This window comes from Ictalurus furcatus, chromosome 25 (assembly GCF_023375685.1).
Source record: "Ictalurus furcatus strain D&B chromosome 25, Billie_1.0, whole genome shotgun sequence".
NCBI lineage: Eukaryota > Metazoa > Chordata > Actinopteri > Siluriformes > Ictaluridae > Ictalurus > Ictalurus furcatus.
Genome location: NC_071279.1, coordinates 6,021,171 through 6,165,349, shown reverse-complemented (window position 1 = coordinate 6,165,349; position 144,179 = coordinate 6,021,171). Strand labels below are relative to the sequence as shown.

At 39.1% G+C, this 144,179-nt stretch overlaps 7 protein-coding genes across 15 annotated transcripts; 5 read left to right on the top strand and 2 right to left on the bottom strand.

The window, feature by feature from the left end:
• Positions 1-11,414: 11,414 nt before the first annotated feature.
• Positions 11,415-13,132, top strand: LOC128601558 (N-alpha-acetyltransferase 20-like). Its single transcript, XM_053614856.1, has 2 exons — positions 11,415-12,047; positions 12,932-13,132. The coding sequence occupies exons 1-2, from the start codon at positions 11,863-11,865 to the stop codon at positions 13,080-13,082; spliced, it is 336 nt and encodes a 111-aa protein (XP_053470831.1). The 5' UTR covers positions 11,415-11,862; the 3' UTR covers positions 13,083-13,132.
• A 24,233-nt stretch (positions 13,133-37,365) lies between these two features.
• On the top strand, positions 37,366-39,979 carry LOC128601323 (galectin-3). Of its 2 annotated transcripts, none has more exons than XM_053614444.1 (5): positions 37,366-37,520; positions 38,125-38,640; positions 38,847-38,935; positions 39,094-39,265; positions 39,402-39,492. In XM_053614444.1, exons 2-5 carry the CDS (start codon positions 38,134-38,136, stop codon positions 39,423-39,425), a joined length of 792 nt encoding a protein of 263 aa, XP_053470419.1. In that variant the 5' UTR covers positions 37,366-37,520; positions 38,125-38,133; the 3' UTR covers positions 39,426-39,492. The 2 variants fall into 2 exon arrangements, with proteins under 2 accessions (XP_053470419.1, XP_053470418.1); XM_053614443.1 differs by having other exon boundaries at positions 37,404-37,520; positions 39,422-39,979.
• Positions 39,980-39,987: 8 nt separating this feature from the next.
• LOC128601581 (mitogen-activated protein kinase-binding protein 1-like) lies at positions 39,988-61,354 on the bottom strand. Its single transcript, XM_053614883.1, has 28 exons — positions 60,042-61,354; positions 58,406-58,497; positions 57,117-57,179; positions 56,946-57,003; positions 56,259-56,429; positions 56,027-56,164; positions 55,155-55,337; positions 54,339-54,499; positions 53,010-53,234; positions 52,178-52,256; positions 51,706-51,890; positions 51,320-51,411; positions 51,084-51,209; positions 50,709-50,779; positions 50,202-50,323; positions 50,005-50,080; positions 49,709-49,911; positions 48,411-48,521; positions 48,162-48,316; positions 48,041-48,078; positions 47,410-47,721; positions 46,128-46,356; positions 44,553-44,915; positions 43,139-43,202; positions 42,760-43,046; positions 41,871-42,664; positions 41,095-41,322; positions 39,988-40,782 (listed from the first exon to the last, which is right to left on the bottom strand). The coding sequence occupies exons 1-28, from the start codon at positions 60,144-60,146 to the stop codon at positions 40,555-40,557; spliced, it is 4,959 nt and encodes a 1,652-aa protein (XP_053470858.1). The 5' UTR covers positions 60,147-61,354; the 3' UTR covers positions 39,988-40,554.
• Positions 61,355-61,780: 426 nt separating this feature from the next.
• Positions 61,781-89,927, bottom strand: magl (MAX dimerization protein MGA-like). 3 transcript variants are annotated; one of them, XM_053614238.1, is made up of 26 exons: positions 89,387-89,927; positions 84,028-85,044; positions 83,155-83,800; positions 82,920-83,019; positions 82,662-82,769; positions 82,438-82,572; positions 81,374-81,481; positions 80,708-81,279; positions 80,357-80,600; positions 79,776-79,948; positions 79,442-79,585; positions 79,284-79,332; positions 77,960-78,328; positions 75,103-75,278; positions 74,688-74,988; positions 73,908-74,171; positions 71,320-73,502; positions 71,096-71,196; positions 70,830-70,863; positions 70,429-70,617; positions 69,870-69,981; positions 67,739-67,957; positions 67,471-67,524; positions 65,404-65,493; positions 64,680-64,781; positions 61,781-63,365 (listed from the first exon to the last, which is right to left on the bottom strand). In XM_053614238.1, the coding sequence occupies exons 2-26, from the start codon at positions 84,954-84,956 to the stop codon at positions 62,905-62,907; spliced, it is 7,863 nt and encodes a 2,620-aa protein (XP_053470213.1). In that variant the 5' UTR covers positions 84,957-85,044; positions 89,387-89,927; the 3' UTR covers positions 61,781-62,904. The 3 variants fall into 3 exon arrangements, with proteins under 3 accessions (XP_053470213.1, XP_053470214.1, XP_053470215.1); XM_053614239.1 differs by lacking the exon at positions 67,471-67,524; XM_053614240.1 differs by lacking the exons at positions 64,680-64,781; positions 65,404-65,493; positions 67,471-67,524.
• A 2,516-nt stretch (positions 89,928-92,443) lies between these two features.
• LOC128601579 (uncharacterized) lies at positions 92,444-94,378 on the top strand. Its single transcript, XM_053614882.1, has one exon. The coding sequence runs from the start codon at positions 93,464-93,466 to the stop codon at positions 94,376-94,378; it is 915 nt and encodes a 304-aa protein (XP_053470857.1). The 5' UTR covers positions 92,444-93,463.
• A 2,501-nt stretch (positions 94,379-96,879) lies between these two features.
• On the top strand, positions 96,880-132,499 carry LOC128601089 (bromo adjacent homology domain-containing 1 protein). 4 transcript variants are annotated; one of them, XM_053614004.1, is made up of 9 exons: positions 96,880-98,227; positions 117,005-117,166; positions 118,723-118,797; positions 120,390-122,003; positions 124,359-124,714; positions 124,791-124,950; positions 125,569-125,648; positions 126,759-126,850; positions 126,984-132,499. In XM_053614004.1, exons 2-9 carry the CDS (start codon positions 117,049-117,051, stop codon positions 127,168-127,170), a joined length of 2,682 nt encoding a protein of 893 aa, XP_053469979.1. In that variant the 5' UTR covers positions 96,880-98,227; positions 117,005-117,048; the 3' UTR covers positions 127,171-132,499. The 4 variants fall into 4 exon arrangements, with proteins under 4 accessions (XP_053469979.1, XP_053469981.1, XP_053469982.1 ...); XM_053614006.1 differs by lacking the exons at positions 117,005-117,166; positions 118,723-118,797 and having other exon boundaries at positions 126,984-132,498; XM_053614007.1 differs by lacking the exons at positions 96,880-98,227; positions 117,005-117,166; positions 118,723-118,797 and adding an exon at positions 99,460-99,675 and having other exon boundaries at positions 126,984-132,498.
• Positions 132,500-134,622: 2,123 nt separating this feature from the next.
• On the top strand, positions 134,623-142,026 carry LOC128601557 (echinoderm microtubule-associated protein-like 1). Of its 3 annotated transcripts, XM_053614855.1 has the most exons (7): positions 134,623-135,761; positions 137,293-137,475; positions 138,878-139,013; positions 139,121-139,206; positions 139,335-139,369; positions 141,466-141,492; positions 141,719-142,026. In XM_053614855.1, exons 1-5 carry the CDS (start codon positions 135,611-135,613, stop codon positions 139,367-139,369), a joined length of 591 nt encoding a protein of 196 aa, XP_053470830.1. In that variant the 5' UTR covers positions 134,623-135,610; the 3' UTR covers positions 141,466-141,492; positions 141,719-142,026. The 3 variants fall into 3 exon arrangements, with proteins under 3 accessions (XP_053470830.1, XP_053470829.1, XP_053470828.1); XM_053614854.1 differs by having other exon boundaries at positions 141,466-142,026; XM_053614853.1 differs by lacking the exons at positions 139,335-139,369; positions 141,466-141,492; positions 141,719-142,026 and having other exon boundaries at positions 139,121-139,310.
• Positions 142,027-144,179: the final 2,153 nt, after the last annotated feature.

Sequence of the window (144,179 nt, the reverse complement as noted above, 5' to 3'; positions counted from 1 at the left end):
CCAGGACACAGAATGTTTGTCCCTTTGCCATCTGGAAAGAGGTACAGGTTCTTCAAGTCCCACACAAACAGACCAAAGTGCAGCTTCTTCCCCAGAGCTGTAGCTACCATTGGGAACTGGGGAGGTACAGTACTCGCTGTTAACGACTGAGGACTTCTTTAAATCAGTCTTATAACCCCTGCTGCTGTAAAAACATAAATAGACTACAGTACACTCCAGTAGACTCTGTCTCTTATTATCAATGTGCAATTTACCTCCAATGGTTTTATACCTATGTGCAATATATACATATCAATAATCAAGTACAATATACTCATGTGCAATAGTGTCATACACTTTCAGTGTACTTCTTTTTACTTGTTCTTAATTACCTATTTTTAAACACTTTCATTTTAAGTGTAATGTTTAAATGACCTTTGTTGCTTTCTGAGAGTTGCCACACTAAACTTCGTTGTACTGTATACAGCATGATACATATCGTGTGTTATAGAAGTGTCCTTGAAAATTGTGATGTGATATTTTTGTCATAATCTGGAGCCTACCCAGGGGACACCTAGGGGCTCAGAGTCACCAATCCACATGCTAGTAAGGAACCCAGATGCTCCACCATCCCACCCGCTATATTAGGGTTTAGATTAACTTCATGCTCTATATGATATTAAGAGTGTGTAGATCGAGTTTTGTTTGAACTTACACTACACTAAAATCTCAGAATCACTCAGTAAATAGTAAAGCATCTGCATGGGTGTGTTTCAATTCACACCATGCCTCACACCCACTATTACAGTGGCCTACATTCTCAAAAGTACAGTAACATGATGAATGTGATAGTGATATGGCAGATACTCATAATGGAAGCACATGGCTTTGGGATTTGAGCAGTCTGGAAAGACAAAGTCAAAATGGAGAACGTGGAGCCAAATATAATAATATAGTAAACAAACAATACCGATGTCCAAGGCCATGCATTGTTATCACTAAAACGTATCACTAAAACGTGAGACTATTGTGCTTTCAAATCCCTGTCTTATTACTTGGCATGTCTTTGCCATCAAAAGCATTGTTTGAACCAGGTTTCAGTATTGAGAGAGCTCCAATAAGCAATCTGTTGTGAGTGTGAGATCAAAGAAATTTATTTCACAAGTCACCTTGAAACTCTGGGATTTCAGGCAAAACCATTATTCAAATTTACCAGGATATTGTAACACTCACATCTGCTCCTTTAAAATTAATATAAATAGTTGTTGAGTTTGTCCTGGGTGATACAACAAAAAATATTTACTGAAATAAAAAAATAGGGCTTTTGAGGGTTAAGAAATACATATATTGATTATCAATAACAAATTATATAGAAACGATATATTGTGTTAAGATTTTTCTACATTGCCCAGGCCTATTACCCAACAAAGTTTGCACTGTATTTATTTTTTTAAGAAGTCAGATGCAACATTTTTTAAAATCCTTTCTCATTTATTGTTAACTTGGAGAACATTTAGCACAATCAATTTAATTTCTGCCAACAATTAATATTCCAAAATACTGACTCATCCCTACTAACTTCTAGTTAGGAATGTAAGTCTAGACCCCGAGACAAAGTCCTTTTCATATATATTTAACATAGAAATGCACTACAAATTTCTGAATTGAATTAGACACTCGACAAGTTGTATTTAAATAGTGTCTTTGTAAGAAATTTATCCGTACACTAAACATAGCACCGCAACAGAATACTCCTCTGCAAATAACGCTTCTTCATACTATGGTCTCTTGACATTTACAGATCTCCACCACCACCACCACCACGCCTATTATTCACATCATTCAGTGAGCTCGCTATTTTAATCATAAAATAAACACGCCACAGTCAGTGGACTGAACCAAATCACTGACCAACCATGCCTATCTGTCCCTACTGTTATTCTAACGCATTCTTCATTGTACTGATGCAGCACCACAGCTCATACTGCCTCTGTCTACTTGCTTCTTCCTCTATCTAACTCTTCCAACCTCCTGGTGGGTTCCCCCCTCTCATTAATATGTGTTTGGTGGCTTAAAGGTCACCCTGATCAAACTTTCAGAATCTGGCCGATTTAAAGTCTCTGCGGCATAAGTGTAGAAATGAGCATGGGCGTAACCATGCATTCTTTGGGGGGGGGGGGGGTTGTGTCTCCCCCAATGTTGAGGAAATACCAATCTGCCCCCCCCCCCAATATACAGTACAAAATATTTTCTATATGTCCCCCTTTAATGAACCCTGCCAACAGATCTGTCTTTTCTTCATCTATTCTATTTATTTATGTCTATTCCTTTTTAATATATTTCCGTTTGTTAAGGAGAATAGGTGTGTGCCCCCCCTCCAATTGTACACTTGGTTGCGCCCATACTCAACGCAAGTTCGTTGATATATTTTAGCAGCTCAGTCTGTAAGAAATGGAGACAGCAGCCAAGCGTAGAAAAGTGCAGCAGAACATACGAGCTTTTTTTCAGACAGTAAGTAACTAGATACCTAAATAGTAGGTAACCTTAGCTTAGTATAGAAGGCATCATACCATGGCTTGGTTTGTTCTTAAGAACGTCAATTAACTGTTGATATTTGCACACCCACGAAGTAGGCTAGGCTAACGTCAGTTCCAGTTTTTGACCATTAACGTTACATTCACTTGCATATCCTCCCGCCGAGTTCGTTGTGAAAGACTGTTATAAATGCGAGTGAAAGTGTGGAAAGTTGCACAGCATTTCGTTCCTTTACACTACATTTGGGCTAAGGACAACCAAGTGATTTTACAAATATAAGGCTCAGCATAATGCTGAGGTGTGCTAGCTTGGCAACGAGAGGTATGGAACTAACGTCTGAGTTGTGGCCATGTTGTAGTTATCCATTCAGAACTAGTTATGGCAGTTTGTCTTTAGAATTAAGAAAAGAAAACTCCAGTACTCTTTACATAGATAACGTTTCAGGTTACCACTATATATTGTTGTACACTTTGTACACTTATTACATAGCAAGATAAACAGCATGATGACATTAACATAATAAATGAAACCAGTTACACAAACAGAATATTCAGTTTATCAAATTATAATGATCATCTAAGTCAGTCATTGCTCTTCTGGGCAAATAATGGTACCTGGTCACAATGCAGGCAGCACAGCATTGCTTGGAAGCATCTGTGGGGAAATTGTATTTACAACATATATAGTGTTGAATTGAGTTTCATAGGTAGCCATCCTTTCTGAGTCTGTTTAAAAGTCGTGATCGCGTGTTTAAATGTTAGCGTTTGTGGTTTGCTTGCACACATCTTAGCTCACCTCTACTTGGTATGGTGGGTTTCATGGTAGGTTATGGAGCAGAGAATACATCTGCCCACAGGACGTCCACAGCACCCTACAATTTCCCCATGCTGTGGGAGCTTCTATCACTCAGAAATCACGTGAATTCAAACGGTAACTGTAATCCTAAAACTATGTTCTAAATATGAGAATTTTCAGTATCAAACTTTGGATGGGTCGGCTTGGACCCCCCCAGTACAGAAATCAGTACAGAAAACAGTTAGTTAATCAGAGGTTTCTGTTCAATAAATGTATACATTGTTCAGTAGATGTTGAAATAGTTTTAAAATGATTTTATATGGCACTTCATATTGTCTTGCGGAAGCTAAAAGTTTGATCCAGAATCATATGTGTGTATATATATATATATATATAAATTTATTTATATATACATATATACATATATATATATATATATATATATATATATATATATACACACACATTTTATATATTTATATATATATATATACATTTTATATATTTATATATATATTTATATATATATATATACATATATATATATATATTTATATATATATAATATATACATATATATATATATATATATATATATATATATATATATATATATATATATATATATACACTTTCCAAAAAAAAACACATGGTACAACCATTTTGGGGTTCTGCAGCTTTGTCTATTAAATAGGATGTAAGACTTTGAAATTTCATTTGCAACGTTAGCAGAATAATATACTAATAATAGTACAAGTTAAAAAAAGCTAAAACACTGTCAGTATAATATCAGCTCTCTCTCTCTCTCTCTCTCTCTCTCCTGATTGTTTGCTGGCTCTTGCCAGTCTGTCACAGTGTAGTCAGACTTCTTTCGCTCAGGCGTGTTGAGTTTGACTTTCATAATGACTTTCACTGTTTCTGAGCTGGCGCATGATGTATAGATACAAATTTCCAACCACTTCAAACCCAATAGCCTTGAAACAGCTCAGACTGTGATTTACTGTTAATTGTCAGTAATTTTCTCTGTTTACTCAATAATAATGTCGATTCATTTTTAATAAAAAAAAAACACACACACACACACTATGCACTGTAGCTTTACCAAATAGATTCTTTTTTTGCGAGTGTTTATAAATAGGTTTACATATGCACATATTTTTAAATGCATGAACATGGATTTACATCATTTAAAAAAAATCACTTCCCATCCTTTCAGTTCGCTGTAGTTTTGATCCTATTGCAGTACGTATTTTCCAGAAGTGACTTTAACATCCAAATTGGAGACAGAAGTGCTGCTCCTGAGATCTATTTATTTAATCAAGTCCTTCCACAGTGTTCTGCTACATGACACTAGGACACTGCGCATTTGTGAAGCGAAAACACTTCCAAGCACAGTTTCTCAGGTAATGTCATACAGTAAGAATAATAGTAAGTTATTAGTAACATTCTCAATTATAGATTGTTGATATGTTCTTGATCATTGCTACTCGTTCGCCTTATCGCACTTGCACAATAAAACTGTAGCCCATAGCTACAAAGGACCATGCATGTGTCAATCACCTGCCTAAGTACATGCAAGAAATCAATGTTTACTTCTAATGCAAGGCTTCTTCCTTGGCTGAAATTGCCTGTCAGCCAGCCATGATGACACTCCATTTCTCTTCTCAACGCTTTGCAATCAGACAGGTTTAACAACATGCACTCGGGACAGGCTTGAACACCTGCAGCAACATCCAATCAGAGCAGAATCCATGCAAATATACCAACTATAACGGCTGTGACATCCTCGACATTCAGCCAGCACCGGCCTTGGAGGCGATTATCTTTCTCTTAATTGATCTGCTCAGCTCGCGCGCCTGTAACAGCAGCCCGCACGGAACATACAGATGTTTTCACCCTCTCCGGTGATTAAGGACACAAACCCGAGGTCATGATGTCAGGAGCATGTGTTCATTTCTGTCACGTCTGCAGTTTTCCAGATGAAGCTCGCTGTGAGTGGAGCGTTTCTGGGTTACAGTGCCATTTCCGCACTAAACCCCGCGTCACGAGACGGCCTGTCGCTAGGCAGAGACTACAATAAGACCGCGCTTACCTGCACTCTTCGACAGCCTCCTCACATTTCTTGTGTTTCTTGTTGCTGAGCTGTGGTCCTGCTTGTCCGGGAAGGATGCACCGTTACGTTTTCGCCAGCGCCATATTCGCGCTCTCCGGTCCGGTCCTGATGCGAAGACGGCAGCCTACATCCGGGCTGTTGCTACGCAGCGCGAGCGCACGGAAAGCAGAGCACCTGAGACGGACGGGCGCGCGCGACGCACGCCGGGATTGACTGCAAATCACGGCTCGTCACGACAACACGCGAGTCCTAGCCTATAGCGACTGAAGGGATTTGGCTGCCTCGCTTTTGCTAAGTCACGGTCACGGAACTAACGTGCAAGACACTGACAAGCCGTAACCACGGCATCATGGACAGCAGGTGTGGCTGTGTGAGTCGGACACGCCCATCGGTCGTGAAAGCCACGCCCCAAACAACACACTACAGTAGCCTATAGGCTAGAGCTGTGATTTTCAAAGTGGGGGCCGCGGACCCCCAGGGGGCGCCCGGGGGGCCTCAACAATTTGGTGTGAAAAATAAATTCTCACTCTCAGACAACCACACACACACACACACACAATCAATTCCTAATGTAATGTAATGTAAAGATGTAAGATGTAATTATTAATAAAAAAAAAAGGGGATATATTCAGAAATCTGTATTTTTAATGTGTTTTAAAGACATCTTGCAAAAGGGGGGCCTTGGTCAAATGTTAATGCCATTTGGGGGGTCTTGCCCTGGAAAAGTTTGGGAACCCCTGAGCTAGAGCGTCCAATTATACAGTAGTGGTGTGGCGTATTATTTTCAGTATTTTTACTATGGTATTATGTGGTTTGAATTGATGTATCCGTAACTGACCAGTCATTTTAGCTACTATTTAATAATATTTAGTAGGTTACTTTTTCTGGTATAACAAAATAACCTAGTAGTATCCAGATAATGTAGCAAGTATATTTCGGCATAGTACTGTAGTATGAAGTTTGAAATATAGTTATATAATGGACCAGTAATACTGGCTGGTGTACTAGCCTATATAATACTTGTAAGTAAGGTAGTATATAGTTTAAGGCATGGCCATAATGGCACAACAGTACTAGTTCATGTGTACTTTTTAGTAAGGTAGCATATACAGTAAGCCTAATGACCAGTAACGGAGGGATAGATAGGCAGTACAATAAATAAGTAGCTAGAATTGTCTCCTTTCCTATTAATATTTCTATTAGTATGCAGTATTTGGTGTGCCCAGGCCACTGCTTTATGCAAAACATGTAAACTGTTTTACCCCACAGCAGTTCCTGTCATTCACATGGATGAAGTGAGTGTGAATGTAACCACTGTGGGGCAGTACATACTAACCTGTCAAAAGCAGATCTTTGTTGAAGGTGTGTGATCCTAAACCTTATGAATGGCTGTTTGTGTTTTCTCAGAATTGGACAGATAGATGACAAATTAGGATTGTATCTCCCTGATCTTACATTTATAAATATGTACAGTATGTAAATGTAAAGTAAAGTTAAACTGTGATTTTTATCATGGGTAAAGTCTGCTTCAAGACAACATATGTGCATGTTTAAGATAAATAACACAAACTATGAATAAAACATCTACAGAAAACATCTACAGTTTTTGCCTGTCCAAACCCCACTATAACTACACTTTTCCTTGAAATAATTCAGTCCTTGAACTATCTTGTCATGTTTGCATTCCTGCGTGAATGCATTTACCATCTCATGCTTGAAATATCCATTTCCATGACTCATCCATTCTAGGTTATGAAAAATGTAGGCTATATTTTAATTGTAATTTTTATACTCACCTTATCCGAACACATTCATTCCTATAAAATACAGGTGCATCTCAAAAAATTTGTATATCGTGGAAAAGTTCATTTTTCCCCCGTAATTTTATTCAAAAAGTGGAACTTTATGTGTAATGAATCTAGAATATATTAAAGTTAAATATTTCAAGCTTTTTTTGTTTGTTTGTTTTAATCTTGATTACGGCTTACAGGTCATGGAAATCAAAAATCCAGTATCTCAAACTATTCGAATAAAGAATTTATAATACAGAAATGTCGACCTTCTGAAAAGTATGTTAAATTATGCACTCAGTATTTGGTCGGGGCTTGAACATGATGTACTGCTGTGTTTACGTTAAGCTAAATCCGAATATATTAAAATATATGGTTTGGAATATATTGAAAGATAAAATGACAGATTTAAAGTCAAAATTGCAAATTCACTGACATGTTTCATATAAACGTTTAATACTCTTTTTTTTTGGGTGGGAGGGGGGGTTATTAACCGTTGACATTATTGTCTGAGACAATCACAAATACACTACAGATACTACAATAGATAGAGATTAGGTCGTTGTTTGTTTGTTTGTTTGTGTATACTCATGATCTGCATTACTTATGGCATTACTTTTTTCCAAAATTGTTATTGCTGTCTGGTCAGAAATATAATATAATGAGAGACATTATATTAATTATATGCAGAACTATAATGAGAGGCATTCAAATCCATGATAATAATAATCCATGTAATGTGACATGTACAGAATCAATCTCATGAAAATTTGAACAATATGGGCTTTTTTTTTTTTTTTTTTTTTTTACTTTTCAGGCAAATTAATTTATACACTATGTGCTTTGTTGTTAAAGTTTCCTAGATGAGTGAAATGGGATCAGGCTGAATATCAGATTTTGGATACTATGTTTAAAAAACAAACAAACTGTCCAATTCATAACAGACGTTATTCCTGCTGGATGAGACTGTAAGTAGTTGGGGCTCAGTTTCTGCCTCACTACATGGTGTGTGGTTTTACTGCTGCCTGCTGGGAAAGCTACAGGAGCGACACAAGGCCTGTCAAACCACCCAATATCAGCCGACATAGATAAGACTCAAAATAGAAGCTCACCTTCTCCTCACAGCTGCATTCCACACAATACACATACCTCAGAGAATAAAACAGCCAGGGTAGACACGACCGATAATATCATTTCCAGGTGTGTTTAAGAGTGTAAATTCAGCATATAAACATAAAGGAGGGTTGTGGGGTTTTTTTAATTACTGAATTCCAAGTGATTTTTTTTTAAAATCGTTAATCATTTTGTCAATTTTTAGAAACTGAACCAAACTAATCACATTAAAGTTTAACTAAAGTTTTTCACTAGACAGCTTTTTAGGAAAAAGCTCACAATTTGCCATGTTTATTGACTTTGCTGAGAGATCACTTAGACCGTTTTCTCTCTTTGATTGTGTTTCTCTTTTTGACTGCACATTATCCAGAAGCAAATTGCTCATTGCTGCATCACATGTAGGAATATGGTAGAACAAAATATAATTCTGCTAGAAATAATTTCATAGACAGTTATGAAAGTGGCAGAGAATTGGGATGGGAAAATGTATTCAATGCTTTAAATCCTAAAGGAATCCAAAATAAATCACTGACCCCCCCCCACAGATCCATTTTTTTTAAAGCCATTACTGTAACTTGATAAATCTCACAGCTCTGTTAGAGCATTTGAGTTAAGTTTGAGTGGTTTCCCAATGGCCAGTGTTGATTTTCACAGTGCACAGCAAAGTTGTGTCAGTTAGATCATCCAAATCCACACATGGATAACTGAATGGATCACTTTACATCTGGGCCACAGTGTAAGTGCTCCAGAGTCCAGAGTACTTTCTGTGTGGGGCATTTTTATCTGTTATTTCATGGGTTACTCTAAATTACTCAAGAGTGTGGCCTAGTGCTTCTCTGATAGACTCTGTATCCACCATGAGTCTGATCAGGATAAACTAGCTGATGAAGAAGAAAAAATGGTGGTGCCAATAATCCTAAAGCAGTCCATCCGTCTCAAAGTTTGACATGTTGTGCATTCTAAGATGCTTTTCTGCTCACTACAATTGTAAGGAATGGTTATTTGAGTTAACATAGCTTTCCTGTCAGATCAAACTAGTTTGCTCACTTCGTTGACCTCTCTCATGAGCAAGGCATTTCTGCTATGCAGAACTGCCACTCACTGGATGGTTTTTTGTTTTTCACACCATTCTGTGCAAACTCTGTTGTGCACAAAAATCCCAGGTCATCACCAGTTTCTGAAATACTCAAATCAGCTGGCACCAACAACCATACCACTGAGATCAATTTTTCCCCCCATTTAGATGTTTGATGTGAACATTAACTGAGGCTCCTGACCTGTATCTTCATAATTCATGATTGGATATTTCATGATCGGATATTTGCATGAATGGGCAGATGTTAGGAGGCTGTGCACTTCCTAATAAAGTGGCCAGTGAATGTATATGTCTTAGTAAGGTGTTAGGCCATCACAAACTGCCAGAACAGCTTCAGTGCACCTTGGCACAGATTCTACAAATCTCTGGACATGTACTGGAGAGATGCGCACCAAACTCCCAAAAGATATTCCCTTCAGCGTGTGTTTTGATGATGGTGGTGGTTGATATCTGATGACTGTGAAAGCATATGATTCATGGATAAATATATTGATACAAACTTAAACTTCATGCTTTTAACTTCATGCTAGGATGTTTTAGCATCATGCTAGCATGTTTTAGCATCATGAGCATGTTTTAGCATCATGGTAGCACGTTTTAGCATCATGCTAGCACCTTTTAGCATGTGTTAGCATCATGCTAGAACGTTTTAGCATGTGTTAATTAACATGTTAAATAATTCCTTACTAATGTTTGTGATTGGGTACAAACCGGTTCAAAATAACTTGTTGGAACCTATTCTTTTTCTTTTTTTTTTCTGGGATTCACGAAAATAGCATATTTTGATTAATTTGTGCATTAAAAGGGTCGCACAAATACATTCCATTACAGGTTTATATTAATACATGTGTTCTAATATGTTATTGTTTCTGTGGTCTAGTGACAACTTTAACTAAGCTTATAATCTAAGTTTAATAATAAACGGATTAAAAAGTGTTATTTAACCAAAAAAAAAAAAAAAAAAAAAAAAAAAACCATAAATTCCGGGATGTGGTGAAATTTTTTTGTAAGAAGATGTTTACGTAACACTAATGGAAAGAGTCTCGGGAATCCGCACTCTGTAGCACTCAGTAAATTTTCCCCCATGGGAATGTCTTTAGGACAGTTTTACAGTTTCTCGTTAATCTGACAACCTGCATTTTTTTTTTATCATCTCATTAACTTCAAAAGAGAGAAGGAGGAGAAGCTGGCGAAGGAGCTGTTTAACTGTTTATAGCTGCCATAATGTAATTGATAACAAGAGCGAAATAGTTTTACAGACATTCCACAATCTTGTAATTTTGGTGTAATTGAGAACTCGGGACACTTCTCATCCCTGCCAGCAGAGGTCACCATCACCAGCTGTGGTTTTACAGGGGAAAAACACATCAGGATGTGCTCTTAAGGAAAATTTTCTAGTAAGGAAAATAATTCCTTACTAATGTTTGTGATTGGGTACAAACCAGTTCAAAATAACTTGTTGGAACCTATTCTTTTTCTTTTTTTTCTGGGATTCACGAAAAGAGCATATTTTGATTATATTTCAGCACACATATTCAATATATATGCAGTATATTCAAACAAATTGGTGAAGCCTGCATGGCTTTTCTCGGTGTTAATAGATGACAGTTAATTCAGAATTCAGCATCTGTGAAACATGGTTGTGGTAGTATCGTGCTTTGGTCCTGTTTTGCTGCATCTGGGTCGGTCATCATTGTCATCGTTGATGGTACAATGAATTCTAAAGGAAAATGTCAGGATATCTATCCATGAAGTGAATCTCAAGAGAAAATGGGTCATGCAGGAAGAAAATGACCCTAAGCACACGTCATTCTAGGGGATCACACCAGATACTGACAGCAAAGGTTCACATACTTTTGCCGCTCACAGATGTGTAATACTGGATCATTTTCCTCAATAAATAAACGACCAAGTATAATATTTCTCTCATTTGTTTAATTGGGTTCTCTTTATCTACTTTATGTAACATACACAAGAAGTTACTTAAAAACCCTAGAACAGTGACGCTTTTCTGACACGTCCTTTTAAACATCATGTATATATATTTTTTTCTGTTTTTAATACTGTTTGGTTCTGGTTAGATTTAGATGCAGAACCACAGAAAACAGTTCTTCCTCGAGTATCTGGAGATCCTGGAGTATTATTTCAATCTGTGCAATATTATTTTGCTTATTTGTTGGAGCCATAGAGTTTTTTTTTTTTATTCCTGACTTTCCACCAACAGGACATATTAGGTCCAAGTTGATGTTATTTACAGACTGACTCGTTTTTGAGTTCCTAATGGTTTGATTAAACCCATTCTCAATTCAAGTGACTATTCAAACAGGTTAATAACTATAAGAACTCGATTTATATAACAGCTTTAGTAATGGCTATGATTTTCTCCTTTGTAACAGAATGATGAATAATCACAGACCTCACTCTGAGAACCACTGCTTTAAATGATTGGCTCACGTGTGATTTCACTCTCTTTTCCTTGTGTCTCTGCAGTCGTGGGGAAGGCCGAGGGCTCTGTGGCGCGGGAGGAGGGGCACGGCCACGTCACGGCTCTGTCGGTGGCTCCTGAGTTCAGACGGCTGGGTTTGGCTGCCAAACTCATGGACATGCTGGAGGAGATCTCCGAAAGGTGCGGTTTATTTGGGGATGTTTTATACATAACAAATCCCAGTTCTTAGTTTGGATTTGTGCATTAAAAGGGTCGCACAAATACATTCCATCACAGGTTTATATTAATGCATTTGTTCTAATATGTTATTGTTTCTGTGGTCTAGTGACAACTTTAACTAAGCTTATAATCTAAGTTTAATAATAAACGGATTAAAAAGTGTTATTTAACCAAAAAAAAAAACAACCCATAAATTCCGGGATGTGGTGAAATTTTTTTGTAAGAAGATGTTTACGTAACACTAATGGAAAGAGTCTCGGGAATCCGCACTCTGTAGCACTCAGTAAATTTTCCCCCATGGGAATGTCTTTAGGACAGTTTTACAGTTTCTCGTTAATCTGACAACCTGCAATTTTTTTTATCATCACATTAACTTCAAAAGAGAGAAGGAGGAGAAGCTGGCGAAGGAGCTGTTTAACTGTTTATAGCTGCCATAATGTAATTGATAACAAGAGCGAAATAGTTTTACAGACATTCCACAATCTTGTAATTTTGGTGTAATTGAGAACTCGGGACACTTCTCATCCCTGCCAGCAGAGGTCACCATCACCAGCTGTGGTTTTATAGGGGGAAAACACATCAGGATGTGCTCTTAAGGAAAATTTTCTAGTAAGGAAAATAATTCGTTACCAATGTTTGTGATTGGGTACAAACCAGTTCAAAATAACTTGTTGGAACCTATTCTTTTTCTTTTTTTTCTGGGATTCACGAAAATAGCATATTTTGATTATATTTCAGCACACATATTCAATATATATGCAGTATATTCAAACAAATTGTTGAAGCCTGCATGGCTTTTCTCTGTGTTAATAGATGACAGATCTGTGCATGTTTCTCTCTTGCAGGAAATTAGGTTTCTTTGTTGACCTTTTTGTCCACGTCTCCAACCAAGTGGCAGTGAACATGTACAAACAGCTGGGCTACAGTGTCTACAGAACCGTGATCGAATATTACTCAGCCAGCAACGGAGAACCGTTTATAAGCTTACTATTCTAATGACATCTCATATATTTTAATCAGTGATACCTTGGTAAATGATAAACTTCATCACTATGACTGCTTTCATTTCTACACAGATATGAGGAAAGCGTTATCGAGAGACACCGAGAAGAAGTCCATCATTCCACTCCCACATCCTGTCCGACCAGAAGCCATCGAATAACACTGAACAGTGGCTCTCTGACTTACCCCATATTGGGAAAATAATGATGCAAGACCTGTCAAGTTTAGTTTACTTCTTCTCCAATTGCAAATTCATTGTCAGAGGGTCACTGCTTTGTAAATGTTATTTATAAAAAGCTTTACTTGCTCCACTATTTCTGCACCATTTTGTCCCAAAATGAAATAAAACATAATTTACCCTTGTTCTGAATGTCAGTCAGATCATTTGGCTGAGCAGAAGTTGACAAATCAACTTGTGGGTGGAATAATTGGCATGCACCGATCATCTTTTCAGAATCAGGAACACACAGCTACATGGAAACACTGACAAATGAATTCCAGCATATAACTGTATACAGTGCCCTCCAATAATATTGGCACCCTTGGTAAATATGAGTAAAGAAGGCTGTGAAAAATTGTCTTTGTTGTTTAACATTTCGACCTTTTTGTTAAAAAAATTCACAAAAATACTCTGCTCTCAGGGATATCAAACAATTGCAAACACAACACAGGTTTATCAAAATAAGTCTTTGTGAAATATAGGTGTGCAACAATGATTGGCACCCTTTTAGTCGATGCTTAATGCTATCTCCCTTGGCTAAGATAACAGATTTGAGTCTTCTATAATGCCTGATGAGGTTGGAGAATACATGACAAGGGATCTGAGACCGTTCCGCCATACAGAATCTCTCCAGATCCTTCGAATTTTGAGATTAATTTAACAAAAGATCAAAAGTAAGTAATTAATTTTATTTATAAAGCACATTTAACACAGTGAAGCTGACCAGAGTAAGGAAAGTAAAATAGAAAACAGAATAAAACCAAATTCAGGTAAGACAATAGTAAAAAAAAAAAAAAAAACTGATTAAAATGCCTGTGAGAACAGATATGTTCTTAAAATTGGTAATTGAAGGTGAAAGGCGCATGTCCAGTGGCAACTGATTCCATAAACGAGGGGCGGCGACTGAAAAAGCTCTAACCCCCTTAGTTTTTAAATGAAACCGATCAGAAGATCTTAGAAATCTGCTAGATGAATTTGGTGTAAGAAGATATTTGAGATAAGATGGAGCTTGATCATTAAGAGTTTTAAAAACAAACAACAGAATCTTAAACTGGATCCTGAAATGGACCGGGAGCCAGTGGAGCGATGCTAAAATTGGGGTGACATGATCATATTTCTTTGCCCTGCTCAACAGCCTTGCAGCTGCATTATGAACCATCTGGAGACGAGCAAGAGATGACTGAGGAAGACCCAAGTACAATGAGTTACAATAATCCAAGCGTGATGTGATAAAAGCATGAATAACCTCCAAATCTTGGAAAGACAAAAATGTTTTAAGTTTAGAAATAATCCGTAATTGATAAAAAAAAAAAACTATTCTTAATGACCAAATTTATTTGCTTTTTAAGCATAATTCTGAGTCCAGGATGATACCAAGGTTCCTAACCTCGGAAGAAATTGAAAGGAAATGGTTACGAAGCTCATTTGTAAGACCATCTCTCAATCTCAGGGGACCAAAAACAATTATTTCAGTTTTGTCTTCATTTAGTTGGAGAAACTTATTTGTTAACCAATTTTTAATATCGTCAAGATAGTCCAACAGTGGATGAATGGAGTCACCAGCTTTCAACGGGATGTACAGCTGGGTATCATCAGCATATAAATTAATGGAGCCTTGAGGTATACCACTATTAATAGGAGCGGAAAATGAGAAGTTACCCAACGCTACCGAAAAGGACCCGTCTTTAAGATATGAGCTGAGCCATTGTAAGGCGGTACCCTTGATACCAAACAAATGCTCTAAGTGCCAAAGAAGTATGTTATGATCTACAGAATCAAAGGCCTGGGTCTAGTAGCATCAAGACAGTATTTTTACCAGCATCCACTGCCAGTAAAATGTCATTTGACACTTTTAACAAAGCAGAATCTGTATAAGCAGTGAAACCAGATTGTAAAGGTTCCAATAACTTAGCTGAATTTAAAAACAGGATTAATTGTGACTGCACAACTTTCTCTAACAGCTTTGACAGAAACAATAGCTTAGAGACAGGCCGATAATTGTTAAAGCAACCTTCATCCAAACCCTGTTTCTTAACAAAGGTTGAACACCCAGCAAACACAAACACGCTTTCGACGAAGTCAAGCAAACCCCCGCCGTTTAAATGAAAGCTACAGTTAGTCAAAAAGAGGCTCAATCATGACAAAAAAAATCATCAACGTCGAATATACTAGAAAAGAAGCTTGAACAATGTTAACATTCTTGAAACGTTATATTACTTTGAAATTATGCGGGGGGGAAAAACTGATTAATGAAGTTACTGCTGCGTAATTTCAAAGAAATATATCTAGATGTGATTGTTCATTGTTCACTAAGATTTATTTTTATTTCATTTTTTACGGGAATACGAAATCTCTTGCATACGAAACTGCACATACGAAACCAAAACACACGAAGCTAAGCACGCGCATGTGCAGATATTGTCCCTAAACCACGTTGGATTTCATTGTATAGGCTATATCTTGAACTGGTATGTTTGTTATATATGAATGGATTGTTAAATAGATTATACTCTAGGTATTTCCATGGCATGTAAAAATGTTGTTTATTTTATATACCTGAATAAAAGATTCTGAAGTCGCAATCCCTTCGTTGCTAATATGTGGTCGAAATCGCGTTTAATAAATACGTGTCAGTGGGAGCTGAGAGTTGCCCCTCCCCCTGAGGGAAAACAACACCTTCCCGCTGGAGTTCATTCTCTCTCACAGCTTCATCTGAGTGGAGCCGGAGCAGCAGAGCTGGGCACCAACTCAAGGCAAGTAATATTTTTTTCTCCTTACATTTACAAATAGTTATAAATCTGTTATGTAGTTTAATTAAATTAAATTTTTGAACAGTGCTTCAGCTATACGGTTTAAAGAGAAGACTGCTAACTAGCGGTTAGCCCTAAATTTAAATCTACCGAAAATTATTTAAACTGTGATGTAGAGAGTAGGTACTTCTTTTGAGTAAAATCTAACATGTTAAAGTTCATGGCTCAAGGTTTACGTCTTCCTGTGGACCTTTTTGTTTTTATTTTTACACCCATTTCCCCACAAAAATGTTAGCTTTCTAGCTAACATGCTACTGAACAGATTAGCTTAGTTTAGCACAGCATGAATTTTAGCTAACATGAGCTTAAAATGGACAGTTCGTCTTTAAATCACAGCATTTTGTCTGAAGTTGTAAATAGCTGATTTTTTTTGTATGCTTTTTAAAGTTCTCAGTGAACATATTAACACTAGCTTGCTGCTAGCTGAAGTTCAGTCGATTAGTTACACAAGATGGCGGTATATAGTTACACAAGATGGCGGTATATAGTTACACAAGATGGCGGATAGTTACACAAGATGGCGGTATATAGTTACACAAGATGGCGGTATATAGTTACACAAGATGGCGGATAGTTACACAAGATGGCGGTATATAGTTACACAAGATGGTGGTATATAGTTACACAAGATGGCGGATAGTTACACAAGATGGCGGTATATAGTTACACAAGATGGCGGATAGTTACACAAGATGGCGGTATATAGTTACACAAGATGGCGGATAGTTACACAAGATGGCGGTATATAGTTACACAAGATGGCGGTATATAGTTACACAAGATGGCGGATAGTTACACAAGATGGCGGTATATAGTTACACAAGATGGCGGTATATAGTTACACAAGATGGCGGATAGTTACACAAGATGGCGGTATATAGTTACACAAGATGGCGGTATATAGTTACACAAGATGGCGGATAGTTACACAAGATGGCGGTATATAGTTACACAAGATGGCGGTATATAGTTACACAAGATGGCGGATAGTTACACAAGATGGCGGTATATAGTTACACAAGATGGCGGTATATAGTTACACAAGATGGTGGATAGTTACACAAGATGGCGGTATATAGTTACACAAGATGGTGGTATATAGTTACACAAGATGGCGGATAGTTACACAAGATGGCGGTATATAGTTACACAAGATGGCGGATAGTTACACAAGATGGCGGTATATAGTTACACAAGATGGCGGATAGTTACACAAGATGGCGGTATATAGTTACACAAGATGGCGGTATATAGTTACACAAGATGGCGGTATATAGTTACACAAGATGGCGGTATATAGTTACACAAGATGGCGGATAGTTACACAAGATGGCGGTATATAGTTACACAAGATGGCGGTATATAGTTACACAAGATGGCGGTGTCTGTCTTACCTCAGGTGCTACGAGCGCGTGCTACTGCTGCCGCTTTCTGAGAGTGTTTTATGTGACTTGTTAAGAAATTGTTTGTCATCAGAATGAGCGTTTTAACCGTTTAACAAAGAAGCTTTCCTTACCAAAGACATTAAATCAGCTCTTCACTTTATTGCTGTGTGCCTCAGTGTGTTAATTCTGAGGGGTAGAGTTTTTTTGTTTTTTAGGGATTTATTTGTTTTTCATGAGTTTCCAATATTACTCAGGTACTAAAGGGGTGAGTATCATCAAAACTACCTTTCCACAGCCTTTATGAGCTCTTGTTTGAATATTAACCATTGAGATTGAAGGTTTTCTGATATGTATGACTTTTATGAATGAGGTGGACGTTCACACTACTCCACAGGATAACCAGACATTCAATGGCCTAGATGGCAGTGGAGTTTTCACAGAGATGGACTCGTTCCTGGTGTCCACCCCTGTGGACATATATTGTGCCTTGTTGGTAGCCTATGCCTGCTGGAATGGAAAAAAATGTTCAGTGTTAAATAAATATCTTGAAATTGTAGCTTTTGTAATTGATTTTTTTCTTTGAAAAGCAAGACAAAATAGTAAAAAGCACATTTTGACTATTTAATTTATGCAATTGTGAAAAAAATGGTAAAATAAATGGAAAAAACGCGAAAAAAAATGTGTTCGGTATTCGGCCAAGTTTTTCATTATATTCGGTTTCGGCTTTGGTCAAGACTTTTCATTTCGGTGCATCCCTAGTTCTTACAAACATCCGCGACTAGCTTGTAGCCCACTAGCATCACCTTACCTCTAGCCTTGTTTACATTTCACATTTATCTCATTTATTGCCGTTTTTTAAAGCAAATATGTCTGTTGTTTCTCGGCTTTTGAGTGCAGATGAGGACTCGCTCGAGCTGCACATGGTGCTGCTGGAACTGGAGGATGTGGAGAAACAGATCCGTGACCTACTCGACAAGCAGGCCCAGCTGCTGGAGCGAAGAACCGTGCTGGAAACATCTTGTGCTTCTGCCTACACATCCAATGTAAGCACGCAGCGTGGTATTACCACTCCCAGCCCCTCTACGCCGTGTATTTCTCTGTGCAGGGATCGTGCACCCAAGAATTTTCCAGCCGAGGTCTCCGTCACACTGGTGCCGACATACCACGGACCTTGGGTGCACCAGCAGCGAAAGGCGAGAGCCATACCCCGGGCGAGGACCTGTTCGAGATCCCAACCAGGAACCGCTTCGCCCCTCTCCGTCAGACCAGACCAAACGCTGTGATCGTCGGGGACTCCATTGTGTGAAACGTCTGCGTCACTTCAACAAAGGGTAATGTACGCACACATTGTTTTTCTGGTGCTCGTGTCCTTGATGTCGCTGCGCAGGTACCTGAAGAAGGACAAGCGCATTGGAACCTTTTGTGAATATTGATGATTGATTTGGAGGTTTCAAATTATGAGTGAATTGTGGTTCACTTTCTTGCATTCAGGAATGTGTAGATAATGTCTGTAGTTTACTGATTCCGAAATTGTTGTTTCAGACTGCATCATATAGTACATGTATATACCAATGAAATGAAATGCCATATATTCAGATATATCCACTGTCTGTTCACAGCAGAGCTACGTGGGATCTCCAGTGCGTCCTACGAGAATTGGGCATGAGTCCAGTTCAGATTCAATTTTGGAATCTCATTACCATTCACCAATCTCATTCACTTTTATTTCTTGAGAAATAGAAGAGAGAAGCACGAATGTACAGCGAATGCCCAATATAAGCTCACCTTTAATGCGGCGCGCGCGTGGTTTACAAAACTGAGAGCACGGATTACACACGGCTGTTTTTTTAAGTCCCTGAATGTTCCGTCATTAGATCCAGGGGAGGCCGCAGGGCTGGAGGAGAAATTCTCGGTCAGGGAGATAGCTTAAGCGATTGGCTCTATGCAAAGTGGCAAGTCCCCAGGACTGGATGGTTATCCAACAAATTTCTACAAAAAGTTTTCAAGTTTTCAACTCTCCCCTTTGTTATTGTCGGTTTTCAAGGAGTCGTTCTCCTTGAGAGCCCTGCCATCTACTATGCGTGAAGCGGTTATCTCCTTACTCCTTAAGAAAGACAAGAGCCCTCTTGAGTGCAGCTCTTACCGTCCAATTTCTTTACTAAATCCCGATGTTAAGATCCTTGCTAAAACTTCGGCACGTCGCTTGGAGGGGGTTCATCCATTATATCGCCGGACGAAACAGGTTTTATTAGGAATCGTTACTCTTTTTTCAACAACAGACACCTTTTCAATATCCTCTATAGCCCCTCTCCACCTGGTACCCCAGAAGTAGTGTTTTCAATTGATGCTGAAAAGGCATTTGACTGGGTAGAGTGGAGTTATCTTTTCAGTGCGCTGGAGAGGTTTGGATTTGGTCCCAGGTTCATAGCATGGGTCAAACTTCTATATACGTCTCCGAGGACTGCTGTTCGTACTAATAATAATTTGTCCACCTACTTCGAGCTCCAGCGGGGTACAAGACTCTGTCACCACTGCTATTTGCCATTGTAATGGAGCCACTTGCTGTGGCGCTAAGACAGAATACTGACATTAGGGGGATCCGGCATGCAGGGATAGAGCATAAAGTTTCTTTGTATGCGGATGACATGCTATTGTTCATTTCACAGCCCCTTGAGAGTCTCCCTAAACTAATGGTCCTACTCGAGGCTTTTGGCAGAATATCGGGCTATAAGGTCAATATTCAAAAAAGTGAACTGATGCCTGTTGGTGAGGAGGCCAGGTACCCCTACACTCATTCCCTTTCAAAATTAGTCTAAAGAAATTCAGGTATCTCGGGGTGTGGGTTACACATAGTTATAAAGATCTATACCTAGCTAATTATCAGCCCCTGTTATTTAATCTGAGGCAGAATATTGAGTGGTGGGACCCCCTGCCTCTCTCCCTGGGGGGCAGAATCAATACTATAAAGATGAATGTGCTGCCTAAATTTTTATGATTCCCAGTGTTTCTTACACAATCCTTCTTTTCAAAACTGAACAATCAGATATCAGCCTTTATCTGGAACAAGAAGCCACCACGGATCAAAAGGCATATATTGCAGGGACCTTGAGCGAAGGAAGGGATGGCACTCCCAAACTTCCTGTACTACTACTGGGCAGCAAATATAAGATCGCTGTTGTTCTGGATGGGGGAGAGTGCGGCAGCCCCTGGATGGACAATTATGGAAGGGGCGTCCATTGCGTCCACCTCCCCGGCGGCCCTACTGTGTGCTAAATTACCATTCGCACAACCTCTGTCTAGCTTTACCTCTAATCCAGTTGTTGTACACTCATTCAAAATTTGGAATCAGTTTAGAAGATCTTTCTCTCTTGGGGACTTGTCACTCACGGGGGCAATTGCAAATAATCATCTGTTTATCCCATCTTTGTTGGATAAGACTTTCGTTACTTGCTCTAGGAAGGGGGCTGTCTTACTGTCTGATCTCTATGTTGATGGTGTTTTTGTCTCATTCGAGCAGCTATTTCAGAAATATGACATTCCCAGATCGCATTTTTATAAATATTTGCAGCTTAGAAGCTTTGTGCCCTTCCAATTCACTTTTGGATGCAATTTTTAAATGTAAACTGGCCAGGAAGCATACAATAAGGGTTATCTATGACCTACTCGGCATGCATGATTTGTCGTCCCTAGATCTCCTTAAGCATAAATGGGAGACGGACTTAGGCGAATCAATTTCGGATAATAATTGACGCAAAGTAATCCAGGGGATTTTCTCCTCCTCCATATGTCTCAGACATGCAGTTGTCCAATTTAAAATTGTTCACCGTCTGCATTGGTCCAAAGCTAGACTCTCGAAGATTCATTCCAACATAGATCCCACATGTGATCGATGCAGACCGGCTCCAGCCACCCTGTTGCATATGTTCTGGACATGTCCAAAACTGTACACATTCTGGCAATCTATATTTGAGACTTTCACTAAGATATTGGGAAGAGTAGTACAGCCGTCCCCTATTATTGCGATGTTTGGGGTGACCCCGGAGAACACTCCTTTTAGATCGTGTGAGATCAGCATGATGTCTGCACTCTTCTGCACTCTCCTGGCCAGGAGATTAATATTGTTTAGATGGAAGGATCCTGCTCCACCGGTGTTTAGTCATTGGGTCAGGGAAGTCATGTGTCATCTTAAGTTGGAGAAGATTAGATACACTGTAAGGGGAGTGACTGGGAAATTTTACAGAATCTGGCAACCTTTTGTGTTCTTTGTCAGAGACATGGGTGCTGACAGTATTATGTGATCCATCCTTCCATCCTCAACCGCTTATCCGTTATCGGGTCGTGGGGGAAGCAGCTCCAGCAGGGGACCCCAAACTTCCCTTTCCCGGGCCACATTAACCAGCTCTGACTGAGGGATCCTGAGGCGTTCCCGAGATATAATCCCGAGATATAATCTCTCCACTTGGTCCTGGGTCTCCTCACAGCTGGACATGCCTGGAACACCTCCCCAGGGAGATGCCCAGGGGGCATCCTTACCAGGTGCCCGAACCACCTCAACTGGCTCCTTTCAACGCAAAGGAGCAACGGCTCTACTCTGAGTTCATTTCGGATAACCGAGCTTCTCCACTATCTCTAAGTGAGAGGCCAGCCACCCTCCTGAGAAAACCCATTTCGGCCGCTTGTACCTGCGATCTAGTTCTTTCCGTCTGTTCTAGGAGATCTCCGGAATTTGTAGTCTCAGCCCTACAGTTATTTCTTGCCCAATGTAAATACAAGCTGATATAATATGTTGAGTTAATGTTATATGTTATAACTGCCTTGAAATATGTGTTATGACTGTACTATGTGAAGAACCCCAACCTTGACAGCCCGGGACAATACAATCACGTCGGGAGAAAAAGAGGTCCAAGAAGAAAAAAGGGAACAAGCCAGCCCCGAGATACCCAGCAATATGGAGGAAGACGGACTAGAAAATCTTCCGTTAAAAAAAGCCATTCCTGACACCACGCTTCTTCAGCGAGACCTGCGAGCTTTACAACTCGACACGCTGGAAGTGAAGAGAACTGAAGAACTAATATTGGAAAGTAATCATTTAATGACAAAATGTGATGGTATAATGAGTGTTTTGAATAGAAAGGGGGCTGAAGCTGCAAGGTTAAATAACCGAGCTAAAATTAGACGTGCAGAAAGCATTAGGCAACTAAATCAGAGATATGGACAAAAATACACTGAGAAAATGAAAAAAGAGGTGCATGTCTGTCTTGAGCGGCACAGACCCTCCACTTTTACCACACAGGTGGATACATTGGAAAGACTGATAAAAAGCATTGATATAAAAATGAAGCATTTTTGCGAACCATGAGAGAACATGCATTCTGTTTCTCAAACCACACAGCTTCCTGTTTTTGTCTTAAGAAAGCAAGTTAGCATTCTTTACGAATATGTTGACCTTTATGCTGACAACATTTTATTTCATCTTTAAGAAAGCGAGCTAGCGCTGTACGCTTTTCTGTGAAATGTCTGCCATATTCTGTTTTTCTCTTCAGAAAGCGAGCTGGAGCACAAAAACCGCATGATATTTTGAGCATCAAGCTTAAACCCTAGCGCCTGAAACCGCAATAGATAAAGGTATAAATACTTGGAAGAGGCCAGCATAGAATTGCCATTTCTCGGGTGAAGGTCTTGTCGTTTTACTTTCTTGAAACAGAAAAACTACCATTCAGATCCTGCGTGGTCTAACGCTTTTCTTTATTTTGTTTTTCTTTATATTTTGAGTTAAGATAATTGTAATCACTTTTGTTCTTTACTTTAATAAACAGAAGCCCATATAAAGGATGATATATCTCACTGCAAGAGTACGATTCCTTTTGTTATCAACGTCATCAGAGAAGAGAAAGGACTTCAAAAGGTTCTCGAGCCCAGAGGCACGAAAGCTTCACTTCCTGAGGAGGTAAGACGAAGTAATTCTATAAGCTCTATCAGTTGTATGACAGAGTAGCGGGTAAAAACACAGAACACTGAGATAAGGAATTCCAGGGAAAAAACTACACGTCACTACCCAGCCTTCATGACCGTAGGTGAGGGTAGGAACGAAGATTGCCCGGTAGATCAAGAGCTTTGCCTTCTGGCTCAGCTCTCTTTTCATCACAACGGTGCGGTAAAGTGATTGCAATACCGCTCCCGTTGCTCCGATTCTCCGGCCAATCTCCCGCTCCAATGTCCCCTCACTCGTGAACAAGACCATGAGGTACTTGAACTCCTTCACTTGGGTTAAGTACTCATTCCCCACCCGGAGTAGGCACTCCATCGGTTTCCTGCTGAGAACCGTGGCTTGGCATGGCGTAGTCCTCCATGAACATAGGTGGTAGATTGAAGCCCATGTACTTCCTGGCGACCTGCTGCCTATGTAGCGCAGCTTGGTACTCCTCCTCCTGTTGGCGTGGCGTGGCGTAGCGTAGCGTAGTACTCCGCTAACATAGGTGGCATAGTGACGCCCAGGTACTTCATCATGATCTGCTGCTTCTGTTGTAGGTCTTACGTTCTGTCACGTTTCAAGGTTGGATTGGAAGCAATCGCAGATTTTCAAACAGTTTATTAAACAAACAAACAACAAAACTAAGACAACTTGGTATAATACTGTGGCAAAAACTAAACATAAACTAACAAGATCAATAAACGCGGTAACATGGAACATGATGGTCTAAGACAGAGAAGCAGTGCAAACAATGGCTATATATAAGAGTGCTCGTTAACAGAAACGTGATTCAGGTGCAGGTGGTCATGTGACATGTTGTAGTACAGTGCAGTGGCTGATGAGAACTGAAGTCCAGAGTTACCTCCTTGATATATGACATTACCATTATTATTAGTATATTAAAAAGCTGTTATATAAAACCATTCAGTATGACAATGTCTCATTACTCTATTAAAATACAGGGCAAAATACCCCTTCAGTACAATAAAAATGAATAAAATACATATTTTAAAACACACACACATTTTGAAAACTGCAAAAACTTTAAATCATGTGTACATTACAAGAATAAATTCCTTGTGTACATTAAAAAGTACAGCAGCATATATAAACCAAGATACATTAAAATAAAATAAAGATCAGTGAAATGATATAACAGGGTTACTTTAAACAATTTGTAGCACATTTCAATTATATGTGAAATACAAATGAAATTTTCTTCAGAAAAAAAAAATACATTGCTAAAGAACAATGAAGTGCAGAAATTAATAAAGTGCATTTTTTATAAACAACAAATGGTTGAACCAAAACACAGAAACTGAAAAACTTAAATGTCACCATGTTCATCCTTCAAGTTGAGGGTCACTTTTCTCTGAGTACAACTCAATGTTGCATTTTCTGTGAATGAGGGCTCATACTCTGGTATTTGGAAACTGCTTTATTATTTACCCATATTTACCCATACTTACCCTTGTTTGAATTTTTATTTTGCTTCAAAATTACTGCAACACAATATGATCTTATGACATTTCTCTAACCAGTCTCAGTTTTTTTCAGATGGTAAAGAGGAAATGTTTTTCCACAGGCACCCAAACCATTTAATGCTCAGTTCTTCCCTGTTAACATGAATAGAAATGCACTATAAAACGTTTATGTAAATTCAGCCAAGGAGTTTCATATATGATGAAATAGGTACAACAAATGACCTAGTCTATGCGGCATTTCACAGTATCACAGCAATCAATTTCTGAATTAGTTTAATTGCGTTTAAGTACAAAAGTACCCCGCCAACCATTCTGTATAATAATTTATAACATATTTGTTTATTTTAGTCAAACCCCCTTTACATGAGGGTCCAACTGGTCCTTTGAGGTTTGAATGCCGGATTTCCCTATGAGTGTGGATCGCGCCAGTGTGTCTTTTTCAGAAATTAGCATGGCCAGGTCTCGGGTGAAAAGAGAAACTCGTGATTTGTTGAGTCTTTCAAATATCCTCTTGGTGACTGTCCATCAGAACCAGCAAGGGCAATCTGGGTAGAATAATAAACGAGCAGGTGTATTATAACAATGATTCACACAAAATAAAAAGCAGGCACTATGCTACTGGATTTTCTGAAGTGGTCATACATACACACAGACACACACAGCTCAAATAAATTCTCATTAAAAATTGAGATGATCATAATTTCTTTTCTAAGCATTTCTGAGGATGCAGGAAGACACAGCTCGCCGGAACTTGGACATGAACTTGAGCTCTCTTTTCATGGCCTCTTAGACATCTTTGAGAGAGGCAACGAACCCAGGAAGCTCTAGAAGGAAGAAAAATAAATGCAGCTGCAAGTACAAAGTTAGGGCATTACTAACAGCTAGCTTGGTTTGTTCTTCATTTGTAGTTTAATGTCTCTTGATTAAATGCTGGGGTTTTATTTTAGTAATAAAGATTTACTGTAACTGCAATGCTGTTATTACAGTAAACCTTTATTATTCTTCTTGATTTTGGTGTGCTTTGGTGTCTGGGGAAAGTTTCAAGATGGTTACAGTTGGTAAAGATTTGGGTCAACTATAAACTATAAAAAGCTGAACACAAGAGATACAACCATACAAATGTATAATGGACATAAAGTAAAGCCTACTTTCTCAGTGTCTAGTTTTGTGTCATGTTAATAAATGTGGATAAAACATCACATGCTATTGTATGATCTGGCCAGGCCTTACAGGAACGAATAAAAAAACTTTTTCAAGCCCATTTTTAAACATTTCTCAGATACCTATATCTACATTGTTATTACTGAGTCACCATGATGCTTTGTTCTCTCTGTGCTGGCCGTGAAGAGATACCCTCTCAAAAAGACTGCAACTTAAAAAGATACCCGCTTGACTAATCTAACACACATGCTTAGCTTTTCTCACAATAACTGTATTTTTTTTTTTTTTTACAGTAACAAATGTTATAATTTATTTTGATAATTTTTAATTAGAATTACAGTTTTAACAGAAAAAGGTGTATATTGTCAAATTATTGATTGACAGTGAGATTATATTGTTGTTATATCAGATCTACACCCCATGCAGAAAACAACAACAACAACAACATCATTGCAATCCAGTTTTTTGGTATTAATTATAGGCCATTATAAATATATATATATATATATATATATATATATATATATATATATATATATATATATATATAATTATATTAAAATAAAATAATTCATAACTATTATATAGAACTAATGCATATTCATAATAATTAATGTTTATTTATTGTAATAAATATAAAATAAATATACACACTTAAATGTTTGGGTTTGCATTGCTAGATGATCCATCCATCCATCCATCCATCCATCTTCTATACCGCTTACTCATTTTCAGGGTCACGGGGAAACCTGGAGCCTATCCCAGAGAGCATGGGGCACAAGGCAGGGTACACCCTGGACAGGGTGCCAATCCATCACAGGGCGCACTCACATACACATTCACACTTGCTAGATGATGTGCTTTTATTATGAAAAATGAATTCTTTGTGTTTACATGTCTACACGCAATCACGTGTGAACGTGGAGACGTTTGTTCACGTAATGTGTTTAGGCGCAACGTCGTCTTTACACGTAACATCTAAAGATATTTTTGTCCTTTCGGTGTGCTATAAAGTGAGGACCTCTTGCAAAAATCTGACAATTTATATGAAAATAAATGTAGTGTATTGTAGAAATACTAAGTATGAAGAAATTTAACTGTAGGATTTTTTTAAAATAACGGGCCTGTGAACATGGCATTTGAGATCTGATGCAGCAAACTGTACTTTCTATCTAATTCCTATAATATTATCTCATTATTATAATAATACTTTACACTTCTTTTCATATGAAATGGTCTCAAATGCCAAGTTTATTTGTTTGTTTGGTATTTTGTGCATTCTGCTCTGTGAGTTTGGCCTTTATGGAGTTTTGTGGGTGTCACCAATAGTAAATTAGTTGTGTTATGTATGTGCCAGGGTAATTGAAATTTATCGACATACGTACGCAAATATGAAGTAAATCAACGTTTATGAAACTTTTGTAAATCTGGCATAAAGTCTGTTTGATTTTCACAATCTCCCCTTTAGGTAGCGCGCTTGGAGAGCCGGAGGGCACGCGCGTGCACAAGCAAGGTGCGTGAGTGCTCAGCGAGCGCCCGCTCATCGAATGTTGCTAACTGTGACATTGTTTACCATGGACACGTGCGTTTGTTTTGTTTCTGTTCTGTCTCCTCCCTGTTCTGTCATTGGTTGTTGTTCGAGGGTGTGTCGTCATTGTTTTCAGCTGTCAGCACTTAATGCTGATTATGTTCGGGATATATACCGCTCGCTTCCCTGTACACTTCGCGGAGTATTAGTATAGTTAAAGAAGTAGATAGTTAATGTTACGTACCGCAATAGATTTAGGTAGTTTAAAGTTAGCTTAGACCACGCTGGTGTTTCCGCTCCCAGATCACAGCCATAGCTTCATGTTTCTTGTTTTGTGTTTTGACCCTGTTTATTGTGACCTCGTTTTGGATTCCTGCTTAGCCCTGTATATGCCTGTTTGGCGATCGCCCGACCCATTGCCTGTTTTTGACGACCTCTCTGTTTCACGATTTGAATTTATCTGCCTGTCTCCTTTAAATAAAAACGTCTTTACCTGCACCTGCTTCCGTATTCCACTCCCTTACGTCTCGCGCCGTGACATTGTCCTACTCTGGGGGCCCCCACCACCTTGTGTGCTCCTCTCCTATGCCACTGTCACCTGGGCAATGACTATAGCGTTAAACATGGCAGGAACGATCAGGGATTGGGGCATGTCTTAGTTTAGTTTATATCTCAGTTTAGCTCATTTTACTTTAACTTTCTTTGACTGAAAACATGGAGAAAATAGTGGGGAAGACTGGGGATTGTGAATTTAGGAGTTGTGAATTGAAGGGTTGTGAGGAACTTGGATTATCGACCGACGGCCTGTATAGGTCCGGAACCATACTTTCACTAAGTTCCTTACAAACATAGGGAAATGGCAGGGAAAGAGATGGACAGTGAGAGTGACAGTATGGTTTGCAGTGAGGAAGAGGAGAGGAGGATAAATGAGTGGGAATATGTAGGAAAGGGAAAGATCGTAAAAAGTCAGAAAAGAAAGAAAAAAGAAACATCCAGCATTGGAGAATCGGAAAGTGAATTGAGGAAAGAGAGAAAAGAATGAAAGAGTACAATAAATGTAGTTGTTAGATTTGAAGGAGAGGGAGGAATAAAGAAAGCTGACCCAATTAAATTAACAAAAATAACTAAGGGACAGACTGAAGGAACCGAGAAGGAACAATGGGCAGTGATCATTACCCAGTGTGGTGCAGAAAAAATATAGAGGTAACAGTATAAGTGACGAGTATAAGTGACATTATAGAGAGTATAAGTGACAAGTGCAAACTCGGAACAGCAGACTGGGGAAAATTTCATCAAGAAAGTAATAGATATCCAAGTCAAATTAATTTTGAAATGGATGTTGAAACATTAGAGTACAAAATAAAGCAAGGTATAATATTGGCAGCAACAGAGGCCATTCCAAAGAGTAAATGGAAAAATAAAAAGAAAGTAATGCCATGGTGAGGTGATAAATGCAAGGAAGTAATTAAGGAATAAAGCATTCAAGTTAGTTAAAAGGACACATGATTTTCAGCACATGGCTCAGTATAAACAAGCTCAGGCAGAAGTAATGAGGACAGTAAGACAAGCAAAATGGACATTTTGGAGAACATATTGTGATTCAATAAGCGAATTGAGTTATCCAGTTATGATCATAATCATAACAGTTAGTTCAGAAATGAAACTGCAGTAACTAGCACAGAATAGGTAGAACTGATGGCAAAAGCTTTTGTTAAAATAAATAGTTCCAATAATTTATCAGAGGAGGGAAAAGAGGTAAAGAAAGAATAAAGGAAGAGAACATGAATGCATTATGCAGGAAAAATAGTGGAGATGGAGAACAAGGTGCCTCTTTTAGCACGGGAGAGCTGCAAAGGACATTGAATAGGACAGAGAACACGGCACCAGGGAAAAACAAAGTATGTTACAGTATGCTAAAACATGTCCAGAAAGTCAGGAGAAATTATGTGGGAGTGTGGGAGGAGGGTAGATTACCAAAAAGTTGGAAAGAGGCAGTAATTATCCCAATAAGGAAGCCTGGAACGATCCAAGTAGACCGGGGAATTATAGGCCAATTGCATTAAAGTCACATATATGTAAATTAATGGATCCCATGATAAATGAAAGAGTTATGTATTTTTCGGAGAATAAAGATATAATGGGTAGATGTCAAAGCGGATTCAGAAAAGGAAGAAATACAATGGATCCTGTAATAAATTTGGAGGATGAGATAAGAAAAGCCCAAGTAAACATAGAGATAGTGGGAGCAGTGTTTTTTGATGTGGAGAAGTCATATGACATGATGTGGAGGGAGGAACTTTTAATTAAATTGCATCTAATGAGAATTGGAGGGAAAATGTTTAATTGGATCATGGATTTCTTAGATGGAAGGACTATACAGGTAAAGATAGGGCTAGTCTTACCAAATCAATATGATGTAGAAAACGGGACACCGCAAGGGAGTGTAATCAGCCCAAATTTATTTTCCATTATGATTAATGATCTATACTCAGAGCTCCCAGTGGATATGGGGAGGTCCCTATTTGCGGATGATGGCGCTATACAGAAGAGAGGAAGAAATGGTGAATTTATAAATAAGAAATTACAAAAGTGAATTGATCAAGTTGAAAAGTGGGGAACAAGTGGGGATTTAAGTTCTCAGTAGAAAAAACAAAAGCAATGATCTTTACAAATAAAAAGAAGGGTAAGGAACAGAGATGCACCGATGTATCGGCCGATAAAGGAAATTTTTCATGCTATCTGCCATCGGCCGATAGTTTAAAAACATCCGATGATCAGGGCCGATTATATCCTGTCAATCAAAAGAGGGCGGGAAAACATTGATTTCGTGCTGTGTGTAAAGATGATGTCTCTTGTGTGGAATGACGACAAAACAGCAGTTTGTAATCTCTGTAATCTCTGAACCGCTGAAATTCTACACCGGACGCTGCAGCAGTGAAACAGGAGTTTCAGCGTCAAGTCTAATTTTTTTTTGCGGTGCTGCTTGAGCTGAATTAAAGGGCTAGTACACCGTTGAAAGATTTAAATGAAGATGAGTTGACATAAAAGTATATATTGCACAGAAAAATATATTTGTAGTATATTTCATATCCAGTTATTGTTAATATATATATATAAAAAAGTTGATAATATATATAACCAGTTTGATGTTCAGTGATGGAGTAGAAATGCTTTTGTTTGTAGAGAGTGAATGTGAGACTAACAGGAGGTTAGTTTTTTTTTTTTTTACAGAATGCAGTCAATGAATTCAGTTAATATGAATTAATTACATTCAATAAATTAATAATCTTACTTTAATCCTCAGAATTTAGTTCATGTGTTCATGTTAATTAGAGTAATGTGTGTTCTGTTTATGAGTCCAGATACTGTGAAACAACTTGTTGAAATGGAGAGAATAAAGTTTTTATTTGCATTTCCTTCAGAATTGGGGAATTAATTATTATTAATTTAAAAGAAGGCATAAAAGGCAGAACTATCGGTATCGGTTATCGGTATCGGCCGATATCACTCTGAATAATTGCTTATCAGTATCGGCTGAGAAATTTAGTATCGGTGCATCTCTAGTAATAGCAAAAGAAATGGAAATATATGACAAAGAATTCGCTAGTACTGTGGTATGGACTAACAAACCAATCTGGATACTGGAAAATCTGAAGGTTGACATAGAGCTTCTAATAATTAAAGGCAGCAGTAGAAGCACAGATATAGTCAGTGAAAATTGTAGATACAGGGACAATATGTATAAAGTTAGCATTCAAATTTTTATTGATGGGTCAAAGGATATACAAACAGAGGCAATGGGATCTGCGGTGTATGTCCCTTGATATCATGTGGGAGTAAACAAAAGAACATTGGTCAGCTTATGTGTGTATACAGTCGAGTTATATGCTATATTATTAGCATAAGAATGGATTGAACAAACCAGATGTGACAACGTTTTAATATGTAGTGATTCGGTATCTGCCCTTATGAATATAAAGTCTGGTGTAACTAGAAGCAGTGAGGAATTACTTTATGAGATTTTATTTACAAACTTAAGAATAAGCAGGTAAGGGAGACGCGTCACATTTATCTGGGTACCAGCACACGTGGGCATCCAGGGACACGAGAAAATAGACAGACTGGCAAAAGAAGCAACAAAAAAAAAGAACATATTGAGGTCCAAATTAAATGATTAAAAGCAGAAAGGAAGAGTCTAGTAAGGAAGAAGATAATGGAAAAATGGCAGCAGCAGTAGGATAATGAAATCAAAGGGAGACATCCATACATGATACAAAATATAATGGGTATGGAATGTAAGAAGGGAAATAAAAAGAAGGAACACATCATAATAAGTAGACTGAGGATTGGTCATTGCAAGTTAAACAAAACTCTTCATGTTGTAGGAAAACACCAGACAGGACTATGTGATGAATGCCAGGAGGAGGAGACAATTAAGCGCATGTTTATGTCATGTAAGAAATTTATACAAGAAAGGCAAGAGTTAAAGAATCATCTACGGGAAATAGTTATAGTAGAGTATAATGTAAAAACTATAGTAGAAAAGTGAAAATAATGACCAAGGACGGAGATATCTGTTTAATTTCCTAAGGAGGACAGGACTGGAAGGATGACTTTAATTAAGAAATAGTAAGTTACAATGAGACAGCAGGTAGCAGTAATTATGGATTATGGACATTATTGGTGCCAACTGCCGTAAAACACCAAAGAAGAAGTAGAAGAAGACGACGAAGAAGGGTATGCACATGACGTCACGGTAGCCGGAACTCGCCACGGTCACGCCCACTGAGTGGCAAAAAGACTGAGCGGCAGCATTAGTGTGCAGGATTAGTGTGCAGCAAAAACACATGATCATGTGCTATTCTGGAAAGCACAAGCAGGAATGGACTACACTTAAAGCAACTGATAGGCCAATAGCCCCGGACAGCTTTCCTGTGTGGCCAAGAATGAGGCTGCAGAGTCCGGGCATCTTAGCTGACTTTGGAGGTCAATTTCTGGTTATTTCTCAGGTGCTGCCACAAAGCTCATTATCTTTCAATTGATCAAGTCCCTAGTTCGTAACTAATTGGACAGTGACACAATTTAGGTCATTCTGAATCTGTACACCACCACAGTGGATTTGAAATGAAGCATCAAGATTTGATTGAAATGTGGACTTTGATTCAAGGGGTTTAACAAAAATATTGCATTAATTGTTTAGAAATTATAGCCATTTTTAAAAAATGAAAACAAAGTCCCTCCATTTTCACAGGCTAAAAAGTAATTGGAAAAACTAACAATCATAAATATAAGGATTATTTGGATGTAAATCCTTTGCACTCAATGACTGCCTGAAGTCTGGAACCCATGGACATAACCAAATGCTGAGTTTCCTCCCTTGAGGTGCTCTGCCAGTCCTTTAATGCAGCTGCCGTCAGTTACTACCTGTCTGTGGGTCTTTCTGCCTTCAGTTTTGTCTTCAGTAAATAAAAAGCAGCTCAGTTGGGTTGAGGTCAGGTGACTGACTCTGACATTTAAGTGCATTTAATTTCTTTGCCAAGAAGCCCTTGGATTGTTTTTGCGGTATGTATTGTGTCATTAACCATCTGTACTGTGACGCGCCATCCTATCAGTTTTGCAGCACTGGACTGAATCTGAGCAGTGTAGCTCTCTATATAAATTCATATATGAATTCATCATGCTCCTTCTATCAGCAGTCATATCATCAATAAATACCAGTTTGTTTATTATAAACATGTCCATGCCATAACACTTCCTCCACATGTTTGCATGTGCATCAAAATTACCGCAGATGTAGGCCAAGACGTGTCATGTGACATAATCACAGCGTGCATTATGCCAAAGCCCTCTTCAGTGCAGCTGAGTGCAGCAATACAACGAGTGCAACTAAAAGGCTGCGACAATCACTAAACAACTCTGTGAAATCCTGTATGGACTGATTCATCCACTTTAGTTGTCTTCCGTTGTCTTCCAGGCCTTCTGGTGTTGCTGAGCTCGCCAGTGCATTCCTTCTTTTTAAAAATGTACCAAATTGTTGGTACACTCCTAAGGTTTCTGACATCGACACCTCTCTGGACTATTGAGAGTTCTCATGAACAGCTACCAAATGCAAACTAGATGCTTGGAATAAACTCCAGACCTTTTATCTCCTTGATTTGTCATGAAGTAATGAGGGAACAGGCCACACCTGGCTAAGAAACTGCTCATCAGTCAGTTGTCCAATTTCTTTTGAGCCTGTGAAAATGAATGTAAAAATGGCAATATTTAATGCAATAGTTAATGCAATATTTTTGTTAAACCCCTTGAGTTAAAACTGAAAATCTACACTTCAACTTCAATTACATCCTGATTGCTTCATTTCAAATCCATTGTGGTACAGAGACAAAATTACAAAAATTGTGTCACTGTCCAAATACTTATGGACCGAACTGTATATAACCCGACTACCGTGGCTGATGAAGCGTGGTGGTATGCTCTCCAGTGCTTGCCCTCTCACCTCACCCTCACTGTAAACAAACGCTCATGGAGCAGTACTCAGCAGTAGGTACCATTACACACAGGGCCAAAAAACATGCATACACAATTTTTACATAGTGTGTGCACAGCCATCTGTCTAATTTCTGCATGCTGGCTTATTGTTCTTCAGCATTAATTGTATAATATTTTGTCACATGATGTCAAAAATGTGTGTACTTTGCTGTCCATCATTTTGATTCCCTACAAAAATGGCCACACCTCTGATATAAGATGTAGCAATGCACATTGTAGCATTGTATAGTGTGCAAATGCACCTCACAGTGCTTAAAACTGACAAACAGTAGCCTTTTTTCCCTATTGGAGGTACTGAGTTCTTCTGTTTTTGTGTATATCTCATACTAAATAGTTTTAGATCTTTAAACGAAAGGCAACCTGAGTTACACAATACAGTTTTCATTTTTTTATCGAAGCAAAAAAAAGTTCATCCAACACTCATGTATCACGAATGTGACAAAGTAATTTCCCCGTTAAACTTAACATCTGGTTGTGACATAAATAACTGCAACCAATTGCTTCTGATCACTGGAGATCAGTCTTACTTCTATGTAGGCCTGCACGATTATGACCAAAATGATAATCACTATTATGATGACGTTTAATGTCCCCGACAACGTCTGTAGTCCCATTTAGCAACTTGTTAGTAACCGCCTTTTTCAATACACGTAAAAACTTTTAAAAAATCATGAGTGGGGTTTTAGTGGTGTATTTTATGTTGTAGAATTAAACGTGAAAATATTTTGAGCTTGTGTTCACCACAGACCTTATTTCAGGGTTTTAGCCAAAATCCCATTAGAAAACCCATTGACGTCGGGACGATGGAACCAGAAGGGCTAAAATGCTAACTCTTTTAAGGGTTTTGGCATTACAAAATGATGTCATTCCTGTGCCACTCTATGGTGACTGACTGTAAGTTTGGGAAGCGCTTGATTTGATATGCAGCAGCGTTTAAGATGAGCGGAGGACGAACTTTAAACGTCAATATCCCAGTCGATCATGTTCATGTAATTGTGGGCAGTCAAAATCGTAATCGAGATCAATATTCAATTAACTGTGCAGCCCGACTTCTAGGAGATCACTTATTTCTAGGACTAGGACTTACTCCTATGCTTTGGATCATTGTCTCTTGCTGCATAATCTAGTTGCGCTTGAGTTCGAATTTACGCAAGCTCCTTTAGGATTGTCTGGTAGAAAATCCATATTTCCCTCACTTATTGCAAGTTGCCCAGTCCCTGAAGGATGCTTTGCTGCTTTACCCCATCTTTCACTCAGTACTAGAAAAAATTATTAAGATGTTGTATATAAAAAACACAGGAGTGAGGGAGTGTGGGAAACAACTACATAAATACATTTATGAGCTGTACTTAGAAATGCAGTAAAATGTTGCAATTCAATACATTATAGTGCAACTTCGCTGTAGGTATTTTAGAGCAAACAATAGAGCAATAGTGTCATTGTTCAAACTCTAATATTTCACACTCAATAGAGTGCCATTAAATGTTCTCTATATTCAGTGTTCAGTGTTATCTCTTGTCATGAATAGCAGCAATGTTTTGCCCAGGTCTCATTGTGGTCACATGCATTCACACGTACAGTGACATACACACAGTCCTACATGGCAGGTCAAAGTAGGCACTGTGTTCATCTACAAGGTGTCTTTGTTTGAGAATAGGGATACGCATCCACTTTCTGCATTGTCCACTCATGACAAAAATCTCTTACTTACATGGGTTGGGTTCTTAAACTATAAACTATATCAAGGGGAAAAAGTTCACCTTGTCCCATAATTATGCTTTGTGTACAGTAAGTCACATGTTTGTTTAAGCACATAATATTATGTAATAAATTATGCATGTGAGTGGGTAGCGTTACAGCCTCACAGCTACAGGGTCCCCTGGACTCGGTCCTATCCTGGGTGATTTCTCTCACTTTGCACCCAATGTTCCCAGGGCCGGCTCCGGACTGCCACCCTGACCTGGATAAAAGATGAGTGAAAAATGAATGATGAAATATTGCATGTTTCATTATATGCAATAAATTAAGCACCTAAATTGCATACAGGGAGATTATATAATGTATTATGATCTTTTGTGTATTGTTCATAGTGGATCATAGCAGATGTTTTGTTTCTTGTCCCACCTCTGAGCCACCTCTTAACATTGTGTTCCACTTTTACCCTCAGAACAATAAACAATAGGTTTAAGTGTTATAAGCTGCAGGGGTTTCCTCCAGGTACTTCCGTTTCCTCCTGCAGACCAAAGACATGCATGGTAGGTTGATTGTCATGTCCAAAGTGTCCGTAGTGTATGAATGGGTATGTGAATGTGTATTTGATTGTGCCCTGCGATGGATTGGCACCACGTCCAGGGTGTACCCCGCCTTGTGCCCGATGCTCCCTGGGATAGGCTCCAGGTTCCCCGAGACCCAGTAGGATAAGTGGTATAGAAAATGGATGGATGGATGGATGGATGGATGGAAGATGATGAATAAGGGACATAAAGGAAAGGAAAGATGAGTGAGTGAGTGTTTGTGCTTACCTACTGTTTTTTTTCTGTAACCATGGACACTCCAAATTAGTTTTTGAAAGTTTGACTCCTTTGGCATCATGTGATGGTAATGAAAATCCTATGTGATGTATTAATATCTTTTCCATCTTGTATAGAATATTGCACCCAATTAGGTGTTTAAATAAAATGTTAATACTTGTAGATTTTTATATACTACTATGTTGCTAGAAAAGGTTTTTAAAAGTGTATAAAGGTTTTGGTTTGCTAATTCATATCACTAAAATTGTACTGGTTGTGATTGACCTGACCACTGACCTCAATTGCTGTGGGAAAGAGGACGCTTAATTCAACCAACAAACTGCCGTGCTTTTTTAATGTGTTATAGCATTGTGAGATTTCGTCTACACTAAGTGGCTAACCCTTCCCGGCCTAAACAACGGGGCTTTATAGATGGCCAGTGTTGAACAACAGCTCAGCTGTGCTGCTGTTATTGCATTATTGCACTCCTGACTCAAGCGAGTTTTGAGCAGTTAGCAGGAGTCTCATGACTGCTCACAATAATGCAGTATGATATACTCAGGTACTCCAATGTATCACCCTGGATTGGTTTACCCAAATCTGTCTTGTTTATACAAAGCCTTGTTTAACACTAATGAGGTGGAATGTGACTTTCCTTCAATTGGTGTGGTTTCCCCCAACGTTTAGCAAGCTAGGAAAGAGGGAGTGGGGAGTGCGCCAAGTATATATGTGTATGCAGATATGCAGGTTTCTTTCACATCCTCTCTAAGATCTTTTGCATTTGTGTATCCCAGTCTGCTTTGCACTTTAACAGGTATGTTAATGCTCTCTTTATTTCTTGATTTCAATGTGAGTATATGTGGGATAATCCAACATTTTAACTAAAATGTTCTATGTCTGCTTATTTATTCATTATGGTATATGACATTTTCTCTTGTTTGCAATCTAACTCATTCAAAATGCACAATGCCTTACATTCATTTAATGTACTGTGTCTCTGACATTTAATATGTCTGCTTTGCAAGAAATTACAGAAATAAAATCATGCAATCGTGGTTTGGGTTACAATTGCAGTGCACATTTTAGTGCTTTAAAAACACCCATTTTAACCATATGAATGTCTTCCACATGGAAAATATGAATGCATTTACTAAAATGCTCATAGAACTCTTGTTACTACATGATTGATTATACATGAAAGCATCGTCTAGTGCATATGATTATAATATTCAGATACTATTCTATATCATTTAGAATGTTATATTAAACAAAATATCTTACCCTGAAATAGATACATAAACGAACATGATCATTGCATGTATAGATGTGTCAGTATATTACAGCTTGTCCATATGACCGTTTACTTCACTGTATACAAAACCAACAATCTATCTCCAATGCTTGTTCCTGATGCACAGCTTCTAGATATGATGAACAACCCATCATCTGGACCCCAGGGCAACTGTATATGGCCTTGCCAGAGCACTCAGCAACCAGGGGCCCCAGCGTGGCCCAGTCAACCTTACCAACCTTGCTGTCCCTATCAGCCCAACCAGGCTAACTGGCCTGGGATGCAGCCCACTGCACCAAACTGGCCAGCTTACCAGCCAGCACCACCCACCCAGTCAGTTTGGCCATGTCCTGCACCCATGGGACCTAACCAGTTAAGCCAACCAATCTCACCTAGCCAAACAATGCCACCAAGTCAACCAAACCAGCCAATGCCACCAAGTCAACCAAACCAGCCAATGCCACCAAGTCAACCAAACCAGCCAATGCCACCTAGCCAAGCAATCCCACCATCTTGGCCTTCACAGCTCCACAACCCCATTCCCCCATCATGGCATGGAAACCCCGGGCAGCCAGGATGGCCTAATCAGGGCCCTGGAGTTCAGCAGCATCCATGGCCAACTGTTCCACCCACAGGGCCTGTGGTAAGTCACTGGACTTCGATGCTTGCACTTTTTAACCTTGGTCTACAATTTTCTGTATAACATATCGCAACTCACTCCTTGACCTTTATTCATGATTGACTGACAAATGGTGTCAGATTTCAAACTGTCAAATCAATCAAATGTTGTTCGAGTACACTGTTAGACAGACTGCAACCCTAAACTGTTTCAATTTATTTTGACCATAGTCGGTGCCTTTCAACATGAATTTTCCCCGAGGCATCTATGATAAGCTGATGCTTACAATAAGAGGACAAGTGAAGCCAGATGCAAAAATGTGAGTGAACATTCTAAAGTCCAGATATTTTAAACAATGTGTTTAAATAATGTTTATGGTATGAACTGTAATTTTAAATAACAGGCACCAATATTGGTTAGATCAGATTGGCAGTAGCTTTGTAACACTACAGCTTTAATTTGATCTTTGGATACCAGGTTTACTGTTAATTTCCTGCGTGGTAATGACATTGCCATGCATATCAACCCACGCTTCGACGAGAAGGGGAAGCAGGTCCTTGTTCGCAACCACAAGCTGGGGGATCAGTGGGGACAAGAGGAGAGAATTCTCCAGGCACCATTTCCCTTTGTGGCAGGACAAAACTTTGAGGTAAGACTTGATGTACTCACAAGCGAACATAAATGTTAAAAGCTGCTAAATGGTCAATACAAATAAAGGTTTATGGCATTATATAAAAGTTCATTATGATGTTGAATGCAGACTTGAGCTCTGCATATATTTACAGGATCTCCTCTTCCTCTATAGATGAAGATCCTCTGTACAATCAATGAATTCAAAGTGGCAGTCAATAACACACCTATATTTGAGTTCAAGCACCGCATCAGAGAGGTGAACCAGATTGATCGCATCAACATCCTGCATGATGTCAATCTTACATCAGTCAATGTGGACACTCTTCCCTGAGACATAACTGCGATCTATACCTTACCCAATCAACATCACGTGTATAATGCTCTAGCACGCCATCTTTAATTCTGCTGTCCCTTAACACTGTATTAGTTAATTTATGTTAGTCAAAATATTTCACTATGGACACTATCCAAGTCTTTCCAGCCACAGAATGTTTTGCAAAAATAATGGAACAGATACTTGCCATTCCTAATTTGAAGACTTGCTGAAGGGTTGTTCTGCATCTCTCACAACTTTTTCCTTAATGTGGTACACAGGGATGTAAAGTCTTATTTGTATTTGAGAGATAATCTATACAGTTATTGTGTTATTCTATGATCAGTAAGAAATTACATAACAAACCTGATGTGAAATGACTATGGTTGGTTAATGACTATTAAACTCAGCAAAGAAGTATTTAACTGCTCCTCGTTTTATTTTAAGAACTGTAGCAACAGCATGTTAATGGAACCTGTGGTTCAGAGGTCACATGTTCCAGAAACACATCAATAAACACACAAACTCACTCTTTACTTAAAAAAAACACTTAAGGCCTCATCTTGTGCTCACAGAGTTCTCCCTTTTGAATTTAGTAGAGTATGTGGTGTATGTTTAAAACTTTATTAAAATAATAATAATAAAAAAAATATCCAAAAGTCCAGCATGTATTTAAAAAACATAAATGCATATACTTACTTAGGAAACAAATACATGTACATTAAATTATATACTTACATAAAATGCTCATGTTAAAACACACTATAAAACTTGGTTGTTTATCTTAGGGCAGTGCTCAGAAGCAAAGAATGAACACAAAACTAAATTCTTGATATAAAATTTTGACCGTTAAAATCTGTGCAAAAAAAAATGTTGAATTTGCTCTCTTCACTTCTCATATCTCCTTTCTGGTTAGATATCCAGTGCATAATCTACTACTCCACTACTATATTAATGAGGTCAGGATATTAGTCTCGCATAGATTTTTGAGACTAGATTTTGTGTTCGAGTCTCTTCTCTACAGACTGCAGTAGAAGCTGCGAGTACTGCTCCAGCAGAGCTAGTGTCTTCTCTTCACCTTCACCAAGTGCAGTCGCCGCTGATGCAGGGGTGAGTCCTGGAACAGCCTCCAGCTCAGAGCGTGCCATGAACAGCGCCTCCATCAGCACACGATCCATCGCCTGCAGCTCTGAACCCACATTTCCAACACAGGAGCTCACCTAATCACACACACACACACACACACACACACACACACACACACACACACACACACAATCTAAACACACATTCATGGGTTCTGAAACAGGCCTTAATAAAACCACACACTGAAGGACAACAATGGACAACAAATGTTTGCTTGTCCATATATGTCAAAAAAGCCAACAATTTCTATGGGGTGTGCTTATTTTTTCCACATGACACACAAATTTTATATATTTATTTATATATATATATATATATATATATATATATATATATATATATATATATATGTGTGTGTTTGTTTATTGCCTGCTCCAATGGATAACTGCACTTACCACAGTGTAGAGCTGAGTGGCCTTCTTCACGCTATTGTACAGCTCCGCCGCAGCCTGTCTGCAAGTCTCCAGGTTCATCGAGGGCTCTGCTGGAGAACAGCAAATAGAGAAATTGGACATGGGGATGTGGAACTGTAGAAGTAGAAAAGCCGTTTCACAGCCATCTCCATAATGGTGCAGTTTACGGCTGTGACATGGACAATATGGCCCAAAATAACACTGAGATTATACCGCTGCACATTTTGGTTTTGACATCATTGGTAGGCTTATAAATCAAGGTTAGGGATCAGCTGCTATTATTTTAACACGTATTAATTGCTGGTTTTAAAAAATCATGCGATGCACAATTTATCAAATCATGCACAAAAATACATTAGTGAAATCTGTCTAAAAGAAAAATAAATAAATGCAAATTGTTAGCCATTCGTGGATTCTGCTGCATTAGTATTGAAAGTGTGAATAGCTCCAATGATGTACAATATATTGTGCTGCACTAGTAGGACTGAGTGATGATGGAATAACAACATATTTTGAGAAACAAAGTATTGTTGGTATTGGCGCTTTTACAACATTGACCAGTTTCATTATTACTTACAGCCAATCATAAACCAGAAATTACTGGATGTTTTTTGGTTGCTGGTGTGGCATGTGTGTTCTAATATCACTACGTATACACTGCATATTACTTCTCTTGTAAAACAAGATAAGAGACTTGCAGATTGATCCTACAATCAATAACGGTACATACATTACATTTAAAAAGAGACATTTAAAAGAAGCAAATCATAATAATAAACTGAAACAGTACAGATACCAGAATAATGACTAAACAAATAACTCCAACCTTGATCAGACTGGCTCTTGCAGGCCACACTGTAGGCCTGGACATCCACTAGGGGGTGTTGTGGGGTGTGGGCTGAAGTTTTAGGGCTCAGCGAGTCTTTTACAGACACGGACTGAGAGACGGGGATGGGGAACACATTCTTTGTAGGCTCCACCTGACCCTTTGTATAGCATTTATCTCCGTGTTGAACTCCAGTCTTAGTAACATTGTTTGAGAGTGCAGCAGAGTCTGTACTGGGAGTAGGTGTGGACCTGCTGGGATACTCAGATAGAGGGTTACTCATTCTTGCCGAGACACGGGCCTTGGTGATTTTAGCAGTAGGGTTTGGAGAACATCCACCATAGCTCAATCTTGGTACAGCTGGGTTGCATGGACCAGAGAGAGGGGCAGATAGAGATTGCAAAAGACTGCTGGCATGAAATGGACTGGTAGGGGATGATCCTGGGCATGGAGATGTCTGCCCACTGGACAGGTTAAGATGAAGACCTTCTTTGTGGGACATGGAGCGGCTGATTTTGGCTCTGGAGCTAGTAGTGGGACTCATGTAGGAGCGAACATTGAGACGCCGGTTAGTGTTTGGGCTTTCCCATGGCAGGGGAGACGGCAAGTCTGTGGGAGACGGGTGCCGCAATATTGAATCGTTCCTGTCTGCGAGAACCTCAGGTGTGGAAGGTCCAGGCGCTTGCTTCAAAAGGGACGTGGTTACACACTTTCGACCTTCAAAGAAAAAAAAAAAGGTTTTTTTCTGACCGATAAATGAACAAGTAAAGATAAACCTTTGTGATCTTAAAAACATCACATACTCAACATACTGTTCGCTGTTAGGCTGAGTGCCGACATGGAATTTAAAAGTGACTTGTCTGCAGGGCTTATCACCCTGGACATGCTTATTGGGCTGGTTGTATTCTGCACCCTGCAAGTTTTCCTCCTCTTGGGGGCTGAGTGTAGCTGCTCTGAACTGCACGCGTCTGCTCTCTGGTCCAAGTTCGCCCCCTGACCGTTGTCCTTCTGCAAGGGACGTACTGTGGACACCAGGGGTTTCAATACAGCAAATTTTTCAGACTTCTCGTCAGTCTTGGAGAGGAATTGGGAATGCCTCCTAACAACAAACACATGCACTGAATATCACATGCATGCAAAATCATAATCATCAGGTAATCAGGAAAGCCAGTGTGCTAATGTCAATCGTACCTGGGGGTGGAGCCATGGGAAAAGAAACACACTGAAGTGCTGCTCTGGGGTTTGGGTTCATTACCTGCTGATCGAACAAAACATAATTCAGTTAGTTACTCAACATACAATGGTGCCTGAAAGTTTGTGAACCCTTTATGTTCTATATTTCTGCATAAATATTACCTAAAACAACATCAGATTTCCTGAAAGTAGATAAGTTGAACCCAATTAGACAACCAAGACAAAGATATTATACTTGGTCATTTATTTATTTATATATTGAGGAAAATGCGCCAGTATTACATATCGGTGAGTGACAAAAGTATGTGAACCTTTGCTTGCAGTATCTGGTGTGACCCCCTTGTGCAGCAATAACTGCAACGAAACATGTCCGGTAACTAACTGTTGATCAGTCCTGCACATCGGCTTGGAGGAATTTTAACCCATTCCTCAGTACAGAACAGCTTCAACTCTGGGATGTTGATGAACTGCTTTCTTCAGGTCCTTCCACAACATTTCTATTGGATTAAGGTCAGGGCACTGACTTCGACATTCCAAAGCATTAACTTTATTCTTCTTTAACCATTCTTTGGTAGAACAACCAAAAATTCTATTTTGTTCTCATCCATCTACAAAACATTTTTCCAATACTCTTCTGGCTTGTCCACATGATCTTCAGCAAACTGCAGACAAGAAGTAATCTTTTTGGAGAGCAGTGGTTATCTCCTTGCAACCCTGCCCTGCACACCATTGTTGTTCAGTCACGGACATTAACATAAGCCAAAGTGAGAGTGGCATTTAGTTGCTTAGACATTACCCTGGGTTCCTTTGTGGCCTTGTGGACTATTACACATCTTGCTCTTGAAGTGATCGTTGTTGGTTGATCACTCCTGAGGAGGGTAACAATGGTCTTAAATTTCCTCCCTTTGTACACATCTGTCTGACTGTGGATTGGTGGAGTCCAAACTCTTTTCCAGCCTGATGAGCATCAACAATTCTTTTTCTGAGGTCCTCAGAAATCTTTGTTCATGCCATGATACACTTCCACAGACATGTGTTGTGAAGATCAGACTTTGATAGATCCTGGTTCTTTATATAAAACGGGGTGATCACTCACCTCATACCTGATCGTCATCCCATTGATTGAAAACACCAGACTCCATTTTCACCTTCAAATTAAACTGCTAATCCTAGAGGTTCACATACGTTTTCCACGTTCAGATCATTTTCCTCAATAAATAAATCACCAAGTATAATATTTTTGTCCCACTTGTTTAATTGGTTTCTCGTTATCTACTTTTAGGACTTGTGTGAAAATCTAATGTTTAGGTCATATTTATGCAGATATATAAAACATTCTAAAAGGTTCAAAAACCTTCAATCACCACTATAGATGGTAAAACAATAAACATCAGAATTTACACATGCATACACAATATGTAGATTTTAAAATCATCGCTACCCGTGTCGTTGGTGTCAGCCAGTGTCTCAAAGTGTTTCTTGAGGAAACTCTCTTGTTCAGGGCTCTCTGGTTGGTGAAATGGCCTTCCCCTTGCCACCTCATCATCATCCTCATCATTGCTGAATGGCTCAGGATCATCTGAGCCTGAGAGCGAGAGGGGGGGAAAGAAAAAAAAAAAAAAAAACCCCAAAAACATGACACTCAGCATTATAAACAGGTCTATTGAGGTTGAGTAATCTAGCTCTATGGACATCCTGATCACTGTGACATTTGTAAAGGAAAGTTTATTCCCCCAACCCAATTCTATACATGATATCTGTAGCGTGTGGAATTACTGCAGATTTTTATACATTCCCCTGTGCTGTACAATAAATATGAAACTCATATACTTAAACCTTATTTATAATTGAAGTTTAAAGGCAGTTGTTGGGGAAATATAAGGAAATGTGTGTGGCACCATGGGAAAACCCTTTACATAGTCAAACATTACCATTTACTGCTCTATATAGTTCTGAAAACCACGGGATTATGTATTTTGCACGGATCTCAATTAAGAAAAGTTGGAGCATTTTTATAAAAAGTTGCCATTGTATAGCATGGTTTTAGATCTGTATGCAGACTGAACATTTGTCCTGCTGTGTTTATTAAACTGGCTTCTTACCCAATGTGATCTTTGCAAAAAGATAGCCTAGGCAAAATGTAATAAGACATTTCCCTGCTGCTTTGGTGAAATATATTTATGGCTTTCTAACGCCGAGTTGTCAAAGTATATTATATGCACAACAAATAGTTTTAACCAAAATCTGCCACTGTGACTTTTCTTCCCAGGTTTTTACCACCCGCCCCCCCAGACTGCCACGCATATATCGTAATGCATGTTTATAGAATTCCTTAAAAGTATTTGTATATTAAATCTGATCATAATCATGTAGTACAGGACTATGCTGTATATTGAGAATGGGCTGAAACACTACACTTAAGTAAAAATTCAAAGACAATTAAGTATTCAAAGTCAACTTTTAAAAGTTGCCATTTTCCCTTTAGCAAGCTTTTTGAATAGTGTAGCCTGAACAAATATGACTTTGTGCTTATCGCTAGTTTGTGTAGTATGTGGTCTATAAGTATAGAAATCCTGTGAAAGATCAAAAAGATGCCTTTAAATCGGAGCAAAAAGGAACACAATTTGTTCTTTTGGTAATAAAATAAATATACTCAAAACTTGCACAATATTCTGGTGCAGAATGTACAAACCAAAGCATGGAAAATCAAAATACGGGTTTCTTTGACCAACCACAATTCATGTAAATCCGGCAAGTCAGATCAGACCATTTATTTAAAGCCATAATATTTGTTTTGGTAAGCAAAGCTCTGGACATCTGTTAGCCATGTATGAGTGAAGAATAAATATCTACAGAGAGCTTGCAGCTTTGCTTTGTGACATATGTTGGCTAATAACAGGGTGTCTAGCAGGTGGTTGTGTGAGTGGTGTTTTAATGTGCATCTTTAAGTACTCCTGTGGTTTTTCTTTGTAGTTGGGATTCTGACCTTCATAGGCCTGCTCTGGGCTGGATCCTCCACTGGCATAGCCCATGGAGCTGCCTCTATCAGGGCTGTGGCTCTCCTGGCCCTTCTCCTCCTGCACCTGGTATGCTCCAGGCAAGCTGTCAGTGCTTGGGCACAGTTCGGAACTCAGTATTACACCCTCGGGTTCAGGAGACGAGGTAGCACCCAACCAGGAAGAGTCAGGACGAGCCTGCCGCCTCTTACTCCATTTCTGAGTTAGTGTGAGAAAAATCATCATCATTAATAACATATACACAGTACCTCTCTAAGTAATCAGCTCCACTGGATGGAAGCAAAGACTTGTTACTGTGAGAAACAATGGAGTTAGTGTTATACAGGTCTTTATATCCCCCAGCCCTAGTGTGATGATAATTTCTAGTAAGCATTCATTCGTCGTCATTAACCCATATATACACTCACCATTCCCTTTATTAGGAACACCTTCGGACTAAGGCAAACATCCAATCAGCCAATTATTCAAAATCAGCCAATGCATAAAATCATGCAGACAGGTCAAAAGCTTCAAATTAAAGTTCACATCAAACATCAGAATGGGGAAAATGTGACCTCAGGGACTTTGACTGTGGTGTGGTGTGGTTGTTGGTGTCAAAACGGCTGGTGGGAAATAGCTGAATCTGAAATAGCTGATCTCCTGGGATTTTCACACACAAAAGTCTCTAGAGTTTACACAGAATGGTGCAGGGGAGAAGGGGGGGGGGGGCACCCCCACACAATCCTGTGAGTGGCAGTTTTGATGGTGGAACTGCCTCGTTTGTGAGACAGGACAGAGGCGAATGGCCAGTCTGGTTCAAGCCAGAAGGCAGCTAACTCAAGAACAGCCACTCTTTACAAATGTGGTGAGCAGAAAAGCACCTCAGAATGCACAACATGCCGACCTACAACAGCAGAAGACAACATTGGGTTCCACTCCTGTCATCCAAGAACAGCAATCTAATGTTACAGAGGGCACATGCTCACTGAAACTGCTGGATAGAAGCTCAGAAATACTTTTGATCTTTCTCCAAACCTGATCTGCACTTATATAGTGCTTTTTTTAACCTTAGCAGTTCTACAAAGTGCTTTGCACTGTTTCTCATTCACCCATTCACACAAAAATAAAGATCCTAATAAAGTGAACAGTGAGTGTATAGCCAATGTGTATTGTATACATTCCTAATGAACGCATTATAAAACAAAGGATATCATCTATGAACAACTGGACAGATTAACAGTTAGATAACAGTCTCACCATCCATCAATTAACTATTAACAACAACAACAACAACAACAATCTCTTACTGTAATCGATCAGTGCATTATGGAAGTAGATGTGTAGTGAACTCACAGTGTCTTTGTGCAGGCTGGCAGTGCTGCTGCAGGCCTGGTCGCTGAGCTGGCCTGTCGAGCCCCTTAGGGGAGAGCCGGGCTTAGAAAATGACTCAAACTGATGAAGTTCCAGCATGGACTTCACCATCAGCTCAAATGAGCCTATCCTACAGTTCCAGCGTTTTCTCCTGTGTGGAACCTCGGGCAAAGATTGCTCAGACACGCTGGAACCTGTAGACGACTCCTGGAACTACACCATACAAAACAATAGGAACAGTAGTTGGAGCTAGCTGGTTTTCCAATAACAGCACAAAGTGTTTTATTCCTCTTATACTTCAGCAAACTGACTTTTTAGGATAGCAGGCAAAAACATATCATGATACTTAAAAAACGTGAATCACAATAAATAAGTTCTCCGACAAGTGACTTTTAAAATTATTTTCTCTTTTACATCTTCAAAAATCTGCAAAATACATGGTCAGAAATGGTCACACAAAAACAAATACATAAAAGTGTGTGGGGAAAAAAAAAAAAACAAAGTGTGTGATTGAAATGCAATCCCTTCTGACCTTCGAGGAGTCCCAGTCATTCATGTCATCAGAAGCACCTGTGGTAAAGCAAAATCAATAATGACATCCTGAATGACCGCATTTAAATATACAGAGTTAGTGAAGCGCGTGACTGGGTTACCCTGATCCTCTTCTAATGATGTTTGGTGCAGATCATGGTAATCTGGGGTCTGGATATCCTCAAATGTTTCTTCATTGTAGTCTTCCTCACTCTCTGAGGAGTAGGTCAATAGAGACAGGGTGCTGTGCATCGCCAGGCTGCTTGTAGAGGCCCGTCTGAAACGTACCAAGCTCGTAAGCCACAAAAGATCCTCAACAGGCTCATTCAAGTCAAATTAAAAAGCTGTACTGCAAAACTGTATTGGTGTACCTGATCAATGAATCTGCAAAAGCTGGGCCGCTCGTAGCGTGCGTGAACCGATCCAGCCGCTCCCTCATGTTCATGCTCAACTCAGGAGCAAGACGCCATATAAAGATACAGCTACAACACACAGCACACATCAGTCTGGCACACACATGGAGAAACAAACTGTAGCTTCAAACATGATGGACAGTTACCAAACCCACGGTCCTACCTATCTCCCGAGGCCGAGATCAGATGCCTGCAGTCACTTGTGAATTTAATGCCGGTTATGATTTCTGCCAACAGACCGATAGAGAAAACATTACCTACTATCAACTTGTGTTTTCTTTCGAATCATTAAAGGAATATGCACTTTATAGTATTTACTTCATTATTTAAACAGTCACAAAGCAGCTTTACAGAAGTTCAGATGTACATTTACGGGAAAGCATTCTCAATTGGGCAAAAAAAATCTAACACACTAGAAATGTAATAAAATCAAATTTTCCTCTTTTCCCACATAACTAAGCCCAGACAAGTTTGGTGCCATTTGCTTCTTTAGCTCACTATGGCTCCAGTGCAATATTATAATACCAAAACATGCTTTGACTGATCAGTTACATTTGACAAAGTAAAAAACTGCACATATTATTATATATATATATATATATATATATATATATATATATATATATATATATATATATATAAAAAAAAACACATACACTAACAGTCAAAAGTTTGGAGACACTCGACTGAAATGTTTCTCATGATCTTAAAAACCTTTTGATCTGAAGGTGTATGATTAAATGTTTGAAATTCATGATGTAGACAAAAATATAATGCCAACATATTCGTTTCTTTCATTAGAAAACTAACATTTTATTTACTAATAAATTATTTTATTAAATGGATGACTCGGAGCGAAATATTCCGAAAGCAGCCGATAAGTGTGCAGCATAGGTGTGAACTCCTTTAATACTGTTTAAAAAGCATCTCAGGGAAATTCCTCAAAATATTGTTTGAGAACAATACATTTCTGGAAATTCTAGGCCAAAAAAAAAAAAAAAAAAAAAAAAAAAAGTGTCTATTCGAAGATGCTAAAATATTAAATTATTTAGATTTATTTTAGATTTTTTTCTCACAACATAATTCCCATAGTTCCATTTGTGTTACTCCAGAATTTTGATGACTATTATTATTCTAAAATGTGGAAAATAAATAAAGAATGAGTGCGTCTAACTTTTGACCGTTAACATGCATGTATTTTTTATATGGGAGAAAATTAATACTAAACGGTTACTTTTATCAGATCAATTTAAGACAGCACATTAATCAAGACCTCCCAATTTGTCATCGATAAGCTAAAAAAATCTAACCAATTCTTAAATGTTAAGCAGCTATGCCGGTGTTTACCCGAGTGGCCGAACGCAGCAGCCAGACACTCTCCGGTTCGGAAGTCAAACAGGCTGAGATTCTTATCTGAGCAGCTGGTGGCCACGTAGAGGCCAGACGGGTCCATCTGAACCTGTAAAACATATACATGATGTTAAATGTAAAATGCCTACAATGTACAGACATTCTTTCAGTAAGATGTGTGATGTGATGAAGGCCGACGTACCCGGAGAAGGCTGCCGTCTTCGGCCCGAGAGCCCTTAAAGGACATTTTCTGTTTCCCACTGTTTATGTTAAACACTCTGCCAGATGAAAATCACATTAAGATTGTATGTGCAGTTTATAGATAAAGAGAAAATGTGCTTGAACATGCTTTAAAATGTCAATGGGAGCAGATTGGAGAGTACGTATGAACAAATTCACCTGACGTGTCGGTCCTGACAGCCTACAGCTGCATACTTGCAGGTGGGATCCACGTTCATGTCATGAAGAGAGCTCTTTCGCACCACGTGGTGTGTGCGTTTAAATTTGACTCCTCTGAAAGTCTGTACGTAGAAAAATAAATAAATAAATAAAAATATGAGATACAGTTTCTAAGTGCTTATAGGCCTAGATTAATCATATAATTTTTAAAGAGAATTTAAAAACAACTTGATCCCTTTTCCCTAAAGGTTACGCACATGGCATGCATAGCATCAACAAACAGGTTGGGCTTATAGGTTAATAACTTCAAAAAGCACCTTTTAATGAACATTTGGAAGGTACTACAATAATACAGTCACGTCTTAATGGAATCCCTATAAGGAAGGAACCTTCTGAACTAAACAGGACTTCTGGAACTGGAACGAGAACTGAAAATTTGTCACCAATAATGGTGTAATGAAATATCTCCACACTCTACAAACTACTGGTAAGCCAAAGTGCACTCACCCTGTGGGCAGTGCGGAAGTACACACTCTTATCGGCTCCACAGCTGATCATCCTCACCTTCCCCTCATTGGCTGCAGAGGTCAGAATCCACAACAAGCAGAAAGAGTAAATAAAGAAACGGAGATCATATGCGAGAGTAAAAATATTCCACAAGTAGAATTATAGGATGTTATTGTCATGAGAGGAATTCATTATGTCACTCATTATGATACTTGCTTGAAAATCATTTAAACATGGAGCAGAACACAGAGCTATGTACCCTCATGCAACACCATCTTTTAGAGACGATCGATAGTATTTATCAGGAAATCAAAACTATTACTGCTGATTTACAGTCCACATGTACACGTGCCAAATATCAACTGAATGTCTGACCAGCGAAGCGGACAGCTGTGATGGAGGAGGAATGCTCATCCAGGGTCTGCAGTAGACTGTAATCTTCCTCAACGTCCAGTACACGAATCAGGCGATCTCGACCCGCCGTCGCCAACAGTTTCATTCCTTACAGATCGCAAACAAACACGTGCAGAGGTCAATCCTAATGAGACTATGCCAAACTCTCAGCTTTGCGTTTGTAGTGTACACCCAAACAGCACCACATGCATACAGACCTGTCTCAGGTTTGGAGTACTCCATGCACAGGATCTCGGAGTCATGCACCTCTACCTTAAGAACCTCCTCCATAGTGTTAAGCTCATGAATTCTACAAGATACAAAATGCTCGAGTTTAAAGTTAATAGGAATATTACAGAGGAACAAAAACATGCATTTGCTGTGATGGAGGAAAATGAAATTATGCTTTAAAAAGCCACAAGCAGTTATACTGGGAGGGGGGGGAGAAGAGATCTAAATGAATCAAAATGCATAATTGCTCTATAATTGCACCTTGACATTTTAAATCAAAACAATATCAAACTGTGAGATCCCTGAAAAGCCCCATTCCTACCAAGCAAGGGAAATCTGACGGCCAGAACTAAACTGATGAAAAGTTCACTACCTTAATGTGCCATTCTGGTCTCCTGAGGCCAGATGTTTGCCATCTGGACTCACACAGATGGTTCTGATGCCCGTTCGGCTCTCTGCAGGCTGCTCCTCTGGCTTCTCTGTGCAGCTGGTGCCTGTTCCCTCAGTGTCCAGCAGGCACGTGCTGTTACTAGCTGTATAAATCACCTTCCGAAGATCCTATTTAGTGGCAGGACAATGTCAAACATGAGAATTGTGAAAATCTCTGGCAGTCACTGACCATTACAAGACAATAGAAAATCTTTTATCTGTATACTCTTGGGCCTGAAAAAAAAAAAAAAAAAAAAATGTGTCCTACTTTCAGCAAAACTACTGAAAAGTGCAAGAGTGTCCATAATTCACTGTTTTAATGCTACAGCGCCACCATCTGGACAAAAGACAAAACTGTGGGCAAACATGTGCGTTACAGGTACACAATGGATTACAGAAGTAAACAGCAGACTCACACTGCTGAGAAGATTGCTATTGGCTGGGTTGATCTGTGGCTCTGTGCTCCACATGCGGACTGTGCTGTCTGCAGAGCAGCTGAAGAACAACCCTGAAGAAGTGAGCCCTGTCAGAGGTTCCTCTTTAGCTCCAGGGTGTATCTGAAAAACAGCATTGCCACATCATTCACAGGATGAGATCATACAGCGTTGAGAAACTGCAGAGCAAGTGCTGTAAAGCAGAGTCGAGGCATATTTTATGTTTGTCTGCATTTGTATTAGCTCTAATGAGTGCCCAGTGTCAGCAATTTGTAACAGCTAGAGGTAAAGCTGAAACTTATTTTTTGACACAGCTTCACAGTAACATGACAAGTTGCCTTCTTATTGTCGTATTAATTTCAAAGGAGGGGAAAAAAAAAAGAGAGAATAGTCAGGGGATAACTGATTACAGCAATCACAGAAGCTAGCTTGCTCATGGATGTCCTACAATGTTAAATTGAAATATTAATGGATAAAAAACAAAATAATTCTGTAATTGTTTAATAAATATCTTAAAATGTAGTGTTGGCAATGTACTGTAGTATAAGAGAAACACTTCAGGGAAAGCTGCTATTGGAAAATAATCTAGACTTTTGGGCTAATAACAGCATCACACCATCCTGGTGTTGATTATTTTCCTAGAACATCAAGCCCTGTTGTGTTTTATTCCTTATATAACTGGATAAATTGATTGTGTTAAATATGTGTAACTCTTGCACCTGCCCATAATGCTTTGGAAGACAGCTTGTACCAACCTGGAAAAAGTGCTACATCTAATCTACCCTGCAAACAGCAACCTAGAACCTAAATGAACTATGGGTTTAGCCCACTGCCCGCCCCAAAATGTACCTGCACGTCCCACACCCAGGCAGAGTGGTAGAGACCAGAGTACACTTTTCCCACTCTCCGCAAATCTTGAACGTCCCACACATACAAGCTGTGGTCGTTATACACACACGACAGCCAGAAGTTAACAGGGTCATAGGTCACAGCTACCGAGTCAGGGTAGCGGGCATCTGGTTTGTTGGAGAACAGGTGACTGAAAATTAGAGCGAGAGAGAAAAAAAAAAAAAAAAAAAAAAAAAAAAAAAAACACACAACAGTTTAAAACATTTAGCTGGGACGGGAAATTCATTCATTCATTCATCTTCAGTAAGCACTTTATCCTGGTCATAGTCAAGGTGGATCCAGAGCCCAACACTAAGGTTTTAGATTTAAAAAGTTCTATCTACCTTTTCTTCAAACATCCCAAACAATGTGAAGGTCAGTATATAAGCACAGGCCTTTGGAATATGAACTTTACATTATAAGAAATAATCCCTATTCCCACTTTTATTTATTTTGTTGCTAAGATGCAACTGCAAAAGCTATGAGAAAGATTACCAAAAAGGTGACATCAGACAATAAGATCAAGTGTTACAATGAGACTGTGATCATGTATGCTAAGGAAATTTGACATTATGTACACACATTCTTAAAAAAAAATATATCCATCTTTTACAAATAATACTGCTTTTTCTCTAAACCAGGGTTGTCCAATCTTATCTTAGGTGGAATCAGGCGAGGCTTCTGCTTGATTGGAATGAAAACCTGCACTCACACCGGCCCATTCCGGATAAGACTGAACACCCCTGGTCTAAATGAACTGATCATGAAAAGACCCAGGCTATTTTACCATAAAATTAGTTATGATGCACGTTTGCACATCACATATAAATTGCATGTTGCTCGAGTGAAATATTCTCTGTTCATTCTCTTTATTGCAATACGTGCGCACTCCGTTGCAGCAGAAACTGATTAAAGCACAATTAGCTTGCAACAATTTCTTTACTACAACATTCACCATTTGGCCATTTAATTCCCCTACTTTGCCATCTGAGGTCACTAATTAACAAAAAAAAAAATGGGTTTAGTGTTCTTCTTACATGTCCCAGTGTGTGCATTAAAGCTGCTGTACGCAACCGATGTGTGCAATACGTAATGTTTATACATGAGGGACGGGATTCTTTTGCGCCTCTCAGGAATAAAGACCGAGTGATTTCTTCTTTTTCATGTCAGCAGATAAACACAAAGAATGACATAATGAGGAAATCATGGTTTATGTACAGTTGGACGCCTCATGGATGAGATTGCCTGATCCCACCTGGTCTGGCTTACAGCAGATACGTCTGTGCCCAGGTGATGAGGTCGAGGCAGGGTGCAGATGAAGTGCAGGTCAGATGGACTGAACACTCGCACGGTTCCGTCAGCACATGCACAGAAGATCAGCTCCTCAGTGACAAAAAGAGCACTCGCTGTACTGGTCTACAGAGTTAAATAAATATAGGAGGGGGATCACAGTGGGGTAATTAGATATTTGCATAAAGAACATCATTTGATCATTTTCTTTTAAAATGAGATATGAAGTGCCTGCTGCTGATTTTCCGTCATTCGGAACTCATTTACAGTTGAACAACCCTAATGAGAAGCAAAGAGAAAACACATGCTAGTCGATAAAAGGATTGGTGGAAAAAAACAAACAACCCCACTGGTAGGTTTTTTGGATGAACAAAGTAGAACAATAGCTGGTGTCACCATATGATTTTGAGCATTTCAAGTAAATGAAGTTCTCTTCAGGTAAAGCTGTATAAACATCCAAACATTATGCTGCGCAACACAAAGAGCTAGGTAGAGAACTTTTAGAAGGGAAGTACTGTGATACTACATGGTGCTCAAATAACTCAACTTTGAAATAAGGACATTGCACAGTACACAATCTGAGAACAAGGACTCATTGGGTCCACCAGATTATAATCTGGTATAATAAGTAGAGATAAAATTAAATCTCTGCTAGTAGCAGAGTCACCCCTTTAACAAGAAATGTTAGAAAAGACCAAAAAAAAAAACCCTCATGCATTACCCATACAGAGCTACTGAGCTCTGCAGTGAAAACGGAACAGGTTCTCTGGCACACACTCACCCGTAGGTCTACCCACTTATCCAGCATCCTCCTCTCGTTGAACTCACAGAGCAGTCCTGAAGAAGTGATGCAGAACGTACTTTCAGACTTCCCACCACGGCCACAGGCTACATCGCAGAAGTTGTTGTTCTGTAACTCCCCCAACAGGCCCGAGCGCCCAAGCAGTGGAACAGGGGCTGTGAGCTGCTGTGAAGGTACGAGGTGAAGAAACGACTGATTGGGTGTTAAGCACAGAGGAAGCACTAATCCCAGGGTTGGCAGATCGATCCCTGGCCCCTCCACATGCCGGAGCGTCCCCCAGCTCTGGTGTACGAGTGTGATCGTGTGTGTGAGTGCGCATGTGTGTGAATGGGTGTATGGGAAACACTGTAAAGCACTTTGTTGAACTGCTAAGGTTTAAAGGTGCTATACAAGTGCAGACCATTTACAGTTTCCTCTTTACATCAAATTTATTTGCTTGGTGTCTGAACAGTACAAGTCTGGAGTACAAGGGAGAACAGTACAAGTCTGGAGTACAAGGGAGAACTGTATAAATCTGGAGTAAGGGGGATAAATCATAAATTTGGATTCAGGGGACATTTCGAGTCTGGGGAACACGTAAATTCAGTGTAAGGGGAAAGTGTGTAAATTTTGGAATAAGGTGAAAAGCGTGCAAATCTATAGTAAGGAGTAAAAGCCAAACTACCACATTAACATGGGAGCTTACGCTTTAGAGGACTTTCAACAGAGTCCTACAACCTCGGATGAATCACACCGAGTCAGTTTTACAGAGGAAACTTACAGAAAGCATATTTCATTCCATTACATTCAAGAAATACAGAGTACAATTAACATTTCGACCAGATGCACTCCAGCTCATCAGTAAACTATACCTTGTTGGAGTTGCAGGGTTCTAGGTACCAGTATCTGACATGTCTGTTCCCAGCGGTCACAAAGTAGGAGCTGTCCTCGGAAAAAGACACTGCCGTCACCTTACTGGACACCTTGTTAGCAGCCACCAACATGTTTTTCTGTTCGAGTAACACATCAAGAAGAGCCTCTCATTATCTGAGCTGTTCTCTGCTGTTTCGCGGACGTGGAATACGTGGCTAGTCATGTGTTTACCTTCCAGGCCCACACGTTGACACTCATGTCGTGCTGGTAGCCAATGCTAACAATGTATTTGCTGTTTGGAGAGAAGGCCACACAGGCCACTCCATACTTGTGCTCCTGTAGCTCTGCCACCTGAGAGCCATCAGCCACATCCCAAACCCGCACTGCAGGAAGGTGACCATACTGAGAAGAGAGCGAGAGAGAGAGAGATTGACCGTCATAAGATTCAGTTCAAATAACCAACATATGTTGCCGTGATGTAAAATGTCGTTTCAGTGTTTGCTCTTGCCAATCCTCTCAAGTCATTATGACCTGCTGAGGTGTTATGTTACATACACAGGTAGCGTTCTAGTTTAACGAGCAGTTTGTCTTCTTTTGTGTTTTTAGACCAATAATAATCATGTCATTTGAAAGAAGCCTTATAAAAACTGGGACTCACAACACTGCCATGCAGGTGGTCCAGCTAGGAGGATTACATTTATGTGCTTCTGAAATAAGCACACCAAAACATTTCTCTACCGACTTAACCCAACTCCTCACCCAGCTTTACAGCCACGCACCATCAGAATGTAGCTTGCAGAGAAGATATGATCGACATCGCAGATCATGTCATTATGATGAGATTGTCTCTTCTAGATTGCCATAGTGTTTTTATTTACAAATAATTACAATGTGACCTGGATTAACAACATATATTACCTCTCCTGTAACAAGATATTTGCCATCTGATGAAAAGGCTAAAGCAGTTATAGTTTTCCTGTGGAAAAAAAAAAGAAGAAGGAAAAAAAAAAAAAGTTCATGCTTGGGAAAATTATTAACTTAATACAACATTGTTAATCATGTAATCATTCAAATACATCAGTTCATTACCTGGACGTGTTGATTATGTGCTGCTGTCTGTTCTTTGTGGGGTTCAGTAGCACTACTACACACCTGGACAGACACACACACACATAAGATGTGTACACAGATGTGCCTGTGTACACATAAGATGCCTGACAAAAAGACTAAATGTGAGGTGGCCTTTGAAAACTCATTTCATTCTGCCGTGAAGGAAATCTGTCCAACAGCCAAAATTAACAGATCAGAACTGTTATTTCCTCAAAATGATGTATTAATTTTCTAACCTTGCCTGGGCTTTCGGCAAAATTTAACAAACGCAGCTGCAAAATTGTCTGTAGGCTACAAATAAAGGCAGGTATAGGTAGGTATATATCTACAGGTATATAGGTAGACAGTTTTCATGGTCATATTTATGTTTATTTTTTTTTCCTTATTATGTTAAATTGAATGCAACTGAAATGAAAAAACAGCAGTTGCATATGACAATATATTGGTGAAATTGGAATGAAATCTTTTAATAATGCAATTGTTTATGCATGTATGTAACCATGTGAAGGGTTTTCCTAGGCCGCCACACATAACCACCAAGAGGATCAGGTCACCACATCACCATACCATACAAGAAGCTTACTAAGAAATTAAAACCAGCAAGAGTTTTAAAAGGAGGTCACATTAAAAAAGATAATGGACACGTTTTAAAACCAAATGCATCCGCTTCCTTTTACTACGTAATTTAGATTTGACAGCATGATGCCTCTATTTGTTCACAGGTCCTCTACAATTGGCCAATCAGTTCTGTAGTTGGTTTCTAGAAGTACTGGCACTATATGCTAAAAAAAACCCAAACATTTTGTAACATGCATAGTCATAATGACAACTTTACTATACTGCCCACCACTAGTAAGCTGGATCTTCAAGATACAAACCCTGCCATATCGTGTCTTTCTGCTATAACAAGATATACACGACGCAGCTTCAGTCCCAACCGGTGCAAACGTTTCCAGTTATTCTCGGTCTAAAAGCAAATTCTAGTTCGGCTGAATAAATACTTGCTTTTAATTGGTCTCTTAATGGAATGCAATGACTTTACACCACACAGAGCAAAGACAATTGAAAACACAAGATCACAAGAAATCAAGCAGGCCATCAGCAGGCTCACAGTTTCCTCATGTCACTAAGGGGTGCTCTTTGCGATTAGGGTGAAGCCTGTATGTGTGAAGGACTGCCTTGCAACATTTCAGCTGACCTGCGACACTTTGTAATGGATTTGGATTGGGAATAAAACATTTGCTTCCATTATAAAACCTTACACTCACCCGGCCAGATAGGCGACAGTCCCGGAGCAAGGATCGCACGTCAGTCCACAACTTCCTGAAGTCGTGATACCAAGTACTCTCTCCAGAGTTAACTGTACAACAGGAAGATGAATTGAAAGAACTGCCAGGCTCAAAATCAGCATGGAAGGAAAGCGATATTTCACTTTGTATGAAGACATTTTCACATGTGATGCATAAACACCCATTTATGAAGGTTCCTTACTGTGAAAAATGTCAAAATAATGAATCGATCCGTCTTCAAACTTAAATGGCATTTAATAGGTAAATAGTATTAATCATGGCCAATTCGTGTTAACGTTTACACTGATCACTGTAATCACACAAGAAAACACGCTGATGCTCACCGAACTGTAGAAGCAAATGATCTAGGTGCTGATAAATAACAATGGTAGCTTTTTGGGGGGGGTAGGGGGGTTCAATCAAGGCAAAGTGACCTTCATTAGTCTTGACTGGTTGATAAAGTCCTTAATCACTGAAAGCATTTATCAGCAGCCGGCAATCAATGTCATTGATCAAGTACTCAGTGAGCATTTTTTCCCCCCACAGAGTTACTTATTCTGTCAATACTTTCAGAGTTTCAACAAGTAATCTGTACTTTTATATGTTTTTAAAGATACTTGTATACTTTTTTATATTATATAATATTAGGGTTATATTATATTGCACGGTATACCAGTACTACGGTAGTATTGTGACACTAAAGCTTCAAAATACCACTGATGCCACAGTATATCTGAAACCGTAGTATAGTCAGTACGGTAGTTTTGATTTTCCCCCGGAGACGCACCTCTCTCTCGGGCAGCTACTCTGTTCAGTGAGGGGTAGAGAGGAGCAGCACATTCATTCACTTCTAACTTTCTCCGAGTGATCATTTTACACGTAAATATAGCCGAAATCACGGCGCAGTCATTGTCTTTAACTTGTGTATGATTATTTTATCAGATGATGTCACCGTTATAAAAATCAGGATTTTGTCAGTGCAGAGCAGCAGCTTGGAAATGGCCTGGAAGTGACTGAAATATATTTGTTAAAATATATTTAACAAATATAAAAATATATTTGCTGATTTATTATTATTATTTTTTTTTTTTACTACTTTTTGTAATTTAAAAAGAATATGTTTGAATGGCATATATTGTATAGTGTTTGAACAAACAATGTACAAAAAAAAAATTGTGCTTTAAAATTCCTGGAAAGCCCTGGACATTTCATTTAAGAATCCTCTGTACGAACCGTGGTATTATATGTGTGTTTGTACCAGTAAGCGAGCTCATGCTCCCAATTTTATGATTTGTTTGGAGTTCATTTCCAAATTCAGGCTCTGAGGACAGTTTCAAAGTGCATGATTTCATTGCTCTAGGGAAAAACTGATTAAATACATGGCACATTGAATGAGTTGCCTGCCAACTGTATGATTGTTCTGGAGGTTTTCCCAGTAGCATTAATGATTATTATATTATCCACATGCTTATACTTAATAAACTTAATAAACAAAGCTGTCTACATTTCTTTTACACAATGACTGACTTCATCAACGTTTCCTTTACACATTATTGAGCACCATGAGCTGATATTTCTCTTGAAATGAAGATACAGTGAACAAAACATACCCCACCTTGTTAGTCAGGTTTTCTTTCTCCAGCCGTCGGTTCTTCTTCAGCTTTATAGACGGCGACCGCAGGAGATTTTTTATTCTGTTTTTAATACTTGAGCCCTCCATGAAACCCCTCACACACAATATATCACCTAGCCGTGTTTACAAGTGACCTCATAGGATCAAGCCGTGCCTCTGCAAGCCAAATAAACAAGAGCATGTGTTTAAAAAGCGCTTTGAAGGAGAAACATTATAAGCGCGTCCAGTAACGAGCAGGTAGTAGTGTGTATTGATTGGCTGAGGTGGGAGTCAGGTGACCAGCTGTAGCGCTTTGATGCAACCTTTCCACCTGGGATGTACCATGAAGTCAGGAGGGGGGGGGGACGAATCTGATTGGGCTTCAGTTTTCTCACGTTTAGCATACAGTAAGGATAATTACGCCGATACGTGCAAACACGCATACTAGGGTTATAACGTGATTAACGATATTAGGATTAAATTAAGTAAATGATTTAAAAAAAAACTAAGTCAACAGAACAAACTACCTTCAAAACACCGGTCATAATTACTCATACAATGCAGCCAGATTTGTTTTTGTTTGCGCTCGAGACCAGTGTTTATACACATTAGGCGTATTCCTCAGCAGATTCGACACGAATTGCAATGCTCACGTTCCCACGTGTAGATAGTGTCCCTCTTTTAATGAATCAGTTAATTAATTTGTGCCAAAAATTCTTGATAATGGCATTACTTATACTTGGCATACATCCACCCAACTGTTGCACTTCTCTCAATTTAGATGTACAGATCACATGATGAAATATATTCACTAAATGTATAATACTGATCAGCACGTGCATTTAGGGTAGATTTCACGACAGTAACAGTAACAGAAGCAGTGATGTCTTTTTCCCTCTTAATCACTTAAGGCACAATCTATCTAAGCGTCAACAAATCTTGCCATATTAATCACGTTGCCGTACATACTTTTAGGACAATTCCACTGAAAATTCTTACAATGCTAGTTATAGGGGGAAGGACATTTTATCTGATAAAACCAGCCAAAAAGCAACCTTTGTTTTTCTAATCAGGCTGTTTACAGGCGGTCACCTTCCACGTGCTGGGAGCTGACTACAGCTTTCAGATGAGGGAATTTAATGATTCGATTTGTTGGTAGATGATACATGATATAATGTTATGATGACTCCATTGACTTTTCATGAACATGAGTATAGCAACGACTGCGTGTTATTTTGCCTGTCTATTTTATGAACGGTCATAAAATATTTCAGAAACAGGTTCAAACCCAAAGTGCCCCTGCTGTATCCCACCACTTCGTGTAAAAATCTCATTGTGTTCATTATGCAATCATTATAGTTATATTTGTGCCAAAAGTTTAAATAAAACATTAAAAGCCACAATTTTTATGTATATATAAAATTTGCAAACGCAAGTAATGAGAATCAAATCAGAATTATTTTTTTTTAATGATTACTTCTGATTTACACTCATTTTGCTTTTTTTGTTCTATTTGCAGATTTTTGTATTTTTTGGTTGGTCTGTTTACATTTTCTTCTGGAAACACTTTTGTGCTTCTGGTAACTTTTTTTTTTGCTTCTGACTTTTGGTAAATTTTTAGGGGGTTGGGTTTTAGAGGGCGTTTACCTTAAATCTCTATTGGCCAACTGATTTTGGAGTGGGAGGTGCTCGGACATGTAGCCACGCCCATTCCATTAACGATGACGTGGTTGGAATGGAATTTCTGGATAAGACTGAAGGCCCCTGGTTTAAAGAATCAATCTAACAAGGCACAATTGGTCAACACCTGTCAGTCACATGTTCCAATATTTTTTGATCACTTGAAAAATGGGTGGATTCAAACAAAAGGTGCCATGTTCCAAGTTGTTGAACACATCTAGATGTATATCTCAGGAAATGAAAGCTGAAATTTTCATCTATGGTCTCATTCATGTTTTGATCTCAAATACAAATGTCTTCAGTGTATAGCAAAAACAATAGAATTGGCTTTGCCATTCCAATACTTTCAAAGGGGACTATATAATTATGTTAAACTAGAAATTCTTGAGTTAAATGAATGCATTCAGTTGAGCAATAGGTTTTACAAACAAACGCGAAAAAAAAAAATCAGACATTTGCACATATATGCTTTCATAAAAAATGGCATATATTTAATGAGACATTTTACATAATTATATTCCACAATTATATGCGTTACTGAAGACAGCAGTTATTCCTCACAATCCACTGACCATGAGGCATTTATACTGCCAAAGATATTTAGCAGTAATTAATTAGACCCAACAGAATAATCAGTAAAAAAAAAAAAACATGATTGAAAAAGGTATGTAGGAGGCATACAATTAGTGAATCCATTCCTTGCTTAAATGTGAAACCCTTATTAGCAAAATATAAGTCATGAACAGCTACGTAAAATTAATATACCAAAATAAAAAGCATACTCGTAACTTTCCCCAATGTGGGTCTCCCAGGAAATGATAACAGGTAATATCCATACATTAATTTAATGTTTCATTCAAATGTTATTGTATTCTTGACAATCCTCAGGTTGGGCTCAAGTGTATACTGTATCTGCAGTACCCTGAAGAGGCAAAAAAAAAAAAAAAAAAAAGGAACAGCAGTCACTTCTAAGAACGTATGCATCCATCAAATCCGAGGGATAGCTGTCCTCCCCTGTATCCTTGATTTCTGTGCAGGTACACATGAAGAAATTCAGAGAACTACAGTTTCTTTCAAATCATCTGTAGCCTCGGGAATCAAAAAGGGAATAAAAAAAAAAAAATCAAAGCTGCATTCTTATAGCAGACAAAAGTATGAAGCTGGAATACTAGTCACTACAACACATCTAAATAATCCTCCTTCTTTTATTTGTTGAGCCTCCCCTTGTGGCCCCTCCATTAACTGCAGGAGATCTTTTCCTTAGCTGCATGGGTTGTAAGACATCAGGGTTGGATAAGGCCTCCTCTATGACCACATCAGACTTTCCTCTTCTTTTCCTCCCTTTCACCACCGCTGCAGTGTCATTTTGGAAACCACTCTCAGTGACTGCTGAGGATGGAGTCAGGCTCTCATTGTTCGAGTGCTCGGACACTAGAGTTTTCTCCATCCCATTAGAGACTCTTGCTGCATCGCATTTTTCCATTCCTTTGTTTTGGTCTTGTAGATCCAAATTACCATCCTTTAACAGTTCAGTAGAGTTAGAGACTTCAGTAGAATTTGGTAGAGATGTCCTTATGTCATATTTGAGCTTTACAGCATCAGTCTTGCCAAAGGACTGCAACACAATCTTCGGCAATGAACGCTTTTCTGCAAAGGAAGCCAAATAATTTATAAAGACAGTGATCAGTGAGATCTCACTGTCAGTCAAAGGCAGACATGTTCAAAACTGCCTTTTAGAAAAGAGGAAAAATTAGGCCTGAGAGAACTCTAGACTGCTTTATTAAGTGCTACTCTGAATCAGCAATGACAAATAGTACATACTGTATACTACCCTGGTTATTAATAGTACATGGTATGTTCATATCCTAGGACACCGCCATATTCTCACACATTTTGGATAGATTGCTAATTTAAGCTAATGTCATTTTTGACTATTAAAAGTGGACATCACAGGCTGCAATATGTTGGAAAAGTGTACAGAGAACAATTTCTAAAGCTGTGACCCACCAGTACACACTAGAAAATTGTATAGTGGACAATGAAACGCCACACATCCTAAATAGCATTGCCCATGCATGGTCACACACATTTACATACTAAAATGCCCCCAAATCACCATATTTGGAAAACCTGTAATGTCATGAAACCCCCTCATAATTGTTGTCTTTTCCACTGCTATATTTAGAAATGTAATGTACTGTAATACATTATATCATAATGGATTGCTTTCATAATGCATGAGTGTTATGAAAGCATGTAAGAACCATCATTGTTCGGCTCGTGGGACATGGAAAACCGGTCACCAGTTTCTTGTAGAAACGTGCCTGTGGCTAAAAAAAAAAAATGTAGAAAGGACTTGAGTACACAGGGGGATGCTATTGATGTTGGCCTTTGCTGGGGCAAGTTGCTGGCAGAGAGCGATTAAAACTGCACTGGGCAAAAAAAAGAAGAAATAAATAATTATTGACTAACAAGCCACTCATTCTCAGCAAATAGTCCCTAAAAACACATTGCACAAAGCTACATGTGCCAAATCCTCAAGCAAGGCATCAACCCAATCAATATTTAGATAAGCCTTTTATGATTTAACTTTACATTACATCTGTGTCACCTATCTGTACCTTGCTGTGAGCACCACAGTCAGCAATTACTCTGCCAATTATGCTGACATGATTATAAGGAGCTCCCATCCCACTTAGACATTCAAGATTACACTTTTTTTTTTTTTTTAACCACTACGAGTTTATGCATACACTTGGTCAGGATCAGTTCTAAATATATGCACAACCTTGTGCCTAAGAATAACTTGATAAATCACATTCCATGCGTACACATGGGCGGTTTACACACAAAACTACGAGTACGCATGGATGATAAAGACCACTGGTTCTTCTACACGACAGGGAGCATGGGGTATTGAAAACAGCAGAACACAAACGCATTACTGTATCTGACACATACCTGTTGACTTGGGCTCTGTTGAGAAACTTTTCTGCAGAAGGGTTTTGCATACTGGAGGTAGACCAGTGAGGTTCTGTTCAATAAGTGTCCGAACTAGGTCCTCTAAAATATTTCATAGAGAAAATATACTTTTGAAGGCACAACCAGTAAGGTTGCTAAACTGGCAGTACTGCTGCAAGACAAATTTCCATAACCGACACTTAGAAAAAGGACGTCTTTCTTAAGTACTTGCTTGGTATAATAACGAAGGGTTTCCTTTTCAGGTGTAGTACATTTCCTACATGTCACAACTGAAGAGCAATATTATTTGTGTATTGTATGTCATGTTTTGTTTTCACCGGCTTGATCTTTTCCATTTTACAGAACATCATGGTGTGAATAAAACTGGTGGCATTAAAAAGCTGGCAGTGTGACAGATTTTGAAATGACCACAAACATCATATATTATGATCAAACCACATTCAGACAGTTATAGACTGTGATGATACTTTTAACACGGTACCAGAACATTTACAGGCTTTTTATTCCATATGACATAAGTGTAGTATCTCAGGAAACACTGTGAAAAATCTGGCTTTATTTGCAATGCGCTTTAACAAAAAAATATAACGAATAATAAAAAGGAATAAGTTATTTAATACGATCTTAAATTTACTTACCGCAACAATAAGTAACACAGGCTATTTAGCAAATAAAACTTAACCAAATGATACTCTGTATTTACCTGTTTTAACCGGGGGCAAGAGTCCGCTCACAGTGTGCTTGCCTGGTGAATCAGGACTTAAATGCGAGTCTAAACTCTCATCCGCAGCCACTGTAAAAATCCCATGGGCATAGTGAAGGTCACAAATTGCATCATAAGCATAATAAAATGATCACTGTTAAAATCATTTTATCATAGCAAGGGCTCAGAGAATGGCTGCAATGATAATCATAACTAATAATGATTTGGTTTCGAAAATGGCTGAGTAATTGAATTAAGCAGTTTTAATGCATTTTCATTTTAAACTGAAAGCAGCCATTTCTTTCATTCTGTACATTTTACACCTCTACAGTCAGCTCCAGGACTATTAGCACCCTTAGTAAAGACGGGATAAATTTTGTAAAGATCTCAAATAAATAAGAGAGATTTAACCTTTAACTGAAATAGTTCTTAACAAAACCATATCAGAATTATTGGCCTGCATTTAGTACTTGTGTTATCTCCCTTAGCCAATATAACAGCAAAGAGTCTTCTCCTATTATTCCTGATGAGGCTGGAGAATAGAGTAATTAATCTGAGACTCCACAATATAAAATCTCTCCAGATCCTCAAGGGTCCTAGGTCCTCTCTTGTTTGTGAGCTCTCCTTTTCAGCTTAGCTCACAGGTTTTCAGTGCGGTTTCGGTAAGTTGACTGGAATGGCCATGTCAAAAGCTTTTTTGTATGGATCCAACTATGAACTAGGTGTACCTTCTTGGCAGAGGTAGCCAGATGTTAATTTCATTTACAATCTCCTGTTAAATTATGGAGATTGTTCATGACACCATGTTCCCAGGGCCTTTGGAGGAACAAAAACATTACAGATCCTCCACCATACTTAACAGGGATCAGGTAATTTTCTGTATAACAATCTATATGCTAAACCCACCTTGCAGAAAAGCTCTATTTTATTGACTTATCTGACCACATAACATGATTCCAGTCAAAGTGCTTATGTTTGTTGGTAGATGAAAGCAAAGGCTTTCTTCTTCCTTCCAAATAGTTTGCTAATTGTAGATTTGGAGACTTGGTAAATACTACCAGCCAAAATGCTACCATCTTTGCCAAATCTCCAACAATGACCCCTGGTGAAATTTTTGCCTCTCTAACCATCCTCTGCACTTTGTGTGGGGGCAAAAAACACTTGGTTAATTACAGCTCTGGTTATTTTAAACTTCGTTTAAACTTCTTAATTATTGCCCTAACAGTGCATATGGGCTTTTTCAGGCATGTAGCCATTTTCATAGCAATTGCCTGATTTATAAAAAGGTCAACACATCTTTGTCCTATTTATTTTTGAGAGGCCCTTATTTTCTGTTTGGGGTTCCTGAGATTAAAGAGCCTCTAACAGCTTAAAATTTTTTTAATTAGCTTACTACTTACTGACTTTTCCTAATTTTTGACACATTTTCAACAACATTCAAGAAGATTGTATTAGCATTATGTTCCAGACACCTCCTATAGAAATTTAAACATGATTTCTGTTTCTGTTCGTGTTAAACGGTCAGCTTTTGAGGCTCAACTCCAATAGAAAATGTCAATTTTGAGATCACAAACAAAATTCTGGCAGGAGCATTGTCAAATGTGAAGCAAATCTTTGGAATAAATTTTCTGCAAAGCCTCGACATATCCTATATTTTTTAAATTCCAGATTTATATGCCTTTAAACTCTGGCCTACTGCATGCCAAAAAGCTAACCGTGCATCACGCACATCTGTGGTGCTGTGCGTCCACCAACCTTCAGGTGAACACTGACTGGCTTTGCAAGGAGCAGTCTGGTTGCATACCCAGAAACGTTTAATTTTCTTCTGTGGGTTTCAGAGTAATACTGTTTCCAAATACATCTCTAGTGTGAGAAATAAAATTTACCCATATTACATCCAGTATTTACTCTTCTATAGGCTAAAAACAAAAACAAACAAAAAAAAAAACATGATTTTGCTCCCCAAAATATTCGCTTAAAAAAATAAATAAATAACTAAATCTGACACAACAGACTGCAACAGAAACTAATGAAAAACACGGTGTAAAAATCGAATGCCTTCAGTACCATAATAAGCCACTCGTTGCCCTAAAATAGTCATCACTGAATCACACGTAGCTCCTGGAGATTTATATGGAGATGGAAGAATGTCTCAGTCAGTGAATGGAGCAAACCATGTGTTGTCCAAAAAAAAAAATAAGAAAAAAAAAAACAACAAAAAACTGTTGTAGGGAAGACATCCTATCAAAATATTTCTCTGGCTCTATACACACTGTGGTCAATTCTGGATGCTAACCCCAGAAACGGTGAATGCAATGAAATGTATAATACTAACCTGAAGGCTGTCGTAAGGCCTTTTTGGACCTTTTACGTATATAATTAGGGGCTTTCCAGCGTCCAAGACGAGGTGGGAGTCTGTTGCCTTCACTGTCTAGCCGTCGAAGGTTTACTACAGGACCTGGAACTGAGGTTTGCAGAATGTTTTGGGACCCAAACTGCTTTTGCTGTTCATGGTTTTCCCCAGAACTTGCCTTGTCTCCAAGCTCTGTCTTTTCTGTTTAAATGAGAAAGAAGAGATCTGTTAACCTTCTACACGCTGGGAACCAAGTTAACACTTCTCGGCTAAAAAGTTTATGTTTTATAATATTATTTTAGTATGAAATCTGTAGGGTTGTCACGATACCATAAACATATCTTACGATACTATACCAACTGAAGTATCATGATACCATGCAATACTGTGTTAATTCATAATTCAAATCTACAAAATGAACCAAATTTACAGAAAAAATAGATATAAATGAAAAACAGACAAACCAGATTTTCATCTCAATACTTAATTAATGAGAATGAATGGCTTTTGGAAAAACTCACGAACAATCATACAACTGGCAAGCAACTAATTCAATAAAAACAAAAACACAACCAATTTATAAATGGTGACTTCTCCAGTCATGCTGGACTAAATTTCCATTTCCCAGGCATTGCTTCGTCTTCACCATAACGTCAAGGTGAGTGACAGGAACACTGTTGCCAACATCTTGCAATGGAAAGTTACTACATGTTGCAAGATGATGCACTAATTAACATAATGAAATGTCATCACTTTGTATGGGTCTCTTGTATTCTGCCTAGTGTCAGGCCTTTAGACCTGTTTGCATCTTTCCTACTTTCTGTTCTCACATACTGTATTTTAATACAGCCGAATTCCCAATAAAGCTGTTCTCATTTACATCTTTTCAGTTTCTGGAGGATGATATAGGGACTAAAACATGGTAACCAGTCATCACTTCCAAGTCATTTCAAAGCTGCTGCTCTGCACTGCTACAACGGCTGTGCTGTGATTTCGGCTATATTTACAGGTAAAATGATCAGTCAGAGAGAAAATTAGAAACAAATGAATCTGCTGCGCCACTCACTGAACAGAGTAGCCGCAGAGAGAGAGAGACAGAGAGAGAGAGAGAGAGAGAGAGAGAGAGAGAGGGTGGAGGGAGAGACAGTGAGAAGGGTGTACCTGCCGCGGGAAAGCAGGACCTCACACTCGTGAGGCAGTACTGGCCGCTCTCTTCTATGGAAAGTAGCGAAGGTTTGCCCAAAAAGTCACTAGATTTGTCACTAGGTGCTTTTTTTTGAGGGAGAAAAGGGTTAAAGGGGTGTGAGAAGTGGACTGGAGCAGTGTCTGTTAAAATGAGTGAGTGAATAGCTGGAGGAGGAGGGGGCTGCAGTGGGGAGTCACATTTTAAGTGAAAGGATTATATTCGTGCTCTATGGAAAAAATAACAACTTTAAAGTTATTTAGCGATTTCGTATTTATTGACTTTTTATAATTCAAGCACCACTAGGTTCAAGGTTTTCCAGTACTCAAACTTCAAAAAGCCAAATTCAACTACTTCAAGCACCTTGTACGAACCCTGATTTTATTATTTACACACAGCGTTAGCATAACGTTAGCTAGCTTGGTAACAAACAGGAAATCTTTAAAGACTAAAGTAAATAATTTAGATTAAATGAAGTGTCACTAACCTTTGTGTATTCTGCAAAAGCAGTGAGATGCGACGTTTTAGTGCAAATAGTTTTAACTTTGGTTGCTTTGGATAAAAGCGTCTGCTAAGTGAATAAATGTAAATGTAATTGTAACTGCCGCACATACAACATTACTTACAGTACTACCGTATTGATGAGACTACCGTTTAAAAAAAAAAAAAAAAACACGGTGGCTGGGCGGTATTTTGAAGCTTTAGTATCGTGATACTACCGTTGTACCGGTATACCATACAACTCTAGAACCCTAGAAAAGTGTCATTGGTAATTGGTGTGTCTAAAGGAAGGTATGTAATAGTAGCTTTTGTATAACAGACAATTGTGTGGTCCCAGACTTCATAGTGCTGCATGACACAGCACAAACACAACTGACGTCAAGAAAAGACTGCTGATATCTCATGAAGTGATGTTGCTACATATCTTACCAGATAATTCTACAATCTTGTTGAGAAAAGCTGACCGTCTCTGAAATAAGGCTTTTTTCTTCTCCTCTAAGCAATGGCTCCGGTCCTCGAGAGCCCGAATCATAAGTCGAGCCTGCAACCAAGCCAGGGTACACCTTATTAGATTAATTACTCAACAGGAGGCTACTCATGAGATCACCTTAAAAACAGGGCTCCTCAAACTTTTTGGATTAAACCCTTTCAATTTAAGAGTCAAGTCAAATAGAGTAATACATACAAGAACTCAATAATAAATAGAATGTCTTTGATAATGGTTGTGATTTCCAACTCTAAATTTTCTAAAACTACATTTTTTAAATTATTATTATTATTTATTTTTTAAAATCACCGACCCCTGGCTATGCTTCCTGGGCACCACTTTGAGGCTTAGAACATAAATCCCCTAATCAAAATGTAAGTACAAAGACTCTCAAAAGCAGTCAGTTGTATAGCAATATGTTAACAACTCAGTAAATTACTGATTTAACCCCCTTTATATCACTGCCAATATCACAGCCAAACATCAGTGCATGTTACTAACCTGATTGAGAATGTCGTGCCTGCACAGTCTGACTCGTTCATCAACATTCAGTGCTTTTTTCAGCGCAACAAAGTACTGACGCATTTCATCTCGGCGAACACGCTCTTTTTCAGTGTGATTTAATCGTTTTTCTAGCTCCTGCATTGGCACGGATCCTGCTGTGCCAATAATGCTCGCAAGGTGCTTAACCTGTGTAAAAAAAAAAAAAAGAAAACAAAAAGAAAAGGGGAGGGAAAAAGAAAAAAAAAGGATATAAATTGCAATTTATTAATATTAATCCCATTGTAATATGTGAATTATCCAGCAGTGGTATTAAAAGTCTAATTATTAGAAACAACTGACAGCTAAAACTTAGAAATACATTAACTTGGCTTGAGGTTCTTTTGTATAGGTAATCTTACCTTTTTTCTCAATTTAGCTGCTCTCTTTGCATTCCTGTGTGAATAATGCACATTGATCAGTTATAAAGCACCACAGAGCATTTGCATAAAATTGGAAAAATAGGAGCTGTAATAAAATGTTTCACTCCACTACAGACCATGATTGGGCTAAAGATTTCTGCTATTGATTTGCCATATTATTCATAATTCATTTAGGAATTTTTTTTTTTAATATTTGCCAGCTGCCAGAAGAAACAACACAAATCGAGTAGATACTGAGGTCTTACAATTTATGCCTGGTTTCATCTTTTATCATGTCTATAATCCATTTTCCATCATTGTCCTCAAACGACTCAACGTCAACGTCGTCTTCATTAGATATGTCCGCCTAGGATTCGAAAACAATTTCAGCAATAAAAATATACTAGATTTTCTTGCAGTTCTTACAATTTATATATTAAAACTATTTGTAAAAAAATATATACAGTATTATTAAAACTGGGCCACTTACACAATCATCTGTTGTTTCAGTGTCACTAGTGGAATTATTACTGGACTCCTCTTCATCACTATTTGAGTCCTCCTCACCATAATCACTTGAACTGTCCTCATCTCGGTCAAACTCGTCACTTTGATCTTCCTCTGCACTCAAGTTCACCACATCCACGGTAATTTCTTCGTCACACAGCTCTCCTACTGCCGTCTTCAGCCGATTGCTCCTATGCTCCGCTTCATCTTTTCCCTCTCTTAAATCCTGTTTATTTCTTTTGAATGTCTTAGTACAATTGTCTGACAGGTTGCCAAAATCATCCGAAAGCTCCGGGGATGATTTATGGACATTATGAGAAAAAGGCGAAACGTTTTTCAGGCCGGTTTTCTGACACAAGGAGGCCGTGTTTAGCAGATGTGCTGTAGGTGGAGAGTTCATCACAGGTGTCTGACTATTCAGTAAAGCGCATGAAGCATTACTAGCAACGTCAATATTCTCACGACTGTCTTCAGCATGCAGTGAAGCTGTAGTGTTGGGTTTCGCTGGATAATTACAAAATTCCTTATAATTAAGGATTTGAGAAATATTTTCTGAACCCAAACCTTGCTTACTTGGGTCACTGGAAAAGCCGGACACTGTTTGATGCGTATTGGGCTCTTCTTTATTGATAGGTGGTAAAATATTCTCTGAGCCAATATGCTCTTTAGCGACATCATCCATGAAAGAAGAGTCTGTCCTGGGTGAGTCACTGCATGATTCTGTTTTAATAGAAACACCGTAATTATTAGCAGAGCCAAGCCTTTGTTCCCTGATAAGAAATTTATCAAGAAGTGTATTCTCCCCTGCTTGACTGTTGTAACTTTCTATTTTACTGATGCGTACAGTGCTATTTTCAGGTAGAAGGCCTTGGTTCTTGATGTCAGGCTCATTACCAACCAAGTCTGTCTCTGTTGGTTTGTCATATGGCTCACTTTTAATGAGAACCAGGGGGCAATTTTCTTGAACCATAACTTGTTCTCTGATATTAGGGGAGCCAAAGGATATCCGAGGTGGCTCAATTGGACTAATATTTGCAGTGTTGGAGATAGCTTCATTCACGAATGGATCACAGATTTTTCCTGGGTCATTATTTGGCATGCTAGACTTCAGATGTTCATGGGCATGAGAGCTTTCAGAACATGCATCTTCTTCAGGTGGCAAACCATTTTCGTGTACGTGGGGGGTTTTTGGAGTCTGTTTTACATTAAAGTGGAGTTTATCTTCATAAAGACATTCATTACTGCTACTAAAGTCAGCTTTAACAGTTCCTGTTGTTGACTCACTGGCTTCCTCTGCAGCTTGGCTTCCAGCAGCAACATCCGAATTCTTGTTCAGCTCTTTATTCAAATCTTCAGTCTCCTCTTCATCAGCAGAGTCTATCCACAAAATTCGCTCTGCTCCGTTGGGTGGCCAATCATCCGCTTCGTTAGGTTCTGAATCAATGACATCACTTTTGTGTACAATCTCAGCACCTTCAGGTACCCAATCATACTTGCCTGGACTCACTGTATTTACTGACTCAGAGAAGTGTTCCACAGACTCATCTTTAATAACACCTTCTGAGGGAAAGCCATGGTTGCTCTGGCTTAAGCCAGCTGTAGCTCCCTGTACAGAGTTACAATTTGATGTTTCGGAAGGAAGTGGTTTTGTAATGCTGTCTGAGACCTGACTGTTTTGTTCAAGACTCGGGGAGCAACTCTGTAAGAGAGATTTTTTCAGATTTTCATCATTCCGTGGGATTTCGGCAGGATGAGAAGCAGCTGAAGTGACATTTGCAGGAACAGCTGGCACAGCAGGGTGAACGAGTTTTATCAAGGTGAAACCTCCAGGAAGCACCAAAGTAGAAGGACTGTCAACAGAGGGTTCAAGAGGCTTATCACCATGCTCAGATCCTACAGGCTTCCCCTCACTATTAGGGGGACATATTCGGAAAGAGAATGTCCCTGTTTTACCCGGGAAACTTGACTGTAAATGAAACGCTGGCATGCCATTGGCAATGTTCATGCCACTCTTTGCTGACAGAGAAAACACTTTGGGTGCGATGACTGGGAAAGGCTTGGGTAACAATGTTGTAAGCGGAGTAGAGTTTAAAGGCTTCTGAAGAGATCTGGTGTCTGCTGGCAGAGAAGTATTATAAGCTGTTTGCATAACCTTTGAAGTGGCACCTATACAGCCATTGCAGGAAAAGAGATACACACAAGCATATTTTGAGAAACAGTAAAAAGAACACAACCACAATGGCAATTTATACCTTTGTTACACCATAGGAATAACACTTCTGCCAAGCGGAGTGAAGCCATAGCTTCCATTAAACTCGCACCGAATCTTAATCAGCTACACTCTTTAGTAACATATCAAATATATAAATTATACTTAGTGACATTTTAACAGACCTCCTAACTACAAAATGGTTAGTTAAAAATGCAGTAGGGTTCTATACGGGTTATGTAACGAGTAACGGTTAATACCGTTTGCCCTTCCCATGTAAATCTTTATATCCACTGCCTAATTTCTAATGTTTCAAAGTTTAAAAAAATACTATACAACTGAAAGCATGAAAGCACACCAACCTTCAATGGCAGAACCGGGTGGTGGCTGAACAAGAGGCCCAGGGCTGATGGGCTGGAGTTGGATCATTTGGCCATTGTACTGACACAAAAAGTTCGACCCTTGCATTCCTGGTGCAGCCTGCAGAACCACTTGTTGGCCAGGTGGGAGGGTGGAACTAGTAACAGTTTCTGCTGAAGGAACAGCTGCAGAGTTGGAAGGTGTTAATGACACAAGAAGAAATCGGGTGCCATCAGGCACAGTGGGGGATTTGCAAAGGTCTGGGCCTAGAGGGATAACAGAAACAGCATCCTTAAAAGATTCTGTGTGTTCTATAGGCAAAAGACCTATGATTTATGAGCAACGTGAATACTTAATACTGGACAATACTGTCTTAATTGCAAGCAGTAAGGCCACTGTATATTTTGCAGTAGGGGGAGATTTACAGATTACTTATGCTGAGAACATGGCCCATCCAGTGGGCAACTATCTAACTTGATTAGTCCATACATCAAACCATACTAAATAAGCATTAATAAGACCAAAAGGTTAGCAGACATTCTAGAAAAGTCAAGTAAAGCAAACATAGTACTGGGAGTCAGTTTATGTCCTTCTAATAAAGGTTTTCATGCAGTGGTTCAAATGATTTCATATGTATGAAAGGCAGCTCATATTTCTGTCTCGGACAAAAAAAAGCTCAAGTCTGAAAAGGTTGTTGAGTAAATTTTCTACAGTCCAGCAGAATGTATATTATAAAGTAGAGAAACATCATTACAGGTGTTGTGCCATACAACATTACTTACCCACATGTTTTGAAAGGGCATTCGAGGGACTTATGTTTGATCTTCTGTCTTTGGAAGCGGTGCTCGGTTCGGGCGCACCGGCTAAAGGAGGTCTGGCTGCAGCAAGACTTGAAGGAGTTTGATTTGAAACATTTGCCACTTTGGGAGGACAAGCTCTGGTAATAATATATTCAATTTTAGGTTGATCTCGAAGTGCAGACAGTAGCCTGCCAGTGATGAAAGCTGCAACGCGATTCACTGGATGTAATGCTCCCAGTTGGCCCAGCAGGAGTTTTGCTTGAGTGTATGTTTTGCCATTTACCTGCAATTCAGACATAGAAGACATCATTTAGACATAATTTAATCAGCAAAAAAGAAAAGGGAAAGGCACCGTCAATTTTCCGTCAAGTGTCTCAATGTTGTTAAGACAATTTACCTTAATTTGACCTTGAGTATGGCTTCCTGGTTTCTTTTTATCTGCCTTGAGACAACCAACAGGAGCAGCATGCGTGAAGAAGGGCCAAGCCCTTAACAGTCTCTTACTGGGTCGCTTTTTTTGTTTCTTTTCCACCAAGCCACTACTCTTTTGCACAGAGTCAGTGTCAGCGGTTGCTGCGCAAGACGTAAAACAGCGTCGACATCATTTACAGGAAGTCACACAAGTTCAAAATGGTATTCTTATGTGCAGTATCTCACAAAAGTGAGTACACCCTTCACATTTTTGTAAATATTTGATTATACCTTTTCATGTGACAACACTGAAGAAATGACACTTTGCTACAATGTAAAAGTAGTGAGTGTACAGCTTGTGTAACAGTGTAAATTTGCTAACCCCTCAATATAACTCAACACACAGCCATTAATGTCTAAACCGCTGGCAACAAAAGTGAGTACACCCCCAAGTGAAAATGTCCAAATTGGGCCCAAAGTGCCAATATTTTGTGTGGCCACCATTATTTTCCAGCACTGCCTTAACCCTCTTGGGCATGGAGTTCACCAGAGCTTCACAGGTTGCCAGTGGAGTCCTCTTCCACTCCTCCATGATGACATCACGGAGATGGTGGATGTTAGAGACCTTGTGCTTCTCCACTTTCCGTTTGAGGATGCCGCACAGATGCTCAATAGGGTTTAAGTCTGGAGACATGCTTGGCCAGTCCATCACCGTCACCCTCAGCTTCTTTAGCAAGGCAGGGGTCATCTTGGAGTTGTGTTTTGGGTCGTTATTATGCTGGAATACTGCATACGGCTCAACTTCAGTATGTCAAAGTACATGTTGGCATTCATAGTTCCCAAAATGAACTGTAACTCCCCAGTGCCGGCAGCACTCATGCAGCCCCAGACCATGACACTCCCACCACCATGCTTGACTGTAGGCAAGACACACTTGTCTTTGTACTCCTCACCTGGTTGCTGCCACACACGCTTGACACCATCTGAACCAAATAAGTTTATCTTGGTCTCATCAGACCACAGGACATGGTTCCAGTAATCCATGTCCTTAGTCTGCTTGTCTTCAGCAAACTGTTTGCGGGCTTTCTTGTGCATCATCTTTAGAAGAGTCTGTTACGTTATCCAACGTATTTCTGTTTGTTCTATGTGCCATTTGCGTGTCTATGTCGGTGGTGGGCTGGGTTTTCTTTTGTCTCCTCCCCCTTCTCTAGGCCCCACCCACTGCACACGGCACGTTCCGGCTTGCTAAAGGATGATCACGTCTTGCCCACGCCTGCTCCGGCCTTGTGCGACAGGATTGGTTGCCTGCACGTTTCTGGAAGTGTACTTAAGCCTCGTCAGTCTCCATCCCAGGGCAGATTATTGCCATTGCTTTGTGTGTAGAGAGAAGTGCTTTTTGCCTGTGTATGACCCTATGCCTGATTTGACTTTGTTTATGCTCTGCCCCTTTACAATTCAATACAAATACACACACACACACACACACATACACATACATATATATATATATATATACATATATATATATATATATATATATATATATATATATATATATATATATATATATATATATATATACACACACACACACACACACACACACACACATATACACACACATATACACACACACAATTTTTGTTAATTAACCCACTAATAGTCACCACTGTAAATAGTGTACGGTTAAGAGTGGTTAGTAGGAAGTTGGTGCCATTTGTGTGGATTCTTCTTTTCTCCTGTTTTTGGGTTAGCTAGGGAGTGAGGGAAGATGGTGTATTTTTGTTTTCTTTTCTTGTAGGTTAGTTAGTTTTCTTTGGTAAAGTTAGAGGGGAATTTTGTTTATTATTTTGGCCTGGCCGGCTTCTGAAGAGTAAACCATTGTGTATATATAAAAGGTGCTCCGTTTGGAGAATAAAGCAAAGCAAAACGCAATCTTGGTCTCGCCAACCCTTATCTTTTTTTTTTATTTTATTGTATGTTGTGGCCCGACCTAGACCGGGGCGTAACAGAATTGGGGGCTCATCTGGGATTTGAACCCGGGACCTCTCGCACTCCAAGCGAGAATCATACCCCTAGACGTCTGGGACGACAGCCATGCAGACCAATTTGATGCAGTGTGCGGCATATGGTCTGAGCACTGACAGAATGACCCCCCACCCCCTCAACCTCTGCAGCAATGCTAGCAGCACTCATATGTCTATTTCCCAAAGACAATCTCTGGATATGACGCTGAGCACGTGCACACAACTTCTTTGGTCGACCATGGCGAGGCCTGTTCTGAGTGGAACCTGTCCTGTTAAACCACCATATGGTCTTGGCTACCATGCTGCAGCTCAGTGTCAGGTCTTGGAAATCTTCTTATAGCCTAGGCCATCTTTATGTAGAGCAACAATTCTTTTTTACAGATCCTCAGAGAGTTCTTTGAGGGAGTGTGAGAGCGATGACACCAAATTTAACACACCTGCTCCCCATTCACACCTGAGACCTTGTAACACTAACAAGTCACGTGACACCGGGGAGGGAAAATGGCTAATTGGGGCCCAATTTGGACATTTTCACTTAGGGGTGTACTCACTTTTGTTGCCAGCGGTTGTAGACATTAATGGCTGTGTGTTGAGTTATTTTGAGGGGACAGCAAATTTACACTGTTACATAAGCTGTACACTCACTACTTTACATTGTAGCAGTGTCATTTCTTCAGTGTTGTCACATGAAAAGATATAATCAAATATTTACAAAAATGTGAGGGGTGTACTCACTTTTGTGAGATACTGTAATTAAATAAAACAGATGCTCTATGTTGACCAAAATGTTTTCTATATTGTCAGAAGCGTCGTTACCTTTCTGAGGTTGTGTTTCATCGGTTTTCGGAAGTTTGGTCACAAAACCTTTTAAACTTTGGTTTCTCGAGGACTTCTTCACTGGCGGCAGCAAGTCTTCGGTCATCTCTTTTTCATCCGCCCGGGAGATGCACACTTTGTAAGTAACTGTAGAGGACCGGTTTACTCGTTTGGTGGTAGTAGAAAGTAGCTGTATTTTGTACATGCCAAAGCAGAAAGGTTCAGAGAGGAGGTTGCGGTTCATGCGCCGGAACAGTGCGCTCAGCACCAAATTCCGATGAGGCTCCCAGTTGCACTCAGACAGGATTTCCAGCATTTTAGTGGGCTGAGGCTCACTTGGCTTTATCAGAGTCTCTGTGGGATTTGTTTCTAAGTAAGGACAAAATGTAAGGAAATTAAGTAAAATGCCACAAATATGGGAAATGCCCCCTGAGGATCACTTTAAAGCCTGTCAACTCATTTTTCTGTTATCTATAGCTTCGGTGGTGAATTTACAGAAGCCAAAAGAACCTTTTTTTTTTTTTTTTATCCCAAATCATAGAGACTAAAGTGACTTCTTTCCTGTTCACTGCAGCCTCTTTGTGCCCGAGTATAAGAAAAACTTCCACTTCTTAGAATTTTTACCATTATATATACACACACTATTCTAGTGTAGTAGTTTACGTGCAGTAATGGTAAGTAGTTCTACCTATTGATTTATTTATTTTTGTAACAGTGAAAGACATGAGAAGCAGATTCAGAGTAACTGCAGCACCACTAAGATAATCATGATCTACACCTAGTACTGTAAAAAGCTACACAAGGTGTATTTTAATCTAATTAACACATTTTATAATACTCATTACTTACATATGAGCACAACGAAAAGCCAAGACTACAGTTATGATGTTTTTGTGTTTTCATAATAAACTCAACATTAAACAGAGACTATGAAAGACTATGACAAAGATAATCTGATCTTTCTGAGTTTCACTGGTAAAACATGTGACTCTTAATGGTTAATAAGCCACTTACCAGGTAACTGTAGACAGTTTAAATAGCAACCACTAAAGCTTGTTTAATGCATTTCATTAAACAAGACATGAAATGCACATTACTCCTCAGTATAAGCTTGGTGTTCCTAATAAAGCTGTCAATGAATGTATATTTCTGTGTCTACCACTGAGTATATCTACCATTGGTGACATCATCCATCACATCTTTTTAACATCTGGAATCATGTTGCCAAAATAAATGGGATTTCCACAAATTGTCATGGGTAATTTATATCTTATATTTTGTATAAGGGTACAATATGATGAAATTCAAGACTGCAGATGCCAACCTGGTGTTTTTTGAGAAGAAGGTGGTTCACCTGCTTCAGCTACTTCATTCTAGAGAAGAAAAAGCACACCGTCACTTAAAGAGTTACTGGGAATCACTAAAAGGAAATTTAAAATGTGCTTTTCAAAAACACCTTTGATCACTCTCCATAATACTTACAAGCTGTTCGGGTCCTGTCATTTCTTTTTTGGTAGGGAACATGTGTATCTGAGGTGGTGGATTACTGTTGTACTCTCTCACACGAGCACATGTCATCATACTCTCAAAATACAGATACACGGGATCTTTATCTTCCTCCGGCACCTAAAACAAAGCACGGTGGACCAAGTTAAACAGGAAATCATGCGGGAAAAATACGCGCATTTAAACTACGGACTTGCTACAGTTCATTTGAACATATCCAACACAATTCATGTGTGTGTCCCATAACGTCTCTACTTTTTTTTAGTAGGACACAAATAAACTGAAATCATTAACCAGAGTTATTACTCACCTGACTAGTGGAATGGGTAAGACTGGTATGCAAACGAGACAGGTTTTTAGAAGAAATCAGAGGCGCAGGAACAAATAATGGCTCAGGGTCATGTTCTCCTGTAGCCCTTTTCCATAAGGTTGTGATAGTGGGTGCAGGTGGTGGTCTGGGTTCCCTCTCTGGGTCTGCTATAGCTTTTGGGAATAAAGTGATTCAGGTTATTCATTTTCACTTGGGAGAAAAAGGATTACAATTTTAGGTAAAAGGTTGTTAGATACTTTCAGGTATTTAAACCCTCACTGGTTAAAATATGGTACTGCAAGTAAGGGGTGGAAGAACACTTTACAGAGTGGGTTGTGCTATGCTCTTTTCCAAATGCAAATAGCTTGTTCACTACCATCAACTCCGTGTGTAGCTTGACTTCTTGGTTTCTAGACTCTCACTACATTTCTCCCCATTTCTAAAAAAAAAAAAATCTTACACTCCATCCAGCTTTAACCAACTTATTAACACTACCGAGTGTTCACTAAATGTATCGATAATCACCAGTCATTCGTATTGGTCACAAGTATGAATTTACTAGGGAATACAAGAGGACTTACGAAAAGCCAGTACTGATCTCTTCCTGCCCCGCAGAACACTTGCTGCCTCTTTTGGAGGGTGGAGCAGAAGAACTTTGTGCTTGAAACAGTTGCAGTCAAACATGCACTCAACTCTCCTACAGTGTGTAGGCCCTCGGATTTCCCTGTCCAAGCTATCACACATGCAGCCCAAACGACAGAAATCCTCAGAACATGCATTTGCAGCTTTATGGTGCATGGGGAACCCAGGCCTTTTACCCGATTTCTGAAAAGATTATGACTGACAGCTTAGGACAGAATTCGTTCACATGTACTGATGAAGCATAGATTTAGTAGCAATTATTGCCACATATGGTTCTCAGGAAAGCTTACCTGGAAATTAAGCAGAGAAGTAAGAGCAAATTTTGCTCTCATAGTAGTGATGTGTGTACGAACTTTACCATGAAAGATCGCCTCTTTCTCCATCTCTTCAAGCATCATCTGATCTTTTACTTTTACAGGGATCCATCTCAGTTGAGACTTGCCAGGTTGTTTCTTCAGTCCACGTCTAGAAACAAAGCTCATGGATCTGCTGGCTTGAACTGCATGTCGATGCGATTGAAACGGATGTGCAAATGTTCTCCTTTTCTCTCGGTTTCTTTGAAACCTAGTTTGAAATCCTGCTGGAGACAAAGGTACAGCAGAGCTTGGAGATCTTCTAGGTGAAGATATGGGCTGGATTTTGTCCGTCGGTTTACTGCAGACCTTGCTTGATGAAATAGATCTAGTCTTGAGTAAACTATCCAGGGTAACTACATAACTGCTGCTCTTCGAAGGTAGCTGGTATGATACCGGCGACGCAGAGCATTTGGAAAACACAGCAACACGATCGCTGATCTGCTGGGCCTCGTTTTCAAGATATGCATCCAGCATTTCACTACAGAATGCTGAACTGTTTTTCAGGCCTATTCAAAAAACAGAACATTTCTAAATCAAAACTGTTCACCTGACCAGAGACATACTGGTGTTGAAACACTTGTTCATATAGCAAGTCCTTACCTTCAGGTGCATTCTGTACTGTGTTGGTCTTAAATTTCTCTCTCCACCCTTTTATCTTTGTGGGATCATTAGTCTTCCCAGTCCGTGACACAAAAAATCCAGCTGCATCTAAACAAGAATAAGCATTGTAACTTTTCTCTGTATCTTGTGCAAATACAGTGCCCTCCAATAATATTGGCACCCTAGGTATGTATTAGCAAAGAATCTTTCACAGTCTTCTTTGCTCATATTTATCAAGGGTGTCAATATTAGTGGAGGGCACTGTAGCTAATTTGGACAGTTTGGACATAACTCTTATCTGCACCAGAGGAATAAACTGTAGTAATTACATGTTACTAATTATATAATCCACATAATGGATCAGTAAATTAACGTCTGTGATTCGCAAACTGATTTCTTTTTGGTCGACATTAGGGGGGAAAAATGGCCTGTATCTTTTCTTCCTAATAAACGTGTTGGCAAAATGTACCAACGTTGTAATCATAATAAAAATAGAGAGAATGTTCAGACTAAACTTTGTTAGATGGTGTCAAAAAACAGCAAAGTTTTGCACAACTGTCTCCTCCACAGAAGTCTTGTGACAAGCTGTCTAGAGCCATTAGAACAAAATTTACTGCTCAAGATTGCCAACTCCATCTGAATGTTTACATCCCATATGCTACCCTTTACCTAATGCATGTCTACTGAGACGAGTGTCCTTGTATAACTTGATGCAGGAAACGGTATCCAAATAAACACACTTAATACACTTAAATACACTTGATGTGACAAAGCTTGTTTATTATACTGATTCAAATATACTTGCTTGTTTACTGAAATTATATAATCCCTTACATGGTTTGCCACTTAGCCTAATAAGGATGCATTATGTTTCAGTTATTAAATCGGTGCGGAATAGTCATCCATTTGTTTATTGAAAATAGTGAGTAATCCGTTACTCGTTCTGACATGCCTTCAAGTACCGTACTACAACGATACTTTTCTAAATGTTCATCTCTAAAGAGCCACTCACCCTGCAGGAACACGCATTAACAATTGACAGTGCAAACTAATATTTTACACACCAGGAGAAGACGACAGGCTCGTGGGATTCATTTTATCCGAACCCTCGTGAATAGGTGGGGGATGGGGCAAGTGCACACCAAGGTACTGCAAGTCTATAGGTAACTTTGGATCCAAAAGGCTCAACTTCATGCCAACTGTAAACATAATAAAATAAACAATCTTCACTTTTAGCACATCGACCCATAGGTCAACTCTTAATAATAGACACACATTCTCAACACACCGTCTTGAAGGCGTGGGTGAATGACCTGTCTGTACTTTTGCTGTTTTAGATGAAGGAGTAAAATGTTCTCCAATGTGGCGATCCTTTCCTCCATAGAAAGACTGACATCTATAGTAACGTAGAAGAAACACAGACTTGCTATGTGTTGTGTGGATTACATTTGAAGAGTTCCTAGGAATAATCTCACCAGACTACTTATCGTTGTAATGAACAAGATTTAAGGCAAAAACTCAAAAAGTCTGCGCATTTCTTCATTACCTTCAGCATCATGATTATCTGACTGGTCATGTGTTGGAGATGGTGGAGGCACAGATGTTTCACTTTCTTTTATGTTTTCAACAGGAATATTTAAGGCTTCCTTTGGAATAAGAAACAAAGAAATTGTCACCTCAAGCCATTATAGAGAAAAACATGATAAATATATTCACTTGGTTCCAAATAAGTCACAAAGCACTTTAATTCAAAGATCAGAAAACGTATCAGAAAATGATACCTTTGCGACAAAAGATACAAACAACATTCCCTCCACATCTTCAAGGTCTGGTTGCAAAGGAACATTAAGCGGCACAACCGCAGGAGGGGGTTTTGCATACTTTGCATTAGACCACCTTTTAGATTTAGCTTTCCTGCTCCTTCGATTACATCTATGTCTAATCAGATGGCCTGGTTTGCACTCGTGTACTTGACTACCGTCAAGGAAAGGTGGTCTGGGCAGGGAAACAGCACCAGACTGTATTTCCCCCTGAGTCTGAGGACTCGGAGTAGCCATGGATGATTTCGTAGGCGAGTCACTGTTTGTGCAGATTATTTGAGATTCAGCATCCTTAGAAGCCTCAGAAGATCTCGGATTTTCAGTGCTGCTTAACTGAGGAACTGGTTCATCAGTGCTCGGCAAGGGTTCTTCTAAAGACTCAGTTACACTTGGTTCAAAATCCAAAGGTGCTACATGCTCATCCAGCACAGGTTCCAGAGGACATTTATTCACAACAGCTTCATTTCCTCCATCATTCTCACTGTTATCAGTATTCTCTTGGCACAAAGCCATATTAGTTGGGCAACTGAAATTGGCAATTCTCATTTTAGTAAAGATCCCCTCTCCTTCTTTAAGAGATGCTGATCCTGGATAAACAACCTTCCTTCTGAAAGGACAGAAAAAAAATATTCAAATGTCAAAGGCAACTGTTTAATCTAAAAGTCCTACCTGTACATAATAATTTAATTATAATTTTCAGCTAAGAGCTCAAATCCCCCACCCCCACCCCAAAAAAAAGGAATTCCCAAATCAGGTTTCAAAATACAGTCCCAAATTAATGAGTTATTTAATAAATATTAAATATAAATAACTAAATAAAAAACCCTCAACTACCTGTTGTCTGGAATGCAGGTTGGGGTTTTGTTCTTTACTGCACCCTCTTTCTGTTTTCCACTTAGATTCTGGGCCAAACTTAGAAGAGGAGATCGGAAGTGTGTACCAGCAGAAGAGCAGAGCCTGAGTTTGTCTTGCAGCAGACGAATGCTCGGGGTGTCTTCTCTGAAGGCCATTGCAAAAGGGTTACAGTCAATTTTAAGCTGAGTGATCTGAGGGTTCTGGTAGCTGGTGACTGCATAAAACTCTGTTTGGGGGAAGCTGAATATCTTAACATTTGGACCATCAAGTGCAATAGTCCTTTCTGAATCTGGATCCACAGGAACAATATGCAGTCGCGGTAGGTAGCGGTGCATTGGACGCAAAAGCACGCAGCCCTCTTGGTCCAAGGAGTCATTGCTTAGCTTCACCTTGTAAAAGGACACAGGGCTATCCATCCACTGTTGGCCCAGGGCTGGGGACTCTGGGTGAACACAAATCTGTCCCCGCACATGTGGCTCATCCACTGCAACAGGCTCCCATGTCTTTCCATTCCATTTGTGGGTAAAATCATCTAAAGACATGATTTCCATAACCAGAAAGTACTTCCTTTGTGGATCTAATCCACTCAGTCTAAAGCGACAGCAAGGGAACATGCGCCGGCCTTGCTTTGTGAGGATCATCTCTGTGCCCAAGCTGTGAAACCGACTCCAAACCGACTCATTCTCCAGAGTAGCTTTAATGTCCCGGCTTGTGTGACTTTCCTGGGTAGAGCTTTGAGTAAGTGTAATAGGGGACAAGGTAACTCGCTGGTTTGCCTGGTTGATGCAACACTCATCAATTTCGCCAGGCTTCAAAACCACAGACATTGAGTGTGGAGTGGAGACTAGACAAGCATTTCCTGGCAATCTCTCCTTTTCCAATGTCAGTTCAGTTCCTTCACCCTTCATGGTGTAAGCAATATTAAAGCCACAGTCAATCCTGTAAAGGGCAGTCTGATTCTTTCACCAGAGAGCCAGACTTTGTTTGCTAGGCATCCTATTGAACGGAAACACATAAAAAAACAAACAGTATGACTGAGGTAAGATAAAACAATGACAGAACACTTGGATATCACGTAACGTCTAAAATCAATACCCATCACCTGGTGCAAGGTCTTTGTGCAAACAGGTAAGTTGTTATCACATAACATTTAAGTTTGTAATTATTGAAAGTAGTCCATCAGTTGCTATTCATTTGTCTTTGATGTTACTGCTGTGTTGATAAAAGAGCACAAGCTCAATCCAGCCAGGCAACAGCAGTCCTGTGGGCAGAAACTGAGCACCAGGAGGCCGGACCAGGATTAATTATGTACTAACAATGCAGGTAGGTGTAATAAAGTGACCAGTAAATGTTTTCCAAAAATTTAATTTACGGTGCAATTTGCAGAGTTTTCGTGCTTTTTGCAGAAAATTATACATATAAATTATTGTCACAATACCATAAACATATTTCACGATAATATACCAAGTAGTATCACGATACCATGCAATGATTTGTTAATTCATAAGCATGGGAAATGGTAATAAAAAAAAACAGAGGAATGTTTTGTCAATTTACTTTGATTTGTATTTAAACAAAAAATGTATAAAGAGAAGGTATTTGATGTTTTACCTAATCAACTGCAGAGTTTTGTTTTTTAAGGTAAATGTTTATTTTGAAATTTATGTATGCAACACGTTCTAAAAAACTTGGGACAGGGGCAATTTAGGACTAATAGTGATGTGACAAGTTGAAATAAGAAGGTGATGTGAAACAGGTGAGGCAATCGCCTAATCATAGTATATAAGGAGCCTCCAAAAAACAGCCTAGTCCTTCAAGAGCAAGGATGTGTCGAGGCTCGCTAATCTGCCAACAGTTGCATTATCGAATAATCCAACACTTTGAGAACAACATTCCCCAAAGACAAATCGGTAGGATTTTGGGCATTTCACCTTCTACAGTGCACAATACAATTAAAAAAGATTCAAGGAATCCGGTCAAGTCTCGGTGCGTAAAGAGCAAAGCCAAAAATCAGTTCTGAATGCGTGTGATCTCCGATCACTCAGACTTCACTGTCTTAAAAACCGTCATGAGTCTGTAATGGATATCCTGACATGGGCTCGGGAATACTTTGGTAAACCTTTGTCAGACAACACCATTCGTCGCTGCATCCACAGGTGCAAGTTAAAGCTTTACTATGCAAAGCAAAAGCCAAACAACACTGTCCAGAAGCACCGTCGACTTCTCTGGGCTCGGTCTCGTCTGAGATGGACAGTAGCACAGTGGAATCGTGTTTTGTGGTCAGACAAGTCAACATTTCAAATAGTTTTTGGACAAAACAGCAATCATGTTCTCCGGGCCAAAGAGGAAAAGGATCATCCAAGATGTTATCAGCATCAGGTCCAAAAGCCAGCCTCTGTCATGGTAAGGGGGTGTGTCAGTGCTCATGGCATGGGTAACTTGCACATCTGTGAGGGCACCATTAATGCAGAAAGATATGTGCACATTTTGTAGCAACATATGCTGCCATCCAAAGCAGGACAACACCAAAACACATTCTACCTGGATTACCAGTGCATGGTTGTGTAAGCAGAGAGTGTGGGTGCTAGCATGGCCTGTCTGCAGTCCTGACCTGTCTCTGATTGAGAATGTGTGGTGCATTATGAAGCGCAAAATAAGGCAACAAATGCCCCGTACAGCTGCACAGCTGAAGAAAAGCTTAATGGATGAATGGGGGGAAATTCCACTCGCTACACTTAACCAGCTGGTGTCTTCACTCAGCGCCCAAACGCTTAATAAGTGTTATTAAAAGAAAAGGTAATGTTACACAGTGGTAAACAGTTGACTGTCCCAACTTTTTTTGGAGTGTGTTGCAGTCATCAGATTTGAAATGAGTGTATATTTTCAAAAATAAATTAAATTCACAAAAACATCAAATAATGTGTTAATAATGTATTTTCAGTATAGTACAGGGTGAAGTGAATTTTCAAATTCACTGTTTTTTTCCATTTTCCATACTGTCCCAAGATTTTCAGAATTGTGGTTGGCCAAAATGAACCAAATTTACAGAAATAAGGGGGCTGCAGCAGGGAGTCATATTTTAAATGATTATTTTCAATAGAACACAAATACAAACACTTTAAAGTCATTTAGCGATTTCATATTTATTGACTTTTCGTAATTCAAGCACTTTTTAGGCACCGCTAGATAGAAAATAGCTATTTCCAAGGTTTTCCAGCACTCACATTTCAAAAAGCCAAATTCAAGTACTTCAAGCACCTTGCACGAACCCTGATTTTATTATTTACACACAGCGTTAGCATAACGTTAGCTTGCTTGGTAGCAAACAGGAAATCTTTAAAGCTCAAGGTAAATAATTTAACTTAAATGGAGTGTCACTAACCTTTGTGTATTCTGCAAAAGCAGTGAGATGCGTTGTTTTAGCGAAAGTATTATTAACTGCCGCACATATATTACTTATGGTACTTCTGTACTGACGTTACTAATGTTTTACTTTAACATTACATGATTTACAGTCACACATCCAACTGTAAAGTGTTCATCTAGGTGTCAGCTATAACGCACACCTCTTAGATTTTTTATATTTATCAAAATAAACTATTAAATCACATTAACATTAAATTTTGTGATTTAATACTATTAAATCACATTGAATCCCCCAAAAAATCAAATATTGCCATGTATTTCACTACCGAATGGGCCCATACACAAAATATACCATAATTTAAAGCTCAATAGTATTTGAAGGGAATGATGTACAGTCACACAACCAACTGTAAAGTGTTCGACTAGGTGTCAGTTATGACGCACACCTTTTAGATTTTTGATATTTAGTCCTACAATGCAGGCACCAAAAAAAAAACCTTCACAAATGCATAAAGGGGGTCAAAATGACCCGTACGGGATTGAGTGGTTTTCTTCAAAAAATAGGTGTCCTATTAATGAAATCATTACACACACACACACATACATATACATATATGATTTCATTAATCTTTAATTAATTCATTAATTTCATCTATTAATGAAATATATATTGATATATATATATATAAATTATTTCATTAATAGGACATGTATTTTTTGAAGAAAGAAAACCACTCAATCCCGTACGGGTCATTTTGACCCCCTTCGTGCATTCGTGAAGGTTGATTTTTTGGTGCCTGCATTGTAGGGATCACAACAATTTTTTAGATCAAAAATCTAAAAGGTGTGTGTCACAACTGACACCTAGTCGAACACTTTACAGTTGGTTGTGTGACTGTACATCATTCCCTTCAAATGCTATTGAGCTTTAAATTATGGTATATTTTGTATATGGGCCCATTCAGTAGTGAAATACAAGGCAATATTTGATTTATTTTTTGTGATTTAATAGCATTAACATTAACAGTTGGTTGTGTGACTGTACATCATTCACTTTAAATAATTGTATATTTTGTGTATGGGCCCATTCTGTAGTGAAATACATGTAAAATTTAAATGTGATTTAATAGCTTATTTTAATACATATCAAAAATCTAAAAAGGTGTGCATCATACCTGACACCTAGATGAACACTTTACAGTTGGTTGTGTGACTGTAAGTCATTCCCTTCAAATGCTATTGAAGTTAGAAACGTGTATAACAATGTCGTATGTAACTTCAGAGACGGTCCCTTAATTTCCGCGAATATCAAACGTCACACCAACTTTATTCCAGTAACCTACACTTGTATGAAGAGTTACAGCTCATCTGTGCACAGGAAAGCAAAGTACACTGGACAAAACTAAAGCGTACCGCTTCTGTGATTAGTCTAAAAGACAGAACCACAAACATTCCGCCGTTTTTCTAGCTGTGTACAGTTTCCCATTAGTCTTTAAGTAAAGATACAAAACCATTATGTTAACCACTAGTTAGCCATCTCGCTAAACATGTTACGAATCCAACTTCAACACACACTTCCGGTATAAATACATCTTGACGATCCTTGCATTAGAAACTGGAAAAAGAAAACGACGAATGCGCGTAAACTCATTGTGTAGAACAGCACTGTTGCTAAATGGACTAAATAAGAAGTATTTCAAGTCCGTATTCTTTAGAAACATGAGCATTGTGCACACAGGGTAGAAATTATTTTAGCTACCTGATGAGTTAGTTAGCTAGCTAGCTAGGTAGGTAAATAAGTACTGTAGCCAGCTATTGCGAATTAGCGCTTCTAGCTAGCTGCTCTTTGCAAAAACAAACCTAAGCGCACGGCTTCACGCTAATACATGTGTAGATACAATACACTTCGGTCGAAATGTACAGTATTTATACTTTTTTGCTGCTAAATAAAGCAAATAAAGCATATTGTTACCGTGCGAGCTGCGCAAAGCTGGACAACTTCGACGAAGAACCCAAACTCACCAATGGTGGCTTGTATGGAGCTGAAATACACGCGACTGACTACGCATGCGCGCAAACCAAGACAGCGCGTGATTCCCGCAGAAGTCCGACGCGAAGCGGGAGTCCCGCTTTTTGCACGCGCTTCAGAAAGGAAACAGGGCGCACGCATTCCGTGGCCATGAGGTTTTTTTTTTTTTAAGCGCGCGTGTTTTATCTACAGCCCACTTGCCTTTCATCGTCAGCACCGCACACGTGCTGAAAGTGCTCCAAGAGTTTCTTCGCCGTATTTCGGCTTCATTGTCTCTCAGTACCGAACTGTACCGTGCATTACGTCAACTGTAGCGCGCGCACACACATATATGTATATACACACACATGCGTGCGCGGCCTACGGGCGTGACGTCAGCGCAGCCATGGCGGCTCTCACAACCGCGCAGGCTCTTAGAGGAGAAGAGGAATCCCCTCCAAGGCAATTTCCTATTGTTTTCGCTCTACATTGAAGACATTTGAGTTTGAGATCAAAAGATGAATATGGGTTGAAGAGCAGTATTTCAGCTTATGAATATTTCTACACGTCTGGATATGTTCAACAACTTAGAACGTGACACCTTGTGTTTGAACCCACAATTTTTTTTCAAGTGATCAAAAATATTGGAACGTGTGACTGATGGTGTTTCTTGCTGCCCAGGTGTGCCCTGTTAAACTGATTGCCTGTGAAGATTGCATTCATTGTTAAAAAGGATAAACCAGCATGAAGACCAGAGAGCTATCTATGGGAGAAAAGCAATCCATTTTGAAGAAGAGGGAAAATCAATCAGAGGCATTGCACAAGCATTGGGCATAGCCAATACAATAATTTGGAATGTCCTTAAAAAGAAAGAAACCACTGGTGTACTAACAATCAGACATGAAACAGGTTGGCCAGGGAAAACAGCAGTTGATGGCAGAAACATTGTGAGAGCTGTGAAGAAAAAAAAAACCCAAAACAGTTAGTGACATCATCAACAACCTTCACAGGGCAGGGGTGAAGGTATCACAATCCACCATTCGAAGAAGACTACAAGTGTAGAAATATAGAGGCCATACCACAAGATGCAAACCACTCACCAGCAGTAAAGAAAAAAAACAAAACGGAAAGCCAATTTGGACTTTACAAAGAAATGAAGAGATGAGCCACAAAGGTTTTTTAAAAAATCAGGCCAAAGTGTGGAGAAAGAAAGGATCTGCTCATGATCCAAAACATACAAGCTCATCAGTCAAGCATGGTGGAGGTAGTGTCATGGCTTGGATTTGCATGGCTGCTTCTGGAACAGACTCACTAATCTTTATTGATGATGTAACTCATGATGGTAGCAGCAGAAATAATTCAGAAGTCTACAGAAACAATCTGTCTTCCAATTTACAGAGAAATGCATCTGATCTAATTGGGAGGAAGCTCTTCATGCAGCAAGACAATGATCCAAAACACACTGCCAACTCAACAAAGGACTTCATCAGGGAAAAGTGGAAGGTTTTACACTGGCCAAGTCAGTCACCAGACCTTAAGACAGTTGAGGATGCATTTCAACTCCTGAACAGGAGACCGAAGGGAGAAACCCCCTGAAACAAACAACTGAAAGAAGCTGCAGTATAAGCTTGGAAAAGCAACAAAAAAGAAAAATGCAACAGTTTGGTGATGTCAGTGGGTCACCAGCTTGATGCAGTTATTGCAAGCAAGGGATATGCGACCATATATTAAGTGTTATTTACTTTAATTTACTTTAAGACTAATACGTTCCTATACTTTTGCTCACCTAAAAATTGGGTGATCTGCCACCAAAGGTGCCTTGTTTTATCTTTAAAACACCTAGATGTAAATATCAGGAAATAAAAGCTGAAATTCTGATCTATTGTCTCATATTCATCTTTTGATCTCAAACCCAAATCTCTTCAATGTATAGTGAAAACAATATAATTTGCCTTGCAATAATTTCAGAGGGGACCGTAAGCTAATTGTAATGTCCCATAAAAAGTCATGTTTAGCATATGACCTACATGATTGTAGGGCTGGATTTAGTTAATGTTCATATAAGCAAATTGAGAGCAAATTACATTTTAGAGGGTTTATTGCTCACCAGTTTGCTTATTATTATTCCTTCAAGCACAGTAAATATATGCAATAACAAACAAACAAAAAAAAGTCACCATCAGCCTACTGAATGTATCCAACATCACGAAATGTAAGACATTATTTATCAGTTATTGATGGGTAATGTGTATGTCTTACATATGTGAAAATGGTCAGTTAATGAAAGTGATTGTAGGTCTTTAAAAAAGGATCATTATTAAAGGGATGTTATGCCCTGACTCAGTGTATGCTGGATGTGAAGTTTGGCTATTTTGGTACATTTTAGTAAAACACCCATATGGTTTGCAATTAGTTACAGTTTAGTTCCACTAGGTGTTATTTAATGAGTGTTTATGAGTGTGCCTATGAGTGTGCATCATGAAATTTGCTGAAACCAGGGGTTCCCAAACTTTTCCAGGGCAAGGCCCCCCAAATGTCATTAACATTTGACTGAGGCCCCCCTTTTGCAAGATGTCTTTAAAACACATTTAAAAAATACAGACTTCTGAATATATCCCCCTTTTTTTATGAATAATTACCTCTTTCATCTTTACATTACATTATGAATTGATTGTGTGTGTGTGTGTGTGTGTGTGTGGTTGTCTGAGGGTGAGAATCATGTATTTATTTATTTTTCACACCAAATTGTTGAGGCCCCCCGGCGCCCCCTGGCGGCCCCCACTTTGAAAACCACTGGCTTAAACCACACCCTAAATTGTTGAAAATAAATAAATAAATAATAATAAAAAAAAGCAATATCATTCATAGAGTATATTCATGTAGCTAATTATTTTAAGACAAACTACTGCAACTATTTTGAAATGAAAGTACTGACTTATAGATATACTATCTCTGGACATTAGGCTGGACAATATGGACCTCATGGAATATATTACTATAAATGAAAATAGGAGTGCTCAGCCTAAAATATCCCTAGTAATCCCTAAGGTATATAGGGTTAAACAAAAGTAAAGTTAACTAAGACCTATTTACCATCTGACAGGTATGTAAATATTGGCCATTTCTTGCCATAAATGGTATACGTAGTCATTTAGGGTCCCCTGTAAGATTTCAAGGTAATTTGCCACAGTCTACTGTTGCATTATGCTAGATAGCACTGCATCTTATTCTGTGCTTGGGTTTGGCTTCTCCAAAGGCTCATGTAGTTATGATACTCTCTTACACACAAACTGTAATTATCCTGTAATACAACATCCCAGAATCTGTTTCCTAGAATGAGAATACTTATTTTATATTGGTGAGACAATGTGTCCAGGCAAGGACACACTTTTGCATGCAAATATTAACATGTTGTCGTGTAACCTGCTGTTGAAGCAGTGACATTATCTACCCTTTATATAACATCTGGTTTCAAGTAAATCATCTGTAATTATACTGTACAGCATCACTACTCAGCTAAATCCCGAATGCTGAATTAAAGCTTACAGTGATAATTTGCGTTAGGCTGGAGTTAAATGAAAACAGGTGGAGTTGTTAATATCAACACTTTGTTGTGTAATAAACTTTCGGTAAGATAAACCTGTTCTATGTACATTATACGGTAAAATAATGACTCAGGTGTAACTTCATGATTGGGGTCTCAGTGACGTTCACACACTGTGATATATTACCTACTCAGTGCTGAATACAGACCAATAAGCCTCATGGAAAAACAAGGACATCAAGTGCTTTGATCATCTCAAGATAGGATGACAAAGCTCTGAGGCATCAATTATATGGCTCCCAGTCCTCTATAGATCCTTCAGCTTTTCCTCAAGTCCCAATTAACCAGTGAGCAGCCAGTAAGTTTCTGTAAGTCTCTTGACATCAAGCTCTCTGATTCACTGAGGCAGAAAAAACGGTAGAGAAGGCAAAAGTACTAATTGTGCAGCATCATTCTGCAGTTACAGACTACAGACAGTCATCTAGCACAGTAATCTGATGGAGCAGAGTGTTTTCCCCCTGTTTGTGCTAAGGATCATAATTTCTGTCATTGGCATAGTAGGAAATGGGGTCTTGATCATATCAATCCTCCACCTGACACGAGTGAAGACATTCGAAATTTTCCTGCTTGGACTGGCTATCACAAACTTTGCGGAGATTATGCTTGTGGACCTCTATGATGCCATTGTCCAATCTATACAAACCGTAAGCATTTTCTCCTGTGTTGCGCTAAAATTTCTAAATATCTGTGGAGAAAATGCCAGCATCTTTTTCACAGTGCTTATCAGCTTCTACCGCTATCAGAAGATACACAACGCTGCCATGCGGATAATCGCACCTATCTTTATGGATAGCAGGGAAGCTGCAATTGGTCTTAGTATGGGGTGCATTTTGGTAGCTGTGCTTTTAGGTCTGCCGACTTACTTCATAAACCAGGACACATGGCATATGGAAAATTCCACTACAGAAGTCTGTCCAGCAGATTTTTTCCAATGTCCAGAAGGTCACTGTCCCACTGTAAACAGCATTTACAAGTACCTTTTTATCACCATCTGTCATGTATTGCCTCTCATCATTGTCACATGGACAAGTGTCTTAATCATCAAGATTTTAATAATTCAGCAAAAGGCGGTGGATGCACTGCACGAGTCAGATCCAGGTGCCGTAGCCGTCCACCATCATCACGAGCATGATGTGTTCCACCGGAGCACCATCGGCATCCTGGCTGCAATGACACTCTTCCAGGTGGACTGCATTTTGTATCTGATTCTTCACTTCGTGTATAACCCATATGACTTTCCTGCTTGGTCAGAGCTGGAGTTCTTCATCACGACGCTTTATACAGGTATCATCCCCTATATTTATGGTACGGGACATAACTTTTTCAGCGTGAAACATTTCATGAAAGCATAACCCTAACTGCAGTTCTGAAATTGGCATAAGTAATGAGCAAATGTGACAATTTCATTGTATTACTTCAAAAATATTGTTATTACACTAATATGTAGCATAATAGTTGTTTTCAAAATTGTGGGGGTTTTTTTAGGTATTTTATTCCATCATTAACTAGAATTTAGATAGCACACATTGTTATGCGAATAGAATAGACAGATATATTTATTTGAAGTGACTGATTGGAAGACACCTTTATTAGTGCTGAAATACCGGGTAGGATATTTAAGTTAAATTCTTTTATCAGTGTCCCATTAGACATTAGAGCATCCCATGTTTTACTGCTTTTATTATTTTTTTCTCATGTTTTTTTGTTCATTAGTATTCTCATGCTTGTTTTTTTATTTAGTTAATTAACATTTGTTTACTGACTTTTGTATTACTATTCTCACAGTACATTATTATTATTATTATTATTATTATTACTACTACTACTACTACTGCTACTACTACTTTATAATAACAGTTTGAGCCTGACCTTTTGTTCCTGTCTGCATGTAGTTTTGCATGCTTGAAAGGTGTGTGTGTGTGTGTGTGTGTGTGTGTGTGTGTCACAGCTATTGTTCCCAGGACTGGCTTCAGATCCACCACAACCCTGACTAGCTTAAACGATAAATGAACGAATTAATAATATTACAAGGACATTTTAATATTAAATACATCCCAGTATGTAACAAATTTGCTACAGAATGTAAATATATTGATTATTTTACTGAAGTCAATGCTTCTACAATATTTAGCCCTCCTTCAACTTTCCATTGCTTTGTATGTGTAGGTTGGATTTTACCAGAGAAACCTACGTATGTATCCGACAGTGTGCTTCAGTGGGTGCAGAATAATCAAATAAATAAATTACTTGAATGTGTCCTGTGTGCTTTCATGTTTTAATTTTTTTTTCAAAATAGTTTGTGCAAGTGGGTAAAATTTTCCAAGTAATGGTGGTTAAAGGCAAACCTACTTAGCTCTAAAATGCTGGGTTGTTGTGACTCAACTGCTAGTTTATGGTTTCTGAATCTTAAAGCTTATCATCCACAGGCTTTTCATTAACATAGTCTCTTAACAAGTGGAAGCTCTGTTTTATGAGTTGCTTACATACAACATTTTTATCTCAAAACCAAGATGCATACAGGAAGCGGTGTTATAATAAAGCTTTCTTAGTTGGCCTAGACAAAACAAATAATATAAAAGAAAGGGTCTGCTGCATGCTGTACTCCATCATTAAATAAGATGGTGTCATGAAAAAGAATTCACATTTACTTTTATGGGTTAAGATAAGTGGCAGATAGAATAATTACTTGTTTGCGCAAGAGTTTAATGAAAGGCTTACAGTGTAGCTGGCACAAATGATAAATGCACTGTAAACAATGCAGTGTTTATGGTTTGCGGAAAATTCGAAGGGGAAAAAACACAAATGATCCTCAGACCTACAGTGAGCTTGCACTAGAAGATGCTGAGCTTCTCACAGTCATCTAGAGTCCTTTCAATCGACAGCCTATTTTGCTGCCACCTGCTGCAACTGATGACTATTTGTGGAGTTGTTTTGTGTTGAATAGATTAAGAACCCAGACATGCACACAGTGACCAATGTATTAGGCCCCATTCTCAGCACAGCAGTGGCACTGACTTGATAGGGACATTGTAGTGTATTGTATGTGGTGTGGGGTTAAGATTATTCTCCTGAACCGCCCACAGTAGCTCTATGGTTTGAAACTGACCAATTAACACAAACTGTGGTTGGGAAAAACTATATATGATATACTATATTCTATATATATGCTATATTTGAACTATAATGTCTAACTGTACACATTCAAATTGAGCCAACATGGTAGGTGTGTCTAATAACTGAGAATGATCCAGAAAAATAACACTTGTTGGGATGGTCCTGTGGTCAGGGTCGTGTTATGCCAATGAGCCCTCAGAAAATTAACAAAATGAACAGAGCCGCCCCACAACTCCAAGGTTCCTTGTTTGATCCTGACTTTGAACAGTAACACCATTAGACAATCTCAAACATTTACTGATACATTTGATTAAATAATAAGGAAGCTTAGCAAATAATTTACCAGCTGCCAACGAAGATCAACCAGTTTGACCAGCTTGGCCTGTGTTTTTGGCACCGGGTAACTAGTCAGACCAAGCTTGATTTTTCAGCCCAGACTTCAAGGGGAACCCGTAAAAGTTTCATACAGAAGCCTACAACAGTGGATTTCCCTATTAGTAAGGGTTTCAAGTAGAACCATTTTTTAAAGCTACCAACCCTTAATTATACAATTCACCAGTAGAGAACCCTTGGTTCCACACATATTTGATATATTCAAAATAGCAGGATGCAAGATGTTTTCATGCGCCAAAATCTAGTGGAAAGCCTTACTAGAAGAGTGGAGGTTTTATAGCAGCAAAGAGGGGCACATATGGGCATTAATACTCTGTAGTTTTGGAATGGGATGTTCAACAACACATATGGGTGTGATGGTCAGGTGGTCGCATATACTTATGGCCATATAGTGTACGTTAATACATTATACATCCATTATGAGTATTGAATTAGCCTCTGTGCTATATAGAAAGCAGTATTACCTTAGCACACTGATTTCTTTCCTGTTTGTCACCTTGCATTGCCTCAAGCTCCAACTAAATAGCCAGCAGAGACAGCATGTCCAGACTTTTCGGCCCATTTTAGTTCAGAGTTCGTTTTTAATGTGAACTGTGAGGAATGGGGAAAAATTAACGGTGGCTTCTCTTTCCTTTTTAGGTTTTATTCTCATCTGCCTACTTAGTGTGGATTTACGGTTATCCATGGTTTTCATCTAGGCTATGTATCGCGCTAGGGACCCTTAATTATACAATGAACCACTAGAGAACACTTTGCTTCCAAGAAAGTAGGATAGTTACACTGCAGGTCATGTTCAAAATATCAAGGAGACAGTTTGAGAGTATGGCATAAAGGTGAAGAAAATAAAACAGAAAATTAAGAGAGAAAGACAGACAAAGAGAGAGAGAGAGAGAGAGAGAGAGAGATGTCACAGACATCAGGTGGCTTCTTCCTGTTAATAGTTATAAAGCTTATACCTTTGTGAACCCTTGTCCAACCCTGACAAAGAGGGATTGACAACTGAGCAGTGTATACTGTCCTCAGTATAACTAGCTACACCTGCCAAGTGCATTTTCACCACACAGTAATCACCAACTACAAGAAATCTTCTTCACAGTTAATAGTAACAGATAATATTTCATGATACATAGTGACAGATCAAATTATAGTGACATATTTTTGAACTTGTGCATATAAAGCACGCGGAAGGGCTTAGTGAGTGGATGGAGTGAGGGGCTTCACACTGGAACCACGTGTTCACGGAGGGTCTGGGGGTTTAACATATGAACAACTCACTCCACGGTGTGTTTACACAAATGGCCGCTTCACAGCCATGCAAGTCGTGTAAGTCGGATATAAATCGCCACTTAATTTCCACTTAACATTACACCCGACGTGTACTTATCGGTTGCGATATAAAACTTGGAAAGCGGCACATGCTGGACATATGCTGGAATGTTATTGATTGATTTATTTATTTATTTTGAAACGCAGTCGTGTCCCTTTAAGGAACATGTGATCGGACATCGGGATGATGCGGTTCTGAAAAACACTATGTGTTGGACAAGGCGTTGGGTTCTGGCGTCAGGACAGATATTTAAAGCGACTTGTAGTGTTTGCAGGGGAACTATCCATCAGGGTGATTATTCCTCCTGTAGTTGAGGACGGTGTGCACTGACTGCTGCGCTTCTCCAGGCTTCAGCCTCGGCTGGGAGGTAAGACAGAAGGGAGCTCCTGCTGCTGTTCAGAGGGTTGCATTGAACTGTTATTGCTCTCGACTTCTCCAAACCGTTATCGTTGTCTAGTCTCCAAACTTGAAAAAAAAGGTCTAATGTGTAGAAATAATCTGTCTTTGCCTATGATCGCGGATGTCGTTTGGAGCACGTTAGTGTTGTAGACTTGTTTTCCTCGTATGCTGAATAATTTTGGGGGGGCGGGGGGCGGGGGGGGGGGGGGGGGGGGGTAGAGCGGAAGACATTGAGAACATTGCATACACAAGACACACGCAGTCTCATGTCTCACTGTAGGAGACTGTATGAAAAACTGAGGTGGAGTACTAGCCTATTAAAGACTCATTTGTGAAGACTTATTATTATTATTATTATTATTATTATTATTATTATTATTATGATTATTTTACCAAAACAGGATTTCATTACTCCATTCAGTGTGTGTCCCCCTCAATTAAATAAGTTTGTGCACGAATTTAAATGAGACACATTGGATTTAGGCAGATTGAAGCATACACCAGTTGCACCAGTAATCTGCTGGATTATTTTTGGCTCGTGACATATTTACCATGTGTCAGTGTGTGTGTGAGAAAGTGTGAACGTGACAGCTGTGGAAGAAAGGGCTTTTCCAGAAAGATTTGCGCATGATTGTGGTTTCATTGTTTAAAATGGCCGTGTAAATTTTTCCGTTCGCGCTTTATACACATGCCACATGTGTCAGGTTTACACATAAAATACGTGCACACGGCACGTGCAGGGTGGGAGGGTGCTCATGGTACAACAAAAAAAACAACAACAACAACAAACAAAACCATCCACACATGTAGCCGAGGCTTCATAACCCTGGAACAGGTTTTGTGCAGTGTTTGTGTTTAGTCCTAAGTGCCTGTTAAACCGGTAATGATGCACGTGGAAGTGTATTTACCCTGAATGAGAGCTCTCCGGTGACGTCATCGGGGGTCAGACATCAGTGGGCGCCACTGTGCTGACTCACATGAGATATCGCTTCAATTAAACGATTGCATCTATTTACTCTCTGAGAGCACAGTCCGTTGTTTGATCCTGTTTAAAGTTGGCTTCCAATAAAAGGTCGACAAGTTGGACCACCTCATTCCAACCAATCATGTCAATTCAGGTCGTGTCTGAAACAGAAGGAAGTTTTTCATGCCTTGCTGTCTTATGAGTTAGGGTTTATCCAAATACCTACGCTTGCAGTCTTTACACTTGACCACTTGTCATGACGTGTTTCCTGTATCTGGCCCGAGTGTTCAAGTAGGTGTGAAGACCTCAAGTTACCCAGTGGGACACACTTAGCAAGTGCAAAAATGGTGGTCCAGGTTGCCGCAGCGGTTCTCGTCGTTGTCGTTGTTCTTCTGAGAACACAGCCACGCGATGAACAAAGAACTGACCTAACTCTGATGAGTGAATTTCGGGTAAGTGAAATGTATCTTAAGTGATGCCAAAAAAAAAAAAAAAAGCAGTTGCAAACGTTTTACAAAATACATATCATCTCTGCGGTCTGCACTGATAAAATGTGCAACACTTTCTGTTTGATTACCAAATTATATGTAATATCTAATTAATTTAACTTACACTGGAAAGTTTTCCTCAACACCTCCTGATTTCAGGGCACACACGTTCCTGGACATAATGAATGATGGGATACGCATAGCCTCAAATACTGTTCCGAAGCGGTATTAGAGATGTGTGGATTTAGTGTGCGTTAAGGGCACTGACCTGGGACAGTCTTGCACACTTACTTCCTGTTGTAGGCATGCACACTCATGTGGCCAAGACTGCAAGTGTGGGTATTTGGACAGGCCCTTAGATTCTTACCCTGTGGGTCCTGGGCCCCTATGCAGGAACCTATACAGGAACCCCCTACCCACCTCACGCCACACAAACCAATGCAGTGAGCCCCCTTAATCCTCCCCTGGTATGCAACCCATCATGTGCAAAATGATCATTACACCCATCACAGGCCTGCCCCAAATTGGCACACAAGTTGGAAGCGCACAATTGTCTAGAATGTTTTGTATGCTGTGGCATTAAGTTTTCCCTTTACTAAATCTAAAGGGTCTAGCCAAACCTGCTCCAGCATAACAATGCCATTGTGTACAAAATGAGGTCCATAAAGACATGGACCTCAACCCTAACCTCAACCCTGCGGAATACCTTTGAAATGAATTGGAGTGCAGATTGTTCGCCAGGCCTTCTCGCCTGACATCACTGCGTGACCTCACTAATGCTCTTGTGGCTAAATGGGCCGATCCCCACCTCCAAAATCTAGTGGAAAGCCTTCCCAGAAGAATGGAGGTTATTATAGCAGCACAGAAAGGCACATATGGGCATTAATACATCATATTAACGCTCCTAGTTTTGGAATGGGATGTTCAATGAACAAACATGGGTGTTCACATACTTATGGCCAGATAGTGTACATTAATATACTAAACATCCATTATGAGTATTTGATTAGCCTCTGTGCTATATGACTCAAACTCCAACTCAGTAGCCAACAGTGACAGCATGTTGAGTCTTCTTTGGCTCATTTTAATACAGAATTCAGTTTTAATATGAACCGTGGGGAATGGGAAAATTAACACTGGCTTCTCTTTCCTTTTTAGATTTTATTTTCATCTGGCTACTTAGTGTGGGTTTATGGTTATCCATGTTTTTCATCTGCTTATCTAGCTGACGTCACATCCGTGGTGTTTCTGGGACATGCTCTGGATCCATTGTGACTCTTTTTGTTGAAGTAATCTCTATTTATTATTCCTTAACCATATACAGTGCAAACATCACAGAAAGAGAATATCTCTTTCATATGAATATCTGAGTTATTTGGCACAGCCTTACAAATGAGAGCCTGTTGTAGTGGGAATGGTAATGTGTTTGTCTCTTCTCTGTAAGGGCCTTGGGCAGCATGAGGGTCTGACTGCACTGCTACTTGTTATATTGATGGATGTGTAATATAGTGTACTGGAGAGGTGAACTGTTATTATGGTAACAGTTGGACAGGAATTTTCTTCAGATTGTAGTTTAATGAAAGTAAACATCACAGGGCATTGCTGGTTTTCCATTAAGTGCAACAGATATTTTTAAAATAAGAAACACAATACAGTATATAATGTTACGTGTTAATCAGAAGGTAAAGTGAAATTTTTTTGGAAATTAATAGGCAAAAACGAACCACTTTGCTGTTAAAAAATGGCCATATGAGCTGAGCTGTTTGCTTTAACTCAATGAAGAGAGATGACATTCTTATCACTACACTGGCAATGATTTCTAACGTCACATGACCCAAGTCACTTTATGTTTATCATTAGTGTGTGTATTTCTAACCATGAATTACTGCTGAATGCCATGAATGTTTGGGGGGTGGTGGGTGGGGACTTAGTGCCTCACTAGTTTAGTACGGCTCACAAACTAAATAGCTCAAATCAGACGTCTTCATGTGCAATCACTGCCATCTATTTAAAAAAAACAAAAAAACAACAGTTGCTCAGGATTAAAAACATGGATAATGCTTCACAGTGAGGGGGAAAAGAACCATACCACCATCCATTATTTCCAATAGTAGAAGTATATCTGCATTTTCACATCTCATTTGAATAAAGTTAAACTCCACCTACTTCACATCGCCACTGGTCACTTCTCCTGCTTTTGCTTCGTCACCAATTGTATCACTGTAAATTGCTAACTCTAATGGGAAATGAGTGACGTCCTGTCTAGGAGTGGCTCGTGATCATAGATTTGGGTGGTGCTGCATGATGTTAATAATGACATAGCTCCAAACAAAATTAAGTTATGTGGTTATCATGCGGGGAGCACGGTGGCGGTTAGCACATTTGCCTCGTACCTCCGGGGTGTGGGCATGAATCCTGACTCAGCCCTGTGTGCGGGGATTTTGCATGTTTTCCCCGTGCTTCGGGGGTTTCCTCCAGGTACTCTGGTTTCCTCCCCCTGTCCAAAGACATACGTTGTAAGCTGATTGGCGTTTCCAAATTGTCTGTAGTGTGTGAATGTGTGTGTGATTGTGTCCTGCAATGGGCTGGCCCCCCGTCCAGGGTGTCCTCCGCCTCGTGCCCGAGTTCCCTGGGATAGGCTCCAGGCTCGCCCGTGACTCTGTGTAAGATAAGCGGTACAGAAAATGGATGGATGGATGGATGGTTATCATGCTTGACTTGTGCTATAGGCTACTATGTAGTGAATTTTTATAGAAACCCTGTAACAGGCAGTTGAGAGAGACAAAACTTGAATGATCTAAAAAAAAATGTCTGCAACAATTTTCAACAGAAAACCAGAAAAAAGTCTGGTCTAAAAGCCAGGACCTCAGCATAGACAAATAGACTGAAACAAAGCCAAACAATACAATTCCTTGAGTTGATCACACAGAACATCTCTGACATAACACTACCACCTCACTGTTTAATTAGCTTCATTTGCAAAGAAATACAGTACATACGGTAGATAGCTACTCAGATTAATCTTGCTAATCACATTCTTTCTAATTTCAAGACTGAAAATGTCTAAAAGATGCCAATGTTCATTTTGATTAAAAAAAAAAAAAGGATGATTAAAAGAAACTGTGTTTGATACAGCTGGTTTGGTTCAGTGAACACACAAGAGATAATACAACCCCGATTCCAAAAAAGTTGGGATGCTGTGCAAAATGTAAATAAAAACAGAATGCAGTGATTTGGAAATCTCATAAACCCAGATGCTATTCACACTAGTACATAGAAAACATATCAAATGATTAAACTTAGGAAATGTACCATTTTAAGGAAAAAAATAAGGTCATTTTGAATTTGATGGCTGCAATACCTTTCAAAAAAGTTAGATCGGGGCAACAAAAGTCTGGAAAAGAACCAGCTGGAGGTTAATTGGCAACTGGTCAGTAACATGATTGGGTATAAAAAGACTATCTTAGATAGGCAGAGTCTTTTGATATGTTTTCTATGTTCTATTGTGAATAACGTATGCGTTTATGAGAGTTGCAATTCACTGGATTCTGTTTTTATTTACATTTTACACAGCGTCCCAACTTTTTTTGGAATTGGGGTTGTATTATGAACTGTCTGCTGTGTCTGGTGAACAAAATATTCACAGAGAGAGCATGGGGCAGAGTGATTCCTGCCTTGATGGGCCTCTGATAACCCTTGTTGTAGTTCCCATTTTTGTCCATGAGATGTGATGATAATGCGTTCATTCATCTACAGTAATGGCTTAATCCTGGTACAGGGTTCATTGTGGATATAGTGCATATTACAGTAAGACACAACTTCAACTTCAACTTTATTGTCCTTCTAGGGGAAACTATTTTTGCAGCAAAGTGCCATGCCATAACCACATCAATACAAAATTTTAGAATTAAAATAAACAAATACAGTACATATATAAAGACATAACAATACATACAATACAAATATAAAATTGCAAGTTACCTAAGATAAGATCACCAACTTTATACAAATAAATTATGTCATCAAAGCAAGTAGATTTCAATAACCCAATGGCCACAGCCACAAAGGAGTCTTTACTTCTTTTAATCCTACCTCTTGGTACTCTAAAGTGATGACCTGAGGGCAACATCTGAGGCAACATCTGAGGCCCAAGGCTTGGGCCTTTCCCAGAACATGCATATACATTTGTCAGTAGGACAGGTCTGTTCCTCTCCAATAATTTTCACAGCCACCTTTACAAGGGTGGCTAATCTATTTTTGTTTGACAAGGTAAGAGTTTTTTTGCCATGTCACAATACAAAAAGAAAATAAAGATTCAATAACACTTTTATAAAACAGGGTTATCATAGTGGAACAAGCCTTAAATATGTTTAACTTTTTACAAACAGCCATAACATTGGATTCAAAACTCAATTTGCTGTCAATCACCACTCCTAAATACTTATAACTATCAAGGCAGGAGAATTCACCCTGGATGGGATGTCTGTACAGTGAGCTAAATGGGCAGCTGAGCGCAACATCTTTTTGAACATCACCTTATATCTGCCAAAAAGCAATATTAAAAAAAATCTTTGGCCACTCAAAAGAGGTCATTAGCAATTCAACAGAATTTAAAATGCATGGAGTAGTGAACAAGGACTTTAAAAATATATATATTTTATTTAACCAATCCCTTAAGATTAAATCTCTTTTCTGAGGGAGACCTGGCCAAGAAGGCACGCCATTACAGAGTAACAAACTTAAAAGTCAAAACCAGACAAAAAATTCTAATGCATAATACAAAATCCAGCTCTGAATAGCAATTACACTGTTCAGTTACACAATTCTTTATCAGAGCTTTAAACTCACCCATTGTAACAAAGTGATTATCAGGTTTGCACTGAATTAGCAAATGAACCGCATTTCAATTGGCTATTTTTATATACATGTATATTATATATATATATATATATATTAACTTTTGATAAAACATCATGATTTCCATAATATCAGCAAACCAAGGGTAAAGTTATAGAAGACCTAGCAGGAGACCTGTTTCTCATTTCCATCAGTGTAATGCACTCTGACTTCAGGAGGTAAAAAAAAAAAAGAAGAACAGTTGCATCCTTCTCCTTGGTTCAGTAAAACCAAACGGTATGCATACAGCTAGTATAAAAAAGGCTACATAATTGTTCAGAGGGACAGACAAGAAAAATATGTTAATTGCTATAAAGATTTATAGTGGTATCAAAAATGTATCGGTTAAAACAAGTGTTACCTTTGACCTGAAAACATCAGAAAGATATTGACTTACTGCAGTGTTTTGAATAGCATTGCTGAGTTGTGTTATATTGCATGTATTTTAGGTACATGCACATTTCCTGTATGAACTAAAGCTACCTTTGTCTGCTTAAACAAACAAGCGACTAACATCCTCCTTAATCTATAGAGCTGGTGCACATTCTCCTGTTTATTCATTCATTCATTCAGCTACTCACTCACTCACTCAACCATTAACACACTCATCTCAGTACTCACCTCTTCCTCTAGTCTCTACTTCACATACCCAGATTGAGGCCACTGATTATAATGGTGGTTTAACCCACTTGCATCAGGCAGCCTTGCAGGATCGGTGTCAGCACTGAAATGCTTTAGGCTCTTGTGTTTAGGGGTTCTAGCTTTTCTCACTTCCTTACAGTACATTTCAGGGAACAGAGTCTCTCTTCTCTATTACACATTTCTCAAAACAATACACCTATTTTGGAAATCTTAATGTATGGCAAACAAAATCAAATGTTACCTCCAGACCATGAAAACTCTCCTTCACATCAAAACACCACACACACACTATATCTGTAGCAATACACACTTTTGGCCAGTTGCCAACACTGTATGTTTCCTGGCCTTATTGTTGTGTATACAGAGAGAGAACTTTGACATGAATGGATCAAAATGAAGTCCTGGTATATAAATTATACTCAATCATTATAAAAGCGTAGTAGATACAAATGTTTTCATGGTAAAGAAAAGAATTTTGCAGGATCCTTCTTCGAATTTCTATCCATATTTATATTTTTTGTGTACTTGTTCTCATGCGGTTTTGGAAAACGTTCTGCTTTATTCGTGCTCCAATCACACCGATGTAGTGTAAGCTGAATTTTATTCGAGCTTTTCCTCATATTCTTTCTCTTCATGCACCTCTAACTCAAGCTATATAATCTCAATAATTCTCATTCATCTCCATTGTACTGTCATGCCTACTATTATTGTTTTTATCCCAGAATGTATTGATAGCCAGTACTGTTTGAAGTTCGTTAGCTCAAGTTTGGCAGGCAGATGTGTCTGCTTCATATATATATTCAATTCAATTCAAAGGTAATAATAATAAAATCAAATAAAACGTACGCTTTTAATTTAAATGTGGCTTATCTGAATGTGACTCCCAGTAACATTTCAAAATATTACCACACAAACTCCATCTTCGATATTTCTAACATTAATTTGTAAAAATAAAGGAGATTGTGAGTTTCTTTTGCAGCCCCATTTGTAATTCAAGCCATGTGGGGTCACACCCACTAGTCTGTGAAACCCTGGATTATATTGAAATGTTTTAAAATTTATTTAACTGTTTACTATGTACTACCGCAGAATCATTTAAAAACCCACCCTCCAGCAGTTTTTGCGATTGCCACAGTTCCCGACTGCACAGCTGGCAGTATTATTACGTACTCACCTATGCTCGTTTAACCCGGAAATGGCAGAAATGCTCGTTTCCCTGTCTGTTTTCGGCTACCTGGTCTGGATGGTTAAATCATTTATCACAATATTTTAAAATGGAAAGTAGCAATATTGGAAAACTGTCAAGTGTCAGCTGTCAATCCAAGGGAAAATCAATATTGCACAAGCCTTGTACATTGCCATATAGTACATAATACAGTATCACACAGTTTTGGGTTTGATCTGATTGAGAAGTCAGTGTTGTAATTAAAGATAAATACATAGATTTATATGCATTTCTAGACATGTAATCTGCCTCTTTGTATTGTATTGTATTGTCTAGAATAATATTTACTTCATATTTGGCTTTAGGTAGAGAAAGACACCCTTCCATTCATATACAAATGTATTCTTTTTGTCTTAGAATTCTTAAAATCCGAAACGTTTATCACCTCTTTGTGCTTATAGATGGAGCACTGTGCAGTTTGTTCTGCGAGAAAACTGTGGAAAGAGTTTGCAATGAAAGTGAGATACCCCCCTCCCCCGCCCCCAGATATTTCATTGAAAGTCTACTGAGAATTGTATGCCAGTGTGGACTTTGGGGGGGGGGGGGGTTTCCAATTGAATTATGACTTCCAATTCATTGTCATAGTAGCGTCGCAAATTTTACCATACTTATACTGAGTAAACATCTACAGGGTTTTAAAATATTTTTTTTAGAAGTTAGCCCATAAAAATTTTAAAAGATTAATTATCAATGATCAACTATAAACAATTCAGCTTTTACTATAAACAAGAATTAATTTAGAAAAAAAAACCTTTATATCTTTTCTTTGCTGACTTGGTGTGTGTGTGTGTGTGTGTGTGTGTGTGTGTGTGTGTGTGCGATACAAGATATATTACATAACAGATACATAACAGATATAAGATTATGTTTTTTAATATTACAAGTCTAAATGTTGTCCTACTACAGCATAATCACAAATGTGATAAGATGTTTTGGTTTTTACGATATGCAAATCTTGGATAATAACAGTTAAGCAAAATGGACGAAAGGCATATATAGACAGTGAGGGCTAAAATCTGATTTACTCCAGACTCTGTGTACTAAGATTCAAGGCTGCTGGACCAAGAGTGCAACGGTCCACCCCACGTGTTACACCAGATACCACAGACTTGTGGATATTTTTCTCACCCCTGTCATTAGCGAAACATTTGCCCCGAAGAAGCAACCTTGGTTATAATCTACAGTAGATATTAGCAGTAGAGTAGATATTAGATAGCTTTTTAATTTGATTTTCAAATTTGATTTGCAGCTGATCATGTCAGTGAATAACATGTTCTTGAATGAACCATTTTCTGTTCAGAAACATTTTCTAGATTGGCTAGTCCCACCTATAATATGATCTTTTTGATTCTAAATTCTGACATTTCTGTCTGTTCCCCCATGTACATGCAAATGTACATAATACAATAATTAGCATTGTTAATTGCCTAGTTGCTTAAGTACCCTGCACTGAGCAACCATTTCCCAAACACCCTCTTCAAAACCAGTGAACCTGATACAAATGTGTTACTGGCTAATACTGGCTAGGGAGAAATTGTGCAAACATCTGCCTTTGCCCAAACATGAATTCATTTAGCTCTGGGTGTTTTCTTACTGCACTCTTAACAACCACGTTTGCCGTTCTCAGCCTGGAAAGAGAGTGCATGGTGATGCAGTGTAAAGTTTCAAAATTCCAATTGTGTCATTATTATGAATGTGCCTGATTTCTGCAAAATATATATTAGTTTTAAGACTGTGTTTTGTATGCTCTTCTAATACCAATACATTGGTTTATGCTTTTTAAAAGGACCGCCACACATTTACATTTAGCTCAATTACAGATGCTTTTATCCAAAGTGACTTACAATTGAACTGCACAGATGGGCCCCCCCCCAAAAGTGGCAACTAGGCCAAGATTTGAACTCACAACCTTCCAGTCAGCTGTCCAGAGCCTTAGCTCTGGACAGCCACAGCTGCTTTGAATTGTATGTCAATTCCCTTATGGTATTAATATTGCAACAGTCATTTTGTATCATCTGTACTACTTCATAGCAGCTAGGTGAAGTTACGTAGCTTATTTTGTTGAGGGAAGGATGTGAGTATTCAGCCCTTAGATAAAATAGCAAACCACACATCATTAGTCAGATTCAGATTTCAGATGGAAATCTGTCATTTTTAAGAAGAGAATGTTTCCATAATTACATTTTGTTGGTTCAGGCATACATGACCTGGACTTACAGTACATGGACTGAAACTCTATAGAGCGTGTGTTTAAAAAAATTCTAAGCCGTGCACGAACATATAAATATATAGTAAGCTTATATAAGCCTATTGAAGCAATAACAAATGCTTTGGCAGATGAGTTTCTCACAAAAGGTTCATGTTGTACAAACAGTAGTCTACTGGACTGGACTGTTGTGTAGATTGCCATAAGAAAAGCGAAAGCATAGCCTGTGTCACACTCTGATAAACATAGGTGTCCTATGTTGCTGTTTTACATTTGTCTTGATAAACTGGCAAACTGCTTTATTAGCCAGTAGCTGGCCCTAACTAAGAGCAATGTAGCGTGTGGTTTAATTCATATAGTGCCAAACCAGAGTGTAAAAACAGCTAGGACTGTCTGGGGTTAGCATCTTATTTAAAATAGAGTAGGATGTCAACAGCTGGGCTCATACTGTTGACACTATGAGTAATGTGAGATTTAAAACTCAAAATATATAAATGTGCGGACTGTCTTGATTCTACTGTGATAGAATTACACACGGAACGTTGTAAGTTCGATTATATTATCATCACCCATTAACATAGTCTAAATAGTTTAAGCCTGAATTAACACATCTACATATAACTAAGCTTAAAGCATTCATTGTTAGGGGTTCTAGCGTGTAGCACTACAACCCTATTGTAATTGTTAAGATTTTTATTATTATTATTCCACCATAAAACTGATCGGGCAGACCAATCCGTAAGGCCTAGAGACTTGAAACCTGGTCAGATGGTAGTAGTATTGCTCGCTACTCAGAAACACCGTTACTTGACTGGCTATAATTCTGGACCGGAATGAGATATTTTCACCAAATTTGGGATACTTATATAAGGGCTCAATCTGAGGACAGATCTAAAAAAAATTACTGAGTGTGACCAATTGGTGGCGCTATAACAGAAAAAAACATGAAATTGGTGCAAAATATGGAACCATTGGTCCAATAGACTTGATGAATAAATCTTGCAAGAATTGTGCTTGTCCAAGGTCCAATCAGCGTATGTGAGGACAATTGTAAATCTCGGAAAACTCGGCCCCATTGGTCAATGTTCGGCAGCTATTAGACAAGCTTAATGAATGCCGCTATTTCTTAAAATTATCTTGGTTTTTTCTTTGATGTATGTGCTTATAGTATTGCAAAATATTAAATAATATCTTTAAACATCTTTAAGGGCCCTAAACGGCTTGAACCCCAATAACTGCTGCTTGCAGCTATATTTATTATTTATTTTTTACAAATGCACATATAAACACAATAATTACATAAAAATGGAGTTTGATGTGTTTTTTAATCTAGTAGATCCTCATGAGATAAAGGCATAAAACACCAGGGTGCATAGAAAACATGTCGATAACAGGTGGTTTTGTACTGCAGTGTATTTTGCTAGTGTTTTGATGTAGTTTAGGTGTTGACATGACCTATAGTACTGTACTCAAACCGGGTTCTGGGCTCTTTATGTGTAAAAACAACTATTAAAAGGAAACACTGTAAAAACTAGTATGTATTATTTTCAGAAATGGTACTTTAATAAATAAATACAACTTTACATTTCAAAACTGAAGACAATTTCCAAGACCACAGTCATGCTGTGAAGGAATTTTTTTATTTTTATTTTTTTATTATTATTAATTTTTTAATCTTAGGAGTACTTGGAGACTGAGGTAGTGTATGTTTGAACATTTTGCTCCAACCGTCTCCAGAATGATTAGCTAAACGTAGCTTATATGTTGTGCATTATTTACAAATAGTTATAGCTTGGAAACAACAGCTGGCGCTGCTCCTGATTGGATGGTGAGAGTGTCAGGCTGCGCGTGCCTCCGCTGTCATTGGTGCGGCTGAAGTTGAGAGCAGCTTGCTCGTGCTGAAGTAGGAAGAGGACAGCGGGCAGCCAGCTAGCGTCCATACCACACACACACATCAGCCCTCTGCCTGGCCTTTTAAACATAAACCAGAACAAAAAAACAACATCTCCTTCGGTGTTCAGCAGGATTGGGTCTTTAAATGTGAGTATGGTGGATTTTTTGTAAAAAACTCGACTTGAAACGATACGCATTTTTTTTTTTTCGTGAACTGCACGCGACCCTTCTCGGGACGAATAGGTTTTCTGTTCGGTGAAACAGCGCGAGCAGGGCGGATTTGGCTGCGTGCTGGTGTTATTGTGCTTGCCTCGATGCGATAGGCGAAAGCAGCACTTGGTTTTAAGGCGTGTTTCTTTGGCAGTGCTCGAGCGCGGCTGAAGTGTCCCTGCACTGATGAGGTCTGTTACACCGAGGAACATCGCGGGTGTTATTTTATTCCTCCTCCTGATGGAGGCTGACGTCAGGCGAGCCGTGTCAGCGCGCGGCGCAGCGAAACGAAGCGTCGTCGTCCCCCGTTCGCCACTTAACTTTAGTTTTAAACATTTCCGCGGAGCCCACAAAGGCTTTGGTGGCATTTAGGAAAACAGGACGCTGGTAAAAAGCGGCGTTAAGGCGCTGTATGGGCTTCGCTTTTGTCGCTCCGAAGTTCACGAGCGTGCAGTTTGTCGGAAGCTCGTTCGCTCGCGGGCGGCGCGCGTGCGGTCGGCCTCATTAACGGAGAGCACGAGCTTGCACGGGTCAGGTGCAATAGCGCTGCTCTTACTGAGCTAATGATGTTTGGATTATAACAATGATTTTGTGGCAGCTCGGAGTTACTAGATAGAAAGCTTATTTAATAAATGCACGAGCCCATAAGGTTTTATTTTAAAAGTCTTTTTGTTCTTGACGACATTTTTTTTGCAGCCCACAATCTGGCAAGAGCAAAGAGCATGGAGGAGTTTAAATGCAGTGTCTGGAGCAACACAAATTTACATTTATTCTGTACACACATTTCTTCCACCCTGAAATGCAGTAAGGCTAAAGCATTATAATGCTGAAGCATTAATAATAATAATAATAATAATAATAATAATAATATTGGCACAACATGAGTCCATAGTCACCTGATGTGACTGTTCGGGTTGATGTATTTGTTGTTTGGTTAAAAATGAACTGTGACTTTTGCTAGACATCTGTATCTTCTGTATTCAGTGAGCGTGTAAATGATATTCTGCTTTTCTTTTTGGAAAGCTATCTTCAAATGATAACGCATGTTTGAATTTTGGTTTATTTCATAGAGCGGTTTGTCATTTTGAAAGTCCCGGCTGTTGGTAGGGCAAAACATTTTTTGTAAGGAGTTTGCTCGTGTTTATTCCTTTAGCAGTCGCTATTATCCGAAGCACTTACAATTGAGAAGAGGACACGATGAAAAGCCGGGTGCACACTGTGCGATTTAGAATTTTGAGTAGTCCTGTTGCTTGTCGGACTGTACGAACACGATCCCCGCTGTAATCCACGTCACACTGTAGGATCTCGGCTGTCGTTAATGTCAGACTGTACGACAGTCAGGATGTAAAAAATGCACGCACACGAGAAGACTCGTACTGAGTTGGAGAAACCACACTACAGGACTGTGCCTCAAAACTTCTGACACTGCCAGAATTTAATCAGAGGAAATTTTTGATCGCAACGGCCATTGATCGGCTGTCGAGGAGCACGTCAAACTAGCGATCAAAGACTACGGATTTTGGCCTAGGGTTATAGGAATCTTTTAGGATTCTCAAAGTTTGTCTCAGACGACCAAATCTTGGCCAAAATCATACCGTGTGAACCCGGGTTCAGAGAGAATTCTTACCGAAAGTTCAGCAGTCCTGAAATTTAAATATATAAACTTCAGATTACCAGCTCAAAGCTTTAAGCACTGTGCACCACTGCCAGAGCCTTGCCGTCTTCCCTCAACCGGCATTTAACCTCTAACTGATAGTTGGTAATAATAGCTAGTTACTTCTATTCGCACAGTTTCTCAAAGTACTTTTAGAAAGCACAGTGTTAAATACAGCACCATCGTGGCAAATTTAGCAACTGATTTGACTCCTTTAGTATCGATTTGCGCTGCATCGTACAGTTTTTAAAAAACTACTTCAGTCTAGTGCCTCTAAGGCACTGTCTTCACTGTCAGCCATATTAGGAACACTAGGAGAACAGAGGTGAGAACTGGGAGCAGAGCAAATTTCAGGGGTGGAAACTTTTTAAACAAAATGCGAAACAAATACGCAAGGAAGATTCAGTGTACACTCCGAAAAAGAGGTACTAAAGTGTAGATTTCCTTGCTTGTACTATTTCTTGTGACTGTCATGGTACCCTTTAAGTCTGCACCTCTTGTACCTTTAGTATGTAGTATCTTTTACTTAGAAAGTTTTATATAGTGTACCTTTTTAAAGCTTTACACTGAAAGGTAATTCCAGTCATTGGTGGGAAAAAAGTATGCCCTCATTCATTTCTATATATTTATTTATCAGGGTCTAAATAACAATTCTGAGGTCCTCACTAACTTCCTTGAATGAAAAACGTGAACGATTTCAGCATGTAGTCCCCCCCCCCCCGAAAAAGTAAATAAATATTCAGAAACCAGCTGGGCAGAAAAAAAAAACCAACCAAGTACACCCTTTGTAGTTCTACAATCTTTAAGAGGGTAATTAGCAGCCAGGTGTTACTAATGAAATGCACAAGGTTTGTAAATCACGAAGTGTGACAACCTCTATAAAAGCAGAACGTTGGCAGTTTTATGTTCTGTAGCCCTGAGGTGTGTGTCTACATCATGTCAAGAAGAAAGGACATCAGCCATGACCTCTGAGAAGCAGTTGTTGCTGCTCATCAATCTGGGAAGTGTTATGAGGCCATCTCCAAACAACTTGAAATTCCCCATTCTACAGAGAGAAGGATTGTTTGCAAATGGAGAGCCTTCAAGACAGTTTCCAGTCTTCCCAGGAGCGTGTGTCCCAGTGTATCCAAGGTCAGACGGCTAAATGCTCAGAGAGGTACATGATGTGACCTACAGGCCTCTGTAAGCACATTAAATGTTTATGTTCATGACAGTACAATCAGAAAAAGCCTGAACAGGTATGGCTGTCAGGAAAGGGTGGCTAGGAAAAAAAACATGGCAGCATGATTTAGTTTTGAGAATTGCATCTTCTGGAATCCAATCATTTGGACTGATGAGATCAAGCTGGTGTTTGGAGATCATGCACAGCGTCATGTCTGATGAAAACCAAATGCAGTGCATCACCACAAACACCTCATATCAACTGTGAAGCATGGTGGTGGAGGGGTGATGAATTGGGCTGATTTTAGAGGCACAGGACCTGAGAAACTTGCAGTCATTGAGATAACGGTGAACTCCACTTTATTCCAGAATATTCTTGAGACAAATATTCTTGAGGTCATCTGTCCAGCAGCTTAAGCTAGGCTGAAATTGGATCATGTAACAGAACAATGATCCCAAGCACACCAGCAAATCGACATCTGAATGACTAAAGAAGGAAAAAGTCTGCACCTCAACCCCATTGAGAAGCTGTTGCAGAATCTTAAGCGAGCTGTGCATAAATGAATGCCCTCAAACATCAATGTTGTAAAGAAGAGTGGCCCAAAATTTCTCCAAAACAATGTGCGAATGATAAACTCCCTACAGAAAACATTTCATTCAAGATATTGTTGCTAAAGGTAGTTCTACATGTTACTGATTTATAGGGTGCAGTTATTTTTTCTCCATCTGGTTTCTGAATGTTGGTTTATTTTTGTGGGGAAAATGACTACATCTTGAAATCTGTTGTGTTTTTTATTTTTATTATCACTTGAGGTTATTTCTTTATAGAAGTTGGTGAGGACAACACAATTCTTATTTAGGCCCCGATAATTAAAATCATTTTTGATTTAATTTAAGGACGTGTACTTTCTTTATCCCGTGGCTGTATGTACCTTAAATCTTGAATTAAGGCACTAATGATCATAAATCATGAATTAATCGTTTATTTAGTTATGTAATTACCTGCAGCTGGTTGCCAGTTTTGCGTCCCCTGTGGTCTTTTTGGTGATGAATTATAAAATGAATGATTCATATTTTACAGTTTATGTATAAAACAGACATTGATGTTTGTTTAATGGTGTATTTTTGGCTGATAACCTCTACTTGTTAAAACATAAATATTAGAGCAGTGCATCCTAGTCAGCCGTTATCTTTATTAGCAAGCTCAAAAGTTTCCATTGACACCCATCCATCCATTTTTTTGCACCGCTTATCCTGCGCATGGTCACGGGGAGCCTATCCCAGGGAGCTCGGGACACAAGGGGGGGGGGACACCCTGGATTGGGTGCCAACCCATCTCAGGGCACAATCACACACCCATTCACACACTATGGACAATTTGGGAACGCATGTCTTTGGACTGGGGGAGGTAACTGGAGTACCCAGAGGAAACTCCGCACACACAGGGCAGAGGCGGGATTCAAATCCACAACCCCGAGGCAACCGTGCTAACCGCTAAGCCACTGTGCCCTCCAGCCATTGACATGTTCTAGTTCATTTATTTTATTGGACCTTATTACGGTGTCTAATGACCTAAAACAATCAACACAGGTTTATATTGAGCTTATGCTTCAAGTCAAACTTGACAACAAGGCTAATTCCAAGAGTCAGTGATGTCAGAGAAGCCCTCACAACACCCAAAACAGAAAATCTTGCATTAAGTGTCTTGCTGGTCTTATAATTTCTAAATATGGGTATGGAAACCTAAGCGAAAGAACAGATTTAGCAAGACTATCAGTAACACTGTAGGAGTGTGATTTTCCCTTAGCTTGGTGTCATAAATTTTCCTCTTAATCACAGTCTTATGATCTCTCATGATCAGCAGTCAAAAGGCTTATCGAGTCATAGAATTTGAAGCGATAGATCATGTCTGTTTAATGTTTAAGAATTATTTGAAAACCCAAGAAATGTGTCCAGTAAGCGTTTCTGTTCATCATACGAAGTCACAGTCTGTCTGCTGCATTCACAAGGCTACTCAGTGAATGTCTTTATGTTATAATTTAATGCTGGCTTCTTTAACATGCCCTTTGACACTGAATGTATGCAGTATATTCTATGGAGAAAGTTGAGATTTGGGCTGCTGTCAGACACGTTTGCTGAAAACGTGCACATTTAAGCATCTATTATTTATTATTATCCAGTCAGTTGCTTACTTGAGTAACTGCGTGTTGTCCAAGTGTGCCACACCGACTACGTTTACATGGACAGCAGTAATCTAATTATTGACCTTACTCTGTGTAAGATAATAATGTGATTAAGGTGTTTACATGAGTCGCTTTTAGAATACTCCTGTCATGTTCCCGTTTTACACGTTATAGAACATAATTAGATGAACAGCCCGCGTCATTATTTCACCGCGCCACGCCGTCCGACATCCCTCCAGAATTTCACGTATCAACATACAGTTCGTCTTCGTTGTGGTACCGTATACACTTTTGGGTGTTTTTATTGAATTTTTTTTACGAACGCTTTAAGTGCAGTTAATTATTTGTCATGCTGTACGTGGTAATAGATAACTGCTTGAAGCCATGGGCTGCGTCTCAAACCGCATACTTACCGTCTGTATAGTAGCCGAGATACATGTATTTTTCCCCACTACAGGCCTATAGTGGCAAGTACGCGGTTTGGGACGCAGCCGAACTCTCTTGTTCACCGTAAAATGTTGACGACTGCTGTGCGTGATCGTGTCCTATTGCAAAAAGCGGTGAAAACTCTCACACGACGTTCATAATATGATTAAGGTGTTTACATATCTGTAATACTCATCCATAATGCGACTAAAACAGGAGTACTCCACCTGTCTTAATTCGATTAGTGCATACTACGAGTATGACCTTAATCAGATTAAGGTAATTAAAAATGGCTGTTTACCTGGTAGTTTCTGAATCACAGTATGGTCTTAATCGGGTTAAGAATGGATTATTGTTGTCCATGTAAACGCACTGAATTATTCCTTTGAATAGGGAATTCTTATGAAATGCTATGAACACCGTCTGGGTGCTATAAAGAGCCTGGTCAAGCCTGAAAAGTTACGAACCATCCAAATGTGCAGTGGGATGAGTAAACTAACTGTCTAAATTGTTTGCTGCAAACAATTTGATGAAAATTTGTTTTAAATGGTGAATAATTTCATGCAGGCCCGGACTGGCCATCGGGAGCACTGGGAGAATTCCCGGTGGCCTGACGACTGATTTGTCCTGCTGCCCTACTGTGTTTTATTTATTTTATATTTTTAAAACTTATTTATTTACTTATTGACTTCATTTATGTACTCAAGTGATCCTTTCCGAATTCGGCATCCGTTAATAAATCCATACTAAACCATGAATCTGTTAGTTTTGACTTGCATCGCTGCCGTTTACCTCAGCTCCGGCGAACGGTTTCGAACAGAATCAGCAATACAGAGCGAGGATGGAGAGGAAGCAGCCAGGTGGAGCAGAGAGGGAAAGGGCACGCAAAAGGAAAGCCCTCCAAAAAGAAGCAGTGAAATGTAGCAAAATTACTGATCTGTTCAAGGCTTCAAGTGCAGGTCAGTCTCACCTGTAAATACTGCAGCTTTGTGTTCGCTAACTTAGCTAATCAAGTATTAACCTCAGTTTCACTACTAGCAGACGTTATCACTATTACTATCGTCACTCAAAATATGCTACAGGACAGCACTATCTACTGTATAGTTATAATAAGAAGTCATTTAGCAGACAAATTTCCAAATTTACGTACAGTACATTTAGAGAGCCCCTGGAACAATTAATCCCAGGAACTTTTTTCAAGGGACCATTTGGTTCCGCCAGACCTTTGTTGTCTGCGTTTCCATCGCAGTCTAAAGTACCGTAAAGATTAGGCAAATTAGTGCGGTGACTTATGACTGCACGTGACAAGCCCTTGGCGATGATATGAAGCCTCGAAGTATGCTACAATCAAACTGATTACTGACACAAAGTAAGCTGATTTTAATGATGTAATAATGTTAAATGTTTGCTCGGCTCATAAAAACTCGTAGGAGGCTCTGATTGGAACACGAACCTTTAAACAGTAGCAAAAGAGCTTACTGCAACCAAAAGGGTGGTCTAGGAGCGCGGTTAGGATGCGGTGCTCTCACCGCCGCGGCCCGGGTTCAATTCCCAGAATGATTTTTAAAAAATCTTTGGATAAAGGTTCGTGTTTTAAAAACAGACAGTCTATTTTCTGAAAACTGGTAACGATACTGCAACAACAAGAAGCATGGAGGAGATTCAAGCTGTGCTGCTGTTGATTGTGACGTGTCGCTCTGTTAAAGAGGGAATTGAGAAAACGCTGGAAAAGAGACGAGCAGTGGAAGTTAAGCGAATTCAGAACGCTCGTAATGCTAGACTTAAACAAACGGATTTTATTTCGCTTAACCCACTCGATATTTTGAAGTATACTTTTTCATTGCGGGTGGCCGTTTCCAGTTCCCGCTGTATTTCATCCTCGGCGTAAATACTTAAGGCCCGAACATCATCGTCGGTCCATCTGTCGTATTTTTTAAGAAACTCCGTCGTGTTGGTTCGAATCGTATTAAACAAATGTCACTGTACGCACCGCAACAGACTTTTAAAAATGGTGGTTGGAAAAAAAAAATTCCTGTGTGCACTCAACCAATCAGCATGTTCAGTGCCCAAGTCCCACCCCACAAAGTTCCTGGCTTTTAAAAAGTACCACCTCCCGAGTAGGGACATTGCGAGGGCTAAATATTTTACCCGGAACTTAATTTAGACCCTGGTCTATGCGGTGGAAACACACAGAGTACCTCCAAAAGTCCTTAGTTCCTGGGGAAAGTTCCTGCAGTGGAAAAGCGGCACATGTTGTTATTTTAAATGTTGAAATGAAAAGACACAGCTAGGGAAAACAACAACCGCAACAAAGACAAAAACACTCTCCCAAGCTATAAGTTATAAAAGGCAACATCATGTTCAGTGTTAGGATTTTTCAAAATAGATATTATGATGTAGTTAATATTGTACTAACAGATACTTAGGCAATTTAGAAAATTGTCTGCCCATATGTGAGGTTGAAAAAAAACAAAAAAAACCCACAAACCTTTTTTCTCCTATTTTTCACCATAAGGTGGCGAGAGTCTTCCTGGCACTAGCTTTGGTGCAGTGGTCACACTTCAGGGTCAACCTGAGATGACAGGTAGAGGTAAAATAAGAGAAATGAAATATGCTGTAATGTATATGTATGAAATATAGTATGCTTAAATTTCAGGAATTTTAAGAATATTTAAGTCTCAAAAAAAAAAAAAAAAACACATCGTTCTGATGCGATGCTCAAATTTTAACTAAAAGAAATTTAGATTCTGTGCTCAGAAATTAGTGAGGTTAAACAGGTGTTGTTTTCCAACAATGTGGAGAAGGTTCTGTTCGTAGCAGTAGACCTGGTGAAGAAGTGACAGGTACATGAAAAATGGCAGCAACAACAACAGCAAAAAAATGTTCTGTCTTTTTTTCTTTTTTTTCTTTTTTTTTTTTTACCTCTCTTCTGCATTTAATGTACGTTTGTGAGTGAAAAGTAGAGAGTCACTGGCAGCTTTGCATGTCTGATGTTTAAGTGATTGGCAGACCCGTGTGAGCTGATATAAATTAGAACTGCTTCACTACCTCTAGGCTACTTGTATATGTTTTTATGGGATGGCCATACTGTGTGTAATAAATTAAATTTAGGAAAGAAAAAATACAGTTGTCGGTGGCTTCAAAATTTGTTGTGGGTGTATGAGTGTGAGACTCGCGGCCTGAGATTATGTCCCAGTCCAGCCCTGATTTCATGCGATAGTAGACTGTAAAATGGGTTATCGTTGTGAATCTTGGAAGTATTAGTACATCCATCTTTTACGAAACTAGCTAAATAAACCTGGGATTAAGAAGCATAAGACTGAGAAACATGCTAGCGAACTAATCACAAGAGCCGCAAGAGTTTTAACCAGCTTTTTAGTTTTTAGATTTTAATCAGGAGTTATGCGTTTTCATATTCTAACATTGATTTTTGTTTGGCTATTTGTTTTATATTTTCATTTGTAAAGAAGCAATCTCTATTGCATCCATTTCTTATTCATTAATTCAATTTTCATATATTTTACATGCTTTTGTTTAATTCTTACACACTGCATAAATGAATGGAGTTTGAACGAGTTGAGACTGTCCGTTCCCAGCATACTCAAATGAGGACATTACGATATTCACTATGGCACAGTAGTTCCTGTTGTCTGTGTGTGAACTAGAGGTGTGTGTTCTATAGTTGTTGTTTTTAAATCCCACGCCCGCAAACACTCTTGACCAATCCTGATCACAGAGTTCTCTTGTTTGTACCGGCTGCCAGCGTTTTCTAAGAATCTTAGTTGGCTCTGTTTCCCAAAATCTAAACAAATGTCATTTAAAACACCGTGACTCTGCCCAGGAAAAAGCAGTTACTGAAAATGAATAAACACGATAAACGCATTACGCTGCGCCACTCGGCGAACCCACCTCATCCAGTTCACGCCCATGCTATTCAGAATGACCTTTCATCGTCCCACATGCTTCGTATCTGAGCGCCTGCGTGAAAGTAAAAGCTGCCTGCTTCTGGGACTTTTTGTTCTGTCCTGAGGGATCCCAGTCCTAATGTACACCTCTTGTGTGAACACGTATCTGGTGTTAAACAAACAGTCTAGCCACATTGGAAATACTCTGAATACTTTATGTGGCTTGTTACAACTTGATATATTTCTAAAATACATCTTGTATCTCTGACCCATCTAGATTCTCTTGGAAAGCATGTGATGAGCCAAGCTAAGAAAAAGGTCTCCCTCAACCAGAGCTGTGGCAAGGGCTGTAACCATGTAGATTGTTGTCCCCATGGTAAAACCATGGGTAGAGCTTGGCCTGAGCATTGTCTGAAGGAGGCCAAGGCACTAAAGCATACAACCAGTAGAGACAAGCAAAAGAGACGACAGCGCATGGAAGGATGGCTCCATGATGTTTGTAAGACAGGAGCCCAGTTAAAAAAGGTCAGGACTCTGAAGGTCGGGGCCAAAAAAGGCAAGGCAAAAGTGTCCAAGAAATTGAGGGAAGAGCGGAATAGGAAGCTTTACCCACTACGACGGAGAAGTAACAAATCAAAAGACGAGGCCTTAAGTTGCCATGTTCTGCTCACCCGCCTGGAGGGGAATGCCTTTGAACAGGACAGTGAACTGCAGGAGGAGGAGGCAAATGCAATTTCAAAAAGAAGTCGGCAAAAAAAGAGACGCAAACCCAACCAAAAGCTAGTAAACACCAATAAATCATTACATATACCACCTAAAACTAAATACGAAGCAAGTACTAATACAATTGTAGCTCAGGAGCCCCGTAAACGCCGGCTTGCCTCTCTTAACGCCGAAGCTGTCAACAGCCTGCTGCTGGAGAAAACAGATGTACCGCTAAGCAGCAAACTCCCTAAGAAACAGCGCCATGAGACAGCACCTGTTTTTAATGAAGCAGATGATGCAAATATTTGCTCCCTGTCAAAAACTGCTGCTCAAGCCCACAAGACTGAAATGTGCCAAAACCACAAGAAGGCCAAGAAGAGCAAGTCAGAGGAAAAAGACGACAGCGATCTTACACTGAGTCTGTACACTCCTACTCCTAGACGCCTCGCCGGACTCAATGCTGCTGCTCTGCTGAAGCTCACAAGCTCCACTACGGGAAGTAAGCAGCGAGTAAAGACGGACAATAAAGGTATTTGTGCTGCAGGGAAGCAGACCGCATGCTGTAAATCCCAGGCGCAGCTGCCTAAAAAACAACGACTCAAACAGGCTTTACCTCAGGGTGGTGGTGCACCATGTAAGAGCAAGGGAAGTGAGTCTAAACTGAAGTGGGAAGGACCTGCTGACTGTCACTGCTTAGCCAAACCAGGGTATCATTCTCATGGCTTGATGGGATATCCCATTAAAATGGTCAAAGAAGAGCAGGTGGAAACTGAGCTTGGTCCATGCTACTGCTGTTCTACAGAAGGCTCAGTGGAATACTGTCTGGCCCACCCAGCCCTCACCCTCAGTGCCCACCCATGCCTGTGTGCAGACCCCTGCTACTCTAGTTACTATGTTCACTTTGCAAATCATGGGCCTCGTTCAGTTTGTGTAAGTACGCAGCCACTACCTTGCGCACACAGCTCCATGTGTCCCAGCAGGGTCCCTGCGTCAAAGCTGCTGTCCTCCTCTGTCTCCCACGCCTCAGGAATCTCACACCCTGCCTTCTGCAGTTCAGTGCGCCCTCCGTGCTGTAGTGAGAGCTGCAGAGTTGGCAGTTACACTTTCAGCGCTATGCAGCCTGTCACCAGCAGGGCGTGCTCTTATGCTACAGGCTGCTCCAGCTGTAGCCATCCAATCAAAACAGGTAATATGTAATAAAGGAACTGACTGACAATAAAAAAATCTGATCCATGTCATATGGTGACATTGTGGTAGAGCCATTTGGGGGTTCTGTGGCATGATCCCTTGGGGCATACCTATATAAAAAAAAAAAACAGTCCTCAGTGGCTGTGAAGTTTTTCAATCATCCAGGTTGTTGTAAGGATTTGTGGTATATTTTTGAAAACTTATCTGAAGTCACTTGCTTCATCAGTTGTATTATTTTCTACCACAATTTCATTTGACTTGGGGGTGGAAGTTCCATGTACAGTGAGGGGAAAAAAGTATTTGATCCCCTACTGATTTTGTACGTTTGCCCACTGACAAAGAAATGATCAGTCTATAATTTTAATGGTAGATTTATTTGAACAGTGAGAGACAGAATAACAACAAAAAAATCCAGAAAAACGCATGTCAAAAATGTTAGAAATTGATTCGCATTTTAATGAGGGAAATATGTATTTGACCCCTCTGCAAAACATGACTTAGTACTTGCTGGCAAAACCCTTGTTGGCAATCACAGAGGTCAGACGTTTCTTGTAGTTGGCCACCAGGTTTGCACACATCTCAGGAGGGATTTTGTCCTACTCCTCTTTGCAGATCTTCTCCAAGTCATTAAGGTTTCGAGGCTGACGTTTGGCAACTCGAACCTTCAGCTCCCTCCACAGATTTTCTATGGGATTAAGGTCTGGAGACTGGCTAGGCCACTCCAGGACCTTAATGTGCTTCTTCTTGAGCCACTCCTTTGTTGCCTTGGCCGTGTGTTTTGGGTCATTGTCATGCTGGAATACCCATCCACGACCCATTTTCAATGCCCTGGCTGAGGGAAGGAGGTTCTCACCCAAGATTTGACGGTACATGGCCCCGTCCATCGTCCCTTTGATGCGGCGAAGTTGTCCTGTCCCCTTAGCAGAAAAACACCCCCAAATCATAACGTTTCCACCTCCATGTTTGACGGTGGGGATGGTGTTCTTGGGGTCATAGGCAGCATTCCTCCTCCTCCAAACACGGCGAGTTGAGTTGATGCCAAAGAGCTCCATTTTGGTCTCATCTGACCACAACACTTTCACCCAGTTGTCCTCTGAATCATTCAGATGTTCATTGGCAAACTTCAGACGGGCATGTATATGTGCTTTCTTGAGCAGGGGGACCTTGCGGGTGCTGCAGGATTTCAGTCCTTCACGGCGTAGTGTGTTACCAATTGTTTTCTTGGTGACTATGGTCCCAGCTGCCTTGAGATCATTGACAAGATCCTCCCGTGTAGTTCTGGGCTGAGATTGACAGTTCTTTTGTGTTTCTTCCATTTGCGAATAATCGCACCAACTGTTGTCACCTTCTCACCAAGCTGCTTGGCAATGGTCTTGTAACCCATTCCAGACTTGTGTAGGTCTACAATCTTGTCCCTGACATCCTTGGAGAGCTCTTTGGTCTTGGCCATGGTGGAGAGTTTGGAATCTGACTGATTGATTGCTTCTGTGGACAGGTGTCTTTTATACAGGTAACAAGCTGAGATTAGGAGCACTCCCTTTAAGAGTGTATAAAAGACCTGTATAAAAGACACCTGGGAGCCAGAAATCTTTCTGATTGAGAGGGGGTCAAATACTTATTTCCCTCATTAAAATGCAAATCAATTTATAACATTTTTGGCATGCGTTTTTCTGGATTTTCTTGTTGTTATTCTGTCTCTCACTGTTCAAATAAACCTACCATTAAAATTATAGACTGATCATTTCTTTGTCAGTGGGCAAACGTACAAAATCAGCAGGGGATCAAATACTTCTTTCCCTCACTGTAGAACCCTAAAGTGTGTTTTGGTTTGTCCCTCTTGGAAAAGACTTAACCTTTCTACTTAAAACCCTGCAACAGAGGGTTTGCCATTTGGAAAATGTTTCAGGTATAGCCCCTTTAAAAGAGCCCATCCAAAGAAGCCTTTTTTCAGTGTACTATTAAGCAGTAATTAACACAGGGATTTTTTTGGTACTCACCACCTGTAGCACCTGTTACCATTGATTTCATTGCCAACGGGTGCCACTGAATGTATGATGTGTGATTGACAGCATACTCCAATGCATATTGATGCATAAAATATATGCTCCACCATTCATTAAAACACTGTAATGAAGCTGAACGTTTGACAGAAGGTATTCTGGCTATACATGCCATTGCTAACTGTACAATCTAGTGCTAAAAATGTATAAGGGGAGTTCACAGAAAGCCCTGATTTATCCAGCATTGCAAAATAATACCTTTTCTGACAGATGCCAAAAATTCCTTCTGTAAGTAGTCTTTTTGAGTCATTTGTTGGTCATACTAAACACTACACTGCATTTTGCTTGTGCAGAAGGCTACTCTTCACCTCAAGGGGATCAAAGTTCCTCTCTGCTCGTTCCACCAGCCCTGCCCCTTTCTGGCTGTCCGTTGCCTAGACTAAACCCATCCTCCACGGTTCTGCCACGTCTCCTGTCCACTCTTTCAGACAACAGACAGACAGAGGTCAGGCTTCAAGGGCCAAGAGAATGCCCTCAAAACACCAAAACACCCAATGGCTCTATTGGTGCAAGACCTACAAAACTGTCTCAGAAACAGCCAGCGCCCTGCCCAGCAAGTGCCAAACAACAGAAAAAAGTACATCGCCACCGCACCACAAACGGCTGGCGCCCTTTTGGAGAACCCACAGAGAAAGAAGTCTTTATCGCGGTGAGTTTTGTTCCCCTGTTGGTTAGTGTGGTTTGTCCTACAAGAGCATTCCCAATGAAAATTCATTGTTGTGCAGGGGGAGGACATGACAGCACTGCGACAGTGTTACGAAGGAGTAGAACGAGATGGAGAGGTGATTCGGGTCAGAGACACGGTGCTGTTGCGCTCCGGACCACGAAAGAAATCCTTACCCTATGTGGCGAAGATATCAGCTTTGTGGGATGACCCTAAGACAGGTGAGAGAATGTTTTCTATTATTATCAGCACTCTGATGTCTTTACATGAATATGTGCAGGGGAAATTCTGTTTTGCATTTAGACATGTGGTATAAGCTGCCTTGACTTAATGTAGCTTAGTTCTTCTGAGTTTCATAGAGGAAATGAACAATTAGACTTGCTCTCTGATAAAATGTTCCTGTGTAGCTGTGGTTGGTTTTTTGTGTGTCCATAGAAGATTACTAAAAGATTAAAACCGTACTGGAGGACACTAGTTCTTAGCAGTTCTCCGCTTAAGTGAAAAATGCTGTGCTTGATATTCATGAGTCATGTACACACTCGGACAGTAGTGGAAGGTTACTGTAGTGCTTGTGGTGGTGGTGTTGTTTTTATAACCGATTGTTAATATCACTAAGCTGCTGATTACGGGAGGCGTGTTCATACATGAAATGTTGATTCGTAATAAGTATGTGGTCATACCATATGTGAAATACCAGAAGCAAATGTTTTTGAAAATAAACTGCCGTCTGAATTTCTAAATGTTAAAATTGCGTCATGGCCAAGTGTACCGAAGTTCATTTCGTGAATGTTGCTGAAGAATTTGCTGCGACTGACCTTTTTTGTTTCCTCTCTTTTCAGGAGAGCTGATGATGAGCCTGTTCTGGTACTATCGACCAGAACACACACAGGGAGGAAGAGATCCCAGCATGCACTGTGAGGTGAGACATTCACTCATCCCAGACAGCTCTGATGGGCAGCTCAGTAATGTTTTTCCTTTTTTTCAATGTAGTAATCACATCCTTTAGCCACTTTTTTTTATTCTGCATTCAGCTTTGTGCTGCAGTACACTTCCGTGTAGTTGTTTTAGAAAAATCGCGATGTTCCAAAAAAAAAAAAAATCTAAAAAGTTTGATTGAAAGCAGTGACGGCTATTTCCGATAGTTCAGATAAAGTGTTGAGAAAATAGCCTACATCCAATATTAGAGTTCTCTAATATATAGTTGAGTGCAAAAGTTTTCACCCCCACCCATGTGTTCTGGCAAAATAAAAACAGAATAGACTTCTTTTTAACCTTTTTTAAAAAAAACTCCAAATTAGTTTAAAAAAAAGTAATTAGTTCAAATGAAATGTGGGTTTATCCCACAACACGGTAGTACATGAGACAAAATCACCAGAAAATGCTTTGAAGTGCAAGAAGTTATGTTTTGTAATGCCCCATCAGTCTCCTCACCTGATCTGAAGAAGTCAGTATCTAGCTGTTATCTGCTATCTGGAGTTAGAACAGACATGTTCAGGATGAATCTGGATCAATATCACTGCTGAGGAGCTCCAGAAGCTGATTGCAGGTATAAAGGCAATACATTCAGGAGGGGAGAAATCCAAAATTTGGAACAGAACTCATTTAGATGTTTTTCACTACCATCTATGTTTTTTTAGCATATATTATTCAGCAAATCTTGTTACTTGTATGAAGGAAGATCTATGAAAGATAACACCCTAAATGTATTGTATTGTATTGTTGGTATACAAACATTGTGTTTTCCTCATTCCTCAACGTTATGCAAAAAAATCAGCTGTATACCTATATCGAAGTCTTCCACAGTCCCAGTTATGGCTAATTTAAAAACAACAAAAAAAACTGTCTTCAACATAACTTCTAAAAAATTGTCGTGAAAGTCTCGTGCTTCAATTCTTCTGCTATCTTAATCAAAAGTTAAGCAAAAGGTTTGAGGTAAGCACGTAGCAATATACGCAGCACCGTTTTGGAAGGTTTTTTTTGCCCCATGTCTTGACCACAGTTTAACTTTTGCCTCTGCAATTGTTTCCAGAATGAAATATTCGCCTCTCGGCATCAAGATGAAAACAGCGTGGCCTGTATTGAGGACAGATGCTATGTTTTACCTTTAGCACAGTACTGTAGGTAAGATATTTTACTGTTTTACCGGGTAGGTCTCAATTGAATGCGCTAACCAAAGGTATTATTAGACGATCTCGTTCAGCAGCCTGAAAGAATATCCCAGCGTGAGAGTTAGTCTACTGTCTTTCTGTTGTAGATTTTGTGCCTTGGTAAAGCGCCGCTCAGAGGGTGTGCCCGACAGCGTTCCCATGGTGCCCCGGCCCTCTGACAGTGCTGTCCCCACTCACCGACTTGTGCCCGATGACGTTGATCCTGAACTGGTTTACCTATGCCGCCATGTCTACGACTTTCGCTTCGGCCGGATACTGAAGAACCTGCAGTAAGGGTGCGAGCCTGCGTGCAGCGTGTGCACACACACCTGCCCCTCGTTAATGATGGAAAGCCTTCATACTAAAAAGATCCCTGTGCAACCTACTGGCCTTTTTGTTCTGAAAATCCTGATTTTATTGTTGAAAACATAAATGATCAGTTTTCGTTATTCTTCGCTCAGGAGGGTAGACCTCAGGGAGGTCTGGGGCTGTTGGACAAGGTTTATTTTGAAACTGTCTCCACATTCCCAGAGTGGCAGCGTCTAATCTAAAGCGAGTGCTGTAGAAGAACGAAAATGACAGCTTTATTGAGTTCTTGATTAGATTTTTGGAAATTCTCTGTAGAAATGTGGTTTTTATTTGCCCTCCCATTTAAACGTTGGAAGGGGTTCTATATTTCTCTTTGGCGATTCGTCTTGTACACTGGACCATGACACTAGCAGGGGAAATTAGACGAAGCTGCCATTTCAGATTCAGAGTGTAATCAAATGCAATTTCTTCAAAGTGTTGCTGAAATCGGCTCAAACAGAGTCCTTAAGATAATCTAGCGCTCCTGTTTAGGAGAGTCGGAGTATTTGGATGAAAAAGAAAGAGGGGGGAAAAAAACGACAAAGTAGACAGACATTCTTGTTTGTGTTGGGGCAAATGCTTTCTGTTCCTTTCTTTATGTGGGACTAAGTGTAGAAAATTGTATCATTTCATTGAATGGGCAAAGTGACTCTTCAGTCCTCCGATGAAATGTCTGCAAGAGTAGACGCTTGTCTTTTTCGTTCTTCTCACGTTTTGTTTCATCACGTGCAGGCCACTCTGTAACGTTCGTCCTTTTCGTTCTTCTCATGTCTTGCTTTACGACATGCCGGTCACTCGGTTGGCAGCTAGTTTTGACCGAAACCTACAAGAATTGAACTATACTAAAACCAAAGGTCAGCTCAGTGCTAATCTCTGTTCTCACTAACTAAGCCCCCGAAGATCTGTGCCCTAGAACTCCACAGGTAGGAGAAGCTGACGCTTGTTTTTTTTCAAGTCAAGATGTTTGATCATGTATCGAGTAGAGATTCCTAAGACTTGCTATTAATTTATTTGACACATTGATTTGATTAAAATCCTGCATGTGTCCATTTTCCCTTGCGTCTAGTCACCCTAGTGAAATTGCACTAATCCCATTCCTTGATTTTCTTTCTCCCTCTGCCATCAATTCAATTTTACATTTAGGTCTTCCTTTCTGATTCTGTCACCGCCGTTCATGGCAGTGATTGGTTCAGCAAGGAAGTGCACAGGAACGCAAAGGATGTCTTTTTATAGAATTTTTTTAATTTATAGCACAACAAAAGAATAAGCAAATAGCTAATTCTAACAAAAGGAAAGTCATACTATTTTGGCAGTTCTTTTTGTTAAGTTAAAAGTCCTCTTGTTAACGTACACGTGTGACGTACCGATCTAAATTCAGCTTTTACACCTGTTAATAATTTGCTATCTCTGAATCAGAGTGAAACCGATACCGTCGGTTTCACTTGCGATCTGTTTTGGTTTGCGTTCCCACTACACAATTAAACAAACCAAAAAGCTTGTGCGATATTGATTTAACCTTGATCACGATTTTCCTTTTAAAAATGCAACCCATTGACTTAGAAAAGACAAGAAAACGTGCATTTCCATCCTCGCTGGTCGAAGAATAGTTTAGGTATAACGATATAACCAGCTGTGCAATCGTGAAAACTCGGGTGGACGGTGGATTTTTGTGTGATTCTGCAGTAACACACAGTAAATAGTTACAAAAAAAGAAAAAGCCATAACAGTACATTGGGATATAATCCTTTAACAAATCGGTTGTCTAACGTTCATGTGGCAAACATTATCCCTGTTAATGCTGCTCAGTGCTCTAATTTAATAACCTGCTATTTGACACTTCGTTGAAGGCCTATATAATGTTTTTGGGTCAAAATCTTCGGTTGTTTGCATTTCAGCCAAAACCTTTCAGTGGCAATTTTTAATAAATATAGTAAACAGATGTCAAATATATACTCATCTAACGTTAATAATGAGGAAGGGGGCCACAAGTCATTCCAGATGAAAACCTCAATTGACTCGTCTCCCGTTTTATTGGGGAGAAAACACGTACTAGTGTTTCTTTTCCTGCTTATGGAAGCCTCTGTTTGCTGAGAGCTCGAAGGTTAGAGCACATTAAACTTCTGCCACTCTGGGGGAATTTTCATATCCTGGGTTTTTCTCTTTATAATGACAAGTCAGGAGAGAGTGTGGCAATATTCCAGTTTTACTTCCACAAGAAAAATATGCCAACTTGGAAAAGAAAAAAAAACTGCCATCACACACACTCACAGCCCTAACCCCCACCCCAAACTACGATACCCACAATGCAGTGCATCTAAACGTGAACCTTTTACTGTCTAACACTAGCATACGGCAATGTTTTTGTGGAGCTCCTATGCAAAATGAGTAATGGCTGTCAGGTCTGGTAATATAATATAATGCGTCTTGGTGATGTAATGTCCTGTAGGGATGATATCACACAAGCCAGCTGAAAAGTGTGTAAGGCTGAAAACGCTTTCATTCACTAGTCTGAAATATGGCGATTTAAATAAAAGTGCATAGTTACCACAGGAATCCTTCACACACAAAAAGCGCTAAATAAATGATTAGGTAATTATATAAATAAATAGTTTCAAACGTTTTGCCTATCACATTAAGCAGTTATTTTTCCTTTTTATTTGTCAGTGCAAACATCCAGAACACATGGCATTTCTGCAGTGCTACAGCTCTAAACGCCGCGTGTGTGAACGCACTCTGCTCCACTATCCGTTGAAGCCTTTATTGTCCTCTAAACCTGAATTCTAATGACTATGTGAATCTAATTGTGTTGGTTGAATCAGGGCCTATGTGCTTAGAGAGAAATCTCTTCTTGTATCTAAACAGTAGTGACCTCTAAGCTTTTGAACAAAAATGAGTAATGATTAGCACTTTTTAGATTAGCTAACGCTAGTTTATTTGAAGTAGTTGTCAGTGTTTGAGCTTAAGATTAGGAATGCTTTTGGTTTGCATTTTTAATGCTTTACCCATAAACCATATCCATTATCATATATGAATTATTGACATGTTGAACTGTTGTACAGTGGGATCAGAATTTCTTCAGTAAGGTAGCTTAGATGGCTTTCCAGCATTATTATTATTATATATATATATATATATATCTATATTATATATAAGTGTATGTTCAATGTGTGTGAAATACCCTGAAGCTGTTTTATTCCATTGTATCATTGGCACAGATTTTGCTGCAATTATACCTTGATCAGCAGGTCTTCTTTAAAACAAAAATAGATATAATAATGATATTGTGGTTAAAATGAAATGAGGTTTTTTTTTTGATCCCACATTCGTTTAAAAAAAGGGAAAAAAGAAAGAAAGAAAAAAAAAGTTTCTGTTTTTCAATTTCTCCTGCAAACATGAGATATTTTATTAAGGCTATTTCTAAAGGTAGAATATGCAATATATTTTTGGGACTATTTTTGAGGAATCTATTTAAATCAAATTACTTCTATTGTTTTAACCGATTTAACAATCGTTTTGATGTGAACTATAAATTGAAAATAACCAAATAGGCATACGCTAAAACATGGGCAGTTGTTCCATTTTTGTTTTTTGGTTTGTTTTTTTTTTTGGTTAGATTGGAATCCAAAGGTGTGGACTACTCGAGAGCCGTTCATGTAGAAGAAATTTAACTGTACATATCTTGATATTATTGAAGAATCACCCGATCATGTTTCAAATAAGACGAAATGTTGCACAATACATTTTTATGACTTATGAGTAACTATATTTAAAGAAGTTATTTAACATTGAGTATAGAAACGATATAGATATCTATATTTCAAGTAAACAAGTCATCTTGGTTTTAAAGTGTTTTGAAGTGCTGTTGCAATACTTGTCAGTGAATGCCATACTTTTTTTTTTTTTCTTTTCTTTTATAAATTATGAAATCTTTGGTGAAATGATTAAAAACTGAAACTGTTGTATTTATGGTGTACTGGGCATCAAGGGTTAAAGACCAAAGCACACTCTTCAACTGGTGCCCCTTTATGTGTATATTGCATCTACATGGGGTTACCCTGTACAACACTGCAGAAAGACTTTCTGTCACCAAACCAATCAGACAGGTACTTGAATGATCTGTTTTTAAGAGTCAGTTTTGTAGTCTCTTATAATATTGATTTGACATGTGGCCTTTACCCATTTACTATGAGTTGTCTTAGTTTGATTTACAGGAAACGGGCCAAATATCACTTAATTACACTTGTACAAGGAACTTGTTACAAACATGGCAGGAAAAGTAAATAAACTTGAGAATGCTGTACTATGAATACATTTTTGAACAAGAACAGCAGGTGACAGAAGAGTCACGACACTGTTCGTTTGGTCATTGTGAGATAGTCTGCTGTTTTTTTTGTTTGTTTGTTTTTTTTTGTGTGTGGGTTTTTTTTTTCCTTTTTGTCTTTCATTTTCATCATAAAGCCTGTGCTCTTGAGGCGTCCTGAACACCAGATGACCAGTCTGTGCCAGGAAGGCCTCTCGAGCGCAACGGCTCCTCATGGAAGCCTCTGCAGCAAGTTTTTCATCACAGTGGTCAACTTACCAGATTATCAGGAAATTCAGACTAAATCCTTTTTGCAAATATTTAAAAAAAAAATAAAAAATTCTATATGCCAATTTTCATAAGGAGATTAGATTCTCTAAATTGATTTATTTACCTTCTATGTAAGTGGTTGACCATTTTGTTGCAGTAAAAATTGCTGATATGCTTTTGTACGATTCAGAATTCTTTTTAAACACCGTGACCAAAAAAACAAGTTTTTTTTGTTTGTTTGTTTTGTTTTTCGTTTAATTCCTTTACCCTGACCAATATTACATTTAATGTTTGTTTGTGTTGCTAGTTTATTGCTTACTGCTAACATATATTTTGATAGAATAGAACAGTGGTTAAACAGAGGTTATTTTTAAATGGGGCCGGGGGGATGTGTTTTTATCAGTGTCGCTAGGTCATGCACTTTTTTTAATGACAACAAGAATCCCTGCTGATTACTGTCAAATGAAAGAGTATTTATAAAAATCTTTTGTTAAAACCTGTTTGAAGTGTTTTATTGCTTTTTTTTTCCACCAGCGCACATGACTGTGATACATGGTCAAACTGTGGGGTTTTATGGCTTTTTGGTCTTCTACATTGTCTTAGCAGATGTAAGCTAAAACTTCTGTCTTAATAGTAAAAGAATGCAATTAAAACATTACTTGTTCAGCCTGGCTGCTTCCAAAATAAGTGGCAAATTTTGATGTCTAATTACGACCAAGTTATTTTATAGTGAGTGTTGGAGAGTCGCTGAGCACAACACAAATAAGTTAAGACTTGTATTGATCCCAAGGGGAAATTTGGAGTGTTTCAGCAGCATACATAAAAGACAATGTGCAAATACACATAAGAAATAACCTAAGAATAAAATAAAGATAAACTATGATGAAGTAAAAATAATAAAAGTACAAATATAAAAAATGTATGTATAGCATAGATATAAATAGTACACCTATATATTATGTATCATATACGTCTATAGATATTTTACGGTGCATGAGGCACATTATATTGTGTTGCAGTTCTACACAGTGTAATAGTTATGTATACAGTATTATCCACAGATGAGGTAGCTTCAGTTGCTGTATTGTATCCAGTGCAGGTAATGCATAGCTGTACAATGATGCATGGATAAAAAGATGGATTGGAGTGCAGAGTTGTACAGTCTGATGGCCGCTGGGAGAAATTACCTGCTAAAGTGCTCCTTCCTCTCAGTGTACTCCTCTGTCCCTGTATTATGGAGTGGTGGGGGTGGGGTGAGGGGGTTCTTTATGTTCACTGACACCTTTTTCAGGATCCTCCTCTCTGCCACCTTTCTCTCCACTGTGTCCAATTTAGTCTCCAGGACTGAGCCAGCCTTTCTAATGATCTTGCTCAGTCCGTTAGTGTCCTTTGCTGGAATTCTGCTGCCCCGGCACACAACAGCATAAAAGATGGCACTCGACACCACAGACTCGTAGACGGTTCTCAGCAGCTGGTCCTTCACACCAAAGGACCTCAGCCTGCTCAGTGTTCCAGTTCAGTGGGGTTGAGGTCAGCGATCTGTAAAGGCCACTCGAGTTCTTCCACTCCAACCTTGGCAAATCATGTCTGCAGGGACCTCATTTTGTGCACAACGACACGGTAATGCTGGAACAGGTTTGTGCTCCTTAGTTCCACTGAAGGGAAATTGTACAGCTACAGCATACAAAGACATCATATAAGAGTGTGTGCTTCCAACTTGGTGGCAGGAGTTTGGGGAAGAACCACATACGTGTGATTTGAACAGTTGAGGAAAATGTTCACAACATATTTATTCCTGTTGACTAATATATTTATCCGTTGCAATTTTAGCAGAATTTGCAACAATAAATGAAAAATTGACGTCATATGGAGGAATACTCCAGGAGTAACTACAGTGTCTTTCTACCATCTATATGCAACGTCAACCAACATATATTCAGTTTTAACCAGTAGAGGTCAGCAGTAGTCTTAAACACTTCAAACTAAGTGTTGGTTTGGTCTTTAGGCTATCTTTGGTCTTCTTGTGGTTGGTGTGTGCGTGTGTTTATATATGCTGGTCTGATTATTTTGTGGCGTATGTGCTCACGCTGTTGTTTAATGACCTTGGCATGGTTTCTCACTTCTCATAAGGCTCTCTGTTGCACTTCTCCTGGTGTTATGACTGTGAACTGTGTAACCTGTGTGTCTGAAAGAACACTCGGTGTCTGTCTCGTGTCACAACAAACGTCCTTGTGTGTTGCCCTGTAGTTGGATTCAGCTTTGGACTCTGATCCTCTTTAAAGATATTAGTGGTGTGGAGCTGTAAAGAGATGCCAGTGTTGACTGTCTCAAAGTGGGAGGCCCTGAGCCAGACATGTCGCTAAGATGCGTGTGTAAAGACACAAGCACAGAGAACGATGTTATTCCACACATTATCACTGGACCATGAGAATGTAATAATGATCAGCATGGTTTACGGGAGAAGATTACAACATTTAGAACAATTTCTATGCATCCGATATTTATGTCCTTTCCATACTTCTAATCATAAATACATATTCCAAAGTCTAAAAACATGTTCATGATTTGTGGGAAACTGGTCCTGAGTAGCTGAGTAAGTATGAGCTTTGTTAATAATTCTTCTGAACGCTATAATTGCACTGTCTGAGACCTTGTGGATCGTCAGCTGTCCAGTGCATGAACTTGGACAAGCATAAGAGCTGTTTTCTCCAGTCTTTCATTACCATCATTATTATAACATTGTAAATACAGTGTAGTCTTGTTCGTTTTAGTCTTGTTCATAAAATTGTACTTAAGTGAAAGTAATGTTTCAAAATCTTAGTTAAAAGTGGACGTAACATCAATAAAAAAAGAGAAAGATTTGAGTAAGACAAGGGAATGGTTTTAACTGAAATTAGAAATCAGGCCATTGTTTTATTAACATGGTCTCTCACATGCAACTTTACTACTTGAATAACTATTAGAAATGATATCAGAAGTTATTAAGATTAAGGTTAGGGTTAGAGGAGGGAGTTAGTGTTTGTATTTGCACTTGTCTTTGCTTGTTTGAATTCGTGTGAATAGTTTATGAGAGCAGGTTCTTTTGTTTTCATTCAGTCAGTCATCTTCATTTATGACTTTACCATGGTCAGGTGTGTGGAAGATCCTGAGACTATCCTGGGAATACTGGGTGTGATGTGGGAACATCGCAGGACGTTTAGACTTGCCAGTGATTTGGGGACGTGGGAGGAAACCAGAGTTAATGAATTATTTTAAGTGTTAACTAATAAATGGGTTCTTCTCAAGCACGGTACACAGTAGATTGTACCTTTCTCAGGGCCTTTGCGACTGCGACACCATTATTTGGACACTTTATTTGTGTTGTAATGAGTTTGTTGTATTTGCTGGGATTTGATATTTGCTGAAATCCATTAGCTTATTATTCAGTGGCTGAGGAATGCTTTCCCTACATACACAGACTAAACCTCATTTGTGTGACCGAAGAAATGGTTATTTGGAATTAAACGTCTCTTTCATCACCCAGCCCTCAAAATCCAACACACACACACACACACACACACGCACGTAGACAGCTCATGATCGCTCTTGAGGTGGCTTACCAGAGCCAGTAATCTAGGGGGCAGTGACATCACTCATCTCAAATTGTGTGTATCTGAGGATTAAGAAGGTCACGGGGAGGAGGAGTGTGCAGTTGTGTGACCTGTTACGCAGTTTTAGTGCAGGACCATTTCCAACATTTCGACACACACACACACACACACACACACACACACACGGGTGTTTTTGTACTCACACACTCGTTGAGCAGACGCCTACATGATGGAAGGCATGGCAGCAGCAGCAATGGCAGAAGCACACATGGAGGAACTGGTGGAGCAATCTGAAGCAGCTGAAGATAGAGAAGCTCAGCTGAGAGAACTCTACCATGACGGTCCTCTCTTTGCACCTGAAGTAGACTTCATAGTAGGTCAGTACCGAGTTCTGCTCATCCATTACATTTGGTTTAATTGTATGAAACCTTTTGCACAAATTTCTTTCAAATGTTTCAGAGCGCGTGCATTTCTTTAATGTTAAATTACTACATTAACCTCAGATATATACTACTGCTTATAAGCAAGTCGGTGTATACTCTAATCTATATGTCTTCATTAGACCTCAAACTTAGATAAACTACAATAAACGTCTAGAAGTATATCTACGGATTATGACTATGACTATGATGTGACAAGAAAGTGCTTTGGCATTTAATGAAAAATTGAACATTTCCTTAAATTTGAGAGTCACTCTCAGACACCACAATGGATTGTCTACTGTACATTTGTTTAACTGTTGTTTTATTACCTTTTTAGGTATCTTTTTAAATGTTGTTTCTCCTCTGAATATAATGTACATGCATCGAAGTTTGTGCCCGTTTGGATTTCTGCTCCACCAGAATGCAGTCTCACTAATTCCTGTTGCTGTCATGGGATTAAGCACTATTTCAGTCCCAATCCCCATATGGGTCCTCTCAAAATAACAAGAGCCTAGTGTTGGATTAATGCTGAGATGAAGGAAGCAGAAGACATAAATAATTATCTCATCTCTGTGGTGCGAATACCTTATTGTGATAGACATCTGTGAAGTATTGAGATTCAGTCAGAGCCATAATGGATGTCTCTCAAGGGCAGGTGTTGAAGTCTGTCAATAAATTTAAGATGTGCAACTATATATAAATATAAATGTATAGTATAGAGGATGTCTTGTCAGTGATGTTGTAATGGGGTTTTAACCAGTTTTTGTATGTTATACAGTCATTTCAGTTACCTTTTACTTTTCCTAAGCTTTTGTTGTACACATGCACAGTCAGGGAGACAATTGACTATGTTACTAATGCATAACTACAATTTCATTCTTTCAAAGCTAGTACAATCTCTAAAAGGACTAATTTTCCATTTAAGCTAATGTGTTCTACAAAATATGTAAAGTATTGTACAATGGTCTTAGTCATGTACGAAGAAATTCTGAAAAATCTGTATATAAACAAAATCTATATTAAAACTGCATCAGTTCTCTCGGGTATGCTTTCAGGAAGTCTTAAGGAAATTGGCACAGGATTTCTGGACACGTTGGCTGTCACACTTGCTTCTATTTCTGCACAGAAAAAGAAACAGCGCTCATTATGCTTTATCTAAAATGTGCTTTGGTTCCTAGTGTCACCTTGCTTTTAGAAGAAAGAGACATGCCAGGATTGCGAGGGATCCAGAGCCTAGCCAGGGAACGCTGGGTGTGAGACGGGAATACACCCTGAAATGGATCAAATACAGTTATTTGTTTCAGTATTACAAGTAATGGCATGCGCTGGGATTTTAAAACATTTAGATTTAAATGCAAAGAGCATTTAGTTCCTCCAAATTTACCACTGTGTAACACTCCAGAACTTAGATGTGGGCCATAATCTGACATGTACATTACACTGCTACATTAAGAACAGAAACATCCTGTCCCCTGTGTGATGACAGACGAGCACAGCTCAGCGCACAGTAACATGGAGGTGACAGACAGGCTCATGTACCTGGAGCAGCGCCTCCAGATGCAGGAGGATGAAGTGCAGCTGCTGAAGATAGCTCTGGCTGATGTGCTCAAGAGACTCAACATTTCAGAGGCACAAACTGCTGCTCTCACCAAGAGAGGGCCTGTTAAAGGTACCACACTCCCACACACACACACACACACACACACTGTATAAACAGCAACTGCCCACCTTTAAACAGTCTTGGAGAATGGATTTAAATTTAAAGCATTAAAAACCAAACTAAGAGATTTATCTTGATCTGAAAATTGAAAAGAACAACTGCTTGACAATAACGATTTAAAAACAGGGAGAGAAGCAAAAAATACAGGACTGTGTAGGAATACTTGATGTCTTTCATTAGAGAATGCAACACGATGGGGCATGCCCTTTAGGAAAATAATCCATTACAGGGTTGTGCGGCGGTAAATGGAGTCATTGTTACCACCCTGAAGTTGATGATTTTCCAATAACCCGTCCCTCCAGGATTTTGCGATCGCTGAAATGAATGCAAAATCAAGCAAACTCCGCAATATTCTGAGGAGCTCGCAGTTTTTCAGATTGAACACAGATTTTCCGCAGACTTGGGCCGAGACGCATCATGTGACCTCATCACAACGTGCCCTCAGCCAAAGCTTTCTTTGATTCATGTGCTAAAAGTTAAAGGCTCTCATTTACCAACAAACAACACGGTGACTATTTTGTGCGACTATTTTGTGCAATTGCCAAACTCTGCAAATTGCATCGCGAATTTAGAAAAAAACCAGCAGCAAAATCGAACGTTTCTGGCCGCAACAATCACAAAAAAACGCCACGAAATCCTGCATATACTGAATAACAGCATATCTTGAGGTTTTTTATTAAACTTATACCACAGCTACGTCCCGAATATTTTCCCATATCTGAAAACCTAAAGTTGCAGCTTTACCCCTGATAGCTACAAAGTGCTGAAACCGTTGAAAAATCCTTAATAAGCATCTTCTGACAGAAAAAAACCTCACCATATCAAGAATTACATTAAATAAAATTATGTGGATTTTGCACCATGTCCCTGTGGAAGTCGTTACTATAGAAACGATAATGTATTAGAATGAGCACATTCATATGAACTTGTGATTTTTCTCGCAGCCACAATTACTGTCAGAGCCACTGTTCTAGAAAATTAATCAACACATTGTGACTCAAATGATTTGAGAATTCAACAGTCCTGTGGTATGGTATAATATAATATAATCTTATAATAATAATTATAGTAATATAATCTGTTCAATCATGAATGACATTTTAACTTCCTGAACCTCACAGTTCAACTTTATAGAGCAGATGTATTCAGTTGACTCCAGTGAGAGTGGAAGGCTGGGTTCCCTTATTTGATTAGCTGGTATTTTCATTAGTGTAATTAGATCAGTAGTGCGCAGGGTTTAAACAAAAACATGCATAAACTCAGGATCATATTAGAACCCCTAATACAGATATATATATAATCAGAATGTTCACAGAAGTAAATATGATAACATACTACCCTGTTTTTCCAGCATCAAGGCCTGTGTCTTTATCCCTGCCACCCAGAACAACCAGCAATACCTCCAGCTCCCTGAAGAAGAGCTCTGGCTCCACACTACCCTCTTCCACATCCTCTAAGAAGTACAACCCTTTGCCAGCCAGCAAAAGGTACATGGCATTGGCAGGGAAGTTTGAAACAGACTCTGAATGTTTATTTTATTCCTTTTTTTTTAACTAAGTAAAATAATTCATTCTTTTCTCTCTGTCTGGTTTAGAAGTCCAGCAAGCAGCACAAAAGACAGTTCGAGTGTTCCCGCAAGCCGACGCACTGCTCTGACAGCCAGCACCACCACAACCCCCTGTAAGAAACTTCAAGAGAGGTCAGGCTTCTCAAAATAATAGAACATGCAGCTGTTGGTCATAATTCTGCAATGACGCTGACACATCTGAATACTAAACATTATGATTTAGAATTGTTTGTTCATCCAGCAGCAAACCGAAGGAGACCATTGCAAGTGTTGTAGGTAAGAAAATAACTTAAGGCACATTAAAATAATGCTTCTTTTACTAGCAAGCTGATTTGTAACAGAATATTCGGTTCTTCATGTAAAACGTGGATATATATACTAATGAATTGTGTATAGCTTATTATAGATTAAATGTCAAGGTTGAGATTACCAGAGAAAATAAAGCTATTTATAAAAAAAATTTGACAGAAAACAGAATGTTTTTTTTTTTCAAAAAAAATAAATGTTTAGATTGAAATTGGGTGCTTCCAGATAAAACCCATTGTTTTTGACACCACAACTTTATTTAATGTAAAAAAAAAAAATTAAAAAATAAAAACATTTAAAAAAAAAAAAAAAAAAGCCTGTAGTTGGGGTCCAGCTGAAGAGGATTATTATTTAAAAAAAATTTTCTCAGTTGCTGTTTTGGTTATTCCATGCAGCAGTTAATCATGCATCCATGATTGCAGTTTGTTATTGATTGTTTTACATCCAAAATGCAAAAATATCTCATCCACAATGATAGATTTCAGTTGTAATGTTCTGTATATACTACAATCACAAATGTTTTATATTTAATATCTTTTTTGGCTTCTTTTGAAATTATATTATACACCATAGCACTGTTGAATTCTTGAATTTGATTGACCAGAAGGTGTTGATTCATTTTCTGTAACGGCACAGCTCATAATGTTTGTATTATTGTGCTCATTTCAAAACAATTTCTGTGAGGAGATTATTTCGCATTTTTGGAAGGAGGCTCCCAGGTCAGTGGTTTGTAACAGTCATCCATCCATCTTCTATTACCGCTTACCCTTCCTTCAGGGTCGCGGGGGAACCTGGAGCCTATCCCAGGAAGCATCGGGCACAAGGCGGGGTACACCCTGGACAGGGTGCTAATCCATCGCAGGGCACAATCACATACACATTCACACACCCATTCATACACTACGGACACTTTGGATATGCCAAACAGCCTACCATGCATGTCTTTGGACTGGGGTAGGAAACCGGAGTACCCGGAGGAAACCCCTGCAGCACGGGGAGAACATGCAAACTCCGCACACACGGGGCCACGACCATCGACCCTGGAGGTGTGAGGTGAACGCGCTAACCACTAACCCACCGTGCGCCCCTTTGTAACAGTCATACATAAAGCTATTCCTTTATGTTCTCTGTAAGGGAAGGTCTTCTGAATGGAGGGCTTTGTGCTCCCTGGTTTCTCTCTAACATGACAAGTTATGTTTTTATGATTTATTTAAAAAATATATATATATATAAAAAAGACAGCTCTTATAAAGTAAGTAATAACAGGAACTTGTTTCGCAGATGAGCCACGACATTAAACGCAACTATAAATAAATCAAATAGATGATGTGCCATTTTTGCTGTGATGTAAGAGGAATAAAACACTTCAGCACATGCTGTTATAGGAAATGATCAGCTTTTGGGTGGTAACAGTAAACTCTGCTTCATATCAGGTCACACTGTTGATTGTTTTCCTTTAACAGCACACCCTGTCATGTTTATTTCCTTACACACATAATATTTTCTGCAAAGGTCTTTAAAATTCACAGCGTTTGATGAAAATATGTCTTACTGTCAGAGCCTCTGTTATAGAAAATTAATCAACATTAAACATTAAAATTTGAGAATTCAACAGTCCTGTGGTATAATATAATATAATATAATATAATATAATATAATATAATATAATATAATTATCTGTTCAATCATGAATGACATTTTAACTTCCTGAACCTCACAGTCAGCTGTATAGAGCAGATGTATTCATTTGACTCCAGTGAGAGTGGAAGGCTGGGTTCTCTTATTTGATTAGCTGGTGTATCAGCCTCATCTCTCTAGGAACTGTACATAAGATGTTACATCCAAAATGCTGTCTGTCTGTAACATTTAAATAAATGTCTTTTCAATAATTCTTTTCATTCTCTGTGAAATACCAAGATATGCAACTTGTCTCTAAGCAACTGGATGCCAGCCTTGTTCAGACAATGAGACACAAATATCAAATCTGTAACGCTGAAATACAGAATTACTGTATAACTGTGGAGGTCTGATGGAAAATGTGATCTTTTTCTATTTTTTTTCTTAAGCGACCCACCATGTTACCCACTGCAAAGGTAGGCCTCATGCCACTCTTACCCTTATCATATTCATATATCTCATTTATCAGTGAGAGTGACAGATATCACAGTAAGAACATCTTGGAAACTTGGGATAACTATTCTTATGAGTCTTTGTTGTTACTTTATTTTATATCCCTTTTTCTAAACCTTCCTCTATTTTTCACTGCACTTCCACCCCTTTCTGGTTTCTGATCCCCACCATCATGCACCCTTCACTTAGTGACTATGCAGATCTATCTGAGCCACCCAGCAAAAAAGACTGGAACTTCTGAGAATGCAGTTGCTGCAGCCGTGCAGCTGAATGTGTGCCCATCTGCCAGTGGTCCATGTCCAGATAAAGCAGCCTCAGACAAGAGGAAAGTAGGAACTGGGAAGAAGCCTCCTTGCACACTATCCCTGCACAGGAGCACATGTCAGAGCCCCTTTTCCCCTGCTGAAACCCCCATCTACAAGAGTCCCATCAAGTCCCCTAGCCAGTATTTCCAGATCTGTTACTAAACACACAGTATAGTAGAACCTGGACAATTGATCTGGGGTTCGTAAGTTACTAAATAAAAGCTGTTGATTGGTGACTGTTGGAAGTGACATGTTGGCTAATTCTTATTAACTCTCTAATGACTGACATTGATTTTAATTATTTTGGTTTTGATAATGTGAATTTATGGGATCTTATTTGTCGGGTGACATACAGTCATGTGGAAAAAAAAAAAAAAATAGGTACACCCCATGGAAATTGTTGTTTTTTGGACAAGCAAACATGAAACAGTGCTTATTAATAAAGCTGATACACTCTATCAAATGACATTTCATTTTCAAACAGATCAGTCACATGGAAAAAGTAAGTACACCCCTACACCTTCAAATCCATAAAATTAGGATCAGGTGTTCAAGATTGGGTGCCAGTGATTAGAACCTGCTTAGGCATCACAGAAGAACATCACATCTATTGATATTTCTGTTGAATAAATGATTGAAAAAGCTCATTTGCCCTTGTGGTTTTGTTCAAATAGCCTATATCAACTGTATTAATAGGCACCGTTTCAAAGATGATCAGATGTTTGCTTTCCAAATACGTCAAAAAGGCCAACAATTCCCCTGGGGTGTACTTATTTTTTCACATGACTGTAAATAAAGTTATGGGTCATTTTTGAAAATCGTACCACTAGTTAGTCATTTTTCTCATTCTTGTCCGCTGTCTTCTATTTGACTTTCTTATTACTTACCATATTGACATATCTTTGAAGAAAAAAAAAAACAACATTTCCATGTATTGCTTCTCTAATTGAAAAAATCATTCAGTGATTGAATCAATCATTCAAAAATCAATCATAAATGCAACTTTAAAAGTAACCAATATTTAGAATGAAAATAATTGTAGAGGGCTTGAGTAATAGTTTGACAGACAAAATGTTGAAGTCAGATATATTTATGCCTTAGGAGCAATACAATACAATGCCATAACATCTCTCTGTGTTTGATGTTTAAATACTGGGCTGGGGTCTGATAGTAAGTAAATGGATTTGCTGCACATGGAATTTTTCAGCGTTTTAGCAAAAAAATTTTTGTTGTAGTGTTGGGACAATCGCAGTGTTGCCCTGCATGAACACTGCACTGTTTAATTCAACAATGAGTGAGTGTACCACTGGAAAGTATTATGCATTATGATTTTTTTTAAAATACCTAAAAAGACTTCCTGTTTGAATGATGAATACTTGCTTATTTAGGATCTGTCTAAAATAGTGGTTCTTAATGTATAGCCAGTGGATCTATAATGTCATTTTATAGCCTATATAATAGTTGAAGATTGAAAAAAATTTTTTTTGATATACTTTTCTGCTTACCACAGATGTAAAGAGTGCTTATTTGAGTTGCTGTAGACTATGTCAGCTTGTCCCAATCTGGCTATTCTGCTCTGTCCTTTCTCATCAACAAGGTGTTTCCACTTATATAGAACTGTTGCATATACAGAACTCTAGAGACTGTTGCATGGGAAAATACTTGGAGATCAGCAGTTCCTGAAATACTCAATGCAGCTCATCTGGCACCAACAACCATACCACTGCAAAAATCCCATTTCCTCCTTTCTGATGGAGAACTCTTCGCTTGTATCTACATGATTTTATACAGTGCACTGAGACCACGTAATTGTATATAATGATATAATTAATGATTCAAAAACAGGATTATGATGCCTGTTGTACTAATGTGTTTCTAAGGACGTTGTTCACCTCCTAATCTAAAGCTTCATTAGGCTATACCTAAACCAAGCATATATTATACAAACATTAAACTGTAGGCTAATTGTAATAAAACTAGGAACAGCACTGTTCAAATGATAATATTTTAACACAGTGTACCTAATTTGGGCTGTGTGGGTGAAAGTTTCAAAATGACATTATTCCAAATAAATAAATAAATAAATAAATAAATATGATGGTTCAAAGTTGCCTAATATGCTTAATGTGTGTTATAAATAAGCATGTGTTACGATTATAGAGTCCGTTTTTATTGTGGGAACTGATTTAGAATTCAATAAATGACAATAAATGGCTTATAGCAAAAATGTCTGCAACACTGTTCCTATATGTCATGCTATATAAAGCATGACAGTAATAATAATTTTTTTTTAAAAAAAGCATGAGTTATAAAGATAGATTTGCTCTAATATTCCTGCTGCTCAA

Coding starts and splice junctions, on each gene's coding strand:
- LOC128601558 (XM_053614856.1), top strand. CDS start 11,863: ATGATTGGCTCACGTGTGATTTCACTCTCTTTTCCTTGTGTCTCTGCA. Junction 12,048..12,931: donor CTGGAGGAGATCTCCGAAAG/GTGCGGTTTATT, acceptor TCTCTCTTGCAG/GAAATTAGGTTTCTTTGTTG.
- LOC128601323 (XM_053614443.1), top strand. CDS start 38,134: ATGATGAACAACCCATCATCTGGACCCCAGGGCAACTGTATATGGCCT. Junction 38,641..38,846: donor TTCCACCCACAGGGCCTGTG/GTAAGTCACTGG, acceptor TTTTGACCATAG/TCGGTGCCTTTCAACATGAA. Junction 38,936..39,093: donor GTGAAGCCAGATGCAAAAAT/GTGAGTGAACAT, acceptor TTTGGATACCAG/GTTTACTGTTAATTTCCTGC.
- LOC128601581 (XM_053614883.1), bottom strand. CDS start 60,146: ATGGAGGGCTCAAGTATTAAAAACAGAATAAAAAATCTCCTGCGGTCG. Junction 56,430..56,945: donor AATATCTTGTTACAGGAGAG/GTAATATATGTT, acceptor CTCTCTTCTCAG/TATGGTCACCTTCCTGCAGT. Junction 55,338..56,026: donor AACCCTGCAACTCCAACAAG/GTATAGTTTACT, acceptor CCTTCACAGCAG/CTCACAGCCCCTGTTCCACT.
- magl (XM_053614238.1), bottom strand. CDS start 84,956: ATGAAGGGTGAAGGAACTGAACTGACATTGGAAAAGGAGAGATTGCCA. Junction 71,197..71,319: donor CTGAAACAACAGATGATTGT/GTAAGTGGCCCA, acceptor TTCGAATCCTAG/GCGGACATATCTAATGAAGA. Junction 67,525..67,738: donor GGCCTTACGACAGCCTTCAG/GTTAGTATTATA, acceptor ATAAATCTCCAG/GAGCTACGTGTGATTCAGTG.
- LOC128601579 (XM_053614882.1), top strand. CDS start 93,464: ATGGAGCAGAGTGTTTTCCCCCTGTTTGTGCTAAGGATCATAATTTCT.
- LOC128601089 (XM_053614004.1), top strand. CDS start 117,049: ATGGAGAGGAAGCAGCCAGGTGGAGCAGAGAGGGAAAGGGCACGCAAA. Junction 117,167..118,722: donor GTTCAAGGCTTCAAGTGCAG/GTCAGTCTCACC, acceptor TTTCACCATAAG/GTGGCGAGAGTCTTCCTGGC. Junction 125,649..126,758: donor ATCCCAGCATGCACTGTGAG/GTGAGACATTCA, acceptor AATTGTTTCCAG/AATGAAATATTCGCCTCTCG.
- LOC128601557 (XM_053614853.1), top strand. CDS start 135,611: ATGATGGAAGGCATGGCAGCAGCAGCAATGGCAGAAGCACACATGGAG. Junction 135,762..137,292: donor TGAAGTAGACTTCATAGTAG/GTCAGTACCGAG, acceptor GTGTGATGACAG/ACGAGCACAGCTCAGCGCAC. Junction 139,014..139,120: donor CCTTTGCCAGCCAGCAAAAG/GTACATGGCATT, acceptor TGTCTGGTTTAG/AAGTCCAGCAAGCAGCACAA.